Genomic DNA, 128,071 nt, shown 5'->3' with positions numbered 1-128,071 from the left:
GGGCTTTTCCGACACGCCCCGGGCGCCGCGGGGGCCTCCCAGGAGGCCGGCACAGCCTGTCCCTCGCGCGCGGACCCGGGCTTATAGCCTCACTGGGGTGCCCCGCCCACAAGTCTGATTGGGCCACTTTTCAGTCCTGCGGCTGATTGGGCCAGTTACCAATCAGCTCATACCACCTGATTGGTCCATTCCGCATCCCGGAAGTGTGCTTTACATAAAAGGGCTGAGGCGCCACTGCCTCCACTGACCCAGGCGGCGGGTCCTGGAACAAAAGTCTGGTTGGGCCGTTTAGCACCAATCAGCTCATGGCTCGCACCTGATTGGCCCGGGCCACAATCCAGGAAGCGCGGTGTTATATAAAAGGTCTCTGAGGCGCAAAGGCCACAACCGGCTTGCGGTGGAGCCCCAGGGTGCGAGGGCCACTGCTCCTGCCGGCTCCCCTGCTGAGCGGCAGGGTCCGGGTATCACCTCCAGGCGCCGAGCACAGAGGGGACCCTGGGTGGAGGCGGGCAGGAGGGTGGGGAGCCAGCGGATGGAGGTGGGGGCGCGGGCGGGCTCACATGTGGAAACGTCTGAGCGCGCGGCCACCAGTGTCCACGCTGCGCCGCAGGCCCCCGGGCCCCTCACAGAGCAGCTCCGCGTCTCCGTCTCTCCGAGCCTGCACCGGCGTGTGCGCCTCTGCCAGCCAGGCAGCTGGAGGCGCTCGTGAACGCTGCTGCCCGCTGCTGCCCGCTGCTGCGCGGGGCCAGCCCTCTCGGGGCCCCCAACTCGCTCCTCTGGAAGGAAAATGGGAGGGAATGGTGGGCCTGGGCCTCTCCAGCCCCCAGTGGAGGAAAAGGTCCTCACCTGACCCGCTCAGGAGGCATAGAGAGGACAGGTCAGCTCAGCTCAGGGAGGTGCGGACCTTGGCCACTCTGCCACTCTGTGAGAGCGCCGTTCCCTGAGCCTTCCCCCGGCCGGCTCAGTGCCCCCGGCTCCCACAGGGATGGCTGAGTGCTCCCCCAGGTCCCAGGGCCGGCTCAGTGCTCATTCGGTGTCTCTGGGGCCAGCTTAGTGCTCCCCAGGGTCCCACAGGGCTGGCCGAGTGCTCCCCGAGGCCCCTGGGATGGCTCAGTGCTCCCCCAGGTCCCCAGGCCAGCTCAGTGCTCATTTGGTGTCTCTGGGGCCGGCTCAGTGCTCCCCCGGGTCCCCCAGGGCTGGCTGAGTCCTCCCCGAGTCCTGGGGCCGGCTCATTGCTCATTCTGTGTCCCCAGGTGTCTTCTTGTCCCCGTCCCTGGCCACAGCGGGTGAATCTGTCCTGGAGGAAATGGGGGTCGTGGCTTTGGCGCCCCTGGCTGAAATGCTGAACAGCTCGCAGTCCAGTCCCCTGACGGGCCCTCTCAACACGCTGCTGTCCAGCCCAGGGCCCATGTCACAGAGCACCCAGCTCACCAGCCTCCTGACAGGGCCCCTGGGCAGCCGCCTGACCAGCCCCATTGCTGTGACCCCTGTGGGCACCCTGCCCAGTTCCCTGGGGCTGCCCTCCACTGGCTCCCTGACACCCAGTGGCCCCCTAGCAGCCCCCCTGGCCATGTCCCAGGGGGGCCCCCTGACCAGCTCCCTGGGGTTGCCTTCGACAGGCCCCATGTTGCCCAGCGGCCCCCTGGTGGACCCCCTCGCCATGCCCCAGGGGGGCCCCCTGACCGGCTCCCTGGGGCAGCCTTCAACAGGCCCCCTGATGACCAGTGGCCCCCTGGTGGACCCCCTGGCCATGTCCCAGGGCAACCCCCTGATGGCCCCCATGACTAGCCCCATGGCCCTCTCTCTGGGCAGCCCCCTTTTCACCTCCACACCTGCATCTCTTGGGGTCTCTCAGAATCTCCTGGCCAACCCCATGAGCAATCTTGTGGCATCGGAGACCCAGGGGGTGCGGCTGGCAGAGCCACCCCAGGGAGCCCCCGCGGCCCCCCACCCCTCGACCTGCACGGTGCCTGCCACCACCTCCAAAGGTAACAGATGGGGGTGGCCCCCGGGGCGGGACCCCTGCCTGCCCGGCGTTGGGTCCTGCTCACTCTAACCCGCCTCTCTCTCTCTCTGTCCCCTCCCCATGTCTCAGCCCCAGTCACCACTGAGTACCCCCAGCCAACCCAGGACCCCGAGTCCCTCAATGTGACATTCGGGGGTGCGCCCATCCAGCCCTCCAGCTCCATCAGTGCTGCGGGCACAGCGGGCCCCACACCGGCCTTCTACGGCACCTCAGATGCCTGCACCCAGCCTGGTGCCCCCCAGGGACCAGCCGCTCCTGCCTCTGTCCCCGCCTCCCAGACTGGCTCCCCCGCTGTCCCCGCCCCCCCTCCTGCCCCCACCCCGGCTCCCTCAGCCACACACGCCAGCTGCCCCCCCTCCAGCACCACCCAGGTCGCCCAGGACACCCACCAGGCCCCCGCTCAAGCACACCACTCCCCCACACGGCCGCCACCCAGCTCCCGCTCCCCTCCACGCAACCCCCACTCCCCGCCTCGAGCCCCATCCTCCGCGGCTGCCGTCCAGGGGACCCGGGCCCCACGCGGCCCGGACGTAGCCCGGAAGAGCACCCCAGACCCTGAGCGCAAGCTGACCCACCGCAAGACCTGCAAATTCCCTGACGGCGCCCGAGGTCAGCGGCCCGCGGGGGGGCAGGGCCGGGGCTCCCCGCTGTCCCAGGAGGCCTCCCGCTGCCTGCACCTGACCCCTCCCTGACCCCTTGTCCCAGAGCCGAAGCAGCCGGCCTGGGAGAGGCTGGTGGGGGAGATCGCCTTCCAGCTGGACCGCAGGATCCTGTCCAGCATCTTCCCAGAGCGGGTGCGGCTGTACGGCTTCACCGTTTCCAACATCCCCGAGAAGATCATCCAGGTGCGTGGGGCGGGGGATGGCCTGGCCCGCCCCGGCCCTGGCCCCCAGCCGGCCAGGGTGGCGCTGAGTGCGTCCCGGGACCGCCAGGGCCTGCGGCCAAGTCACACGGCCTCGGGGGGAGGGGGGCAGGGGGCGTCCCAAGCAGGATCAGGGCCCTGGGGGCGAGGGGGGGTGCAGGTGGGGGTTGCGGGTGCCGACTGCTGAGAGGCCATCTAGAATGAGCCCTTGTGCCCTACTCCCGCCGCTCCCCCTTCCGCCTCCCACCCCCGAGTCTGGGGTCGCGGGCCGGGGCCATCTGGGCGGGGCGACCCCGCTCCTGTGGGTGTCTGTGTCCAGGTGAGCACTTGCCCGTGCCCTCAGGCCAGCCTTCGAGTAGGGCTCTGCATCCCCGCGGTCCGGATCCGCCGCCCTCCGTCCCGGGCTGCGCCTCGCGCCCACCCCGCTCCCGGGCCGAACGCGCCCTTGGCCTGCACTGGCTTCTGGCGGCTCAGCCTGGCTTCGCCCACTGGCAGCTCTGCCAGGCCCCGGTCCTAGCGCCAGACCAGGGGCGAGAATGAGGGTGGCAGGGGCCGGCCCAGAGTGCAGGGAGCGCGCAAAGGGCGCCACCAGCACCTCCGCGGCCCCCGCGCCCGCTGTCCTCGCCAGGGCCGGGGCCGGGCACCCAACTCTTCCACATGGTCTCGGCCCCTCCGCCCCCCGCGCCTCCAGGACTGTTACATCAGCGCGCCCAGTCCCGGGAGACGTGGAGTCCCGACTCTCACTTCCGCGGCGGTGGTCGGGCCAGGGAGCCTGGTCGCCCCAGCCCCCGGCGCCCGCGTGGGAGCTCTCTGCTTGCACCAGGGCCAGCGGGGGGGGGGGGGCCTCTGCGGAGCATCCGGGCATGGGGCCCCGCTGGGCAGACGTGGATGTGCCCTGGAACGTGCCCTGGCACCAGCTGGCCGCAGCCATGCTGAGGTGGGCAAACGCCGTGGCAGCACGAGAACGACGCCTTGCCAGCGCGGCAGCCCGTGGGCAGAGACCACGGCGGCGAAGGCCCACGCCGCTGCCCACGCCGCCACTGGACACTGGGTGGTGGGCGGGGCCGTCCTAGGAGGCCCGTCTAAGTGGAGGGTGAGGCTTGAGAGCTGGGGTCGCTGCTGACCCCCGTGCGGGCTCCTTCTGTCCACGCGCGGGCGCGAGATTCCACCTTTACGCACCGGTGGTGGCTTTCGGGGAGGAGGCGGGAGCAGGACAGTGGAACGTTTGAGGACATTCGGGGACCAGCATCCCCTGAGCCAGTGGCCAGCTGTGGCTCCCACACCGCACTCACGGGTCACTCTGCCCAAAGGCCACCATCCACCCTCAGAAGCGCCGCCTCATCCTGCTGCCCCAGGGCCGCAAGCTCACTGCCCAGCCAGAGGCTCCGGTTCCTCCCGAGAAGGGTCTCCACGGAAGCCGCCTGTGGGGCCTGCGGACCCAGTGGCCCTCTCCAGCCCCGACACCAACATCCGCCCGCCTGAGTGTCCCGGGGACGCCTCCTGGCCCGGGGCCCTGTCTGGCGGGCCGTCCGCGGCTCCCGTCTGGACCCAGTTCCGCTCTGGTCTTTTATTCCCAGCTCCGGAGCATCTGTCCTCCCTCTATGCCCTGTGTGGGCCCGGCTCCAAACCAGCCGGGCCCTCTACCTGGGCCGCCGTGCCCAAGCCAGCCGCCGCGCCCAGGCTGCCCAGCTTCACGCGGAGGAGTCCACCGCTCGCTGGGGACGCCCCGTCCCCGCCGAGATGGCCCTCTTCTCTCCTAAGACGTGCCGGCGTCTCCTCGCTGGCCGACCGCCCGGCCCCCACCCCCCGCACGCCCGGCACCCCCAGCCCGGCGCAAAGGGCCTCTTTTTTGGAGATGGGGCTCTGGCACGCCGCTTCAGGCACCCCCGCTGCTCCCCAGGCCAGCGGCACCGGCGCGAGGGGGGCCGGGCCCTGGTGTCTGTCCGGCGGCTCCTGCGGTGCTCCGGATGCAGCGGGACCGTGGCTGGCCTGGGTGACGCGCCTGCCCCACAGCCCGCCGCGCGCGAACGGCCTGCAGGCGTGCAGGGCCTGGAGCAGCAGAAAAGCCACACGGCCTCGCCTCGCGTTCCAACCCGGCGGGCGCCCCCCAGGCCCGAGGGGCGGACGTGCTGCCCGCCAGGAAGGGTGCTGTCCCTCTAGGAGGCCAGAGGCCCGCGCGGACACACAGCCGGCCGGCGCCCTGGGCCCATGAGCACGCAGCGGGGGGCCCAGACAGCCACGGCCGGCGGCTGGGATTTGGTGCAGCTGCCCGTGAAGGGCCAGTCCCCAGCCCCCTCGCCCCCCTCAGGCCTCCCCTCCGCACGGATCGCCCAGGGCCCAGGCTCCCGAGCCACAGGCTCCACGGAGGCACCGGCACAAAAGCCCCAGCAGCAGCTCAGTCTCCGCCACGACACTTTAGAGGCGTCCCTCGGCCGCATTTGCTGCTTTTCTAAACCGTGAACAGATCCCGCATATTCTAGAACGTTTCTTCTCTCTCACTCTGAGGTGACCGCACCCCCTTCCGCCAATGCTGACCCACGATAAGAGTTTCTGATACTAAGTCACCCCGCAGCCTGGGCTGCGAGGTTTGGGCAGGACTTGCGAGGTCCGCGGCGTCCCCGAGACCCCGAGAGGCGCCGGGAGCAGGTGCGCGGCCCCGGGGTGGGCGCGGGGGCACCGGCGTAGCCTCGCCCGTTGGCGGAACTCGGCGACTGTCAAGTGCCTGCAGGACGGCGCACACCTGCCGGCATCACCTGGAGGACGGTGGGGCCCGTTCCTGGTCCTGTCTGTGGGACTCGCCCGCTCTCGTTTTGCTGCTCCTCTGGATCCACCCTTCGGATCGAGCCTAAATTTCTGCTCCTTATCCCCATCTTTTCGCTTCCTTTCGATTTGCTTTACTATTACTTTTTTATTTTATGCACACAAGAGCTGGGGTGCAGGCCAGAGGTGGGGTGAGAGGACTCCCCAGGGACAGAGTGGGGAGCAGGACAGGCGGGTCCACCGACACACACTGCTGCGGGGGCGGCGGCGAGACAGGAGAGGTCTGCCGCCCTGGGGGTCCCTCCCTGGCTGGGGTGGACTCAGCGCACAGAGGCTGGGACAGCTTCATAATGTGAGCCTGACCCCTGCGCCCCACTTTTCTTTCTTGAGCCGAGCACTTGGGCCATTTCATTTCACGTTGCGTCAGCTTTTAGATAAAGGCCTCTGGGAAGTTGCCACTCATCGAGGAGGTACTGCAAGCCCGGAGCAGTAACTTCAGCCCGTAACTTCACACGCAGCTGCACACGTTGGGCGGTCACAGCAGGGCCTGCTGAGCACAGGGCTGCGTGGCTGCCGGCTGCCGGGGCACCTGGGAGGGGAGGGCCCGGCTGTGTGGGCGCACTCACTGTGAGCCCCCAGGACAGGCTCAGCCCGCCCTGGCAGCTGGAGCGGTGCTGGGGAGGAGCGCATGTGCGCAGGCCAGGGGAGTGCGCAGGCCTGGGGAGAGGGATGTGGGCGGGGGTGACAGTGGAGGAGGCTAAGGGTAGCACGGCAGGGAGCCAGGCGGAGGCCTGGCAAAAGCCCGGGGGCCAGGTGCCCCAGGGGGCAGTAAGAGCCCCTCCGTGCCCTGTGGCAGGAATGGGGCAAGTGGAACAGGCCCTGGGGACTCACTGGCCGACCCGCCAGGCCTAGCCCGCTGGGCCCTCCACTGGCCCGCAGGGGCCTCTTTTCCAGGCCTGCCCTGCCTGGCGCTCACCCCCGTCCTGGCCTCCCGCAGCCGTGGCCAGGGCCTCCGTCTTCCCCGCCTGTCCTGCAGGACCACCCTGACAGCCGCTGTCCCCACAGGCCTCCCTGAACCCCCACGACCACAAGCTGGATGAGGACCTCTGCCAGACCCTCACGCAGCGCTACGTGGGCATCATGAACCGGCTGCAGAGCCTGGGGTACAACGGGCGCGTGCACCCCGCGCTGACGGAGCAGCTGGTGAACGCCTACGGCATCCTGCGGGAGCGGCCCGAGCTGGCCGCGTCCGAGGGCGGTACCTACACGGTGGACTTCCTGCAGCGCGTGCTGGTGGAGACGGTGCACCCCAGCGTGCTCACGGATGCGCTGCTGCTGCTGTCCTGCCTCAGCCAGCTGGCGCGTGACGACGGCAAGCCCATGTTCATCTGGTGACCGCGGCCGCACCCCAGCGGCATTAAAGCTTCACGGCCACTGGCCGCGGCACAGGGGGCTGCCTGCACCGCCCCTCGGAGCCACCACTGCATCCGCCCATCCTGGGCCCCAGAGCTGTGTGCCGGGCAGGGCAGGGCAGGGCAGGAGGCGAGGAGGCGTGTGGGGTCGGGGACGCAGCCTGGGGGTGAGGGGCAGGGGTGAGGAGCAGAGCAGAGCGTGGAGCAGGACGCCCAGGGGAAGCGAGACCAGCATGTGGGCAACAGCTCCTCCGCCTGCACTAGGCAGGGTTTCGGGGGGGCCTTCTGGAACCCCACTGGGGGCAGCGGCATAAAGCAGTCTCCGGCAAGGGCAGCCAGGGCAAGGAGCGCCTGGGCAGACCCCACCTGCTGCAGGGGCAGGTGTGTGGGGACCCCAGCCTAGGGCACTCCTGGAACACCAGGGTCTGGATTCCAGGGGCCAGGCAGGGGGCCGGAGTGGGGGCTCCTGCCCTCCACCCCCAGCCCCTGCTCCTTCAGGGGATCCAGCAGCAGCAGCAGGCGGCCATGCTGCAGACCCACGCGGACCTGCTGGTCATCTGTGGGGACGGCGGCGGCCAGGCAGGCCAGCAGCACGGCCTAGCACCAGACCTCAGTGTCCAGGGAGTCAGGACTTACTCGGGAGTGGGGCGGGGTGCAGAAGCCCCTACGCTGCCCTGCCAGGGAGTGCGAAGGGCAGACCTGCCCCAAACCCCAGAACAATTTTAGAGCCAGCCACTGGGCTGGTTTGGAGCTGGCGAGGCAGATGCCATCCTCAGGCCGCTCAGGAGCCGGGGGCAGAGCGCTGGGCGCTCACACGGGCTCCCCGGCTGGGGGGGGGCAGCTGCAGGGGGCGCAGCGCCCCCCCCCCACCCCCCCCGCGCCGTGGACACTCCTCCAGCGTCACAGTCGCCACCTCTGCGGGCCTGCCCTGGGGTGAGCCCGGCGGGCCGGGCCACTCGGAGGGTTGGGGCTGCCTCTCCAGCCTCAGGCCGAGCCTGCAGTGCCGGGCCCACGCGCGCAGTTCCGCAGGTCGTGGAGGGAAGAGGGTGTCGCGAGCGCAACGAGCGCAACGAGCGCCGCCCCCAAACCCCCCCCCCCCCCCCCCCGCGCTGGTTGCGGCTGCGCCCCAGTACTGATTCTCTTCGAGCGGGCTCTCCCGAGACTTGAGGGGCGGGGTGGGGGGGCGGGTGCAGGGCACCTGGGGCGGGGGGGGGGGGGGGGGCGGGTGCAGGGCACCTGGGGCGGGCCTGTGGGGGTCGGGGCCCTTCCGCTTGCCGTTTCCACTCCAACCGCCGCCTCGGACGCGCGGAGCCGTGAGCAGAGCGCGGCTCCCCGAGCGCGCCCCGGGGTCGCGGGGCCCAGCGCGCTCCCGCGCAGGTTGCGCCACCTGGCCTCGAACCCCGCGACCCCCCCGCAACTCCCGCCAACGCCCCGCCGAGTCGGCTCGCCGGGTGGAGACGGTGCCGGCGCCATGCCGGCCCCGCCCCCGCCCGCTGGCGCCCTGCGGGCCTCGCCCTTCGCGCACCCGCTGCTGCACGGCCTCCACGGCCTGGCCCGCGCGCTGCTCTTCCCGGCCTACTGGGCCCTGGACCGGCTGCTGTGCTGCTGCGCGCCCTACCCGCGCCCCTGCGGCCTGAGGTGGCTGCGCGGCGCGGGGGCGCTGCTGCTGCTGCTGCCCTGCCTGCCCCTGGCCCTGCCCGGCCTGCCGCTCTGGCTGCTGCTGCAGGCCTGGCGCCGCCCCTTCTGCTACCAGCCCCCGCCGCACTGCTGGGCGGCCCCCGCGCCCTGGAGCGCCCCCGCCGAGCCCGCGCGCAGCTTTGGCTTCCTCAGCGCCAACGTGTGCCTGCTCCCCGACGGGCTGGCGCGCTTCAGCAACCTGCCGCACAGCCAGCGGCGGGCCGAGGCCCTGGGCGCCCTGCTGCTCGCCAGCCTGCAGGCCCCGCGCCCCGGCGCTCCGGGCGGCAGTGCCCCGGGGCCCGGCGGGGTGCTGATATCCACGGTGCCGGCGGGCCTGGACTTCGTCTGTCTGCAGGAGGTGTTCGACTTGCGCGCGGCCCGCCGCCTGGTGCGCCGCCTGGTGCCCGCCCTGGGCCCGGTGCTGTACGACGTGGGCAGCTTCGGCCTGCAGCCCGGGCCGCACCTCAAGCTGCTGGGAAGCGGGCTGCTGCTGGCCTCGCGCTACCCGCTGCTACGGGCCACCTTCCACGCCTTCCCCGACGCGCGGCGCGAGGACGCGCTGGTCTCCAAGGGACTGCTGTCCGCGCAGGTGCCCGCCCAACGGCCGCGCCCGGGCCGAGGGAGGGCCGGCCGGCGGCACGAGTGGACGAGGGTGGCGGGGCTGTGCGCGGTGTTGCAGGTGCAGCTGGGCTTCCTGGACGGGCGCCGCATCGTGGGCTTCCTGCACTGCACGCACCTGCACGCTCCGAGCGGTGAGCGCGACCTTCAGCCCCGGGCAGGCCCGCGCTGCCTCTGCGGCCCCCACCCCCGCCCGCGCTGCCTCTGCGGCCCCCACCCCCGCCCGCGCTGCCTCTGCGGCCCCCACCCCCGCCCGCGCTGCCTCTTTGGGCCCCACCCCCGCCCGCCTGTCCTCGCCCCACCTTTGCTCGAGAGGCCCGAGGAGTGCCGGCGGACGCCGAGATAGGGGCGCGGCTGGGTGTCGCGGTGCGACGGCACCCCCGGCTGAAGCCCCGCGCGCCCCCCCCGCCCCCCACCGCGCAGAGGACGGGCCCGTGCGCTGCAAACAGCTGACGCTGCTGCTGGACTGGGTGGAGCAGTTCGAAGCCGCAGGTCGCCAGAGCGACGAGGCCGTGGCCTTCAGCGTGCTCCTGGGCGACCTCAACTTCGACAACTGCTCGCCAGGTGAGCGGCCGGGGCGGGGGGGGGGGCGGGGGGCGGCCTGGCCCCGCCCACCGAGCGCGCTCCCCCGCAGGTGACGCGCAGGAGCAGCAGCACCCGCTCTTCAGCCGCTTCCAGGACCCCTGCCGGCTGGGCGCGCGCCAGGAGCAGCCCTGGGCTTGGGGTACCGCCGCGGGGCGTGGGCGCGGGGTGGGGGGGCCGGGGCGGGGCGGGGGCGCGGCCCGCCGACCGCTGAGCCCCCTCCCCGCAGGAACCGTGCTGTGCGCCTCCCGCCTGCGCCACCCCGAGGCCTGCTCCCCGGAGCTGCTGCGCAGGTGGGTGCCCGCGGCCGCGCGCCCTCCCCGCGGGGGGGCCGGCCCTGACGCCGACCGTCCTTAGGGCGCTGCAGCGCGAGGAGGGGCGCCGGCGCTACCTGGCGGGCCCGCCCCGCGGAGCCCCGCGGCCCCGGCCCTGGCGCGGCCGGCGCCTGGACTACGCCGCGTTCCGGGGAGAGCCCGGCGGCCCGCTGCGCCCCGTAAGTGCCACGCCCCGGCGGCCGGGCCCCGGCCGGCCCGCACTCACCGCGCCCCCCCGCAGGAGCGGCCGCAGGTGGCCTTCAGCACGGCGCTCGCGGGGCTCACGGACCACCTGGCGGTCGGGCTGCGGCTGCGCGTGGCGCTGCGGGCCTGACGGGCGGCGAGGACAGACGGCGCCCGGACAGACGACCCGCGAGCTGGCGGCCGCCGACCTTTATTGCGCGGCTCACACGGCCTCCTGCGCCCGGCGGTGCTCGTGGACGCTGCCGCGCGCGGGGAAGGCGGGGCGCTGCGGCGGCGACCCCGGCGGGGGCGCGGGGTCCTCCGGGTCCCCGTAGCCGCCGCCGCCCGGCGTGTGGAGGCAGAACACGTCCTGCGGAGCGGGCGCTGGTCAGGGGCGCCCCGCCCCGCCCCCCAACCCCGCCCCCCATTAAAGCCGGTCCCCGCGCAGCTCTGTCCAGGCGGGCGCGACGCTCACCCCGGGGAACACGGGCACCGACGTCTTCGCGCCCAGGTTCACGGTGCGGCCGTCCTTGCGGACCAGCAGGTTGAGGCCCCTGGCGCCCGGCTCGCCCCCTGCGGAAGACGGGGTGACAGGCGGGCGCGCGGGGCGCGGAGGGGCGCCGGCCCCGGGGGAGGGGCGCGCGCTCACCGTGGAGGCCGTAGGGCCGGAAGGCGCGGCGCTCGGTCAGCACGGACAGCAGCGCCTCCTCGCGGAACAGCAGCTCGCGGACCACGCCGTCGCCGCCGCGGAAGCGGCCGCGGCCCCCCGAGCCGGGCCTCAGCTCGAAGCGGCGCAGGATGACCGGGTACCTGCGGAGGCCCGGGGCTCAGCGCCCCCGCCCCGGCCCGGCCCCCCGCCCCGGCCCGCGCCCCGCCGCCCCGCGCCCGCGCACCGGCTCTCCAAGATCTCGGGGTCGGTGATGCGCGTGTTGGTCATGTGGCTGTGCACCCCGCTGCGCCCGTGCCAGCCGGGGCCCGCGCCCGCGCCGCCCGCCACCGTCTCGTAGTAGCCCATGTGGTCGTTGCCCAGGGTCACGTTGTTCATGCAGCCCTGGCAGGGGCGAGGGGGGCTGCGTCCGGCCGGGGGCCCCCCGCCCCGCGCCCCAGCCCGCCCCCCACCCCAGGCGCGCCCGCCCGCCCGCCCCGCGCGCACACCTGGGAGGCGGCGCAGGCCCCGAAGGCCCCCAGGATCACGTCCACCACGCGCTGCGACGTGAGCACGTTGCCGCCCACCACGGCCGCCTCGGGGGACGGGTCGAGGATGGAGCCTTTGGGGATGACCACGCGCACCGGCGCCAGGCAGCCCTGTGGGGGCGCAGCGCAGTCGGGGGATCAGCGGCCCCACCAGCACCCCAGGGTCGCTCGGGCTGTCGGCTGACCTGGCCCCCCTAAGTCACTCGGGGTCGACCCCTGCCCAGGCGCACCTGGTTGAGCGGGATGTCGCGGCCCACGAGGCAGCGCAGGCAGTAGATGAGGGCGGACAGCGTGATGGCCCGCGGGGCGTTGAGGTTGCCAAACACCTCGGCCCCGGTGCCGCTGAAGTCGAACACCGCGCTGCCCTGCCGCGGGGAGGGGGCAGGCCGTCAGCAGCCCCGGCCGCGCCCCCAGCCCCAAGCCCCGGCCGCCCCGCCCCCGCGCCCAGGCCACCCCCGCCCCGCCCCGCCCCCGGGCCGCGCCCCCCACCCCTGCGCCCAGGCCGCGCTGCCTCATGCCCAGGACCCGCCCCGCAGCCTGACCTGACTCAGGTTGATGTGCACGCGGAGCCGGATCGGGGAGCCGTCGTCCATGTGGTCCTCGGCAGACACCTCGAGGGGCAGGCCCCGGGCCTGCCGGGAGCTACCGAAGGCGCGCAGCATGTCCCGAACGGCCAGCTCGGCGTTCGCCTAACCAAGAACACCTTCAGCCCCACCCTCCCCAGCAGGCTGGGCCCCTCCCGCTCCCTGCCCAGCCCCGCCAGGGCCCACCTGAATGTGCCCCATGTAGGCCTGCACCACGTCCAGGCCGTACTGCCCGATGAGCTCCCCCACCAGCTGGATGCCCTTCTGGTTGGCCGCCACCTGGGCCCGCAGGTCGGACAGGTTGTCATGCAGGTTCCGGGTCCCGCTGCAGCCAGGGATCTTGCCAGGCGCCCGCAGGGCCTCTGTCACCGCTGGTGGGGGGCATCACCATGAGTCCCCCCAGCCCCAGGCCACCCGGGCTCTCGCTGTCAGCAGCCGCAGCTGCCCTGGACACTGCCGGCCCCCATGGCCCTTCACTGGCTCCCCTAAACTCTGCTGACTCCTTCGGTGCCCCCAAAACCCCAGCCCCACCTGCTGCTGGATCTTCTCCCAGCTCCAAAGGGCCCCAAGGCCGGGGCAGGCAGCTCTGCCCACAGCCATAGGAGCTGGCAGTGCCCAGGAGATGGGGGCAGTCCTCCCTCAGAAACCCCATCTCCCAGCCCCTGGCGCCACTCCCCCGCTGTTTCTGGGCGCCCCTTCCTCGCCCCAGAGAAAGGCTGCTGCCCCGGCCCCACCTTGCTGCCCTGGCCTCACGGCTCTGACTGTGAGAAAGCATCTCCGGCGCCCGCCCCGAGCAGCCCACGGCCAGGCCCTGACCACTCGTGCTTGGGGACGCCCCCCCCCCCAGCCTGACGCTCCCTGGCCACCCAGGCCCCTGCCCCCGACGCTGACATGCGGAGCGGCCAGGCCTAGGGCACCCCCTTTGTGTCCTGCACCCAGAGCAGCCTGGGGTTGTTACCCCACCCCCATCTTAGCCGCCCCCAGAGCAGGTGTGGCTTCCACTGCCCCCGGCCCCATCCCCCCGGCCCCTTCCCTGCTGCTGCTCGCTGCCGCCCGGGGCCGGAGCCACCACGCTCCGCAGCCCAGACTCACTGCCCGCGCGCCCAGGCCCCTCACCCTCCTCCTGGAAGACGCCCCCCTGGACAAGCTTGAAGGACAGGAAGACAGCGCCCTCCTGCTGCAGCATGGTGGAGTGGGGGGGCATGGAGCCCGGCGTGATGCCCCCGATGTCCGCGTGGTGCCCACGACTGGCCACGTAGAACACGGGCCGCGACTGCCCAGGCCAGAACACCTGGGGGGAGAGCGCGGTCAGCTGCGCCGGCCGCCCCCGCCCGGCAGCCAGGGCGCGGGCCTCACCGGTGTGATGACGGTCAGGTCGGGCAGGTGGCTGCCCCCGGCACTGGGGTGGTTGCTGAGCAGCACGTCGCCGGGGCGGAGGTCAGCGCCCAGGTGCTGGATCTGAAACGGGGAGGCAGGTGAGGCACGGGGAGGGGGCCGGGGGCCGCGGGCGGGGGCCAGCGGGCGGCGCACCTGGAACTGCACGGTCTCCTGCATGGCACCCAGGTGCACGGGGATGTGTGGGGCGTTGGAGACCAGCCCCCCGTCGGGCCCAAAGAGGGCGCAGGAGAAGTCCAGGCGCTCCTTGATATTGGTGGAGATGGCCGTGCGCTGCAGGATGCGGCCCATCTGCTCTGGGGGCACAGAGTGACCGGGGCCGTGCCCCCGTAGCCCGAGAAGCAGCCCCCATCCCGGCCGGGACCTGAACAGTGAGGCCCGACTCGGCCCGCCCGGCCTGGGCCCCTGTGAGGACCTGGCGCCCGTCGGCCCCGCCCCCTGCACAGGAGCCCTGGTGTTGCGGCCCCAGCCCGAGGGCCCCCGGCCTGACCTGCACAGGTGCGGGCCCGTCTCCCGTCCACAGGGATGGAGACCCCAGGCGGCAGCGCCACGGTGCGGGGAGGCGCTGGCACGGGCTGGGGGCTGGGGTGCTCGGCCCCACGCCGCCCTCCCCCTCGGCGCAGAGGGCAGAGCCGCACAGGCTCCAAAGCACGGGCGGGCTCACCGGCGATGCTCATGAAGCGGTGCGAGAAGATGGACAGGTGGATGGGGTCAAGCTGGGCGCCCACCATGTTGGGGGCCTCGGCCCCGACGGAGATGCGGATGTCTCCCGTGTCGGTCACCTCCGCCTGGCAGCCAGGCTCCACTAGGATGGTGCTGGAGGCGGGGTGCACGGGAGCTAGAGCTACAGGCCAGACGCCCCTCCACCGGACCCTACCTCCCCTGCCACAGACACCCCAGCCACGCGGGACCACCGGCTGCCTTGAGCCAGGGACCCCCGGGGACACCCCCGCGGTGCCCCAGCCTCGCCCCAGGCCCCGCCGGCCGGGCCTCACCCACCTGTTGCTGTCGATGATGAAGCAAGGGCCCTGGAGCCTGTGTCCGCACCCCAGCTCCCCCAGCAGGTACACGGGGGTCTCCTGGTATCCCCCCTCAAAGTAGCACTGGGTCACCTGTGGAGAACAAGCGTGGCCCCAGGTCAGCCCCCACCCCTGGGGCTTGCCCATCCACACCCGCCCCGGGAACCAGGGGTGCGGGGCGAGCACAAGCAGGGCTGCGCACCTTGTCCACCCGGGGAGGTCCGGTCTGAGCTTTGCGGGCGTCCTCCAGGCGCAGACCACTGTGGCCGATGCCCCGCACCCGCACGTCGTCCACCACCACCGGCCGCTCCGGGATGACGAAGCCAAACTCCCTCATGTACCTGCAGTCTCAGGCCCGAGGTCGTCAGGGCGGGCGGCCGGGCCAGCGCCACCCTGCAGGCCCCGGGCGCGCGCACACCTCTCCGTGAAGGCAGCCCCGAAGTCACCGGCACGGGGCGAGCAGGCAGTGGCCGGGTGCTGGTGGGCGGACACCATCAGGGCGCAGTCCGTGCCCTGGTAGCGCAGGTGCAGGAAGCTCTCGGTGCGGATTTGGGACCTGTGACCGTGCAGGCGCTCAGCAAGGGCCTCCGGGGCCCGTCGCCCGCCCCGCCCCCAGCCCAGAGGTCGGCTGGGCGCCCACCTGGGGAAGCCCTGGGCCCGCAGGGCGTGCACACACTGCTCCTCCAGGCGGCCCAGCCTCTGGTCCAGCTGCACGAAGGTCTCGGGCACGTAGGCCAGCGCGCAGGGCTCCTGCGCCTCATGCACCACGTCGGCCAGGGCCAGCCCCAACGCCGACAGCAGCCCGCTGTGCCTGAGGGAGGGGGCCGCAGTGGTGAGGGGCGCCTCCTGGGCTGCCCCCCGTCCCTGCCCGCCCGCAGGAGCTGGCACACCTGTGGATGTGCACCGTGTCCATGCCCAGGGCACGGGCGATGGCACAGGCGTGCTGCCCGCCGGCTCCCCCGAAGCACGCCAGCACGTGGGCTGAGGGGTCGTGGCCTCGGGCCTAGGGAGGAGGCGGGGTCAGCGGGGTGCCCCACGCTGTTGTGCCCCCCCCCCCTGCCCGGGTTGCTGACGGGGAGGGCCGCACACCTGTGTGAGGGCACGGATGGGCCGGCACATGGCCTCGTTGGCCACCCGCACGAACCCCATGGCCACCTCCTCCAGGCTCAGCGGGGAGGCCGGGCAAGGCCCATTGGTCAGAAAGCCGTTGACCTCGGTGGCCACAGCCTCCAGGGCCTGTCGCGAGGCCTCGGGGGACAGCGGCTGGTCCTCTCCCGGTCCAAAGATGCAGGGGAACGAGGCAGGCAGCAGGCGGCCCAGGACCAGATTAGCATCTGTCACGGTCACTGGGCCCCCTGGCAGGGGGCAAGGTGTGGGCAAGGTGTGGGCCTGAGGCAAGGCTAGGCGAGGGCAGTGGGGGGCAGGAGGTGGGGGCCTGCGCAGGGCAGAGGCCAGGGGCGGATACCCGCACTCACCTTTGCGGTAGCAGGCGGGGCCGGGGTGGGCTCCTGCAGACTCGGGCCCCACCACGAAGAGGCCCGACCTGGGCAAACAGGGAAGACAAGGCTGACGAGCAGGGCAAGAGGCAGCACGGGCGGCCGGCCCCAGGGATGGGGGTGGGGGGCTGACCTGAAGAACAAGCGAGAGCCCCCACCGGCGGCCACAGTGTTAATGTCCAGCTGGGGCGCCTGGAGGGTGATGCCGGCTGTGCTGGCCTCGAAGACGTGCTCAAACTCCCCCGCGTAGCGGCTCACGTCGGTGGACGTGCCTGCGCGGGTAAAGAGCCGGCGCTCGGGCAGGGCCGGCCTCCCAGGCCCCACCCTCCACCCTCGGCCCTCATACCTCCCATGTCAAAGCCGATGACCGGCTGCCCGCCCTCCGCTCGGTAGGTGGTGGCTGAGTAGCCCACCACGCCGCCCGCAGGGCCAGAGAGCACAGCGCGGGAGCCGCTGAAGGAGTCCATGGGCGCCAGGCCGCCATCCGAGCGCATGAACAGGATCTGCACGTCCTGCGGGCGGAGGCGGGGTGTGGGAGGGGGCGGGGGGGCGCAGGGCGTTGGGGCTGGCGGGGTGGGGCGGGCCTCACCTGGAGCTGGCCCTGGAAGCCCCGGCGGAAGCCCTGCACGTAGCGCTGGATGGTGGGCGTCAGGTAGGCGTCGGCGCAGGCCGTGTGTCCGCGCGGGACGATGCGCACCATGGGCATGGCCTCCGAGGACAGCGACACGTGTGTGAAGCCCAGCTCCTGGGCCAGCGCGCCCACCTGCTGCTCGTGCTGGGCCCACCTGCGAGGACAACCCGCTGGCAGGGGCCTGTGGCCCGCCTGGCACCCCGCCCGCCCGCCCGGCCACACACCCCAGCTCACGTGTAGGAGTGCATGAGCACCACGGCCAGGCTGCGGATGCCGCGGGCCAGGAGCCCCTCCAGCTTCCCTCGCAGGAGCCCCAGGTCCACGGGCTGCTGCACCTCCAGCAGGTCCCCGGTGCGGCCTGCCAGGAAGCCCGTGGCGCTGGTCAAAGGCCGTCAGGGCCAACTGCCCCAGCCCAAGGCCTGACGCGCACCTTTGACCGGCGGGCCGGCGCCCGGCTCCCCGCGGTGCAGCACCACGCGCTCCTCCACCTCCAGGACCTCCTCGTACAGCACTTCAGGCATGGGCACAGCCTGGGGGCAAGCAGGGCTCAGGGGCCGCCACTGGGTCCTGCATGCGGCCACGGCCGTGCAGGCAAGGTGCGTGTGGCAGGCCCAGGGGACACAGTCAGACGGACAGCCCAGCAAGGCTCACCAAGTGGCCGCTCTGTACTCCCAGGTGTCCGCCTGTGGCCAGCCCCGCCAGGGCGAGCCTGAACAGGTCAGGAGACCCTACAGGAGGGCCCAGGGCGGGGCCTGGTGACCACTGGGACAGGCCATGCGCAAGCACTGAGGGTGGGGGTGCAGGGTCCAGCCCTGGTGCCGCAAACGCCTCTGCCAATCAGCTGGGCCCAGGGGCCTGCACCCGCCCTCCCGAGGGCCCAGGGAAACGCTCCACGGGGCAGCTCACCAGGTCAAAGAGGTCCTCGCGGGCCTGGGTGCCCACGTGCAGCAGGTCCCGGAAGCCGCGTGTCACCAGCAAGGCCACCCGCTCCCCCCGCCGCTCCAGCAGTGCGTTGGTGGCCACGGTGGTGCCCATGCGGATGCTGGCGATGCGGCTGGTGTCCAGGGGCTGGTCCCTGGGCAGCGGCACGCCCCCCTCCTGCAACCAGGGAGGCTCCATCAGGCCTCCCACCAGACCCGACCCGACCCTCCCCCCGCCCGCTCCGCTCTGCCCGCGCCTGCTCCAGGATGCGGCGGATGCCCTCGGTGGGCGCGTCCGCGTAGTTGGCTGGGTCCTCCGAGAGCAGCTTCAGGACCCGCACGTGTCCCCCCGGGCACTGGGCAAAGACGTCAGTGAAGGTGCCTCCGCGGTCGATGGCAAAGTGGAAGCGTTCTTCCGGGCTGCCCATGATGGTCCGGCCGGAGTCCAGCAGGGAGTCCTCGGCGGGGAGTCCTGGGAGAACTAGACAGGGGGGTCAGCGAGGGCCCAGCCGTGGCAGAGCCCTCGGGAGGGGAGGGGGGAGGGGGGAGGGGAGAGGAGGGGAGGGGGAGGGGAGGGGAGGGGAGGGGGAGGGGAGAGGGGAGGGGAGGGGGAGGGGAGGGGCGGGGCGCAGCGCGTCCAGGGGCCTGGACAGCCAGGCTGCCGGGGCCCAGCTCGGGGGGCGGGTGGTGGGTGCCCAGTGCCCGGGGTGCCCGGCTCCCGCGCCGGGGCGGGGCGCACAGACCCGGGCCGGGAGGGGCGGAGGAGGCCCGCGAGGAGCCTCCGGCCAGGGGCCTGGGTTCTTCGGGCGCGGGCGGGCGCGGGGCCGGGCCGGCGAGCGAGCCCCGCTCCCACCGCCCGGAGGCCAGACCGCTCGACCTTGGGACCGGCCGCGGGACGCCGGGCCAGGGCGGAGCCCGCGCCGTGGACGGGACGGCCGGGCGGCGGGAGGCGCGCGCGGCGGGCAGTGGCCGCCGAGAGGGGCGGGGAGGGCAGCCGGGCAGGGCCCACCTGGCCGCTCCGGTCGCGCGGTCGGTCCGTCGGTCCGTCGGCCTCGCCGCCTCTCCGCGCTCCTGCGCCCGCCCCCAGCCCGGGGAGGGGCCTGCGGCCCGGCGGAAGCGGGACCCGCCCCCCGCTGGACCGGTCCCCGCGCGGCCGCCCGGCTGGCGTCAGTCCCGGCCTCCCCGGCCAGGGAGCGCGGCCCCAGGAATCCAGCCCGACGAGCGCGGACTGGCCCGGACCGGCCAGGGGGTGGGGCGAGGGCGGAGCCCGCGGCGCGAAGGGGTCCTGCAGAAGCCCCTCTGCGCTTCCTGACCCTGCGAGCCTGCGGCCCCCAGAACCCAGCCCCAAGGTGGGGGCTTGGAGGGGCTGGGCCCAGGCCTGGGGTGGACTCCAGCCGTGAGGAGGGCGGCCCTCCTTACAAAGCCTCGCCGGGGCGGGGACTGCTGGGGGCGTAGTGGGAGAAGGAGGTGGGCAGCAGGTGCAGGGGGCAGCCCCCAATGTGCCAGGAGGGACGGCTGGGCACCGCCAGCACCCTCCCAGGCTGCAGCCCTGCCCCCTGAGGCTTGCTGGTCCTCGCAGCCTGCTTGGTCCCCAGGACTCCCCACCTACAAATGGGCCCTGCAGCCTCCCCGGGGTCGGGGGACTGAGTGGTTACGAAGAGCTGGGCCCCATGCCTGGCCCCAGGCCAGGTCTGGGGAAGGCAGGCGCGAGACCCCGCTGACTCAGGGGCTTGCCAGGCTCGGGACCTTTGGCGCTGCCCGGCACCCGGGGCAGCCCTCGGCCAGACCCACGCCCCACCCCTCGATGACTGCCCGCGTGACCTGCCCATGGCCCCCAACCGCCTCCGGCCAGACCTGCATCTCCTCAGCAAGGTGCAGTGTGGCGGCTCCTGCTCCCCCAGAGAGCAAAGTTACCATTGCCACAATTTATCGTTAATATAAGAGTAGCTGTACTATGAAAGTACATAAGTCCCTCTTCCCCTGTGTGCTGGACTGGACAGTCAATGACGGGTAAGATCAGAAAAGATTTCTGACGACCTAAGACAGGCGCAGTCCCCAAGGGGATGTTAATGGTTCCCACCTTTTACCTCTGGAAAATAGCTGATGGAAAACAAGTCTGGGAAATGTTGAGACACAACCAAGGCATGGTGTTAATCATGAATAGTCTAGGGCTTGTGCTGAAGAAATTCAACTGTGGTGAGAGAAACTGGTTCTATGACTTCTCGCATGTGTGTAACCAAGTAGAACTATAGGAATAATAAATAGTACTAGAAAGAATAAAAATATGATGTTAAAGATATGACAAAAATGTATAATCATAGTAAGAAATCATAATGTTAAAGAAGGCCTCCCCTGGGGGTGTTACGATGAGTTCTTGATTCCTTGATAAATAATAGACAATATGTTATTCATGTTCCACTGCATTTACGATAAATCTGACGTATGATTAACCACATACTGTGAAAAACATATTGAGGTAATGACTCTGGAAATGTATAAAAAGAGAAGGCTGATTCCAATAAAGCGCACTCAGATTTTCACTCTCCCTTGAGTGTGTCTGTGTGTCGTTTCTTTCGTCCCTCGCCCTAATTCCTTCGACCACCTTCTGCTCGTTCTCACTCAACCCCTGAGATTGTCTCAATCTCCCGCCGCCGCTGGGCTGGTCCGCGGCAGTGCAGACCCCACTGCTCTGAGCAAAACCCCCGTCACCCTGCACCCCTCCCCACGCTCCTGCTGACGCCCCGGCGCTGCTCCCGCCAGCCCGGCTCCCTGAACTCATTCGGCTGAGGATGGGCCAGAGCCACCCACACCGCCCGCGCACCCTCCTGCCACCTGCCCCTCCCTCAGCTGGCTCCCGCATCCCGGCCCCCAAGGCTGCCCCCCAGGCTTCCCACGGCAGGCGGTGACCACGGCCGCCACCACCTAACCCAGCACCCGGCTGCCTCGCACCCCGGGCCCCTCCCTGGGTGCTCCGGGGGCCCCCGCCCCTCCGGCCTCCTTCCCCAGGTCTTGGAGCCCCGGGTGTCCCCAGTGATGCCCCTCCCCACTGGGGAGGGAGCCCCGGCTCCCTGTGTGAGAGCCTAGCCCCACGGCGATGGCCCCTGGAGAGGGGCCTGCTTAAGCCCTGAGGGGCCTCAAGAAGGCCAGATAAGCGCCATGAGGCTTAGCACCCCACGTGAGGGCCCGGCAGGGGGACAGGTCCGGAGAGGGCGTGGCCCTGGCCTCTGACCTTGGACCTCAGCCACACCCGCAGGGTGCCAGGCAGCTCCCCTCGCCCCCTCCGGGCACGCAGGCCCCTCCTCCACACTCCACCCAGGGCTCTGCACGGCCCAGGCTGCCCGGTCCCCTGCTTCCGGGAGTCCTGCTGTGACCACCAGCTCGGATGGAGCATGCGGGCCTGGAGTCAGGGGCCCCAAGGGCGGAGGTCAGGGGTCAGGACCTGTCCCCGGCCTCTCCCGCAGGCCCTCACCCACCGCCGTGCCCCCACCCTCCATCTTAACCGCACAGGCCCTGCACACTCGGCCCGCTCCACCTCAGCATCTTTGCACAGATGCCCCCTGGCCAGGGAGCGCTAGCCTGCGGCTCCCGCGTCGGTCAGCTCTGCCCCATGCCGTGTCCTCACAGATGCCACCCTCTCCCGGCTGCGCCTCCTGGAGCCCTGCCCGTCCAGCGCCCCCAGCCCCTGCCGGCCCTGCGGCGGGACTGTCCGGCCTGTGGGAGGGGCGAGCTGGGGCTTCTGCGCCCTCACCTGTGTCTGCATCCTTGAGCTTGATGGACCTGCGCCGGGGCAGTCGGGGGCTGGCGGCCACCTCGGCCAGGAGCCCGGAGCCGCAGAAGCCCAGGCTGCCGCCACGGCTCCTGAGCACCAGTTTCAGCTCCTGGTTCTCCTGGATGAGCCGCACCAGCCGGCGCAGCTCCTCGTTCTCCTGCGCCAGCCGCTGGATCTCCTGCCGCAGCCCCTCGTAGCTGCTGAGGGGGGACATGCCCGGCGGGCGGGGCGGCAGCGGCCGGCTCCTGCTTAGGCACAGCGGCCGCCACTGTGAGGTCAGCACCGCCCCGCCCGCCTCGCCGTATTCCAGGCCTTCAGAGCCGGGCCCGGCAATTCCGCCCCCCGGCTTCTAGTCCCCAAGGCCGGAGGGGAGCCTGGGGGCCCGGGCCCGGAGCCCCTGTAGGAACTCCCGGGAGGATGGGGCTTCAGCCCAGCCCGAGACAGGGTGCGGCGCAAGGGGGCCGAGCCCCGACAGTCCATCTGCTGGCCAGCCGCCAGGGCAGTGCCCCCACAGCGGGGCGGGGGTGGGGGGCTGGTGGCCAGAGCCAGGAGAGGCAGGGTGGTGTCCAAGGGGTCCCGAGAGAGGGGCTGGACACGGGCGCGCGTGGGTCAGAGCCCCTGGCGTGGAGGGGGGGGGCGTGAGTAGGGCGGGGACAAGAGATGGGCCCGGTAGTGCCAGGCGGTGGGTGGCAGGGGAGGCACCACCAGGATGGGGAGGCAGGGAGAGGCCCCTCAAGCAGGGCCGGCCAGAGGAGGGCAGCTTCCTGGGGAGGGGAGCACCCCAGCGGCCACTGGGTCCACCGAGAGTCTATTTGCAGGACGCTCTTCTGCCCTCCGAGGGGCAGCGGGGCAGGCCCGACTGTGGGTCCTCTCCCAGCCTCGCTTCCCCGGCCCCTCCCGGCCCCGCCCGTGCGCCTGAGCCTTCCCGCGGCTTCCACGCGGAGGTAACCTCTGCTGGGCCTCTGCTGGCTCTTCCCTGTGGGAGCTGGGGGCCAGGGCACTGCCCTCCAGAAGTGGGGCGGCCACACTCAGCCCTAACAGGGGAGCGGCCATCGGGACGGCTCCCACAGCTGGGAGATGAGCGTGACTCTGTGGGTCGGGGTAGAACGTTTCTCTTTTTTGGTGAAGATTGACTGACTTATGCACACGAGGGCTGGCTGCAGGGCAGAGGTGCGGGGGGTGAGAGGACTCCCCAGAGACAGAGCGGGGAGCAGAACAGGCAGGCTGATTGAAACCCGCCGCTGAGGGGAGCGGCGGAGAGACGGGAGAGGTCTGCTGCGCCGTGCGGGTCAGTTCCCTGGCCGGGGATCGGACTCAGGCCACTGCGATGATAGGGCTAAGACTGGCCCGGAGGCCTGTCCAGCTGGCTCTCCACAGGGAGTTGAACAAGGACAGCTCAGCGGTCAGCTGGCCTTCCCTGCTGCCAGGGCCTGTGATGGCCAGCCCTGCGCTCACTGCCCTCCGTTCTAGGAGCTGAGGCTGGTCTGTAGACGGCCCGCCCCGCTCCTCCAGATGCATCCTGGGGCTGGAACATTCCCTCAGGCAGACAGACCACGAGCTGTGTGTGCAGGTCCCCCCGGGCCACGAGCCCGGTGTCCTCCCTGACCTCCCCCGCAGCCTGCATCAGGAGGGCTGGCCAAGGGCGAGGCCTCAGGAGACTCCTGACCCCTCCCCCGTACTTGGAGGCGGACAGCAGGGCGGCACACTCAGGTCAGGACCCCAAAAGCGCCTTATTCTGCATAGCCTTTCAGAATCTAGTTTCAAGCAGTGACGGCAGGGGCCAGCAGCTGACCCATTTTATGAGAAAAGCAAAGTAGATTGGCGGGCAGCAGGCAGCCGTGCCTGGGGAGAGGCGTGGCGGCCACAGTGGCCCGTGGGTGTCCACGTGACGCCCATCTTCCGCCTGCATCGATCACCCCTCCTGCCCCCACTTGGTGCCTCGGGCCTGGCTGGCTGACAGCTGTCACCAGCCGCGTGCTGAGGCCAAGGTGGGGCGGCGGCAGCCTCAGCCTGTGCCCTCTGTGAAGGGCCCTGCTGGCTGCAGCCTGGATCAGGGCCTGGTCGGGTTCTCTGTCCCATCAGAGAGGGATCTTTGAGAGAAATTTTCACAGCAAGCAGGTTTCAACCACAGCGGCAACGTCAGCTTGCTGCATGCCCGGCGGCCCCAGCATCCTGGGCTGGGGCAGCGGCCTGTGCAGGCGGCTGCGTGCCAGGGAGATGCGGGCCCCCCGCCCAGGCAGCACCCCCACCCGGGCTCACCCCCACCACGTGGCCGCTGCAGAGCTTCACACCAGGGGCCTGCAGAGCCCCGGCCCCCAGGCCCCATGCGCTGGCCGTAGCAGCTCCCCGCAGGCTGTGGGCTCAGGGGCCGTGCTGCCCGCAGAGGCCTGGGATGTGGGCAGATCCAGTGTGGGGGCTCAGCCCAGTCCCTCATGGACCAGCCCCTTCCAGGGGCCCCCCATATCCACATGCCACATGGCCTGTCAATTTGCGAAGAGATGGTTTCATCCCACACGAGTGCGGCTGCCTGTTCCCGCTGTAACCGGCGTCCGTGGAGCCGGAGGGGCTGTGGGGGCCGATGTTGAGTTGGGGGGACATTCATTTTGGGCTCTGGGGACAGTCGCCTCCTGGCGCGGTGAAGCTGGCGGGCAGCGGCACCCACAGGTAGAGGCGGGGATCCCGGTGGGAGCTGAGCCTGGAGCAGCCCCCACGCCTGCACTGCTGCAGGGCCCGAGCAGACGCCTGCAGGGGCAGCGCCGTCCTCTGCAGGGGAGGTGGCACCCAGCCCGCAGCTCCTTCCCTGCGGGGGGTCTGGGGAGGCAGCTTCTCCCTTGGGAGCCCCCTGGTCACGCACGCCAGGCTCCCACGCTCCACCCAACTCCGCGCTCGCGCAAGTCCGCCTCCCCCTCTCTCACGGGCAGTGGAGTGAAGACCCTTCCCAGGCCATGACTGGTCCTTCCAGCCGCGGCTTTGGCTCCGAGGGGTGGCGGACGCGGCTATGAGCTGCACCAGCCTTCCTGTCCCTGAGGGCCGGGCCTCTGCCTCTCCCTGCCTGGGGTGCTTGGGCCTGCATTTCTTTCCTTGCTCTGGTCACTTGATTGGGGGCACTGACTGTATCTGAAGGCATTGCCAGGCGGGCTGGAGGCCGCAGTCCTGGAGGGCTGCCTGCAGCGCGGCACCTGGAACCGGGGCTGCGGGTACCGTGATCAGCGGACCTACGTGTCCACAGCAAGGGTGTTCGTGGGTGACTCCTGCTTTCCTCCAGGAGTCCGGAGGGGGCCCGGGCCAGGCAGAGGGTCTGCGGGTGGCGCCTGAGAGTGGAGCGTGCCCCACGGGGTCCCCGGGAGACTGGCGCCTGGTGTCCTCTGGCCTTTGGCCCAGGCACTCGCCCCCAGCCCACCCGGGTGAAACGCTCCCCGATACACCTTGGCCCGAGTGCGGCCACAGGACTCCGCACATCACTGGACCCAGGGGCGGGGACCGAGGGCACCACCATCCGGATGGAGGGCCATGGCCCCTGAGAGTAGGCGCAGGCTGACCAGCTGCTCGGAGCCCACTCCACCCGTCTGCAGGATGCTGTCCCAACCCGCTAGTGTCCAGTCGCCTGCTCTTCCTCCTGTTTGGCATTGACCTTACTCCCGTTGTCACAGTTGTAACGAGGGTCCCCGGGGAAAGGGGAGGTTCCGGGCTCCCTGCCCCACCCCAGGGAGGTGGAGCTGAGGGGAAGAAGGAGGGAGGGTGGGGGCAGGAGGAGCCGAGGGAGGACTCAGCGCAGAGACTGTGAAGAAGCTGCGCTAGGGGCCTCCCTGGTGGCGCAGCGGTTGAGCGCTGAGTTGCGAAGCTGCCCGCAGCCTCTGCAGCGCCGGTTCGATCCTCGGCCCCGGGCGGGGGTCCCACATGGCGCGCAGACCTCTCCTGCAGTGCCCGCTGCTCCCCTCAGCAGTGGGTTTCGTCAGTCTGCCTGTTCTGTTCCCCGCTCTGGCTCTGGTGAATCCTCTCACCCTCCCGCACTTCTGACTGTACCCAGTGCATGTATACATAAATAAATCTTTAAAAAAAAGAAGCTGCGCTGGCTCCTGGACCCTGGGTGGGTGGCACAGACCGGGGCCCATGGGGAGTCCCGCTGCCAGCACTGGTCTGGACTCGGCGCTGCTCTTTCCCCCCAGGGCCTGTCCGGCTGCTCCTGCCCCCTCCTGCGGCCCACGGAAGGTGCTGGGGCAGCAGTGGGCTATTGGGCCCCCTTGGCCCTGCTCTGGGCCGGCCCTGCCAGCTGGACGTTTCCATGAGGGTGGGTGACTTGGGTGCCATCTGGAAACTCTTCTCTGTCTTGTCTTTGCACTCTTGTTGAGCTAAAGCTCCTTTCCATGAAAAGTCTGTATGGTATATCTTTTTTAAAGATTTGTTTTTAGGGCCTCCCTGGTGGCGCAGCGGTTGAGCGCTGGGTTGCGAAGCTGCCCACAGCCTCTGCAGCACCGGTTCGATCCCTGGCCGCCACTGCTGGGCGAGGGTCCCACATGGTGCGCAGATCTCCCCTGCTGCCTGCGGCTCCCCTCAGCAGTGTACCTCGGTCCTTCTGCCTGCTCTGCTCCCTGCTCTGGCTCTGCTGAATTCTCTCGCCCTCCCGCGCTTCTGACTGTACCCAGTGCTTGTATAAATAAATAAATCTTTTAAAAATAAATAATTAAAATATTTATTTTTATACAAGAACCGGGGTACAGTCAGAAGCACGGGAGAGTGAGAGAATTCATCAGAGACAGAGCAGGGAGCAAAACAGGCAAACTGACGAAGAAATACACTGCTGAGGGGAGCAGCGGGCGGTAGGAGAGGTCTGCGCACCACGTGGGACCCTCGCCCAGCAGCGGCGGCCGGGGATCGAACCGGTGCTGCAGAGGCTGCGGGCAGCTTCACAGTGTGCACTCCACCTGCTGCACCACGGTGGAGGCTCTCTATGTTTTGTCTTGACACAACAGACGGCAGAACCTATTTAGGGCAGGCAGCTTTGGGGGCTCTGGGGTGCCCCCTCCCTGCCCTGTAACACCATAAGGGCCAAGAGGACGAGCCTGGGCAGGTGTCGTGACCACCTGGACCACGACAGGATTGAGGGTAGATCTTGCACCCCAGGCACCTGCTGCGGTCCGGAGCGGTGACCGTGGGGCCCAGCATCCTGCTTTGAGGAAGCCCCACGTAGGTGTGCCGACAGCCCCTGGGGCCTGGCCCGCATTGGCTGCCAGAAACATGAGGGTACCGCAGCCCAGGCCTGCTGGCTGGGCTCAGTTGGCCCCAGACCTGGAAGGGTGGCGTTGTCCTCCCGGGAGGGCAGGCACCTCTGTCACCATTTCATTCACTGTGGGGCTGGATGCAATCAGGGGCACCACAGGCCCTGGGAGATGCCACAGGCAGGCCATCAGGCCTGCCTGGGCACCCACCCAGCGCAGGGGCCCTGCTGTCACCCCCTCACCTTCCACTGTCAAACATGAACTGGGGGTCTGGCTTCTAAGTGCAACGTGGGGGCCCAGCTCTCCGGGGTGCCATGGTGTAAGCTGAGTGCCCAAGCAAGGGAGCAGGGGACAGGCCTCTGCTGGGGGGGCTGCCACCCCAGCCCTGCACGCACTGACAGACGCTGGACACACAGGGCTGGGGTGGCAGGAGCGCCGGTGCATTTGCATTGCAAGGAAGCCTGGCACTGCCCCGGCGGGCGAGCAGGGGTCGAGGACGCTCTCCCACTGCCTCGCCCACCCTCGGGGCGACACCCACGCCGCGTGGCGAGCGCAGCAGGGCCTGGGCCGCCCGTGGGTGTCACGCCGCCAGCGAAGAGCGCGAGGTGCGCAGGGCTGTCCGAGCGGCCCCCGCGGCGTCTGTGGGCAGCGACCGCGCGCGGCTGGTAGGGGACGGCGAGGCGCGAGCTGGGCTGGGGCGCGCCGCGGGGGTGGTCACGGCCGGAGCCCGCCCGCCGCGCGGACCCGACCCGGGCGGGCAGGTGCGAGCAGCGCGGGACGAGGCCGGCTCGGCCGACCCCATCCTTCCCCACCCCGCCCCGGTCCTCCCTGCCGCCCTTCACGCGGGGCACGAAGCCGACATCTTCGCCCCGGTGCAAACGTCGAGGCGGGCGCCGGGGCCGCGGCAAGCGGCGGGGCGGGGCGGGGCGGCGCCGGGGGCGCCGGGGGCCTGCGGGACGGCGGCGGGGCTCGGCCCCCCACGGTGGCGGCGCAGACGAGGGCCGCGGAGACCGGGGGCGCCGCCCCGACCGCCGCGGCACAGGCGGCTCCCGGTCGCAGCGGCCGGCCGGGAGCGGGCGGGGCCCGGCGGTGCAGGGTGGGCGGGGCCCGAGAGAGGAAGTCCCGGTGGGCGGGGCGTCGGGCCGGAAGTCCACGAGTGGGCGGGGCGTCGGGCCGGAAGTCCGGGGCGGGCGCGCGGCCGGCATGGCGGGGCTGGAGCTGCTGTCGGACCAGGGCTACCGGGTGGACGGGCGGCGCGCCGGGGAGCTGCGCAAGATCCAGGCGCGGATGGGCGTGTTCGCGCAGGCCGACGGCTCGGCCTACATCGAGCAGGGCAACACCAAGGCGCTGGCGGTGGTCTACGGGCCGCACGAGGCGAGTGGCGGGGACCCCCGCGCACCCCCCGCCCCGCCCCTGCCCCGGGCGGCCGCGTCGCGGGCCCCCGTCGTCGGCCCCCACTGGGGCGCACCGTGAGGACAGAGCCGGGCGGTCAGGACGGGCAGAGGGGCGGGCCCAGCTGGCGGGTCTGCAGCGCCGAGGGGCGGCCGGTGGGGTCCTCCCGGGCCAGACGGGGCTTCCAGGGCAGCGGGAGGGCCGGGCTTCGCGCACCGGAGCAGAGATTCGGCCTCACTTCCCGCGCGAAGGGGAGGCAGGGAGGACGCGAGCGTGGACTGGGCGCGGAGGTGAAGTTCTTGCGCTCGCCGGGGTCCGGAGCGGCCCTGGGCCGGGCAGCGGGCCCGCCTCACTGGCCCTTCCGCCCCCAGATCCGCGGCTCCAGGGCGCGAGCCCTGCCCGACCGGGCCCTCGTGAACTGCCAGTACAGCTCCGCCACCTTCAGCACCGGCGAGCGCAAGCGGCGGCCTCACGGGGACCGCAAGTCCTGCGAGATGGGCCTGCAGCTCCGCCAGACCTTCGAGGCCGCGGTCCTCACGCAGCTGCACCCGCGCTCCCAGATCGACATCTACGTGCAGGTGGGCGGGGCGGGGCGGGGCGGGGGGGGGGGTGCGAGGTCCCCGGGCCAAGTGCTCGCTGACGCCACGGGGTCCCTGCAGGTGCTGCAGGCGGATGGTGGCACCTATGCAGCCTGTGTCAACGCAGCCACGCTGGCCGTGCTGGACGCCGGGATACCCATGCGGGACTTCGTGTGCGCCTGCTCAGCCGGCTTTGTGGATGGCACGGCCCTGGCGGACCTCAGCCACGTGGAAGAGGCTGCTGGCGGCCCCCAGCTGGCCCTCGCCCTGCTGCCGGCCTCGGGCCAGATCGCACTGCTTGAAATGGACGCCAGGCTGCACGAGGACCACCTGGAGCGCGTGCTGGAGGCCGCGGCCCGCGCCGCCAGAGACGTGCACACCGTGCTGGACCGCGTGGTCCGCCAACACGTGCGCGAGGCGTCCGTCTTGTTGGGGGACTGAGCGCGGGCGCCCGCACCCGAAATAAAACCGGCAGGTCCTCCGCGCTCCCAGAGCACGTGCGTGCCGGTGCGGCTCCTGGGGGACGGGCTCGGTGGGGGAGCTGGTGCCCGTACGGTTCTGGAGCAGAGCAGCGGCGGGGGGCGGTCGCCCTCACCCCTGCACCGCCAGGGCGTGGAGCTCGAGGGCTGCCGCCCCTGGGGGTGCCCGCCGTGGAGATGGGCGCGCGCCCTCGTCCTCCGGGTTATGCTCTGAGCCCTTCCCCTTAGGCGCCCCTTGGGCCTCCTGCTGCTGGCCCTGGGCTCCTCCCGCCCCCGGCGCCGCGCCCACTCTGGCCGGCCCCTTCCAGTGTCCCTCCAAGGTACGGGGGCGGCGCCTCCCGCCCGTCACCAGCAGCGGCGCCTTCGCCTCACCCCGCCCCACTGGCTCCCGCGGCGGGCGGGCGGGCGGGCGGGGCTGCGCCTGCGCGGGGGAGGCCCGCGGACTGCGCCTGCGCGGGGGAGGCCCGCGGACTGCGCCTGCGCGGGGCCGCCGGGGCCGGAGGCGCGGGCCGTGGGCAGCTGTGGCGGGCGCCGCGGCCATGGGGCTCTTGTCGGACCCGGCGCGCCGGCGCGCGCTCGCCCGCCTCGTGCTGCGCCTGAACGCGCCGCTCTGGTGAGGGGCGGGGGGGGGGCCGGCGGGGCGGGGGCGCCGGCGGGGCGGGGCGGGGGGCGCGCCGCCCGCTGACCGCCGCCCGCGTGTCCGCAGCGCGCTGAGCTACGCGGCGGGCGTCGCCTGGCTGCTGGCGCTGGCCTTCCCGCCGCTCACGCAGCGCGCCTACATGTCGGAGAACGCCATGGGCTCCACCATGGTGGAGGAGCAGTTCGCGGGCGGCGAGCGCGCCCGCGCCTGGGCCCGCGAGTTCGCCGCCCTGCGCCGGAAGTCGGGGTGAGCGGCCGGGGGCGGGGGCCCGGGGGGCGGGGGCCCAGGGGGCGAGGCCGGGGGGCCCGGGGGGCGAGGGCGGGGGGCCGGGGCGCTCAGGCCTCGCTCTCCCCGCAGGGCCCTGCCCGTGGCCTGGCTGGAGCGCGCGATGCGGTCCGTGGGGCTGGAGGTCCACGCGCAGAGCTTCTCCCGGCAGCTGCCCTTCCCGGACGAGACGCGCGAGCGCTACGTACCGGGGCCGGGGGGTGGCGGGCCGGGCCGGGGGCGGGCCGGGGGCGGGCGGGCGGCCCCGCTGAGCGCCCCATGCCGCCGCAGGTGGTGTCCGGCACCAACGTGTACGGCATCCTGCGCGCCCCGCGCTCCGCCAGCACCGAGTCCCTGGTGCTCACCGTGCCCTGCGGCGCCGACGCCACCAACAACCAGGCCGTGGGGCTGCTGCTGGCGCTCGCCGCCCACTTCAGGGGTGAGCCTCGGGCGCGCCGCGGGGTCCCCGCCGCCGCCTCCGCCGAGGCCTCGCTGACGGGCCTCTGGTCCTCAGGGCAGATCTACTGGGCCAAGGACATCATCTTCCTGGTGACGGAGCACGACCTTCTGGGCACCGAGGCCTGGCTGGAAGCCTACCACGACGTCAACGTCACGGGTGGGTGCCCCCGCCCCGCCCCCCTTTCTGGGCCCGGCGCGGCAGCCCCCAGGCTCACTCCGGTGCTCCCGCAGGGGTGCAGTCATCCGCCCTGCAGGGCCGCGCCGGCGCCATCCAGGCAGCTGTGGCCCTGGAGCTGAGCAGCGAGGTGGTCACTAGCCTGGACGTGGCCGTGGAGGGGCTCAACGGGCAGCTGCCCAACCTCGATCTGCTGAACCTCTTCCAGACCTTCTGTCAGAAAGGAGGGCTGCTGTGCACGCTGCAGGGCAAGGTGGGGCCGTGGGGCGGGGGTTGGTAGGGGCCTGTGAGGCGAGGGGTTCTCTGATCCCGCGTCTGAACCTCTCCAGCTGCAGCCCCAGGACTGGACGTCCGCGGACGGACCTCTGCAAAGTCTGCAGACGCTGCTGCTCATGGTTCTGCAGCAGGCGTCCGGCCGCCCCCACGGCCCCCATGGCCTCTTCCTGCGCTACCGGGTGGAGGCCATCACGCTGCGCGGCATCAACAGCTTCCGCCAGTATAAGTACGACCTGGTGGCCGTCGGCAAGTATGTCGCCTCTGGCGTCCCTCCTGCCGGGGCTGTGTTCAGCTGGGGCGGGGTCCGGCCGGCCCTGACACCCCTTCTCCCCCATGCCTGGCAGGGCTCTGGAGGGCATGTTCCGCAAGCTCAACCACCTCCTGGAGCGGCTGCACCAGTCCTTTTTCTTCTACTTGCTGCCCGCGCTCTCCCGCTTCGTCTCTATCGGCCTGTACATGCCCGCCGCGGGCTTCCTGCTCCTGGTTCTTGGCCTCAAGATATCCTCTGCCCTCTGTCCCCGCTCCATCGTTTGGTTCCTTCCACTCTGGTCTGGGGAGCGTTCTCCATCCTTGGGGTCAGCAAGTGGGGGTGAACCCTGGGTTCCCCACTGAGAGTGTTCCGCTATGATTCTGGTCAGAGTCCTTGACCTGGCTACGCTCTGGAGCTGTGGATGCAGCTGCATGAGGCCGGAGTGGGCCCTGAAGAGGCTGGGGGAACCTGTGGACCCAGTTCCCCCCTCCCCCCAGCACAGGTGAAGGTGCCGTTCCTGTTCGGAGGTGGGGACTGCTGCCCGTAGTCTGATGCGATGAGAGTCCTTGGGCACCGGGGCCCACCTCCAAGTGACATGTGCCCGCAGGGCGTGGGGCTGGCTTCGCTTGTGGCACCTTTGCTGATCTCCCAGGCCATGGGCCTGGCCCTCTACGTCCTGCCAGTGCTGGGCCAGCACGTGGCCACCCAACACTTCCCTGTGGCTGAGGCTGAGGCCGTGGTGCTGACGCTGCTGGCCATCTACGCGGCTGGCCTGGCCCTTCCACACAACGCTCACCGGTGAGGAGCCGGCCTGGGTGGGCACAGGCGGGGCGCTCCGCACGGCAAGTGGCTGGCCCTGAGCTCCTGCCCTTGCAGGGTCGTGAGTGCACAGGCCCCTGACCGGGGCTGGATGGCTTTGAAGCTGGTGGCCCTCCTGTATCTGGCACTCCAGCTGGCGTGCATCACCCTTACCAACTTTTCATTGGGCTTCCTGTTGGCCGCCACCATGGTGCCTGCTGCTGCACTCATCAAGCCCTCTGGGCCCCGGTACGTGCTGGTTAACCCTACCACCCACTGTCATGGCATCCGCCCCTGCCCTGCCAGGTCCCAGGTCCCTCCCTGACCTTGCTCCCTCAACCAGGCCTCTCTATGCTGCCCTACTGGTGCTGACGAGCCCAGCGGCCACGCTCCTGGGCAGCCTGTTCCTGTGGCGGGAGCTGCAGGAGGCCCCGCTGTCGCTGGCCGAGGGCTGGCAGCTCTTCCTGGCGGCGCTGGCACAGGGGGTGCTGGAGCACCACACCTATGGTGCTCTGCTGTTCCCACTGCTGGCGCTGGGCCTCTATCCCTGCTGGCTGCTCTTCTGGAACGTTCTCTTCTGGAAGTGACGCCTGCCTGCCCTGAGGCGCACGGACTAGGGTGGAACTTCGCTGGGCAACCGTGTTTTCGTTCCCAGGAAATAAACAGGTGTTTGGTTCTAGCTGTTCCCTTGGTTGTCAGCAGCAGCCTGCAGTCTTGGGGGCCTGGGGTCCCTCCCCTGCCTTCGTGGGCACGTGCCAGGTGGCATCCGCCCGCAGGGCTTTGCTGGCTGGAAGGAGGCTTGGCTGCATCTGCTCTGGGTGAATGCCCAGCCCCCCACCCCCACCAGAATTGGGGTATGCAAACGCGGCACTCCCTCGGTTGGTGCTGAGCCCTCCTGGCCTGCACCGTGAGAGGAGCCGGCAGGCTGGGCACCCAGGGGCAACACCCAGTCTCCTCAGCCCTGCAGCACGGGGGTGGGTGCCAGACTCTGCAGTGGGGGGACCCAGCGAGGGTCAGGACCTGGAGTGGGCGCACGATACTGGGTTAGGAGCCCACCTCCCCCCCACTTCCGGCATCCCCAGCACCCCAGGAGAACACTGGCCATGGGGGTGCATCCCCAAGAAGGAAGGTGTGGGGGCTCCCCTGGGGCAGGGGAGTCAGGGCAGGCCAGTGACTCCTGAAAGGAGCTGGGAACCCCAGTGTCCATCCTGCTTGTGTGGCCCTCTGGTGACCAGAGTGTGCTGCTCCCGTTGGCCTCCTGGGGGGCCCAGGGCAAGCCCAGCCTCCGCAGGGCTGCGTCCCTTCGAAGAGCAGCAGGAGTCTGAGGAGGGTGCTGCGGCCCACTGAGCGCACTGACCCCCGTGGTTGTGCGGGGGGGCCACGGGCAGCCGACGTTCCCCTGCCACACTGTTGGGAAGTAACCTCCGGAGAATAGGAGCCAAGAGGCTCTCGAGGCCGGGCGCTGGGGCGAGCAGGGGCCGTGGGCACCCTCTGAGGCAGCAGCCGGCCCTGCCTCCCGCCCGCGGGCCTGTGGGCAGCGCCTGGGAGCTGTGTGGCCGGGAGGCTGGGCGGTTTGACTGCCCGCAGCAGCGGCGCGAGACCTAGCGGGAGACCCCGCCATGGGCCAGCCCGCGGGGGCTTCCCGGGGTTCTCCAGAGACGTCGTCCTGGCGCCCTTTGGGGCTCGGCTCCCGCACAGCCAGTGGGGCCGCCGTCCAGGCTGGGGGGGCACGCAGAGCTGGCCCTGCACGCGTGGTGAGCCCGGGGCCCCGAGCGGGCCGTGGAGCCGACGCGGCGCCCCGAGCGCCCGGGCTGGGGGGCTGGGGGGCCGCCGCCTGGTGGAGCCGGGCGCGGGAGGCTCCCGAGGGAGCGGGGGGGGGGTGGGGGGCGTGCGGGGAGGGTGCTGGGCGCTGGCCCTCGGCAGGTGAGCGCGCGGGGGGCTGCGGGGCCGAGCACGGCAGCGTCGGACGAACGCGAACCCCCCGCCCCCCGCCCTCGCGGCGCAGGCGCGCGCCGGGCACTGACGCGCCGCTCGGGCGGGCGCCCGCGTGGGGGGCGCGGGGCTGGGGGGCGGGCGCGGGGCGGCTCTCGCGCCCGCGGGGGGCGGCAGGGCGGACGCGGGCCCTCCCTGGCGCTGGCCCGCTGTGGGCCTGGTGTGCGGGGCCCCGGGCTGGGGGGCGCGCGGTGGCCGCTCCCGCGGCTGTCCGGACGGGCGCTCTGGCGAGCCGCGCAGCCCCCCTCCGTGTCCCTCGACAGCCGCGCGCCCCCCTTGCGCGGGGTCGCGCCCGCCTCGCCGCGGGCACCTCGGACGCCGCGGGCGGGCGCTGGTCCAGCCCCCACCCCGGGGGCTCGGCGCGGCGTGGCCCTGCCCCCGCGGGACCTGAGGCCGCGGCCGGGGCTCCCTGTGCCGGCGCCCTCCCTCCCGACGGCCCGTCTGTAACCTCGGCCTTGTGCTGGCACGTCAATTTCAGCCCTTTTCCCCCTGTTTTTGCTGGAAAGCGGCGCTGCTACTCACGGGGATCACATGCGATGTGCGGGCGTGTCAGGCAAGAGGGCCCAGGGATGGGCGGGGTCTCCCCCTCCGCAGCCGGGGTGTCCGCCTCCTGGTCACCGCGCGGCTCCCCGCAGCGCCTCCGCGGGCTCCCGGACCTGAGTTCTCTCTGCAGCAGTTGTGCCGAGTTTTTCCTTCATCTCGCGCTGATGGAGGGCTCTGGGATGGACGCCGCAACTATTTCGAATGTTGCCTCCGAGGGAGCCCGCGCTGGCGGGGCCTCCCTCCCTCCCGCGGCCCTCTGCCCTCGAGCTGGCGCCCAGCGCCGGTGCTGCGGGTGCAGGGGTCGCCCTCCCGCTGTGGTCTTGCCTGGAGCCTCCCCATCGTTTCTTTAAACTCTCTCCACGGCTCTTCTCTCTCTCTCTGGGGTCCCCAGGACGGGGTCATCTCCACGGGCGCTGTTCTCATTGTTCTCTCTCCTGTTGGAGTCTGTGTTCACCAGCATTGCGTTTTCAAGCCCATTAGTGCTCCCCATTCTTCCGTCCATCCGCTCCTGAGGGGCCCTTACCTGTGTTTTTAAAATCAGCTGTAGGGGCCTCCCGGTGGCACAGCGGGTTGAGCGCAGCGCTGTGGAGCTGTCCACGGCCTCTGCAGCACAATTCCCGGCCGGCCAGGGAGATTCCCACATGGCGCGGCAGACCTCTCCTGTCTCCCCGCTGCTCCCTCAGCAGTGTGTTTCAGTCAGTCTACCTGTTCTGCTCCCCGCTCTGTCTCTGGAGAGCCTTATCAACCCCCACCACCACCACACACACACCTGACCTGCACCCCAGCTCTTGTATGCATAAATAAAATACATCTTAAAAAAAAAAAAAAAAGAAAAGTAGGGCCTCCCCTGGTGGCGCAGGCGGTTGAGCACCGTGCTGTGAAGGTGTCTGGAGCCTCTGCAGCACCGGTTCCATCCAGGCCGGCGAGGGTCCCACAAGGCGCAGCAGACCTCTCCTGTCTCCCCGCTGCTCCCCTCAGCAGTGTGTTTCAGTAGATCTGCCTGTTCTGCTCCCCACTCTGTCTCTGGGGAGTCCTCCCACCCCTGCAACTCTGGCCTGTACCCCAGTTCTTGTGTGCATCAATAAAAAAAAAAATCTTAAAGAGAAACTGAACCAAAATCAAACTTTCTAAGAAAACAGAGGGCTATCCCTTCATGTCACCAAAAACTCAAGAAAAGAAAAACAAGATGTGGTTGGACTTTATTAAAATTAAAGACTTGGGCCTCCCTGATGGCACAGGTGGTTGAGCGCGGCGCTGTGAGGCTGTCCGCAGCCTCTGCAATGCCGGTTCGATCCTCGCCAGCCTCGGAACAACCCACATGGCAAGCAGACCTCTCCTGTCTCACCTGCTGCTCCCCTCAGCAGTGTATTTTGGTCGCCTGCCTGTTCTGTTCCCCGCTCTGTCTCTGGTGAATCCTCTCACCCTCCTGCTGGCCTGATCCCCAGTTCTTGTATAAATGAATAAATACATCTTAAAAAAAAAGAAAAGTAGGATATGTATTTTCAGTAAAATGCAGTATGTACAAGCAGGTATGAAGAATAGAAGTGCATCTTTGTTGACAGACATGACAGTGATATTGTTGTAAATTAAAATTGGCTGCTTTTAAAGAGAAGAGTATAAGAAACAGTAAAATGGGGCCTCCCGGGTGGCGCAGTGGTTGAGCGCTGGGTTGCGAAGCTGCCCGCGGCCTCTGCGACGCCGGTTCGTTCCCCGGCTGCTCCCCGGCCACCGGAGGAGGGTCCCACATGGCGCGCAGACCTCTCCTGCCGCCCGCTGCTCCCCTCAGCAGTGGACTTCGGTCCTTCTGCCTGCTCTGCTCCCCGCTCTGGCTCTGGTGAATTCTCTCACCCTCCCGCGCTTCTGACTGTACCCAGTGCCTGTATAAACAAGCAAAAACAAACAAACAAACAAATAAATAAATAAAGCATGCCTCTACTAAAAAAAAAGAAAAAAGAAAGAAAGAAACAGTAAAATGTACATAGAAAGTTTACTAGAAGTGGGCCTCCCTGGTGGCTCAAGGGGTTAAGACACAACCTATGAAGCTATCTGCAGCCTCCACAGCATGAGTTCGATCCCCGGCTGGCCAGAGAGCAACCCATATGGTGCAGCAGACCTCTCCTGACATGCCCGCTGCTGACCTCAGCAGTGTACTTCTGTCTCTGGTGAATCCTGTCACCCCTCACACTTGTGGCCTATACCCCAGCCCTTGTATGCATAAATAAATCTTTTTTAAAAAGTTTAGTAGAAGAAAAAATTTGGGGAAAGGAATTTTACGTGCGATTAAAATTGCTAAGACTAACATCAATTCTAAGATCAAGGTGCACTAGTGCAAAATTACAATTTGTCTTTCTTTGTGCAAAAGGGGTTTTCTTAGCCTATTCATTTGTCCTCAGTAAGAAACTGTTAACAAGGTTTTTCTTAAATAATCTGCTAAGAAAGAAAATATTTTGTGTTTTCTTAAAAGTTTTTTTTTTAAATATTTATTTATTTATACAAGCACTGGGCACAGTCAGAGGCGCGGGAGGGTGAGAGAATTCACCTTGGAGCAGAGCAGCAGAAGGACCGAAGGACACTGCCGAGGGGAGCAGCGGGCGGCAGGAGGGGTCTGCGCGCCATGCGGGACCCTCGCCCGGAGGCCGGGATCGAACCGGCGCTGCAGAGGCTGCGGCAGCTTCGCACCCAGCGCTCGCCGCGGCGCCCCGGGGAGGCCCTGCACTTGTTCTTCTTAAAACAGTCCAAGATGGGCCGCCGCGGGGCGCGGGCGGCGGGCACAGCGCTTCCCCGACCAGGGTCCTCGGTCTCCGCTTCCCAGGATGCACCTGGGCGTGCAGCCTCCGGGGCCTGTGTCCGCGACACTGCCCAGCAGGCCCACGTCCCGCGGAGGGACGCCAGCGCAGCTCCGGGTCCTGCGGCCCTGCCCAGGGCTTCGGGGGCAGGACCAATGTCGTGCGCTTCACGGGCCCCGCCCCACTCCACGCGCGCCCTGTGCCCGCCCGCCCGCCCGCGCCCCGCCCAGGCCCCGCCCCAGACTCCGCCTCCGCCCCCAGCCCCGCCCACCCACGCCCCGTGCCCCCAGGGTCCTCTCCAGGCCCCGCCCCCGCCCAGACTCCGCCTCCGCCCCCAGCCCCTCCCACCCACGCCCCGTGCCCCCAGGGTCCTCTCCAGGCCCCGCCCCCGCCCAGACTCCGCCTCCGCCCCCAGCCCCTCCCACCCACGCCCCGTGCCCCCAGGGTCCTCTCCAGGCCCCGCCCCCGCCCAGACTCCGCCTCCGCCCCCAGCCCCTCCCACCCACGCCCCGTGCCCCCAGGGTCCTCCCCAGGCCCCGTCCCCCGCCCAGACTCCGCCTCCGCCCCAGCCCCTCCCACCCACGCCCCGTGCCCCCAGGGCCCTGTGCAGGCCCCGCCCCCGCCCATACTCCGCCTCCGCTCCCAGCCCCGCCCACCGCCCCGCCCCCGTGCCCCCAGGGTCCTCTCCAGGCCCCGCCCCCGCCCAGACTCCGCCTCCGCCCCCAGCCCCGCCCACCCACGCCCCGTGCCCCCAGGGCCCTCTCCAGGCCCCCGCCCCCCGCCCAGACTCCGCCTCCGCCCCTAGCCCCTCCCACCCACGCCCCGTCCCCCAGGGTCCTCTCCAGGCCCCGCCCCCCGCTCAGACTCCGCCTCCGCCCCTAGCCCCTCCCACCCACGCCCCGTGCCCCCAGGGCCCTCTCCAGGCCCCGCCCCCCGCTCAGACTCCGCCTCCGCTCCCAGCCCCGCCCCCCACGCCCCGTGCCCCCGGGTCCTCTTCCCGGCCCCAACCCAGACTCCGCCTCCACACCCCGCCCCACGCTGGCTCCGCCCCTTGCCCGCCGGGCTCCGCCTTCGCGTCCCACCCCCGCGCCACTAGGCGGCACCAAGGCTCTGCCTCCACGCCCCGGCCCCGCCCCCACACGCGGGCTCGGTCCCCGAGCGCCCAGGCTCCTCCTCGGGCTCGGCGGCCCCAGCCCGGCCTCCTCCCTCCGGCTCCACCGGGCTCGCATCCGCTCCCGGCCCAGGCTCCGCCCCCTGTCCTTGCCCTGGCCCCACCCCCGCGCCCCGCCCGCCCGCGCTCCCCGCTCTCGCGAGAGGGAGCGCCAGTGCCGCCGCGGGGGCCGACGGGAGCGGGGGCCGCGCTGAAGAGGGCCAAGATGGCGGCGGCGGCGGCGGCTTCGCTTCGCGGGGCGGTGCTGGGCCCGCGCGGCGCGGGGATGCCGGGCGCGCGCGCGCGGGGCCTGCTGTGCGGCGCGCGGCCCGGGCAGCTCCCGCTGCGGGCGCCCCAGGTGAGCCCGGGCGGCCCCGGCCGCCGCGCGGCCCCGCAGCCCGTGAAGGTCACGGCGGGGCGCGCGAGTCCGGCGGCGCGCGAAGCTGGCCTCGCCCCGGGCCCGCGCCGTTCGGGCTCCCGCGCCTGCGGGCCGCGGCGGCGGGCGGCGCGGCCGCTCCTCGGGCGGCGGGGACGCCCCGCGGGGCTCGGGGCGGCGGGCGGGCGGGCGGGCGGGCGCGGGGCCGGCCCCGGTGCCGACGGGCGCGCCCCGCCGTGACCTCGGGGGCCGGCCGGCGTGTGACCTCGGGGGCCGGCCGGCGCCTGACCTTGGCGCGGTCGCGGGCCCAAGGGCGCCGGCGTCGTGCGGGCGCTGAGCGCGGCTCTTGCAGGCGGCGTCCCTGTCGTCGAGGCCCGGCCTGCCCCGGGGCCGCAAGGTGCTGCTGTCGGCGCTGGGCGTGCTGGCGGCGGGCGGCGCGGGGCTGGCGGCGGCGCTGCACTCGGCCGTGAGCGCCAGCGACCTGGAGCTGCACCCCCCCGGCTTCCCCTGGTCCCACCGCGGCCCCCTGTCGTCGCTGGACCACACCAGGTGTGGGCGGGGGCGTGTCCGGCGGGCAGGGCGGGCGCCGCCTCCGTGCGCCTAACCCTGGCCCTCTGCGCAGCATCCGGAGGGGCTTCCAGGTGTACAAGCAGGTGTGCTCCTCCTGCCACAGCATGGACTACGTGGCCTACCGCCACCTGGTGGGCGTGTGCTACACGGAGGAAGAAGCCAAGGCGCTGGCCGAGGAGGTGCGGGCAGGCAGTGGAGGACCTGGGGGGGGCTCCCGCTGTGGTGGACGGGTGGACACCAGGTCTGTGACCGGCTCTTGGTGGCAGGTGGAGGTACAGGACGGCCCCAATGAGGATGGGGAGATGTTCATGCGGCCAGGAAAGCTGTCTGACTACTTCCCCAAGCCATACCCCAACCCCGAGGCCGCTAGAGCAGCTAACAATGGGGCACTGCCCCCCGACCTCAGCTACATCGTGCGAGCTAGGTAGGTGGGCCACCCGCCGGCCAGCGGGGGGCGGGGAGGCTGGCCTGGTGTCAGGAACTGGCGCTTGCTCGGTGCAGGCACGGCGGCGAGGACTACGTCTTCTCCCTGCTCACGGGCTACTGCGAGCCGCCCACTGGGGTGTCGCTGCGGGAAGGCCTCTACTTCAACCCGTACTTTCCCGGCCAGGCCATTGGTATGGCTCCTCCCATCTACAACGAGGTCCTGGAGTTTGACGATGGTGAGAGGCTCCACCCCGGGGTGGGCAGGCTGGGTCCATTTCCCGATGTTCTTGGGCCCACGTGGACAGCACCTGCCTGCTGGAGCCCCATGTAGCCCGGGCCCCCCTGTGGTGGGGTGGGGTCCCATTCCTTCGGACATGTTGAGCAGCTTCTTGGGACGCTCCCAGGGTCACCCCACGGTGGGCAGTGGCCCCCTCGGACAGCCCTCACCCACTTGCCCTTGGCCTAGGCACCCCAGCAACCATGTCCCAGGTAGCCAAAGATGTGTGCACCTTCCTGCGCTGGGCGTCTGAGCCAGAGCACGACCATCGCAAACGCATGGGGCTCAAGGTAAGGGCCGGGGCACAGCGGGCATGGCGAAGGGCTGGGGGCTGGGCAGGGTCTGTGGTGCCTTCTGAGCATGCCTCCCCCCAGATGCTGATGATGATGGGCTTGCTGCTGCCGCTGATCTACGCCATGAAGAGGCACAAGTGGTCTGTTCTCAAGAGCCGGAAGCTGGCCTATCGGCCACCCAAGTGACCTCGCCCGATGCTTGTCTGCTGTCCTGCCTAAGTGGGCCCTTAGCCAAGGAGCCACCCTGGGCCTCTGAGGCCTCAGCGGGCCCTCTCCACCGAGCCCCTCTTTCTCTGGGACATGAGGGGAGGGGCGGGAGATCAGGCTCTAACTCCAGATTCTTCAGCCCCCACCATGGGAATAAATTAAGTTTCTCAAAATACACTCTTTAGCCATGGCTTCGGGGAGTGTGGGTGCACAGGGGATTCTGGGACTGTGACTCGACTTCAAAACTCTGGGAGGCGGTGGCCGGCTACCCCCGGCGTGGGACCACCTGGTTAGAGGGGAGTGGGCCTGGTCCTGCCTGGGAACCTGCTGATCCAGTCAGCCAAATATCCACCCGAGGGCAGAGAGAACCCGAGGCAGCATCTCTACAGGGGCAGAGCCTGGCCTCGAGTGGTTGCAAAAGCTGTTCTGGTGTTTGGGGCCAGGTAGTGGCTGGAGAGGAGGGAGACCGTGGACGGCCTGCACCTGCCATGCCTCCCAGCTGGACAGCTACAGGTGCTGTCCACCGACCAGGGACACAAGGTGTGTGGGGGGGTCCCCAGATACGACCTGTTTCTAGCAACCCGTAGCACAGCCAGGGTGTGGGGCCAAATAGCCTGGCGGTGGGCAGTGGCTGAGGGGCATGGCCTTAGCAGCTCAGGGCACCTGCTTTCCAAGCTTTTTTCATCCCCGGGAAGAGTGTGATCCAGGCTAGAGCAACCCAGGGCAGTGATGGACAAAGTCCAGGAAGAACAAGGGTAGGGCACGAAGGGGTGTGCCCGCGCGGGCGCAGCCAGGGTCCCACAGCCCTTGGGGTCATGCTCCTCGGGAGCCCCGCCTCTGCCCAGCCCCCGGCCAGTGAGCCGCGCGGGGTCACGCTCTGCACACAGGCACACAGGCGCTCTGGCTCAGGAGTGGCTTTAATGGCCTCCGCCAGCCCGGCCAGCCCTCGGAGGCAGTCAGCAGAGCTTCCCCGCCAGGTTCAGCCCGGGTTCCAAGGGCCTCGGGCCTGGGAGGGAAGGGCCGTCCTCTCTCCTTGTGACCTGGGGTGGGGGGAGATGGGTCGTTACTCCTGCTCCGCGCCCTGTCCCCACACCCTGCCGGTCCCCTGGTACCTTCAGCAGCTGCTGAGTGGGGGCTGCAGGAAGGGGGTCCTGGATGCAGGGCTTCTGGGCGCTGCACATCTCGCAGCCAGGCCGGCCCGGGGCGTTGATGAAGGTGCAGGAAGAGCAGGCCCAGCCGGCCTGGGGGGCGGGGACAGACGCTGCAGCGCAACCCTGCTGGTCCAGTGCCCACAGCACCCAGCCCAATGGACCCGGGCCCCTGCCTACCTGGGGGGGTTTGGGGGGGCTGGAGCTGGGCGGCTGAGGGGTGCAGGGCGGCCCTGATGACTGAAAGAACAGGCGGCCTAGGCCCCCGCGTGTCTTTGGTGCGCGCCGAGGGCTGCATCCTAGGGGGAGGGATGGGACTCAGCTTCGGATGGCACCCCCCCACTCCCCCCTTGCAAGCCTGGACTGACCTGGGGCTTCTTGAGGGGCTGAGAGCAGGTAGAGGAAAGCAGGGTCCCCGTCTCGCCTGACCCCGTAGGAGGCGAGGCTGCGCTCGGGGACACACAAGCACTGCCCGATGACCCAGCACTGCACGGCCGGCGGGAAGCCCAACTCCGAGAACACCTGGGCAGACGGCAGCGTCAGCAGGGTCCCACAGCCCCCACCCAGCAGGGCCCCCGGGCCCTGTGCCCACCTGGTCCTGGAGGGCAGCGACGGTGCAGTGTGGGTACACCTGCAGCGGGACGTGGGCGGAGGACGCGGCATCTTCCACGGTGACCTGAAGTCTGCGCCACAGTGTGGTCAGGGAGGGTGGCGGTCTGGGGCCAGGGACAGGGCTTGGGGGTGGGAGGAGGTCCAGGCCTCACCTGATGGGGCCAGCAGGGAAGCAGGCCTCCTGCAGCTGGATGCTGAGAGCCACATGATGGTGGGCCAGGACAGCTGCTGCTTGGGCTGCCCCCTTCTTGTCCCCACCCTCGATGGCCCGGGTCAGCCGCCCCGCCAGGTCTTCTGCGGGAAGGAGGAGCCATGCAGATGGGCACAGGCCGCTCCCTCCCCAACCCCCATCACCCGCCTTTACCTTTCTCCAGTGAGTCTAGACTCCAGGGCGGGTCTGCCTTGGGCAGGGGCACCTTGGGTAGCGGCACTTCAGAGGAACTGGGAGGGGAAGCAGGGCCCACCTCCCAGCCCAGGGCTGCGTGAGGGCTGTCACTGCCTAGGAGGGAAGCGGTGAGGTGGGTGCTGGACTCCCAAGAGCCGGCCCCCAGCTGACTGAGCCCCCAGGCTTTATTCTGAGCTCAGCTTCCAGCACCTTTGCCTCCTCTGCCCTGACTGTACCTGGGCCCCGGCTGATCCCTCAGAGCTGCAGCTGGCCAGCCCTTGGGCTCAGGAGTCCTTTTGGGCCCATCTGCCCACTCCTTATGCCCCTTCCCAGAGACTCCCACAGGCCCTGTCTGCCAGTGAGGGATGTCCCCTCAGCCCTGCAGAGAACCAAGGCCGGGCCTCAGGAGCCTGTCCCTTCCTGCCCACCAGTAGCCCTGCAGGGGCCTCATTGGCACAGGCCACCCCAAGTTGCAGGCCACCAGCTGTCTCTACAGCAGGGGGTGCTGCTGTCTGCCCCACCTTGCTGCTCCTGAGACACCCGCAGGTGCTGCTGCAGCTGAAAGCCCCACTGCGGCCCTGGGCTCTGAGGGGGTCTGGGCTCCCAAGCACTCAGTGCCAGGCCTCCGAGGAGCCCCGAGGAACCCCAACGATCCTATGCACTCTTCATCTTAGCTTCTGCACCTGCTGGCCCCTGGTCACGAGACGCAGGTGTCCTCTGCTGCCACCGGCACCCTCTCCCCGCCCGCCTGTCCTCTCCCCCGCGCAGGGCCCCATCTACTGTGTCTCCCCTGCGGAGACACGGGCCGCGCGGGCAGGGGGGACAGGCTGCCTCCTGTCCTGCCCCAGGATCCGGCTCTGGCCGGGGCCCATCTCTCGCTCTTTTCCAGACCCCAGCTCGCCGAGGTGGGCCCCGCTCTGCGCTACCACCCTCCCCCGCGTCCGCCTTTCCCCAGGACGACACGCGCCGGCGCCCGCGTGAGCACTGACCCTGCTGCCCCTCCACGGCGGCGCCTCGGACCAGGGCTGCCCAGCGCTGAGCGTCCTGAGGGTTGGGGAAGTGGAGGCTGAGCGCCCCCGGGCCCCCGGGCGGAGGCTGCAGCTCGTGCTGGCTGGGGCCGCGGACGGTGTAGGAGACCGACTCCAGGGGCCACTCCACTCCGACCTGCGGGGGACACGCGCTCAGTGCCGCCGCGCCCGCGGGCCCCGCGCCGGACACCCGCGCGCCGAGCGGAGCGGGCGGCACTCACCGCCCCGGGCCCCGCGCCCAGCAGCTCCAGCCGGAAGCGCCCCGGCCGCGCGGGGTCCGCGCTCAGCTGCAGCCTCCGCAGCTGCGCCTCGGCGTCCGGGCCCGCGCCCAGGGGCCGCACCGCGGCGTCCACGGCCAGGAGCACGGCGGCCGAGCCCGAGCCCGAGCCCGAGCCCGGGGCCGCCGCCGCCCCGCCCGCCGGCGGCGCCATGTCCGGTCCGCTCTCGGCCGGGTCCTCCGAGCCGCTTCCGTGCGCCCGGCCGCCGAGCGCCTCCGCCGGCCGGAAACCCAGGCCGCGAACCTGGGGTTCCGGCAAGCGCCGCTACGGACCGAGCCGGAGCCCCCCGCTTTGCCCAGAGGGACGCGGCCCCAGGACGCCCGGACACCGGCAGGCCAGGCTGGGCCTGCAGGCCGGCACGCCGGGGCGGTCAGGGGCGGGGGCGCAGGCACGGCGGGGAGGCGGGCGTCGGCCCTCGGCCCCGGAGGCTCGGGCGGGACCCGCGCCGGAACCCGGGCCTTCGGGGTAGGGGCGAAGAGGGGCCGGGCCAATGAGCGCCAAGGAGGAGGGCGGGCTCCACGCCGAGATGAGTGACGGGCAGGGCCCACAGCCAGTAGGAGTAGGGACAGCGGCTGAGTGGCGGCATCGCCCCCAATGGCTGCCCGCGCTCTGGATCCCCGCCGCGGGAGCGGGCCATTCAGGGGCGTAGGGCCGGGCCTTGCGGACGCTTGTTGTTGTCCGGCCGAGGGAGGCAGAGGTCGCTGGCTCGTTCGCTGGGCGGTCTGTGCGGTCGGCGGGCAGGTCGGTCGCGGTCGGCGGGCGCCGTGCAGGGGCGAGGCTATGTCGCGGTGGCAGCCCGGACGGGCCGGCGGGGCCGGGAGTAACGGGACGTCGCCGCGGAGCTTCCCCCGGATACAGTGCGGCCCGAGCGGAGGCTGCGGCGCCGCCCTCCGGTCCTGAGGAGCCCGCGAGCCCCGGAGTCCGCACCGCCTTCGCACCGGCACCGGCGCCGCCCGGCCCGGCCCGGCCCGGCCCGATTGAGCCCAGCCAAGCAGGTGGGTGTCTGGCTGTGCCCGGCGCCGGCTCGGGGCTCCGGGACTACGGCCCCCAGCAGGCCTCGCGCCGCCGCGCGTGCGCACCCGACGCGCTGCCCTCTGGGACTTGTAGTTCTCCGCGGACGGGCCCTGCGGGGTCGGGCGCCCACTCGGTTCGTTGGCGCCCAGAGAAACTAGGTGCACCTGTGGAGACCAACGGGGGAGCCTGTGGGTTGCCCCTTCCCCCGCTAGGGGCCGCGTCCAGGTGACCGCCGGCCCGAGCCCGACACACTGCGGTTCCCACCCCGGCCGAGAAGGCGGGCCGCTGCGGGGCTGCAGGAGTCACTGCTCGCCGCGGGCTCAGTGACCTCATGGAGCAGGGGAGCCTTTCCGTCGCCTGGGGGGTGTCGAGGCTAAACCGGCAGCCCCAGGCTGAGCAAGAGCCCCAAGGGCCCCCAATGCAGCCGCGGGACTTGAGGGGGTGCAGGGGGCGTGGCTCAGGGGCGGGGCTGTAACGTGCAGCCTCCTGTAACAGGACTTCCCCGCCCCCAGCCTGGCCAGCCTGCCCGCTCCACTTAGGGAGGAGGGTTGAAGGAGGAGCTCTGGGGGCCAGGTGCCCACTGACTGTCCCGTCCTCAGGCCGCACCAGCCCCGACGAGCACAGCACCCCTTCGCCAAGGACATGAAGCTGTTGGAGAATTCCAGCTTCGAGGCCATCAACTCGCAGCTGACCGTGGAGACTGGTGACGCCCACATCATTGGCAGGTGAGGCTGGGGCTCTAGGGACAGTATCTCAGGTGACACAGTGGTGGCCGCAAGCCCAGTCCGCAGCATGACGTGCCCTATGGCCTGCTTGTGCCTGTAGGATCGAGAGCTACTCCTGCAAGATGGCGGGGGACGACAAGCACATGTTCAAGCAGTTCTGCCAGGAGGGCCAGCCGCACGTGCTGGAGGCGCTGTCCCCGCCCCAGACCTCGGGCCTCAGTCCCAGCAGGTGAGCCAGGTGGAGCCTGCCGTGCCCGGCTGCAGGGCAGCCGCTGCTGACTCTTCTCTCCACAGGCTGAGCAAGAGCCAAGGCGGCGAGGACGAGGGTCCCCTCAGCGACAAGTGTAGCCGCAAGACCCTCTTCTACCTGATCGCCACGCTCAACGAGTCCTTCCGGCCCGACTATGACTTCAGCACAGCCCGAAGCCACGAGTTCAGCCGGGAGCCCAGCCTCAGCTGGGTGAGGGCCGGGCGGGGGAGGGCGCCCGCAGCCCCACCGCCGTCCCCACTGCCCCCTTCCCGTGGCCCCCCCCTGCCCAGCCCCCACTGTGACTGCTCCAGGTGGTGAACGCCGTCAACTGCAGCCTGTTTTCTGCCGTGCGGGACGACTTCAAGGCTCTGAAGCCGCAGCTGTGGGACGCGGTGGACGAGGAGATCTGTCTGGCCGAGTGCGACATCTACAGGTGGGCGGCGTCCCTGTGGGCACCCCAGGCGCATGCTGGGGCGCCCCTCACACCCCACCCGCCCCGCCCCCAGCTACAACCCGGACCTGGACTCGGACCCTTTCGGGGAGGATGGCAGCCTCTGGTCCTTCAACTACTTCTTCTACAACAAGCGGCTGAAGCGCATCGTCTTTTTCAGCTGCCGTTCCATCAGGTGGGCCTGGGCGCCGCCCTCCCCGACACCCCCTGTGGGCCCCGTCGCAGCCGAGGGGTGGGCGGTCCTAAGACTGGCTCCCCCATGTGCTGCAGCGGCTCCACCTACACGCCCTCGGAGGTGGGCAACGAGCTGGACATGGAGCTGGGAGAGGAGGAGGAGGGGAGCGGAGGTGGCGGCAGCGAGGGCGCACCCGAGGGGACCGGTGCCGCAGAGGAGGACAGGTGCCCATGCTGGTGGCGGCCGGGTCCTTGTTGCCAGGCTGGGCTGGCAGGGCGGGGTCTCCTCTGGGTTTCCCCACTTACCGTCACCTGCCTCTGCCCAGGGTCCCCGTGATCTGTATGTGAGGGGCAGGAGCAGAGGCCCCAGCTTCACCCAGCTTCAACAGGCGCCTGGTCCTGCCCCGGGACGGCCCCAGGACCTCCCCAGCTGCCGGCGGGGGCCTGGCACAGCCACAGCCGCACAAGGCCGTGCCCACCTAGCCCTTTGGCTGCAGCCTGTGGATGTCCACTCACCCCACTGGGTCCTGTTGTCCTCCCTTGATTGGACGGGCCAGCACAGGCCTGCCCCGGAACTGACACAGCAGGGGCAGCTGAACCCCAGAGTTTATTTTTGTATTTTGTACTGGGCCAGGCCTGGGTCTGTACACTCCGGCCCAAAGGGCCCAAGACCCGGCAAGCAGGCCCCAGTGGTCATCCACCCAGGCTTGGGCTGCCCGGCGCCCGCCTGGACCCCTTTCCTGCCCGCCGGGCCGCGTGCACTGAGTGTCACTTTGCTGCAGCTCGTTTGTTTCCAATAAAAGTTTCGTGACTTACCCGGAGCCTGCTCTTGCCGCGCGCGTGGGGGCGGGGCGGAGGGGGGCGGGGCCGGCGTCGTCCCGTCACCTAGCAACGGCGGCCTGTGGGCTGTTGAGCAGCCTTGGCCTGGACCCTCCGCGTAAATGGAGCCGGAAGTGGTGGGTGCAAACGTTTCCTTCTCGGCGGGAGACGGCAGCCTGGCGCAGGACCCGGGCCTGTATGACGCTGATGGCTGTGACATCCCGGACCCGGGGGTGCCCCGGGAAAAGAGCGGTGAGCGGGCTGGGCCCAGCCGCCCAGGGGCTGCCGCCGTGCCCCCTCCCAGCGGGCCTGGGGGCCCTGGCCCCCCCCCCCCGCCGGCCCGCTGCCCAGCCACGGCGTGACAGCGCCCCGCCGCCCCCCGCAGAGCCGTTCACGAAGCCGCTCCTGGGCCTTTTCACCAGGAGCCGTGGGTGGCAAAGCAAGAGCCTGCGGGACCGCGCCCGCACCCTGTGGCTGCTGCTGCGCGTCGGCCTGCGCAGCTACGTGGAGAAGGTGTGCTCTGCTCAGGGCCTCCGCTGCCCCCTTTCGCGTCCCCTCCCCTGCACTGGCCGCTGGGGCTCTGGGCCTCCCCCAGCAGGTGCTCTGCCCCAGCTCCGCCCCATTGACCGCAGGAGAAGAGAGAGGAGCTGCGGGCCCGGCGCCTGACCCACGGGCTGGAGCCCCTGCGCTGTCTGGCGGTGGCGGCTGGCCTGAGGGCCGTGGCGCAGGACCTGGCGGGCCAGCGCTTCGTGGTGCTGGATGGTGCGGGCGGCCTGCACCTGCACAGACAGGACGGCTGGATGCTGAAGAAGCTGTTGGCTCCTGTGGCCCTCACTGGGCTGGCGGCGGTGGGGGCCCCACTGGGTGCAGTGAGCCGCTTTGTGGGCTGGGGCCCCGTGGGGTTGGCCATGCTGCGGCCTGACCTCAGCCTGCTGTGGCTGAGCCAGCCAGGGGCGGGCATGGTGGCGGGCCATGAGCCCACATGCTGCCTGCCGGTGCCCTACCTGGGTCTGCTGGTGGTGGCAGAAGCAGGCGGCACCCTGGCCCTCTGGAAGTTCCGTTTAGGGGGCCGCCGCCTGGTGCCATGTGGGTCACCCTTACAGCCACCACCAAGCCTCCCAGGGACACTCACGCGTCTGGCTCTGGGACCCCCGGCTCCCCACCATGCCACACGCTGCTTTATGGCCTATGGCTCCTCCGTGCTCACCTTTGATCTGCACACCTGGGCTCTCACAGATGTGCGGCGGGATCTGCACAAAACGTGAGGGGGCTGGGGATGTGGATCAGGTGATCTGGACGGGGAGGTGGGCCTGCATGCAGTGGTGCTCAGCGCCCCATGCCTCCCCTGTGCCCAGCACCATCTCCGACCTGGCGTACTGTGGGGAGGTCGAAGCCATGGTGACGGCGTCCCGGGACAGTACCGTGAAGGTCTGGGAGGCTGACTGGCAGATCCGGATGGTGTTTGTGGGACACACAGGTGCACCAAGCCACGGAGGCTCTGGGCCCTTTGCCCCTGCCCGCTCCCCCGGCCCTTTCTCCCCCTCCTCTTCCGCCTTGAGCTCTGGGCATTCCTGAACCTCCACCCGCCCTAACCAGACTTCTGACTGCTGGGCAGTCTGGCCGGAGGGCTCCTTCCCTTGATCCCACGGAGTGACCTGCACTCTCCCTCAGGCCCTGTGACCTGCCTGGCAGTGCTCCCGAACTCGGGCCTCCTGCTGTCAGCCTCCCAGGACGGGACCTTGCGCACGTGGGACCTGCAGGCTGCTGCGCAGGTGGGCGAGGTGGCACTGAGCTACTGGGGTCACGACGGGCCCTCAGGGCTGGTGAGCAGCCTGCTGGCCCCTGCCAGCACCGGCTGGCCAGTGATGTCCTTGCGTGCCAGCAGCGTGGAGCTGTGGCGCCTGAGCGAGCTGTACTCACTGCTGGCGCAGCTGTCGGCACCCATCCTCCACCTGCAGGTTGCACCCACCCTGCCCACACCCTTGGACCCGCCCCTGCCCACGCGGCTTGTCTGCGCCTGCGCCGACGGCTCGGTCTACCTGGTGTCTGTGGCCACCGGGAAGACGGTGAGCGCGCTGCTGCTGGAGCCCGAGGACCGCGCAGCCGCGGTGGCCTACTGCCTGCCGTGGGAGGCCCTGTGGCTGCTGACGTGCGCGGGCCACCTGGTGTGTGCCAACGCGGCGCGCTGCCCCATGCGCGTGCTGCACCGCGTGCCCGCGCCCCCGCCCCCCGCGCCCCGGCCCTGCTCCCTGCACCTCTACAGCCACCTCAGGGACGCCAGCAGCGCGCGCGCCTCCTGGGAGATGGCGCACCGGCAGCGGGGCGAGCTGTGTCTCGGTGACAAGGCCGGGCCCTGGGAAGACAAGAACCGGTGGGTGCCGGGGCCGCGGAGGGCCGGCGGGCGGCGGCGGGCCCGGCCAACGCGCTGTCGCCGCAGGTTCCTGCCCGTGGTGGGGCACACGGACGGCGCGCTGGCGGTGCTGGCGGGGCGCGCCCCGAAGCCGGTCTTCCGCGTGGAGGCGCACGGCCCGGGCCCCGTCACGGCCATCGCGTCCACCTGGAGCAGCGTCGTGTCCTCGGGTGGGTAACCCGCCGCGCCCCGGGGCCCGCCTGGGAGGCCCTGGCGCCGCCCCGCGTCCAGCCCGCCCGCGCGCCCGCCCGCCCGCCCGCCCGCAGGAGGAGACCTGACGGTGAAGGTGTGGCGGGTCTTCCCCTACGCGGAGGAGAGCCTGAGCCTGCTGTGCACCTTTGCCTCCTGCCACCCGGCCACCATGCTCTGCGCCCTGGGGCCGCGCGTCACCGTGGCCTTCGAGGACCCGGGCAGCGCCACCTACGGCCTGGCGCAGTTCAGCCTGGACCGAGGCCCCCGCTGCGACCACCGGCCCCAGGACGACCCCACAGACCACATCACAGGTGACGGGCGGGACGGCGGGCACAGCGGGCGCCACCCCGCGCGGGGCTGACCCTGAGCCCCGCCCCCAGGCCTCTGCTGCTGCCCCGCGCTCAAGCTGTGCGCCAGCGCCAGCCTGGACTGCGCGGTCCGCGTCTGGACGGCGGAGAACCGCCTGCTGCGGTGGGCGGGGCCGGGGCGGGGCCGGCGGGGGCGGGGAGGGGCGGGGCCGGGCCGGGGCGGGACGGTGGGGGCGGGGCCTGGAGTGGGGCCGGGCTGGGAGGGGCGGGGCCGGGGCGGTGGGGGCGGGGCCCGGACGGGGCGGGGCGGGGCCCACGGGCAGCCGGTCCGGTTTTCTGACCTTCGCTCCCACCAGAGACTAAGGCTGGGCAGGGGAGAGGGACAGAGAGCCTGGCTCCTCCTGTGCCTCAGTTTCCCACCCTGTGAAGCAGGGACTGGGACTCTCGCCCCGACGCCCCCCAGGCTCCTGCAGCTCAATGGCGCCCCGCAGGCCCTGACCTTCTGCAGTAACGCTGGAGACCTGGTGCTGGCGATCGGTTCCCGCCTCTGCCTGGTGTCCCACTGGCTCTACCTGCCTACGTCCTACCTGGTGAAGGTGCAGTGGGCGCAGGGTGGGCACGTGGGGCTGCTGCGGGCAGACGAGGCTCTGCACAGGGCTCCAGGCTGCTTTTCCCCCTCAGAAGCTGCACGAGGAAGTCCCTGAAGTGGTGGATGACCCTCCACTGCCGCTGACTGGCCAGGAGTCGCTGCCCCCCGCCCAGCTGCAGAGGCTCGCTCACCTGCACGGGGCGGCCAGCCTCAGGTCTGCTGCAGGCCTGCCCGCTGTCCTGGGAGCTGCCCCACTCTTCTGGGCCTCGCCCTGGCTTCATGAGGTGCTGGCTGCTGGCCCCTCTGGCCACCACTCTGTGCCAGCCTGGCACTGCACTCCCGCTGTGTGCTGGACCCTGCCAGGAGCCTGGCCATCCTGGGCCCTGGGCCCCACTCTGCCCGCTACATGGGTAATGCACCCATGACCCCACCTCTGTGCCTCCCTATCTGTCCCCAGCACAGCCTTGCCTCTGGCCCACCGTCGCATGGTCCCCCACTGCCCGCCCGTGCTGGAGGAGGTGGGTGCAGACTCAGGTCCCCAGTCCCAGTCCTGTGCTGGTGTGGTGGCACGTGGCCAGGCAAAGGAAGGACTGACTGACCCCACCCTCACCCCAGGACCTGAAAGCCCTCATGGCACGGGACCATGACCTCCAGCAGCTGAGGTGGAGCCTGCTGACCCCCAAGGCCCGGGGCCCGCTCTCGGGGGAGCAGCACCGCGAAGCCTTTGAAAACTACCTGTATCTGATCTATGGTCCCGGCCTGCTGGTGGGCATGTGGTCACCCCAGCCCAGCCCAACCCCTCCCTTCCCCTGGGCCACTGACCCCTGGCAGCCTCTCCCTGCCGCCCCTGCAGGGCATGCATGCTGGAGGGGAGCCCCACCAGGGCAGCTCTGTGGATCTCGTGGGGGAGACCGGGACCTGGAACGTGCACCCCGTGTCCAGAGCTGCCCTCAGTCTCAGGCAGGTGGGATTCTGCCTTGAAGAGCAAACAGTGCCAACCGCCAGGCCCCGCCAGGACCCAGGGGCCCTGTGCCAGCGCCTGGTTCACCTTCCCGGTGTCCTCCAGTCCAGCCCACCCACTTACCAGCCGGTGCACAGCCAGGCCTCCCAGGTGAGGCCTCAGCCCTCCGGCCAGGCCCTGACCTCATGATCCCGCCCACCCCTGACTTCTCCCCTGCCCCAGCTGCTGGCCAGATCCTCCCTGAGCTCCTGCCTGGGGCTGAGTCTGGATCTGCAGCTGCGGGAGGAGCGGCACAGAGGGAGGACGTACACTGTCCCAGAGCCACCAGCCACACAGCTGCAGCACAGGGTGAGGTGCTTGGTGGGGTGCGGCTGCCCAGGGAGGCCGGGGCTGGCTCTGAGCACCTGTCCCGCCCGGCCCAGGTCCCCCTGCTGCTGAAGAGACGGCCCCAGGAGCAGCTCTCCCAGCTCCGGGGCTTCTTTCCCGCCACCATTGAGTCCTACGAGGTGAGAGCCCCCCACTCTCCATAGAGGCCCCCTTTTCACTTTGCTGCAAAATTTTGTGTCTGAACCTGACCCACAGGCCACACCCCTGCACCCCCTCCAGTGTCAGTGTCCTTGCAGCTCCTCTCTGTAGGGCTGCCACTCCTGGAACAGACCTCTGCCCCCAGGGAAGGTGCCGGTGGGCGGGGCCCCTTGGGCTAGTGGGGCCAGGGACCAGAGCGGATGGGGCTGGCCCTTCCCTAGTGGCCCTCTGCGTGCTCCCTGAGGGCACTCTGCTCTGGGACTGGCCCTGGGCCCTTGGGGACATCTAGCGGCTGGTGGCCACCCAGACCGCCCTCTGTAGCTGTGGATACCTCCCACCTGCCCTTTCTGGCTTCTAAAAGTTGCCATCCACAGGCCGGAGTTTCCACTCTGGCAGACCTGAGGTAGGCCCCGGGGTGGGTGGAGGCCTGGCCCCCCAGCCTACTCTGCTCCCCCCACAGTGCTCCAGGCCACCCATCTGCTTCCCCAGCTATGTGCCTAACTCGGTGGTGCTGCAGCGGATATGGCCGCAGGGCAAAGTCAGCGGCCAAGGAGCCCTCACGGAGCTGGCGAGCCGCCAAGAGAGCAAGGCAAGGGCCATGGGGCGGGTCCTCCCCCAAGGGAGCCTAGGGGTCTGGGGGCGAACTCACGCCTCGGCCTCCTCCGCAGAAGAGGAGCAAGGACAGCCTCTGGCTGCCTCTGCACAGGCGCCACACCAGGAAGTGGCCCCTGAAGCTGATCCCGAGGGCGCAGGCATGGGAGGAGCAGTACCTCTCCTGGTCTTCCGGCTCCCAGAGCCCCCCCAGCCAGCTCTCCGACCTGCTGGAGTCCTTGGAGCCGGAGACGCCAGTAGGGCGGGCAGCCCGGGGTGGGGCCGGGCAGGGGGTTGGGGCGGGCCAGGCTGACCCCTCGCGCGCCTTCCCCACCAGCCCTCTGAGCTCTTGGTGGAGTCCTTCCCGGAGCGCCAGGGCCCCCATGACAAAGTGGCGGTGGAGACACACTTCCCGCCCCGGCGCCTACTCAGGCAAAATCGCTTCCGGCACCTGCCCAGTTTCCTGCATTTCTTCGCCATCCAGAACTGGTTTAAAAAGTTGTTTCCCATCTTCACGCTGAAGGTGCGGGCTACTCGGGCGCCTGGGAGATGGGGGCTGGCGGCAGGAGCTGGCGGGTCTCGGCCTCAGCGCCCTGCCCCTGCAGATGTACCCCGAGGGGGCCACGCCGGGGGGCCTGGCCTCCCTGTTCCTGGACCTGCTGGAGGGCGTGCCCTGGACTGAGCGCGTGCACATCCTGTGGGCGCTGCTGAGGCTGATGCCAGACCTGAGCCGCCAGTTATGCAGCCGGCTGCAGGACATCCTCATGCGCCTGCTCAACCTGGACCAGTACCCCAGCCTGCAGGTGCGCCCCGCGCCGGCCCCATCCCGCGCCAGCCCCCCCCACCCCCCCACCCCCTCCACCCCGCCACCGACCACTGTGCTCTGGCTGGGCCAGGACCCCACGCAGAGGCAGTTCGTGATCCTGGCGCTGCAGCTGCTCCTGGCCTGTTCCCTAGATGCCAGCGAGGTGGTGCTGGAGCTCATGGCCTACTTCCTCTGCTCACCAGCCTCCTCCTGGTGAGTCGGTTCCACAGCCCTCCCTGCCTGCGGCCCGGAGGCCCCTGCTAAGCTGCCCACACCTGTCCCAGGTTTGAGCTCAAGAAGCTGCTGGATGGGCTGGGTCTTAAGGACCCACAGGGCTTCCTGTTCAAGGAGATGATGAGCTGGGTGCAGGCCCATGACATCCACTCCAAGGCCTCGCTGCGCAGATGCTGCCGCCAGAAGCTGGAGGACATGATGACCCGGCACCTGAAGGTCCAGGTGGGCAGAGCTGGGGCCTCCCCTCAGCCTTCCCCAAGCCCAGGGGAGCCCTTGCCTGGCCTGTGCCTCCTCTTGCCCCCTCTCTCGGGACCCTCGTGCTCCTGCCCTGGTGGGGGTCTGCAGTGTGGGTTCAGCCTTGGAGCCAGGGCCTGCTGCTGTGGGGAGGGCAGCCCCGGCCTGGCAGGCGCTTCCTCCACCGGCCCCTGTCCTGCAGATGGAGCTGCTGTCCCCCTCCACAGCCAGGCTGTCAGACATGCTGGCCCAGGTCTCCCAGCCCTTGGCACTGCCCGCTCCCCCCAAGGAGACCCTGTCGCAGATGTCAGGGGTCTCTGGCACGCCCGTGCACGTCTCGGTGACACCCTCAGTCCACTCTGGGACCCCCTTAAGCATCGCCTGGAGGTCTCCGATCGTGGGCTCCCCCGGAGAGCCGGACTTGGCCACCCCTGAGCCCCAGGCCGAGCAGCTGGTCCTCGCGCTGCGGCCCTGGGCCACCCGCCACCGGCTGTCTGAGATCCTGCTGCCCTTCTCCGCCCTGCCCGGGGTGCTCCTGCGCGCCTCCGCGCCCGCCGTGCTGCCCGGGCGCGCGCCGCTGCCGCTGGAGCGCACGGAGTGGTCCCGGGCGCAGTGGGTGGACCTGAGCGCCATCGATGCCCTCAACTTCTTCTGCGAGCAGCGGCGCGGCCAGCTGTGGGCCTCCCTGCAGGAGGGCCCCGAGGGCCCGGGCCCGCCCTCAGACCGCGGCCTGCGCCTCCCGCAGACGCCCAAGGCGGTGCTGCCCCAGCCGCCCCAGCGCCGGTGCGGCGGGCGGGGCCCGGGCGGGGCGGGGCGGGGGGGGGCCCGGGGGGGCCCGGGGGGCGGGGCCCGGGGGGGCCGGGGCTGGTGGCCGGGGGGCCGGGGGGCCGAGGGGCGGGGCCGGCGGGGCGGGGGCCGGGGCCCGGGGGCCCGGGGGCGGGCCGGCCTGCTCAGCCCCGCCCGCCCGCAGGCGCCACCCCATCCCGCGGCTGCAGGAGGGCCCCGCCGGGAGGCGCGCCGGGAGGCCGAGCGGTGAGCGCCCGAGCCCGGGGCCGGCCCTCGCGCGCTCGCGGCCCGCGCGGCCGCGCGCTGAGGGGTCGTCCTGCCCCCCCAGGCCAGACGCGGCCCCAGGACGCCTGGCGCGCGGACCGCCCCCTCCGGGAGCTGAAGCTGCCCCTGCCGCGCGTGGACCTGCGGCCCTTCCCCCCGGACTGGCCCCGGCCGGCGCGCCCCCGGCCCCCGCGGCCGCTGCAGCCCGCCCTGCAGCGCTACTTCGTGCCGGCGCGCGCGACCCCCGGCCCCGCCGCGGCTGCCCGCCCGGGCGCGGGGCGGGAATAAACGCGGAGACCAGCCCAGCCCGCCGCCCCGTCCGCTCCCCGGCCTGCTGCGGGGGGCGGGGGGCGCCTCTGCGGGCGAGGCCCGGGCGGGCCGCCCAGACGGGCCGAGGCGGTGGCCACAGGCCCCGCCGGCTGACCGGGGCGGCCGGGAGCCCGGCCGCCTTTGTGCTGGAGGGGGGAGGCGCGCGGGCCCCACCTTCTTTCTGGAGAGGAATAAAGGGGCGTCGGACCTCAGCGTTGCCAGGAGCTCTCCCGGAGGCTTCTCGGAGCCGGTCTCCCGCCTGGGTGAGCAGAGCCTCCCAGGTGACGCGCTGGGCCGCCCTCACGGGTGGTGTCCAGGGGGTTTGAAGCCTGGAGTGTAGGAAGCACCTCAGAGGATAATTCTAAAAATTAGCTTCTTCGGGACACGGGACACAGGAGGACACGGTAGACACTGTCGCTTCCGCAGTTCTCAGCTGGGGCCGCACGGTCTCGCAGCTCAGGCGCTAGTCCCGGTGGGCCAGGTGAGGTGTGGATGCGACCCCGAAGCTGTGACCTTGGGGCCTCCCCTGGTGGCGCAGCGCCAGTTTGATCTCCGGCCAGGGCGTGGGTCCCACCAAAAAAATAAAAAATAAAAAAGCTGTGACCTCCTAGAAGGCACCGCAGAGCAGTGGCTCCAGCAGAGGAGGGGGGTCGCCTCACAGCATCCACACCCATTGGGCCAGAACGGGCTGGGGTTACCTCTGCCTCCCATACAACACCCCGGGGAGCAAAGGGAGCCCAAACTCAGGAAAGGCTGGCAAACCAGCCGTTTCTGGAATACGTATTTTAAAATTTTTTTAATTGATCTCAATAAGGCACAAGACTCAGCAGGGAAAGGAGCCAAAGGCTCATGAGGAAGAGAAGACCAAACTGATAAGAACACACAGAAGATATTCAGCTCCATAGGGAAATCAAAGAATTTATTTGGGGGGGGGCTTCCCCTGGTGGCGCAGGCGGGTGAGCGCCGCGCTGTGAAGCTGTCTGCAGCCTCTGCAGCACCGGTTCGATCCTGGCCGGCCGGCGAGGGTCCCACATGGCGCGGCAGCCGGCTGCTCCCCTCAGCAGTGTACTTTGTCCGTCTGCCTGTTCTGTTCCCTGCTCTGTCTCTGGTGAATCCTCTCACCCTCCTGCGCATCTGGCCTGCACCCCGGCCAGATCTTTTTAAAGATTGTTTATGCATACAAGAACTGGGGTGCAGGCCAGAAGTGCAGGGAGTGGGTGAGAGGACTCACCAGAGACAGAGCGGGGAACAGAACAGGCAGATCCACTGAAACCCACTGCTGAGGGGAGCAGCGGAAAGACAGGAGAGGTTTGCGCCTTGTGGGTAGCTCCCTGGCTGGGGATCGAACTTGTGCCTCAGAGACCGCTGATAGCTTCATAGTGCTGAGACTTAACCCTTGCGCCGAAACCTAAACCTCAGTGGCTACTTCAGCCTTCGGGTGTGCATGGGAAGAGAAAGGGCCCATCCGTCTCTGGGGGGTGCTGGGAGTGTGGCTGCCCTTTGTCCCGGGAGGTGGCCTCCGGGTGACAGGAGTGGCTGCAAGGAGGAAGCCCTGATGCTTTAAACATCAGGGAAGGGGCGAGGGGGGGCAGGCAAGTCTGCGAGGAAAGGAGCAAAATCAGTCACGCTGAGGCTGCTGATGAAGGCTGAAGGCAGAGACCAGACACTGGTGGCGAGCAGAGATGACGGACGTCATCATTAACCCAACCACGGAGGGGAAAGCCCTCTCGGAGTGGGAGGCGGGACCTGGGGTGGCGGCCACTGCTTGGGCCAGAGGTGGACCTGGAGGAGGTGGGCCACTGTGGAGCATCGCCAGCCCCTGCAGACTGACCCAGAGCCCTGGACGTGATCAAGTCCACAGGAGAAGAAACCGTGAGCCCTGCCCCAGAGCATGGCCGGGATGGTGGCCCCCAGCCCCTGCTGGCCCAGGTCTCCAGCCAGTGTCCCAAAGAGCCTGTTCTCGGGGACACGGCCCTCGCCTCCCTTGCCTGGGACACCTGCCGTGTGCTGCTCGAGGGAGCCCAAGGACCCACTCAGCAAGCCCCACTCTCGTCAGAACCCATCAGCTGCCTGTCGCCAGCCACCCATCACGCACCCCCATCTCCCCCAAGCGTCTCTGCATGTCTCGGCGCCTCGCGCATTTCCAGGGACCCAAGAACATGTCCCAGCCGGGTTGGGGGAGGTGTCTGCACGGGTCTGCTCCCCTTGCCGCCTCCGCCTTCCCTCCCTGCAGCTCCTCCGGAAGCTTCTGTCCCAGACTCTTCCCCGAAGATGCCCCTGCGCCATGGGGCTAGACCCCACCTGCCTCGCGTAGGCAGAAAACAGGCACCTCCCCTTCCACGGAGCGCCCACTCTGTAAAGTTCCAGTGAGTCATTCACCCAAGTGGGCTGTGAGGCCCTCAGCCTTGCACAGGCGTCTGCAGGGGGATGCGCCTCCGCCTGCTGAGCGTTGCCACCGCGGGCGTGAGGGCAGCAGAAAGGCTGGGCAGCCATGCGAGGCAACACGGAGCTCGGACCCACCACCGCGCATCTGTCTGAGCAGCCTCCGCCGGCACAGAGCAGGCCCGGAGCTGCGCGGGCACCTGGGGATGCCACCATGGGCTCACCCGCTCGCCAGGCGTTTGGGCCTCCCCGCCGGCCTGCTCTCTGCTCCGCCCCAGGATGTGAGCCCTTCTTTTTCTTTTTTTTTTCTTTTTTTTTTTTTATAGAGGCATGTTTTATTTATTTGTTTGTTTGTTTATACATGCACTGGGTACAGTCAGAAGCGCGGGAGGGTGAGAGAATTCACCAGAGCCAGAGCGGGGAGCAGAACAGGCAGAGTGATGAAGCACACTGCTGAGGGGAGCAGCGGGCGGCAGGAGAGGTCTGCGCGCCATGCGGGACCCTCCTCCGGTGGCCGGGGAGCAGCCGGGGATCGAACCGGCGCTGCAGAGGCCGCGGGCAGCTTCACAACCCAGCGCTCAACCGCTGCGCCACCGGGGAGGCCCGACGTGAGCCCTTCTGTCCTGTGGGCGGCGTCCTCCGCTGTGAGCTCCCTTCTGCTCCAGCTTCCTGTTTCCTGGGGAAGAAGGTCCTGGCGGTGAGGTCTGTGCTCGGCCCATCGGGGTGGAGACCGCAGGGTCCTGCAGAGGGGTCGTGTGCCCCCACCCGCCCTGCCGGCCCCCACCCATCCAAATCCTTGCCATGAAGCCCTGAGCCTGTTTGGGAGTGGTGTCTTTGCTGATGTGTCCTTGGAAACCAGCTGCTAGGCACGCTCCCGGGGAGGTCCCTGGAGCTGCTGGAGCGCCTCGGTGGCCCCAGAAGCTGGGAGAGCTGCCCAGACCCAGGCACCTGGGGTGGAGGCTGCCAGTCTGGGGTCTTTGTTCCGGCCACCTCAGCAGACTCCTGTCTTCCTGTAATAGGTTCACCACCAAACAAGGAGCTGCCTGGGCGAACGGCCTTGTTAAGAGTCTCGGCGGCAGCACACACAGGCCTGTGACCGCCTTCGTGAAGCTTGAGAATAGAAAAATAAAAGCAGGAGAGAACAGGAGCACTCGCTGACCGTGGCGTGTGTCCCCGCCCACCGCGTGTGGGGGCAGCTCTGTGGGGGCAGGCAGCGCCCAGGCCAGAACCTCCGACTGTGGCGAGGTCCGGCGACCTCGGGACCCTGTGGCGGGCTGCTTACGGGCTTTGGAGGAGGCTTGTGCCAGGAAGGGGCGTGGCAGTGGCACCATCACTCCCCAGGAAAGCCCCGGTTGGTACTTGACGGCAGAAACTGAGCAGCCACGGCGAGGTGAGTTGCCAGGGAAGACAGGCTGAGAACGGGAAAGGCCCCGGTGCGTGCACATCCACATCGGGGGAAGGCGTGTTCCAGCAGAAAAGACAGCAGCCACAGAGGCCCCAGGGCCAGAAAGGCCAAGGCCGCGCAGGGCAGGGCCGGACACCTGTCTGTTTTGGCCTGGGCGTCCCAAGCAAGCCGCCCGGGACTGGCATTTGGCAGGAGCACAAACGCCGAGGGGTCGCTCTGCCCACCGCACGGCGCTCGCGGAGCCCCCTCCTCCCTCAGCACCGCCCAGCAGGGAGGACAGGACAGAGGACTGCTGCCCGGACAGGCCGGGCTATGGGAAGGAAAGCCTTCGGTCATGGCTCCATGGCCAGAGCCGGGGTCCTCTCCTGCCTGCGCCGGGAAACCCGCCTGCGGGAGCCACAGATGAGTGTGGGGGGGGTGAGCTGCTGGATCCAGCTGTGCCTGAAGCTCCAGACTCTGGACCTCGGGCCGCGCTTTTCTTTCCAGGCACCGTCTTTCTTTCAGTGTAAGTCCGTCTCGGCCGGGTTTCTCCCGCCTGCCCTCCTGCTGCCCCGGCCAGAGCCCCTGACTGGACTCCCCGCTGCTCCCTCCGGCCCCCCGTGGCCTTCGGCATCCGACGACCGTGACTGCGGAGCCCCAAGCCCAGCGCTGGGCCGGCGTCCCGGGAGGGCTGGGCTGGGCCGCCCGACCCCAGCCCCCGCCCCGCGCGCCCGGGCCGGCCCCCGCCACGCCCCGGGCCCGCCCCGGCCTCCCGAGAGGCCCCGCGCAGAGCCGGCCCGCCCCGCCGCGCGGCTTCCGCTTCCCTGGCGGGCGGGGCCGGGGCCGGCATGCGGGAGCCCGGCGCGGAGCCCGGCGCGGAGCCCGGCGCGGAGCCCGGCGCGGAGGCGGCCGAGCTGCTGCCCTTTCTGGCGTCCGGGGCGAGGCCGGACCTGCAGGCGGCGGCGGCGCTGCACGTGCTGGCGCTGACCGGCTCGGAACCGGGCCGCCGGCTGCTGGCGGGGCAGGCGGCGCTGCTGCGGGCGCTGGCCGAGCTGGCGGGGGCCCCGGCCCCGGCCCCGGCCCGCGACGCCGCCCGCGCGCTCGTCAACCTGGCGGCCGACCCCGCCCTGCACGCGCCGCTGCTGGCGGCCGCGCCGGGGCTGCCCGCCCGCCTGCTGGGCCGCGCGCTGGACCCGCGGTGGCCCTGGGCGGACGAGGCGGCCGCCGTGCTGGCCAACCTCAGCCGCGAGCCCGCGCCGGGCGCCGCGCTGATGGAGGCGCTCGCGGCCGCCGGGCCGGGGGGCGCCGGCCTGGAGCGCCTGGTGCGCGCGCTCTGCACGCCCGGCTACAACGCCCGCGCGCCCCTGCACCACCTGGGGCCCGCGCTGGCCAACCTCAGCCGCCTGCCCGCGGCGCGCGCCTTCCTGCTGGACCCCGACAGGTGGAGCCGGGCGCGCGCGGGCCGGGGCGGGGGCGCTGCGCGGGCGCTGCGCGGGCGCTGAGCGGGCGCTGAGCGGGCACTGAGCGGGCGCTGAGCGGGCACTGCGCGGGCACTGAGCGGGCACTGAGTGGGCACTGCGCGGGCGCTGAGCGGGCACTGAGCGGGCGCTGCGCGGGCACTGAGCGGGCGCTGAGCGGGCACTGCGCGGGCACTGAGCGGGCACTGAGCGGGCGCTGCGCGGGCACTGAGCGGGCACTGAGCGGGCGCTGCGCGGGCGCTGAGCGGGCACTGAGCGGGCGCTGAGCGGGCACTGCGCGGGCACTGAGCGGGCGCTGCGCGGGCACTGAGCGGGCACTGAGCGGGCACTGAGCGGGCACTGAGCGGGCGCTGAGCGGGCGCTGCGCGGGCACTGAGCGGGCGCTGAGCGGGCGCTGAGCGGGCGCTGAGCGGGCGCTGCGCGGGCACTGAGCGGGCACTGAGCGGGCACTGAGCGGGCGCTGAGCGGGCGCTGCGCGGGCACTGAGCGGGCACTGAGCGGGCACTGAGCGGGCGCTGAGCGGGCGCTGCGCGGGCACTGAGCGGGCGCTGAGCGGGCACTGCGCGGGCACTGAGCGGGCACTGAGCGGGCGCTGCGCGGGCACTGAGCGGGCGCTGCGCGGGCACTGAGCGGGCACTGAGCGGGCGCTGAGCGGGCACTGAGCGGGCGCTGAGCGGGCACTGAGCGGGCACTGAGCGGGCGCTGAGCGGGCACTGAGCGGGCACTGAGCGGGCGCTGCGCGGGCACTGAGCGGGCACTGAGCGGGCGCTGAGCGGGCACTGAGCGGGCGCTGCGCGGGCACTGAGCCGGCCTTCCCTCCAGGCGCGCGGTCCCGCGGCTGCTGCCCCTCACGCAGTGCCCGGACTCCTCGGTGCGCAGGGGCGGCGTGGTGGGGACGCTGCGGAACTGCTGCTTCGACCACCGTGAGTCCGGGGGGGCGAGGGTTGCAGTGGAGGGAGAGGGAGGGGAGACAGATGACGCTGGGGCCCCTCTGGACGGCCCCGACCTTGCCGCCCCTGCCCCCAGGATACCACGAGTGGTTGCTCGGGCCAGAGGTGGACATTCTCCCCTTCTTGCTGCTGCCCTTGGCCGGGCCTGAAGAGTTCTCCGAGGAGGAGATGGAGCGTGAGTGCCTGGGTGGGGAGGCCTGCAGCGGCCAGGCTGCTGGTGTCCCGGGGCGCCCCTCGGGAACCTAGCTGGGCGTTCCCGATCCTGGCAGGCCCTTCAGGCGTGGGGCCCAGTAGTCCCCACCTCACCCTAGGGCTGCCCGTGGACCTGCAGTTCCTGCCTGCAGACAAGCAGCGGGAGCCTGACGCCGACATCCGCAAGATGCTCATTGAGGCCATCATGTTGGTGAGCAGGCCTGGCCGGTGGGCGCTGCCCCACGAGCTGGGCCTGACCCCTGAGTGACCTCTGCCTTCGCAGCTGACCGCCACAGCCCCTGGCCGGCGGCAGGTGAGGGACCAGGGGGCCTACTTGATCCTGCGTGAACTGCATGGCTGGGAACCAGAGCCCGATGTGCGGGTGACCTGTGAGAAACTCATCCAGGTGGGTGCAGGCGTGGGGCGCGTGCGTGTCCGTGGCGTGCCGGCAACTGCTCACCTGTCTCCCCCGCTGTAGGTGCTCATCGGGGACGAGCCGCAGCCTGGCATGGAAAACCTGCTGGAGGTTCAGATACCTGATGACGTGGAGCAGCAGCTGCAACAGCTGGACCGCCAGGAGCAGGAGCAGTGTGAGCGGGAGCGGCAGGAGCAGCCACTAGCCCCTGAGGCACTGTCAGAGGGCGCTGCGCCCAGCTGAGGCCCTGTGGCCCCTCCCAGCCCGCCTGTGCCAGCCCACCATCCAGCCTGCCAGCACAGCCGGCTCCCGACCCCCTTGAGGGCAATGAAACAGAGCCCCTGTGTCAGCGGCAGGTCTGTGCTGAGGGAGACTCGCCGTTGAGGCCCCCTAGCCTGCTCTGGGAGGATAACCAGGAGCACCGGTCAGCCAGAGCCCACCAGGCCCGCCTTGGGAATGGCCAGTGCGGCATGAGCTCCTCCCCGGGCCCTTCATCCTTAGTTCGTCCTGCCTGAGACCAGCCTCAGAGACCGACTCCTGGTGACAGTCTCCAGCTACCGTCTGTCCCAGGGCTCCTGGGTCGCACCCCCAGCCTGTCCTTGGAGTCCTGGCTATGTGCTGCCCTCTGCCCCGGCCAGCTTCAGTGCCTCCCCCGCCCTGGCCCAACCTGCTGCCCCTCCCCCGGACTCCTGCCCAGCACCGCCTGAGCCTCCCTGAGCAGCCCACCTTCCTCCCACTGCCCTCTGCCATGTGGAGCCTGGTTCTCTCCTGGCTTCTTGTGTGCTGCCCCATCTCCAGGGCCTCCAAGCACTCCCTGATGGAGGGCCACTTCCGGCCAGAATCCAGGGCTCCCCCCACGAGTGACGAGGTGCTTTGCCTGGCTCCTGTGAGGCCTGCTGTACCTCCTGGGCCTGGTACCCCTCCCTCGCCCCCCATTACATTTGTGACTTGGAGTCGTGTGGACCGTTGTTCTCCGGGTGTCCGCTGGGGCTTGGCCCGCACCTACCCTAGACCAGCACGGGCTCCACAGGATACACGCTTTATCTGGCCTCTCCCAGCCCTCAGTTGACCAGATGGTGCCCAGGCACACTCCCGATGGCGGACATGGAGCATAGCGACGGCGGCTGCCGGAGGGCACCCGGCCCTGCCCACCCTGCACCCTGTCTCCCGGGGCTCGAGGTGCTCTCGCCAGGGGCGTCCTGCTGCGGGGGGTGGCGCAGGCCCAGGAGCCCCCCAGGGGAATCCGAGTCCGCTCCGGGCTCCACGTCATCGCAGGGCCCAGGGAGCTGGCCCTTGGCTGGCTTCTTTGCCACGCACCACGTCTCTGGCTGCCGGTGCAGGTTGGGCGCCAGGGACCGTGTCCATTCACTTGCCCAGCCCGGGGACCCAGAGGCCTCCGGCGCGGGGCGGGGCACGGTGCGGAAGAGCCCGTGCGCGGAGGGCAGCATCCAGCGGTGCGCGGCCACCTGCTGCAAGCCCAGGCGGGAGTGCGGGCGGAGCTGGAGCAGCCCTCGGATCAGGTCCCGGCAGTCTGCGGGCGAGGGTCACCGCGGTGGTTCCGGGCCGACCACCTAGGCGCCCCCAGCCGGTGCCCACCACCAACATGGGACCCGGCGTGGTCTGGGAGGGGCCGCCGCCCTCACCTGAGGACAGGCCTGGCCGGAAGGTGGGGCCGCAGCGCATCAGGCGCAGCATGCAGTGAGGCTGGCGCTCCTTGAAGGGCAGCTTCCCCGTCACCATGGCGTAGAGGATGACGCCTCTGCGGGCAGGGGCTCTTAAGGGCGGGCCCTCCCCCCCTTGCTATTGCCAGGGGCGCCCTGGGGGCCACTCACAGGCTCCACAGGTCAGCCTGCTCCCCGTTGTACTTCCTGCTCATGAGGATCTCCGGGGCCGTGTAGGCCACTGAGCCGCAGAAGGTGCTGAGCATCGCGCTCTTGAGCCTCACCCGGCTGGCGAAGCCAAAGTCTGCAGGGGCGGTGCCATGAGGGGCCCGAGCCACGGCAGTCGCCGGTGGCTGCGGGGCACCAGGCTCGGGCTGCCCAGAGAGGCCGAGGGTCTGGTGCAGCAGCCATGTGGAGGCTGGGACCCCCGCGGGGTTCAGTGGGGTGGGCTGTGGCTCGGGGGTGGTGTGGCCCCAGGAGGGCTGAAGGAGGGGACGGCTGCACCAGGCGAAGGCAGGTGCCGGGACAGGGTGGCTGGGCACAGGCTCACCCGTCAGCTTGAGGAAGCCCTGGTCATCCAGCAGGATGTTCTCACACTTGAGGTCCCTGCGGTGGGGCGGGGCGGGGGGCGGATTGGCCTGAGCCTGGCTGGGCGTGGGGTGGCGGGGTGGGCGGGCGCTCATGCGGGGGGGCCCTCACCGGTGCACGACGCCCGAGCTGTGGCAGTGGGCCACGGCGCTGACCAGCTGCCAGAACAGCCCGCGTGCCTCCTCCTCCTCCAGCCCCGGGTGGTGGCGGCGGTCGGACACAGCATTGATGTGCTCCAGCAGGTCGCCCCGCGCCGCCAGCTCCAGCACCAGGTAGGAGTGCTGGCTGCTTTGGTAGGTCTCGTACAGCTGCACCTGCCACCCGAGAAGATGGTCCTGGCGCGGGAACGCGGCCTCTAGGTGGTCCCAGAGAGGGAGGGGCGGGCAGGGTGGGCAAGAGGTGTCCAGGGGCTGATGCTGGGGTGGGGTGGGGCTGGGGCTGTGCCCACCACATTCAGGTGCTTGTAGGTGGCGTTAAGCGATGAGATTTCCCGGGGTAGGAACTTGTGGGAGAATTCCACTGGGGCGTTTGCGGTGGAGACAATCTTGATGGCCACCTGTGAGGACGAGGCGGCTGCTGTGCCTGGACCACCGTTGGGTGTGCTCTGTGGGCAGGGCTGACCTCGGAGGGGGTGAGGCCGGGGCAGCGGTAACCTTGGCCTCCCTCCTGTCCTGGGCCTGTGGCCTGGGCTGGGAGGGTGGCCAGTAGGAGCCCTGGCCTCTGGCTCAGGCAGCATGGGGCGTGGGAAGGCACCTCTCACCATGGTATGGCGCTTGCCCCGCAGGTCGGAGGCCAGCCGGGGGTTGTGCTGAATACGCTCGTGGGTGGCGTGGGCCAGGTAGACCTTGGAGAAGGCCCCCGAGCCGATCTTCTTGGAGGAGAGCAGGTAGCCCCGGTCTCGGCACTCTCGCACCTGCTCCATGAAGGTGCCCTGCTCTGGCCTCTGCCTGCTGCTGCCCCTCATGGGGGCAGGCACCCCCGGGGGCTGGGGTGGCTGGGCACACCAATGTGGGGGGGGGCGGCGTTAGCCAGATAAGGCCGGACAGGGACCAGCACCCTTCAGGGCGAAACAAGATTTGAAAATTTGCTGGGTTGGGGCAGAGGCAAGGGAGTGACCAGGGCTGAGCCAGCGGAGGGAGGACAGGTATGGGGCGGGCGGGCTCAGGGAAGCCAGGGCGCATTCTGAAACAGAAGGTTCTAGAGCTGTGGCTGCATTGTGCCCTAGAAGGCTGTCCTGTTCCTGGGGCCTGCCTACCCTCAGCGTGTGTTGCTGGACGCTGCCCTTTGTGTGGCCAACTTTGGGGTGTGGCCCCCAAGGGCTGGATGCAGGGCAAGGTCCCAAAAGGCCTTTAAGGAAACTGGGGGAGCAAAGGCAAAAAGTGGGGTTCCTAAGGACATGAGGGTGGGAAAAGGGGATATGTGTGTGGCCAGTGTACTGAAAGAAAGAACCCCTCTTTCTTCAAGACACCAAGGTGTCGGCCAGATGGGCTGTGATAGAGGCTAAACACCAGGGGGCAGCCCTCCTCTGCTGAAGGCCTGGAAGCTTCCGGGGCCGGACCTGCACCTGCTGCAGGGACCCCTCTCCCTAACGCTCTCCTTGGATGTCCTCACACATCTCACGCGGCAGGGCCTGGGCCTGCCCTCACTCACACTTAGGAGGAAGGGGCCCTATGGGCTCTGGGCCCCGAGTCCTGCGAGTACTGGCACCCCCAGTTGCCGCGGACCAGCACAGCAGTGAACGATGAGGCCGTCTCAGGGTTGAGAGACGGCGCAGGGTGGTCAGGGATTCGGCTGAAGAAATGACAAACAGACACACTTCAAGGGAGAGTGTAAATCTGAGTGCGCTTTATTTGAGTCAGTGGTCAGTATATATATGTTTTCTAAAAGCATAGAAACAGTGAACATCAACGCAATCAGCTTGCTCATAGGTTTAGCTTATCATTGACAGGGCAGTGATCTATGTCCAAAATACATCTGGACCTGGCCGCATTCCTAAGTAGACAAGCTATTAACTCTTTTTTTTGTTCTATATAATTATATTTTTGTTGTACTAACTAGTACTACTACCTACTCATCTTTACTCATAATTAATTGTCATGGGTGAATTTATATTATGATGCAGTTAATATCAAAGGTACTAAAGTCAAGCACATAATAGAAAGATTATTAAACCAACAATTCTATTATAACACAGTGTTTAGTAATGTTTCATTTGCATTAGCCTAATTATTAAATTACGTATGTTTTTTTACTTGATCTGAACTTTATTTATTTATTTTTTTAAGATATCAACTAGACTTTTTTTTTTTCATACCATCTTTCTTTTTTTTTTTTGTACAATTGCAATCCCCCCATTCTGACCCCAATCCCTCCCCTCCCGCCCCCCACCCCCCAAAAAGTGTCTCTGGTTCATAGTTTTTGTTGATTTTGATTTTCACTTTCTTATAGTTATTCATTTTCCTGGTCCCTTATTTAAGTTTTCTAGATTCCTGCTATGAGTGAGACCATACGTATGTTTTTTAATTAGCAATCAATGACCAGAAAAAGGAAAGATTTTAGAAAGACGGTTGTAGCAGAATAAAGTGTGTGGGCCTTGAGAAAGCGAGATAAGGTTCCAGGTGGTCAACATTTCTTTTAATCATCTTTGTGGCAGCTTCTGGTGGTCGTTATCTCTGGGCAGGCATTCGGCTTCTCTGCATCTTAGGGAGTTTGCTGTTCTCCCCCTGCGCGCATGGTTCCTTGCCCACGCCGGACCTCAGGGACTATGGCAACAGCCATTAGCCCTGAAGGTCACTGCAGGGGGAGGTGCAGCACCCAGTGGTCTGCAGCCATGGGCGCTGCTGTGTGTCAGGTGCCGTCCTGAGCGGCAGCCCCTCACTGCCACGCTGCAGTGGATACCCCTGCGGGCAGTTTGCCTCCACTGTCAAATTGGAGCTCAGCCACATCAGGGGACGCACTGGGGCCTGTGATGGCACAGCAGCCAGGCTCCAGCTGCCTAGCTCTGCTGCGAGCTGGACACGTCAGTGACGGCAGGCTGCTGTCCTGGAGGAGCCCGTGGGGCTGTGAGTGGCCTCTAGCTGGCTGCAGAGAGCCCTGGCTCTGCCAAGTTGAGCTGCAAGACCCAGTTCTTGTCCAGCGAGCTGCTGGAGACCAGTGCCTGGCGTCCCGTGCCCTGCAGTGCTGGCCTGGGGCCCGGGACAGTGCTATGGGCACGCTGCTGGGCGGGCCGCCCACAGAGCTGTCTCTGCCGCCCGGGTGTCAGCACTCCAGAGGGGCCAGCTCTGGAGCCAGGGCAGTGTGAGGGGGAGCCGCTGTGGTGTCGGTGGGGTAGCATGTCGCTGAGCTGCTGCCGTCCCCCGCTTGGTGCCAGTGGCCACCCTGCCAGGCCCCACGGTGCTGGACACAGCAGCGGTGAGCGGGCGCTGCCTGCAGAGACAGGCAGGGCACACAAAGGTCATCAGCTGTGCCCACCCTCCTCCAGTTTCCCCCAGGCCGCCGTCTGTTCCACATGATTCAGTTCAGGAAGCCCTCAGAGGCTGGAGGCAGACGGTGCCACGGGCCTTTCTCAGGGTGTGCCTGAGCGTGGCTGCCAAAGGGGCTGTGGGACATGCACCTGGCTCTGGGCTCTGGAGGGCCTTCCAGGTGGGCCCGCAGGCCAGGAGGTTGAGCAGGTGGGCTGTGTGGGTCTCCCTCCCCCTCCTGCCTGGCTGGGAAGGCTTGAGTGGGCCCCACCTCGAGACCCCTGTTCCAAGGGCCATCTCTGACCCTCCCTACAACAGAATAGCCTTTTTTTTTTTTAAAGATTTGATTTATTTATACAAGCACGGGGTACAGTCAGAAGCGCGGGAGGGTGAGAGGATTCACCAGAGCCAGAGTGGGGAACAGAACAGGCATACCTATGAAATACACTGCTGAGGGGAGCAGCGGGCGGCAGGAGAGGTCTGCGCGCCACGTGGGACCCTCACCGGCGCCGGGGATCAAACCGGTGCTGCAGAGGCTGCGGGCAGCTTCGTAGCCCAGCGCTCAAGCGCTGCACTGGGGGAGGCCCAGAATAGCCTTTTTTTTAAGCTTTATTTATTTATGCATACAAGAGCTGAGGTGCAGGGAGTGAGAGGGCTCCCCAGAGACAGAGCGTGCAGCAGAACCGGCAGATCCACGGGAGCCCACTGCTGAGGGAGCAGCGGGAGACAGGAGGGGTCTGCTGCGCCCCGAGGGTCACTCCCTGGCCGGGGATCGCCCTCAGGCGCAGCGGCTGCCGACAGCTGCATGGTGCTGGGGCTCAACCCCCGCGCCCCAGGGAGCCCGGAAGTCCTCTCCGTGGGGCCGGCTCCGCGCTCTGGCCGCGGTGGCCGCGGGGCCCGCCCGCCGGGCGCACCGTGGTCTCGGGCCTCCGGGCTCACTTTAACCGGCGACCGCACCCTCCTCCGGCGCCCGTCCACTCCCGCGCTTCCGGCAGGGCCCCCGCCGCCATGTCGGGCCCGTGACCCGCGCAGGGGCCAGGCTGCCCGAGCGGCCGCCTCTCCCTCCCCGCCCGTCCCTCCCGCGTCTCGCCCCCGCCCCCAGGCCGGCTCGTCCGGACGCCCGCGGGCTGCCGGCAGGCGGCGCCTCGCGTGTCCGGTGCGCCCGGTGCGCCGCCCGCGGCCCGGCTCCGGCGGCGCGGGGCGCCCAGCGCGGGCCCAGCCTGACGAGTAACGGGCGCGGCGAGCGCGCGTCCAGGCCGGGCCCGGGGGCGCGGCGAGGGGCGGGGCCAGCCCCGCGCGCCTGCGCAGTGACCGGCGGCCCGGGCCAGCGCTCGCGCCCTGCGTCAGGTGCGCAGTCACACGGCGGCCCGGAGCTTGCGCACTGCGCGCGCGGGGGCGGCGGGCGGGGCGGGGAGCGCGCGCGCGAGGGACGAGCCTCCAGCCAATGGGCGCGGGGGGCGGGGCGGGGGCGGGGCCGCGCCGCCGCGCGCCGGGCCGCGGTTGGCCGGAGGCGGGCGGGGGCGGGCCGGAGCGCGGGACCCCGCCCACACCGGTGGCGGCGCGGCGGGGGGCGGGGCCGGCCGCGGCGCGGCGGCGGCTCCTCAGGTGAGCGGCGGGGTGCGCGCCCCGGGCGAGGCGGGGCGTGGGCCGGGGGCGGCCGCCTTGGCTCGGGCCCAGTCGGCGGCGTCGCCGCGAGGTCACCGGGGGAGGGCGGGGCTGCCCGGGCCGCCCGCCGCTTCCTCGGGCTCAGGTGCGCCCGGCCTCGGCGGCGCGGCAGGAGGCGCGGGGTGCCGGCTCCGGGGCGCGCGGGGTCCCTGGCGTGAAGGGGGGCGCCCCGCCGCGGCCCGGGGCGCCCCGGGGCCTCACCCCGCGCGGGCCCGGCCGCGCTTCCTGCTTCCTGGGGCCGCAGGGCGCCTGCCCCGGCCGGGGGCGGCCGCGGCGGCCCGCGGGGCCCGGGGAGGGCGGGCGGCGGGCCCCCGCGGCGCGCGCCCCGCGGCTCCCTGTGGCCCCGGGGCCCCCTCTTCCCGCGGTGCCACGCAGCTGCCCCGGCCCCGCCCCCGGCCCGGCCCGCGGCCGCGGGAGTTCCTGGGCCGGGGAGGTTCCCTGCGGCGGCCCGGCGGGTGGGGGCGCGGGACCCGCCCGAGGCTCGAGCGCGGCGCGGCGGGCCCTGGGGACGGCGGCCGAGTGGCCTCTGGGGCTGGCTTCGGTGCGGGCGGCGCTGTGCCCTGGAGCCTGGGCTGGGGGACTGTCTTGGGGGCAGGGGCCACTTCCCATGGGCCTGGGGGACAGAGGGGCCTCGGCGTGGGGAGGGTGGCGGAGGGTGAGGCTGAGGGCGGGCGCATGGGGGGGCGGGTCCGCGGGAGGCTGGTCGCGGGGTAGTGCTGGGGCTGGGGTGCTGCGTCATGGCACAGGGAGCCCTGTACGCGGGCCTCGCTGTCAGGCCCGCGGGCGTCTGTGGGGTGAGCTGCAGCCAAGCCATATCACCCTGAAATGCGTGTCCAGGTGCGATGTCCACCCCGCTGGGGGTTCTCATCCCAGGCTGTTGGCCTGCGAGGCGGCACCTGCGGGTCAGGTGAGCCCTGCACACAGGTGTGTCTGCTCAGCCTCAGGTGAGGGGGGCGTGGCTCTCCCTGGCTGAGCTGCTTGTGGCTAAAGACCTGCTCACAACCAGCGTTCAGGCCAGGCAGGGTCACTGTGGGCTGGGGCAGACAGGGAGAGTTTGGAGCCCTCTGGGGGCCTGGGGTGGGAAGGATTCTGGAGGCCTTTGGTGTTGAAGCGGGGACCAGGACACTGGCATGCCGGGCAGGGTCCGGGGCCAGACACACTCTCCCTCCTCTTCGGGCTGGTCCTCTGGCCTCGTGGTCTCGCCCCAGAGGCCGCACCCCTTTGTTGCTCCCTCAGCTAGGTGAGCACCTATGCCTGCGCTGGCACCCCTGGGCCCAGGTGTCCACAGTTGGACGAGGGCAGGCCACAGGTGCGGAGGAGGCCAGCGGCAGGCATATAGAGCCTGATGACCTCATGTGCCCTCCACAGGCCCTGGACATGCCAGCTCTGGCTCCTGTGCCAGGGGGGCATCTGTGGGTGAGCCTGCACTGCATCCCCCGTTACCCACAGGCTGAGCACGGGGCCAGCCCCACAGTAGTGCCTGGCCAGGTGGCCCAGGCACCTCACCATGGGGTTGCACTGGGCAGTGTTGGAGCTGCCTGGTAGGGGGCCCTGGCCTCTCCATGGGAGCGTCCACCTCCCCAGTGGGCACTGGTCTTCTCCCATCTGACGCCTGGGAGCTTCTGCACAGTATGGATGGTGGGCCAGGCCTGACCACAGTGTGACCACTCGATCATGGCAGCGGCAGGGCCCTGCCAGTGTCCTCCCAGGGCTGCCAGGACGAGCTGCCGCTGCCAAGAGGCCGGGCTGTGGGGGGTGAACACCACTGTCCCAGGCACAGAGCTGGCAGGGATTGGGGAGGGAGGTCTGTGACGCCCCCACTGTCCCTCAGGGTCTCCCTCTGCCCGCCCCATGCCTAAACCCTCCCACCCAGCACCCTCAGTGTTCCCCTCTCCCAGTTGTAGATGTGGGCACACACAGCCACGGAGGCTTTGGTTCTAGCCCCCGGTGAAAACAGCTTTCACAAGTGTCCTGCGGCCAGCAAGGACACGTGTCCCTCCTGCTCCTGGTGGCTGGAGAGAGGTGGGGACACGCTCTTTTTCTTTCTTTTTTTTTTTTTTTAAATAGAGGCATGTTTTATTTATTTATTTGTTTGTTTGTTTTTGTTTACACAAGCACTGGGTACAGTCAGAAGCGCGGTTGGGTGAGAGGATTCACCAGAGCCAGAGCGGGGAGCAGAACAGGCAGAAGGAGCGAAGTACACTGCTGAGGGGAGCAGCAGGCGGCAGGAGAGGTCTGCGCGCCATGCGGGACCCTCCTCTGGTGGCCGGGGAGCAGCCGGGGATCGAACCGGCGCGGCAGAGGCCGCGGGCAGCTTCGCAACCCAGCGCTCAACCGCTGCGCCACCGGGGAGGCCCCCACGCTCTTTTTCTTGCCGAGACCCTTGTTCCCAGGCACTGAGGGCCGTGTCTGTGGGGTAGGGTCCGCCGGGACAGGCAGGCATAGTGCTCAGGGCGGTTCAGGTGGCCGTGGGGGCGGGGGGGCAGCAGGAGGGTGGGCAGGACTGCAGGAGGGTGGGCAGGACTGCAGGACTACAGGGTCTCCGGGGGCCGGGCTGTGGGGGCCTGTGGCCTGGAGGGCAGGGGCCTGGCTGCTGCAGCGCTGGTGTCCTGCCCCTGCTCTCGGCCTGCCGGTGTGGAAGGGCAGAGTGTCCCACAGGACCACAGTCTATCAGGTTTTTATTTGTAGGTTCTGCTTCGGGCTTCATCATGGAAAGTTTCTTCTCTTCTCTCAAGAAGCCGAGTCATCTTTAAGCTCTAGGTTTGGGTCTGTGTGTGGCGTAGATGCAGGCTGACGCGCCCCGTGCGGCCCATGGGCGCTGGCCCTGCCCTCCTGGGCGTCCACTTGGCCTTTTTCAGTCTGGAAATCAGCCGGTGTCGCCCCCAGCCCCCTGGGTGGTCTGGCTGTGCCAGGCCTCCCACATTCCTGTGCGTGTAGAAGCAGCTCGCAGCGCCCGCAGATGCCTGTCGGGTCCAGCCGCGGGGCGGGTAGGGTCCCCGCTCTGCGCGGCGTGCCCTCCAGTTGCCCCGCACAGTTAGACGCCTCAGGCGGCGGCGCGGTCAGCGTGGCAGGCTGCCCTGCTCGTCTGCCGCCAAGCCCGGCCCCAGCGGCACAAGCTCACTGGGCGCTGGCTGCCGCCCACGGCTGGCGCGTGCGTCACGGGTTCTTCTGCTGGTTTCCTGTCCCGCGACCCTCTAGCCGCCTGGGTAATGCAGGCTGGACCCCGCGTGGCCCCCGGGGCGGTGAACCTGGGCCCCGTAGGTGTGTGGGCCGGGTGGCGGGGTCTCTGTGCCCGCGAGCTTCGACGGGCAGCCTTGAGAGGCGCGGCGTGTGGTGAGCGCCTTTGCTGCCTTGCGCGAGCCCGTGCCGAGAACTTCATCGGCTGCTTAAAGACACAGCGCGGCCAGGCGGCGCGCCCCTGGGGCTCGATGCTCCATCCTGGTGGGGCGTCATGGGTGTGATTCCGGCGTCCGGTTAAGAAGGTTCGCGCTGCGGCCAGCGTTTTCCTTGTGTGTCTTGTTTCTGTGCAGTGTAAGCAGCGTGATGCTGGCCTTGGAAGGCGATGGAAGGTCTCCCCTCATTTTCATTTTTTCTGAAACAGTTTGTTCAGGGTTGGGGTCATTCCTTCCCTGGATGCCAGGTAGACCCAGAGAAGCCCTCGGGCCAGTGTCCCCATGGAAGAGCTGTGGTCAGCCCAGGGCCCCCGCAGGGGGCCACTCACCGGCCTGGGTTTCTCGCTCACTGGCCGTCAGGTGCGGCTCCCAGGGCGCTGGTGGCTGCTGTGAGTGGTGCGTGTGCTGCTGTGGGGCTTTCCCCGGCAGATGGGTCTGTGGCTCCGCCTCCCCCGCCTTCCCCCCCCAGGTGGTGGCTGGTCTCTTCCCCGTCTCCCAGGCTGGAGACCAGCGGCAGTGCTGGCCTGGGCGGCCCTCAGTGCCGTGAACTGGGGTGCAGGCCAGAGGTGCAGGGGTGAGAAGACTCCCCAGAGACAGAGTGGGGAGCAGAACAGGCGGATCCACTGAAACACACTGCTGAGGGGAGCAGCGGGGAGACAGGAGGGGTCTGCTGCGCCCTGTGGGCAGCTCCCTGGCAGGGGATCACATTCAGGCCACAGTGGTGACAGCCTGAGACTGAACCCTTAGGCTGCCAAGGAGGCCCAGCTGCATCTAGTTTCTTAAAGAAGCTGATGTCACTCCTTTTCATGTAATGCTATCAATTTCCCACAAATTTTGATTGTCTTTTTTTTTTAAGATTGATTTATTTATGCATACAAGAGCTGGGGTACAGGCCAGAGGTGTGGGGGTGAGAGGCTTCACCAGAGACAGAGTGGGAAGCAGAACAGGCAGACTGACTGAAGTACACTGCTGAGGGGAGCAGCGGGCAAGACGGGGGAGGTCTGCTGCACCATGTGGTTATCTCCCTGGCCAGTGATCGAACTCGTGCTGCAGAGGCTGCGGACAGCTTCCCAGTGTGGTGCTTAACCTCTACGCCCCCAGGGAGGCCTGTCTTTATTCTCCTTTACTTCAAAATGCTTTCTAATATCACGTTTATAGTGTTTCCACTTGTGCATTATTTTGAAGCGTATTAAGCACTTCTTGAAAGTTTGGGGTGGCTTGGAGTGCATCCTCCTGTTGGTTTTGGTTTAGTTTCGTTGTGGTCACGCCTGCTGGCCTCGGGGCTCCCGTGCACTGCCATGTCCCCTGTCTCTGCCCCGTCCGCATGGACTTTGTGTCGCTTGTCCTGCCGACCAGAGACAGGGGCCCTGTGGAGTCCCTGCCACAGCTCGAGGCACGTCTCGGTTGCTGCATCTCCAAGGCCCATGCTGATGTCCCTGTGGCCACACTGGCTCCAGGGGCCGGCCAGCCCGCCCCTTGGCCCCGCCTCCCCCACCCCCCACCTTCTGCTTTTAAAAACACGCTCACATAATTGGGGATACCCCCTCAGTTCCTTCACCACCTGGGAGGGCCTGGGCATCTCAGGGGACATGCTGTGGCTCTGCTGCCCGTTACATCCCTGAGTGACCAGGGACCCTGTGCAGCCCCTCTGTGTCCAGCCCCGGGGTCTGCAGCCTCCACCTCGTGCCCTCCTACCCCGGTGCCCTTGGCAGGTGCCGGCATATCCAGACCTGTCTGGTCATTTCTTTTTTTTTTTTATTTATTTACTTTTTAAAAGATGCATTTATTTATTTATTTGTCTATACAAGCACTGGGTACAGTCAGAAGCGCGGGAGGGCGAGAGAATTCACCAGAGCCAGAGCGGGGAGCAGAGCAGGCAGAAGGACCGAAGGACACTGCTGAGGGGAGCAGCGGGCGGCAGGAGAGGTCTGCGCACCATGTGGGACCCTCCTCCGGTGGCCGGGGAGCAGCCGCGGATCGAACCGGCGCTGCAGAGGCTGCGGGCAGCTTCGCAGCCCAGCGCTCAACCGCTGTGCCACCTGGGGAGGCCCCCGTTTTTCACTTTTAATATTTACTTTTATTTATGCACACAAGAGCTGGGGTGCAGGCCAGGGGTGGGGGGGTTGTGAGGACTCCCCAGAGACAGTGGGGAGCAGAGCAGGTGGGCCCACTGACACACTGCAGAGGGGCAGCAGGAGAGGAGAGGGTAGCGGTGTCCCGGGGGCCACTCCCCGGCGGGGGTCGCACTCGGGCCGCAGGGGCTGCCGACAGCTTGACAGCGCTGGGAGTCAGCCCTGCGCCCCCAGGGAGCCCCCCGAATGGTCACTCCTCATGCCCGCGGCCTTGGTCGCGGGGCGTGTCTGCCGGCGCTGCAGTGGTTTGGCCAGACGGGCCCTGGGTCCTTCTGCCGTCCGGGCCCTGGGCGAGGCCGTTCCTCGGGTCTGGGCCGGGCGGGCCATGGGCGGTGCGGGGAGGCGTCCGGCTGCTGGCCCGGGAGCCCCGCCGTGCGCCGGTGCGCATGCGCCCTCCGGGCGGGTCCTCGCCCCCGCGGCTGGCCAGGGGCGGCCCCCGCGCCCCCCGCCCCGCGCCCCCCGCCCCGCGCGCCCGGCCGGCCGGCGCCGGCAGCACAGGCGGTCCCTGGGGCCCGGTGGGGGAGGGACCTTGGGACTGGCCTGTCGCCCTCCCTCCGCCCGCCGCGGGCCCCCGGCGCGCTCTGAGGGGGCAGCGGCCTGCACACGCGAGGGCCGCCCGCGGCTCGGTCAGCGGCCCCGCTCTTGGGCGGGCCGGGACCCCCGGGCTGCTCGGTGGCTGCCGTCCGGCTCCCCAGCTGCACGGAGGCTCTTCGTGCCGGCCCGGGTCGGGGTCTGGGTCCCCGAGTCAAGCCCTCGGGAGGGGTCGCCTGCTCTGCTGGCCGCGTGGAGGGGAGGCGGCCCGTGCCCTGGGCGCGCAGCCGGGTGCAGTGGACACTGCCCCACGGCGGTGCCCTCCGGCCCCGGGCGCCCACTGCTGTCTCTGCTCTCCAGGTGGGGAAGAAGCCTCTGCGACGGGACGCCTGGGCGGAGCCCCACGATGTCCGAGCCCTACGTGAGGCGTGAGTGGGCGGCCGTGGGGGCGGGCCGCGGCGTCCGGGAGGGTCTTGCCGGGCGCGTCTACGGCCGGCGGCAGCGCCAGCGTCAGGCGAGCCCAGCCTGGCGGGGGTCCCTGCCTCTCTGGCCACATTACCTGAGAACTGGCCAGCCGGCGTCTACGCGCAGAGCCGCCTGAGAGTGGCCAGGCCCGGCAAATCTCCCTGTGCGGCGCCTCTCTGCAGGCCTCTGGCGGGTGGGTCCTGTGCTGGGGCGTGGGAGCGGCCCAGGGTGAGCAGGAGCCGTTGTGGGCCGGGCGGTGGGACCCCGGGGCCTGAGCGCTGGCTTGTGTGCAGGGCTGTGCGCTGTCCTGCTGGATGCCGTCGCCGACAGGGACCCAATGGTGCAGGAGCAGGTCTGCGGAGCTCTGCGCACACTTGGGGAGTCGCGGCCCCAGGAGATGCTGGACGCCTGTGAGGGGCACCTGCGGCAGCACGAGAAGGTACCGCTCGGGCCCGCAGGGCTGCTCGTGTGGGGGCCACGGAGCCAGAGCCGCAGGTCCCGCTCAGAGGAGCCGCCGTGGCGGCGGGGGACGGGGCTGTCACCACTGCAGACCGGCTTGCTGGTGGACAAGCCCCAGTGTCCCCTGCCCTCCATCCGTCCGCTGGGGAGGGCTCAGTGTGCTGCGTGGGTCAGAGCTTTGAGGTGGGCGGTGTCCAGGGAGCAGCAGCCACCTCCCGCTAGCCCCGCAGCCCTTGGCAGGTGGCTGCCCTGGGGCCCCTCAAGGGGGGCACCAGCTCCCTGCCCCTGGGAGCCCAGCGACCGCGTGTGGGGAGCAGGCCTCCCAGTGTGGCCAGCCTGGATCCCTGGCACCCGTGCCTTTGCCCCCTCACCAGCTCCCCTCATTGGGATGCTGCTTGGGGACAGGCCACCCTGCCTGCGACTGGCGCATGCCCTGGCATTCTCCGCTCATGGCAGAACCCTGGCTGTCTTGCCCCCGCCCGCAGCTGCAGTATCACCGCGTGCTCCTTGTTGCCACGAGGACGGTCCACCTGCCGGGGCCGTGGCTGGAGCTGGGGGTGCTGGCTGGAGGCTGGCAGCGTGGCCATGGGGTGGCAAGTCCCTGGCCAGGGGAGGAAGCTGGGGCCATGGGGACTTGGGGTGCACTGCCATCTGAGGCCTGGACACGGTATGAGCTCAGGCAGCGGCCCTGAGTCAGTGTGTGCTGCAGGGCCTGAGCGGAGGTGGGCAGGGCAGGCTTGGCGGGAAGCCCAGGCGAGGGCAGGGCACTGCTAGCCAGGCCCTCTCTGAGGGTGCCTCCCCTCCTTCGGGCCCGGACTGGCGGTGCCTGGGCCCCAAGGGGCAGCCTGGTGCCCAGCGCTGGGCTCACCCTGGCCTCCCCCGACTGCCCTCAGCTGGCGCCTCCCTGCCGGACCAGGATCTTGCAGGCTGTGGAGACGGTGCTGAGCAGCCACCTGGGCGAGCTGGACAAGGACACGGCCAGGGCGCTCATCCTCTTGGCTGCCAACGAGATGACTCGGGTGAAGGTGATGCGGGCACGGCCCTGCCCCTCCACTCTGCCGTTCCTCGCGGTGTGGCCAGGGGCTGTACGGGGGTCTGCTGTGCCGCGTGGGGGGCTCAGACCACGGTCCCACCGCCTCTGTTTGGCTGCGGTGTCAGTGCGGTTTTTGGGGTACAGGAGTCAGTGTGTGACTGGCAGCAGGCCGCCAGCAGCGTCCTGGTGGCTGTGGGGAGGCGCTTCGTCGGCCTGGTGATGGAGGAGCTGCTGACCAGGTTCCAGCCTGGGGTCCTGCCGCACTGCTTCGTGGTGCGGACGCTGGCCGACCTCTCGGTGTCCAATGGTGCGCTGCCGGCTGGCGGGCACCCTACGGCCCCGCCCGCCGGCCCCGGCCCGGCCCCGCCCCGCCCCGCCCCGGCCCCTCCACCCCAAGGCCCTGACCCCGCCCCGCCCCAGGCCCCGCCCCGCCCCGCCCCAAGGCCCTGGCCCCGCCCCTGGTCACGACCCGCCCCAGGGCTCGGCCCCGCCTCCCTGACCGGCTCCTCCCGCAGTGTTCGGCACGGTGCCCTTCCTGACGTCCATCCTCAGCACGATGGTGCCCATGCTGGGCTGGGCCAAGCACGACAACACGCGGGTGGTCTTCTGCTACGGTAAGGGGGGGCGCTGGGCCTGGGCCTGCAGGCGGGGCTGCAGTGCCTGCTTTCAGGGTCCCCCTGCCCCAGGGCCCTGCCTTTAGAGGCAGCAGTGGGTCCTGCAGCCGGAGGCTGAAGCTCAAGGCCCGGGTGGGCATGCTGGCAGGCCTCTCCCGGCCCGGCTGGCACCTGGAGGCTGCCCCTGCTGTCTGCACCTTCTGAGGGCCCAGCGTGTGGGACCAGGTTCCCTCTCCCACACCCCCCAGGCACATCCACAAGACCCTCCCCCCGAAGTCCTGGTGGGGGTGTGGGGCAGTGTCCACCCGCACTGGCCCTGGGCCCTGGGCGTGTCAGGCGGGAGGGCACTCACTGCGGGCCGCAGCTCTGCAGCGCTTCAGCGAGAGTGCCCTGGAGTACCTGGCTGGCCTGGACCAGGCCCCAGACCCCACAGTCAGGAGAGACAGCTTCGCCACCGACATTCTTGGCGCCTACGAAGTCCTTTTTCAGCACTGGCTGCAGAGCCGCGAGGCCAAGGTATGGGCCGCCTGTGCTGGCCCCAGGGAGGGACGTGCCCACTGGCCCCCACAGCAGTGCCCTGTGGCTGTGGCGCCCCTAGTGCCTGGAGGCCAGGTTGGATGACTGGGTGGGGTCTCCACCAGGCCGTGGCCTGTGTGCTGTCTGGCCACCCCTCTCTCCGGCACTGAGCTCCCACCCAAGCTGGTCGGGTCCGGGTCAGTGGTAGGGGAGCCTGTGTCAGACAGCTCTTGCCACGGGTGTCCCCTCAGCTCCGGCTGGCTGTGGTGCAGGCCCTGGGGCCTATGAGCCAGCTGCTGCCCAGCGAGAAGCTGGAGGAGCAGCTGCCCAAGCTGCTGCCCGGTGTCCTAGGCCTCTATAAGAAGCACTCCGAGGCCCTGCCCGTGTCGCAGGTGAGCCTGGCGCAGGCCTGAGACCCAGGCCCAGGTTACGGGAGGGGGTCCGGTTGTTCCCCAGCCCTGCTATGGACAGGAGCCCCACTGTGCGCCTTCCTGACCCCCGAATTCTAGAGCACAGACTTGCTCCCAAGCCCCTGGCCACCATGTGGCCCAGGAGTGCCCGCGTCAGCTGCTTGGGGATTGGAGTCTGTGGTGCGGCACTGACCACTCTCTCCCTGCCAAGCAGAGCCTGGGCCAGATCCTGGAAGTGGCCGTGAATGTGGGCAGCCGCGCGCTGGAGGCCCAGCTCGACTCTCTCCTGGCGGCTCTGCACGCTCAGGTAGGGTGGGGGACCGCACGGACGGGGACCAGCCCGGGGCCAGAGAGCAGCCAGGCCCTGTGTGTCCTGTCCTCCTCCGACCAGGCACACATTACGCAGAAGTGGAGCCGGCGTGCGTCTGGCGGCTCCAGGCTTTCCGCGCCTGTGGAGCCCTGGGGCTGTGTCTGGCACTCGGCTAGTCCATGTCTGCACTGGGCCGTGCGTGCTTCTGTGCCCCGCGGGTTGTCTTTCACGCCACTTGCCCGGCTCCTGCCTGCAGCGGGGCTCGTTACGCTGAAATCCGGACGTTTTCCCGGCCCTGCCCCACTCCTGCTGCCATGGCGGCGTCTGCTCAGGGCGAGCGAGGGCCCCAGCCCCACTGACCCAGGGGCTGTGGACACAGGCCCCTCGGGGCTCAGCCCGCTGGCTGTGGCCTTTGGGCCCGCACTGCCCCTGGCCTGGGGGGCCGGGCAGCACCCCGAAGTCTGGCCTGGCCCCCGTCTGGGGGCCCCATATAGCAGCAGATCCCCTTAGGGCTGCTGGTCCCCTTAGGTCTCTGGGGGAAAATCCCGGGCCAGCCGTGGTCAGGGCTCACTGCTCACAGTCACCGCCTCTGCTTTTGGATGCGCTCTGCCCACTAGGGCCCCGTGCTGCCCGCGGGGGGCTCTCGCAGGCTTGTGGGTAGAGTGGAGCCCTGGGCCGGCCCCCGGCCAGCACTTCATCAGCACTGTCCGCTTCCCCCAGATCTGCGTGCCGATGGAGTCATCCAGCCCTCTGGTGCTGAGCAACCAGAAGGAGGCGCTGCGTTGCCTGACAGCGCTGGGTGAGTGCAGGGCGGGAGGGCACTGGCCGGGCACCAGGCGGGCTCGGGGGCTCCGGGGGAGCCTCTTTACTGCCTGGTCACTCTGAGTGCTGCTTGCAGCTTGCTACTCGCCTGACCGCCTGCTGGCCTTCCTGCTACCCAAGCTGGACGCTGCCAACGAGAGGACCCGTGTGGGCAGCCTGCAGATCCTGAGGCACATCATCAACTCGGCCCGTGAGTGCCCAGCGTGGCGCCGGCTGAGGCGCCTCCCTCTTGGGGATAGTAGTCGAGGTGGGAGTCTGGGCCCTGGGCAGTGCCATGTGCCGCCGCCGCCCCTGGCGCACACGCTTGCACACTCAGGTGCAGCACCAACAGCCGTGCTGGACCTCACTGTGGGGCCTCGGCCCACCTGGGCCAGGTGCAGGTGGCTGGGCAGGATGTTCAGGCCTGCAGAGGGGAGAGAGGCACCCTGGCTGGGTCCCAGCCGTGGTTCTGATGCCCTGTGTCGGTGCGCCCGGCGCCTGCTGTGGCCCAGGTCCCTCACCAAGCACACCCAGACCCGCTGCCTCCAACAGCCACCTTGTGGCTTGTTAGGGGTGAGAGGACATCCCCGGGAGGCTGCTTGTCCCCAAGGGACGGGCCCTTCTGCACCTTGGTGGCGGGGCCTGACTCCCTTCTGCCTCGCAGCTGCGCGGATGGAGGCCAAGAAGACCTTTGTCCTCTCCTCCCTGCGGCTCCCTCTCCTGGACAGCAGCGGCAAGGCAAGCGGGTGGCCAGCGTGTGGGCGGGTGGGCAGCCGCCACCAACCAGGCCCAGGGTCCGCAGACAGGGTGGGGCGTACGGGCAGGGTCTGTGCTGCAAAATGCAGGGCGGCCGTGCCCAGGGGCGGGCGCTGTGCGGGAAGGTGGGCGGTGGTGGGGGATGGGTCACTGGCCCTGTACCTGTCCTGACCTTCTGTGGGCCCCACAGGTGAAGCGGGCAGTGGTCCAGGTGATCAGCGCCATGGCCCACCATGGCTACCTGGAGCGGCCTGGCGGGGAGGCCATGGTGGAGTACGTCATCCAGCAGTGCGCGCTGCCCGCCCAGCCAGAGGCGGAGGTGAGAGCTGACCGTGGCTGCCTGGGCCTATACGGGGCCCACGCCCCTTCCTGAGGGTGCTGGGGAGGAGAAAGGGGCCCCCCAAACTAGGACTCCCGTTCTCAGCCTGACCTACAACGTCTCCTGAGAAGCGCGACTTCCGGATGTTTGTCTTGTCCGTGTCGTCCGCCCTCCCGGTGTGTCCCGCCCTGTGTGTGCAGGGTCTCGTGGTGGCAGTGCCGCCGGCCAGCATCCCCCTGGTCAGCTGGCCCCTCGCACAGCGCCTTTCAGGGCGCGGAGCCACCGCCCCCTCCAGCCACTTCCCGCGTGGCCGAGGCTGCAGGGACCTTCCACCCGCGTTTCCTCCTAGAAACTAAGGCTTAGCTTTTATATTTCGGCCTGTTTGAGTGAACTTTGCTGAGATGTGTGTCAAGGGTGTGCGGGCAGCCCTGCGGCCAGCCCCGGGGAGGCAGGGCTCTCTCCTTGGACAGCCAGACGGCCGTCGCTGGGCCCTACCCCCACCCCTGCTGGCCCTGCGGTGTCTCCCGGTGGTGGCTTCCTTGCCGTGCGGCTGGCCAACCCCGCGCTCCTCTGGCACGTACAGGATCATCTGATTTCTACAAAGGCAGCCGGGCAGGCTGGGGTGAGGCTGTGTTTGTTTGGACATGGCTGTGGACTCAGAGGCCATCCTGACGGGCTGTGCCCTGGCCTCCCCTTCCAGGGGCCGGCAGGCCCTTGACTACGTCACGGTCTCTGGTTTCTGCTGTCGGCCTCTGCGCTCCCCAGCGGGGGCTCCTGTGCGGGTTTTGTTAGGTCTGTAGCTGCTTTGTGTTACGATGACACACAGGTCGGCTCGTCCTGGTGTCCAGTCATCCACGGGGGTATAGCTGACCTCGCACATATCCCAAGGCCGTATCCCAAGGCCCTTCCTAGGCTCCTCGGGATGTCCTGCAGAGCCGGCTGCTCCTCTCCAGGCTGGCCCTGCCGCTTGGGTGACCTGCCCCGCTTCCCACGCCCTCGGGCCTCTGTGATTAAGCCAGAGGCGCTGCTTCCGGCCTCCCACGGCTGGCTCCCCCTGGCGCTGCCTGGCTACACTGTTGGTCCTAAAGGCCTGGCTGGGCTGCTGTGTGGGCCGGGCCACCTTCCACGGTCTGGGCCTCGCTGTCTTGCGTCTGCTGGTGGCGGATGTGAGCATGTGGCTGCCGTGGGTGCAGCGTCTGACCTGGGCCGCTAACCAGTCCCCAGCCGCGTCTTCTGGTCAGCTGCTCACCAACGTGCAGCTGATGCAGGGGCGGCAGGAGACCATGGCCTCCAAGCTGCTGGCCATGAAGCAGTAGGTGCCAGGGCCTGTGGCGAGCGCTGGCTTTGGGGGCCTCCAGGTCAGTGGGGGGGGCTCCCCCGGGGCAGAGCGCCGCTGGCCCCTCCGACATCGCTGTGGCTGCCCAGCCCCTTTGTCCAGGAGCGGTACTCACCCTGCCCACCGTGAGCCGCTGGGGGACAGGCTGTCACCGCGTCTGCGCTGGGCCGGGGGGGTCTTGTTGCACCGAATATGCTGGCAGACCCTCAGCTGGCCCCGGGCCCCGCGCCTCCTGCCGCCCTGGTCTTCACCTCCCACACGAGCCCCGGCCCCGGCTGGCTGCTCCCGGTTCTGGCCACTCCCGGTTCTGTCCGTCAGCTCTCTGGGCCCCACGGCCTGTTTCTGCAGTTGTGCTTCTCCTGACTCTGCTGGGGGTCCCCGCTGCTCCCCCCCCGGGAAGGGGGACAAGCAGGGAGGGAAGCCAGGCAGGAAGAAGAGGGCATCAGCTGGAACAGGCTTCAGGGGCCATAGCCTCAGGGACGGTGCCCGCCGAGGACAGGCCGCTGTCTGTGGGTCTTACCCGTGTACAGCTGCAGACCACTAGGGCTCGGGGAGCAGAGCAATGGCGTTTATTTAACAAGCAGGGGGAACAGAGTTACGAAGGCCACAGCGGACAGCTACCCCCCAGATAGTGTCCACTGCTGCGGGTCCCACACAAGATGGCGCCGTCCCGCCATGAGGCCTGAGTGTGGGCGTCGGAGGTTCCCATGTGGGGGCTGCTGAGACTGGCCCAGCGGCCCCAGCCACAGTCTGAAGGCCGGGACGGACAGCACCGGAAGCTGGACTGGACAACAGAGGCCGCAGCACAGGGGGTGCCGGCCTAGCTCTTGGTGTCCTCTGGGTGTGGCGGCGAGACCGGGGGCGAGTTTAGCCCCTGCAGACTCTTGGCTTCTCCCTTCGGAGGTCAGCTGCTGGACGCTGCTGCTTTCTTTCCGAGCCAGGTTCAGAGGGCGGCGAGTCTAGGGGACTCCGGGCTCCCGTCTGTGCTCCCTTAAATCCTCTCCGAGCCCCATCCTCAATCACCCCCTGACGGGACCACCAGCCTGGCTGCCCGCTGCAGCCCCTGGGGTGGGCAGGCCGCCCCCATGCTCCCCGGTGGCTGCCCCGCGTCCCCGCCCCGCCCCACGCTGGGACGTCCTGAGCCCCTTTGCTGTCCTGAGCCCTGCGCCCCCTCCTGCCTGGACGTCTCCGTCTGTTCTTCCAGCCGGTCGTGTCTGCTCAGCAGTGGCCTTCGCTGTCCACTCCCGGCAGGCAACCAGGCCGCGTCCGGGTGTCTCCTGCCCCCACTCACCCGTGGGCCCAGCGGCCTTGCCCCCCACATGGCCTCAGCCCAGGCAGCTGCTCTCTGTGTTCTTGGGCTCTGGGGCCCGCGGGCTGCGCTTCTCAGGGCTGCCGGGCCCACGGCTGTGCTGGCGCGAGCCCGCGTCCACGTGGAGGCTGCGCTCTTCGGTTGCGGCGACCAGGCCTCGCCCGCGGCCAGCCTGCACTGGCTCCTGGGAGGCCGCCGCGCTGAGGTCACAACTCGCGGGTCATTTTCTCGTGGGAGAGCGTCCTCGGGCGCCGGGCTGGGCGCCTTGTGCGTGGCAGGCCCCTGGGTGGCCCTCGTTCTGCCCCGGGGCTACTGGTCGGGCAGTGGTGCCACCGCCGCTGGCCCACAGGGACCCATGGGCCTTGCTTGTCCTGGAGGCTGGAACAGGTGCCCATGGGTGGCCTCAGTGGGGACCTCCTGTGCAGCTGGGGGTCTGCAGGCCATGTCCTCGGGCCCTGGGCCACCACCAGGCAGCCCGGAGAGCGAGCGACGGCCTCTGCCCCTTGCTACCCCCAGCTGGGTCCGGACAGCGAGGCCCTGGCCGAGGACAGCGTGCGGTCCATCAGCATCAACACCCTCTACCTGGTCAGCACCACAGTGGACAGGATGAGCGACGTGAGTGTCAGGCCTCCGGGAGCCCCCGCTGCCCTGGGCAGTCCCCTGGCCAGGCCTGCCTCTTCCTGCCTCCCTGAGCCCAGGTCACAGCTGCAGCAGCCCCACTAACCAGGCTGTCCCCCAGGTCCTCTGGCCTTACCTGCTCGAGTTCCTCATGCCCGTGCGCTTCACCGGGGCCCTGACCCCGCTCTGCCGCAGCCTCCTGCACCTGGCACAGAAGCGGCAGCAGGAGCAGCCCGACGGCTGCCTGGTCCATTACGGCGCGCGCGGTGGGTGCTCTGGGCCTTGCTCCCTGCAGACCCTGCCCGCGCCCGCTCGGTGCACCCTGCTCCCCCCGGGGCAGCCACCCGCCTGGGCTGGGCGCCACTGAGCGTCTCCTGTTCCTTTACAGCTACCCTCCCGTCTCCCTACGCCGTCACCACCCGGCTTCTGGTAAGCAAACTTGGGGTGACCCCCGAGTGGGGCCGCGTCTCTCCCCTAGTGAAGTGCTTGGCAGCCAGCTGCGAGCTGTCCCCACCCCTCATGGGCGCCTGGTGCCACGAGTACCCTCTGCCCTGCAGACCGTCGCCTGCGACCCCTACGCGGGGGACGGCCGCGGGCCGGCCTCGCTGCGCCTCCTGCACGTCCTGCACGGGAACGTCCACCCTCTGCTGGGGCAGCGCTGGGAGACCACCATCCCCCTGCTGCTGGGGCACCTGGAAGGTGAGGCCTGAGGCGGGCGCCCCAACCCTGCCCACCCGCTTCTGCCCAAGGGCGTCAGGCTGGCCCGGCGAGCAGGGCCTGTGGGTGGGAAGAAGGAACCTTCCTGCTGGCCTGGGCAGTCTGGACAGTTGCCGGGCAGGGCCCGCTGGTGCCCCCAGAGCCCTGGTGTGGGCGTGCCTCGGGCATCTGCGTGGTGGGGGGCAGGCGGCCTCCCCCTCTGCCCCGGTGGACTGGGCCGGACTGGACTGGTGTCCTTTCAGAGCACACAGAGGCGTCCCTGTCGCAGAAGGAGTGGGAGGAGAAGCTGCTGATGGTGAGGGGCGGAAGGGGGTGGGGGGGGCCTGGCTTGGACCCGGGTGACAGGCTGCTCACCGGGGACCCCTGCCCACAGTTCCTCCGGGACACCCTGGCCGTGGTGTCTGACAACATGTGGACCTGCCAGCTGAGCCTGGAGATGTGCAAGCAGCTGCCCAGCTATGATGGGGTGCCCCGGGAGAAGGTGCGGGGTATCCACTGCAGGGGACCTGGCACAGCCCAAAGCTTCAGCTCTGTGGTCACTGGCCATGAGCCCTGCTGGGGGGAGGTGCGGGGCCCGGCCCCTCGTGTGCCTCAGTCGCTGCTCAGGACACCGCTGGTCGGCAGTGCTCAGCGTTGCCGCCCCAAAGGCAGTTGGTGGTGCAGGCAGCCCTGGCTGGAGTCAGCATAAGCCCACCCTGGCCTCTGTCCAGAGCTTCCTGTACAGGTGCATAGGGACCGCGCTGGGTGCCGCCTCCGACGGGGAGGTGGTGAGGAAGCACCTGCAGGAGCTGCTGGAGACGGCCAGACATCAGGAGGGGGTGGAGCGCGAGGTGTGAGGCTGAGGGGGCAGGTTGGCGGGGGTGGGCATTGGGGGTGGGGCCGGGGGCAGGGCGTGTGAGCCAGCGCCCCCGTGCCTCCCCAGGGTCTCGCCTGCTGCTTCGGGATCTGTGCCATCTCCCACCTGGACGACACGCTGGCCCAGCTGGAGGACTTCCTGAGGTCTGAGGTGTTCAGAAAGTCCGTGGGCATCTTCAGTCTCTTCAAGGTGTGGGTCAGGCTGACCGCCTGGGTCGGTGGCATGTGGGGGCCACGCTGTCCTGGACGTCATCTCCACGTCCTTGGGACGGAGCTGGCTGTGGGACCCTCCAGCCGCCGGCCCCTGTGAGGGCAGCTGCTGTCTTACTGCCCCACTGACCTGCTCGGGGGCTGGGGAGGCCGCATCCCTGCTGAAGGCAGACTCGCTGTGCTCCGGCCTGTGTGCCCTGGGCGTCGGGACCGGGTGTGTGGCCGGAGTTCCTGAAGCCTGGCCCGGCCCACAGGAGCGGAGCGAGACTGAGGTGGAGCGTGTGAGGAGCACCCTGATCTTGTGCTACGGCCAGGTGGCCGCCCAGGCGCCCCGGGAGCTGGTGCTGGCCCGGCTGGAGGCTGATATCCTCAGGAACATGTTCCTGTGCTTCCACACCAAGGTGGGCGCACGCCTGGCGGTGGGCAGGGCCACCAGGGTGCCCTGATAACCCCCCGCTTTTTGCTGTCCAGGTTCTGGGAGTGAAGGTGGAGAGCAAGGTACAGTGCTCGATGGCCAGGCCTCGCTTCCTTGGGGCCAGCATGGGGGCCTGGGAGCCACTGCCCTGCTGAGGGGCCACTGGGAGCCTCATGGCTGCGGCCCCCTCTGGCTCTGCCCTGCCTGCCTGGGGCCTGGTGCGGCTGACAGGCTTCCCTCGCCCGGGGTCACCCTGGGGCTGTAGGTCAGGTTCTCCCCTGTAAGAGCAGGCTGTGGGGGCAGGGAGGGGAGGGGTCCCTGCTCCCCAGCCTGCCAGAATGAGGCAGGCCCCTTGCGCCCAGGACAGCCTCATCAGCCCCTTCCCTGATGCTTAGAACCCCAGGGGGTGGGCAGGCAGGTGGCACCTCTGCACGGCTGCCCCCTGTGTCCCTCGCCTGCTGGCTGCGGGGACCCTTCGGCCGCCCGCGGGGGAGGGTACGGGGCCGTGTGGGCCTTTGAGTGCTGTGGGCACCTGCAGGGCCCCGCCTGGGCCCCTCCTGTAGGCTTGGTGAGCCCTGGGTCTTGAGAGCGTGGCGGGCAGCCAGCCGCCCTGGCTCCGGGCCGAGCCCCACGGGTGGGGTGGCCGCAGCCAGTGCCTGCAGCCCCGCGTCCCCCCAGGACCCGGCCCTGAAGCTGTGCCTGGTCCAGAGCGTGTGCGCGGCCAGCCAGGCCGTCTCCAGCAGCGCCCACGCCGGCGCCTTCCACTTCACACAGAAGGCCGAGCTGGTGGCCCAGATGCTGGTGAGCGGAGCCGGCCCGGGCCCCGGGGGTCCTGGGGCGCTGGTGCTCTGGGCTGGGCTGAGCCGCGCCCATGGCTGCTCCCCAGGATTTCATCAAGGCCGAGCCCCCAGACGCCCTGAAGACACCGATTCGGATGACGGCCATGCGCACCTGCACCCACCTGGTGTATCTTTTCCTGGCCGTGGGGCCTCGGGGCGGGGCGCGGGCTAGACAGACTCGGCCCTTAACTCGCCACCCAGCCCACTGGAGCCGGCCCTCGAGGCGCAGCTGCAGGCCGGCCTGGTCCAGGGCTGTCTGCACAGCATCCTGGCCCTGCCGCCGGAGACCGAGGGCCCTGGGGACCAGGAGGTAGAGCTGGGCACCCCGGGTGGGCACCGGGAAGGCCGCTGTGGGCAGTGGGGTCACAGTGGGGCTGGCCTCGCTCCTCCCAGGTCCTGTACCAAGACACCATGCAGGCCCTGGGGGACCTGCTGGCTGGGCTTCTCCGCCGGAACACGACGCCGCAGGGCCTGCAGACCATGGTGGAGGTAGGCATGCAGTGGGCACCGCCGCGGGCAGCGTGCAGCTCTCTGCAGGGGGCCTGTGAGCAAGTGGGCGGCCCCTCTGGCCTGGGCAGGGGCACAGGCCCTGACCTCTCCACAGCATGGGGCTGGGATGGGGGTCACTGCCTCCTGCTGGCCTGGGGCAAGGGGGGGTGGGTAGGGGGCACCTGTGTGGGAAGGCCTGGCACAGGCTGCCCGCCCTGAGGCACAGGCTATTCCTGGGGCCACCTGTGTGCAGTCCCCTCCCCTCTCCCCAGCACCTGAGCCCCTGGATCAAGTCCCCACGGGGCCACGAGCGGGCCCGGGCCCTGGGCCTGAGCGCTCGCCTGCTGCAGCACTTCCGGGAGCACCTGCACATCAGCGTGAGTAGCCACCGCGGCCTCCTGACGGCTGCATGGGCCGGCACACCTGCTGCCTTGCCCCCGAGGGGCGCCCTCGGGCCAGGGCCCACAGCGGGAAGCCGACTCACACCCCCTGTGCAGGGCACTGGCCTGTTAGTCCGGCACATGTGCCCACCTCAGGGACTGTAGGGGGACGATGAGGCATCTGGCACAGGCGGATCACAGCATTGCACCCTCCGCACCCCCCAGCGTCCCTCCAGCAGCCCCCCATCCCATCTGCCCCCAGGCCCTGGTGCCCTTCCACAACCTGGGGCTCCTCATCGGCCTCTTCGCCCCACGGTGCGCGGACCTGTGGCCTGCCACCCGCCAGGAGGCGGTGAGCTGTGTCCACTCCCTGCTCTACATCCAGCTGGGCTACGAGGGTGAGGCGCTGGCTGGGCAGTGGCGGCGGGCAGAGGAGGCAGTCCGGGCCTTGGCCCCGGAGAGGTCTCTGCGCTGCCACAGGGGCTCCTGCCTCCGCAGGCTTCTCCCGGGACTACCAGGACGAGGTGGCTGAGCAGCTACTGACCCTCAGAGAGGGCCTGGTGCATCCCGACCCCGCCATCCTCTTCCACACCTGCCACAGTGTGGCCCAGGTGCGTGCACTGCGGGCGGCAGCCGGGCCCCCCTCCACCCGGCGCGGGAGCCGTCCTGGGCTCCCTGTGGCCTGCAGTGGCCTTTGTTGGGGGGCACCCTGGCTGGGTGCAGGGCGGTGGGCGAGCTGCTGCACCCTCTTGGGGCCGGGTTGGCTTTCACCACAGGGGAGGCGTCCACGGGCGGGCCCCTGATGCCACCGACCACGCCGTGCAGATCGTTGCGAAGCGCCTCCCGCCAGACCAGCTCATCAGCCTCCTGCTGACCTTGTTTGAGGGCCTGGGCGACCCGGACAAGAACTGCTCCCGAGCGGCCTCAGTCATGATCAACTGCCTGCTCAAGGAGCGCGGCCACATGCTGCTGGAGAAGGTGGGGCGGGGACCTGGGGGACAGGGCGGTTGGCAGGGCCGCAGCGCCGGGAGACCCCTGGTCACTGCTGGACTTGGAACTTTTCTGACCGAGGGTCAGAGACGCGTCCTAGCAGGTGACGGGGGGCCTGGCAGAGCCGTCCCCAGCCGCCCTGATAGTGGCGAGATCACACCGAAGGCGGTAGGCCCTGGCGTCGGTGGGAGGCTGGTCAGGGGCATGGAGCCAGCCTGGGGCAGGCCTCCCTGCCCTTGCGGCCTTGCCTGGGGCTTCTGCCCCAGCAGTCTGCCGGCCAGCCTTCGGGGTCAGGACAACCGAGCCAGGGTGGGAACTGCTGTCTCCGTCCCCACCCCCCTCCTCGTCACTGGGCAAGGGTCGGTGGGCCGCGCTGCGTGTCCGGCCTGCGGTGGTCAGAGACGTCGCCCTGCCCCGCGTGGGGGAGGGCTGTGCTCCACAAGACCCCCGCCCGGCGCAGGCCCTGACCGTGACGTCATCCTCAGGTGCCAGAAGTCGTGAGCGTGCTGCGCTGCCGGCTGCAGGAGACCCCAGCTGAGCACGTCCTTCAGGCCGCCCGGCACAGTGTCTACCTCCTGGCATCCCAGCACCGTGCAGCCGTAGTGTCCAGCCTCCTGGGCAGCCCCCTGCCCTTTGACAGGTACTGCTAGGCTTGAAGCTAGGTCCCCCCTACTTCGTGGGAGTCTGAGTCCAGGGCCCAGGGCCGGGGCCAGGCCTGCTTCCTCAAGGGCCCTTTGCGGGCATCAACTGTCACTGTGGGCCAACCTCTGTCGAGCCAGGACAGCCCCGTGGCCAGGCTCGGTCCCTGCAGCTGAGTCTATGGATGCTGGGCTGCGGCCTTCCTCGCTGAGGTGCCGCCCACCACTAGGCCCACCTGCTGGTGCCGCACTCTGCCCCAGGACAGGGTGTCGGGCACATGACCAGGGCCACACGTGGCACCCAGACAGCATTGTCCAGGGCCAGGTTTGTGTGGCTGCCTCCCGGCATGGCTTCCCTCAGCGGGCCTGGGGCTCACCCACGCCTTGGTCCCCAGCACCTCCTGCCGCTGAAGCGCATCTGCCGGAGCTCCCTGGGCCTGGTGGCCGCCCCCCGAGGGTCTGGTGCCTCCCTGGCTGCCTCTGCAGGGCTCGGGTTTTGGCTGGGAGGGCCAGTGCTCCTCTAGGCGACTGCGGCCCCCCACGCCTGCCCCTCCAGGGCCCCGCCCACCTGCTCCCCGTGTCCACCTGTGCCCCAGCCACGGCGTCCTGTGTGTCCCCGAAGGGCTGCAGGCTCCATTCGGAGTCCTGGGATGAGCTTTGCGCTGGCCCCAGCTGGCTCTGTGCCCTTTGCGTGGCCTGCATGGAGGGCCCGGGCTCTGCCCTGCCCCATTGCTGGTTCTGCCCCCGCTAGCCCATGTCAGGTCTGCAGTTGCAGCCGAAACCAAGGGGCTGCCGAGGGTGTGGGGGCCCCTGCTGGCCTGTAATGTCCCCTACCTCCTTCCAGCCACTCCTGCACCCTGTGGCGCGCCCTGGCCATGGAGCCCAGTCTGACAGCCCAGGTCCTGGGCCTGCTCCTGGACAAGATGGGCTGCGATGTCCCCTTCAAGGAGAGCCGGACCTTCCTGCTGAGCAGCTCCCCCGAGCGCGTGGCCACACTGCTGCCCCTTGCGGTGAGCGACGGCCCTGCTCCCTGCAGTTGGGCCCCTGCTCCGCAGCGCCCCAGACCCCATCCTGGCCCCAGTGCCAGCCATGGGTGCCCCTCCCCGCCTGGCAGTCAGCTGGGGGAGGCCGTCCTGTGGGGGGCCCCCGCTGCCTGGAGCCACCTGTGTCTGAAAGCCACAAAGGCAGCACCGGGTCTGGCTGGGCGGGACATGCGGGCCCTGGCGCGGGGCTCATGGGTGGCCGTCCCCAGGCCACGTGCGCACTGCGGGAGCTGGCATCGGCCCCCGAGTCCGGCCCCGCTGTGCTGGAGCTCTACCCCAGGCTCTTCGCTGCGCTGCTGCTGCGCGTCAGCTGCACCCTGGATGTCCAGCTGCCCCGCAGCCTGCAGGCCAAGGACAAGAGGACCCCCGGCCCCTCCACGCCCAGCCTGGAGCCCTGCAGGTACCACGAGGCCCTGAGGCCTGGAGGCCGGGCGGGCACGTGCAGGGTCAGTGCCACCCTGGGCCGCTGCCTCCCACCTCCCATCACGGATAGGGCAGGGCTGCCCCGGTGGCTCAGCGTGCTGCGGGGAACAGGAGGCCTGGCAGCTAGTAGAGCCCCCAACACGTCTGTGACTGGCCACAGTGGCTGAGGGCAGCCCACATCCAGGGGCGGTAACCCCCACGTCTGGAGCCCCCTGGAATTGTGGGACAGTTCTCCTGGGATGGCAAGACCTGCCCCAAGTGTGTGGCCTGTGCTGCTGGGGCCAGGGCTGTCCAGCGGCGGGTGGCCACCATCTGTGACCACCACACTCCCAGGTGACCATGGGGACAGGGCTGGCCACGTTGTGAGAGCTACAAGCTGCGTCCACGCTGCCCGGGCTCAGCTCCTGCTGCCCTCAGCTGTTCTTCAGCACTGCCTAGGGCCTTGCCGTGTGTGGGGCCCACCCAGAAGCCTTGGGTCGGCCATCCTGGGGCCCGACAGGCCCTCCGGACGGCAGCTGGGTGGCCTGGTCCACACGTACCTGATGTCACTGCAGCAGGCCCCTGGCAGATGCGGCCATGCCGCCCAGGGCCAGGCCCACCATGGCTGAGCTCCAGCACTGCCCAGTCTGTGGTGGGGGTGGACTCCACATGGGCACCGCCCCTGCGTGCATCCTGCAACTCGGGCTTTGAGGGCTGCCTGCCCTGCGTGCCCAGGAGCGGCCTCACATGCCAGCCACTGGTCAGCTCTGGGCCCCCAGTATCCTCAGGGCCCAGGGTGGGGAAAGCAGGGCCTGTACCTGCGACCTGTGCTTCAGGCAGGAGGGCTGGGTAGGGGCCAGGGCCCAGCACATCCAGGGTGGGCTCCAGATGTGAACTGGCTGGGGTGCAGGGGCCTGGACTGGATGGGGAGCCCGGCGTGTCACCCCGGGGACACTCAGTCCAGAAGCTCACACTCGCCAGCAGCCCCTGCCCTGCCCACCCCCTGAGCTCCGTTTTGAGCCAATGTCCAAACTAGAGATGACTATGACTAACTTTTGGGGTGTTTAGGAAGCTTTTTCACCTTCTCCCCAAATTTTAAAAATTAACGGTCTGGGCAAAGGACAGAGCAGCCAGTTTCCACCGTGTGTGTGTGTGGGGGGGGGGGGCTGGGCAGTGGGGGGTGGAGTGCTGGTGCCCATGTCTCCGCAGCTCTGCTGTGGCCGCGCTGCAGGCCGTGCTGCTCCGGGGCGGCAGTGAGGACGTGGTGCAGTGTGTGGAGCTGGAGGGGGCCTGGGAGCTGCTCCAAACTTCAGCCGGCCATGAGGAGGGGGTCGCCCGACTGGCCAGGTAAGCCGCGGGGCCCCAGAGCCCAGCCCACCGTGGGAGGTGGCGGTCAGCAGGGCGCGCTGAGGCCGCGCGTGTCCTCCATCCCCAGTGCCATGGCCAAGCTCGCGGGCCCCCGGCTGCCCCCAGTGGTGCGGGCGCTCCTGTGTGCGCAGAGCAGTGTGTACGAGACCCAGAGGATCACTGCCACGGCCTTCCTGGCAGAGGTATGCGTGGCGGTTGTGCCCGCCGAGGGGCTGCCAGCGGGGAAGGGAGTCGTGTCAGGCCTGGGGACCTGCTCTGTGCGGCCGGGGAGCAGGCCAGCAGCCGGGGCAAGGTGAGGGGTGGCACTAACCCAGCCTTGGCCCACATCACCCCGCACCCTCTGAACGGGGGGGCCGTGAGGGCGGGGGCACCCAGGCCAGCAAGTGTGGCATCCCCCCAGCTCGTGCGGGTCGTCCGCCCAGGCCCAGCTCGCTGGGTCACGGCACCTCTGCCCCCAGCTGCTCAGCTGCAAGGTGGTCAATGACCTGATGCTGCTGGACTCGCTGCTGGACACCCTGGTGGCCCGGCAGAAGGACACGAGCGCCAGCGTGCGCCGGTTGGTGCTGCGCGGTCTGGCTAACATGGCCTCTGGCTCTCGGGAGCAGGTGAGCTGGCGGTCCCCCCGAGGGGCACAGGAGGCCGGGGAAGGGGTCCGGGAGGCCTGAGCAGGCGGTCCTGCCCCTGCCCCTGCCCCTGCCCCTGAGCACAGGTGGTGCTCCAGGTGCAGGCCCACAGCCCCCAGCTGCTGGCGGCCATGATTGCTGGGCTGGACGACGGGGACGACCCACACAGCCTGGTGGCCCTGGAGGCCATGGTGGGCCTGGCCAGGCTGCTGGACCTGCTGGACCCCTGGGAGCTGCACTCGGTGCTGCTGCATGTGGCCATCCGCATCCGGCCCTTCTTCGACAGCGTAGGTGGGGCGGGCACCGGGGGCACCCAGAGCCCCAACACCCTAGCCGGGTGGGCTGGCGCCTTCGTCCAGGCCCGCCCGCCGCTCCTCCCAGCGCCTGGGTCCCCAGCCTTGAGAGCCTGGGCTCCTACCCTGTGGCCACGGGCTGGCGTCTGCCGCCCCCAGTTGGGCCTTCCCTGCAGGAGGGAGAAGCGAGGCCCTGGCTGGCCGCCTGTGTGGGGCTGGGCTGGATCCCTGTGGGGTGACACTGGCGTCCCCCAGGAGAAGATGGAGTTCCGGGCCGCGTCCATCCAGCTCTTTGGGCACCTCAACGAGGCCTGCCGTGGGGCCTGCGAGGACGTCTTCCTGGAGCAGGTGGTGGGCGGGCTGGCGCCCCTGCTGCTGCACCTGCAGGACCCCCAGGCCCGGGTGGCTGAGGTGAGGCCCCAGCAGCGGCGGGGCGGGGCGGGGCGGGGCGGGGCAGGCGGGCGGGGGAGGGCGGCGGGACTCAGCTCCCCCCGCAGGCCTGCAGGTTCGCCCTGCGCGCCTGCGCATCCAGCCTGCAGTGCGAGGAGCTGTCGGCCGCCTTCCAGAAGCACCTGCAGGATGGCCCGGGGCTGCACTTCGGGGAGTTTCTCAACGCCACCTGCAAGCACCTGGTGGGGGCGGGGGCGGGGGCGCTGGGCAGGGGGGATGGGGGGTGGGGGTGGGGGCGCTGGGCAGGGGGGGTGGGGGTGGGGTCGGCGCCCACCGCCCCGCCTGCCTCCGCAGATGCGCGTCTTCCCGGAGCTGCTGGGCCGCCTGGCCAGCACCAGCCTGTTCTACTTCAAGAGCTGCTGGGAGGATGTGCGCGCGGCCGCTCCCCTGCTCACGGGTGAGCGCCTCTCCCCGCCCCCGCGCCCCCCCCCGCCCCGCCCCGCCTGACGCCCGCCCCCCCCCCAGGGTTCCTGGTGCTGCACGCGGAGCCGGAGCAGCGGACGCAGGTGGACCTAGAGCAGCTCCTGGCCGGTGAGCCCCCCCGCGCCCCCCCACCTGCGGGGCCGCTCGACCCTGCGGGCACCGGGGACTAAGTGATTTTCCTGGATTTCAAGGATTTTTTCCCTGTCACTGGTGACCTCATCGTCTCTAGTAATTCACGGAAACTTCCTAACTGTTCCAAGAGCTTAAAAAACACTAAAAAAGGAAAAACTATCTTTCCGTTGGCTCCCGAGCCCTCCCGGCAGAGGCCCTTCGGAGGGTGGTGGTGGGCGGCCCCTCGCGGGGAGGGGGCGCGGCGGGGTCCTGCCCCGGGCGCGCAGCTCGTTAGCGGGGCGCTGGCGGGAACCCCGCGCCCACAGCCACCCCTCTCCCCGCAGCGCTGCAGCTCCTGCTGCGGGACCCCGCCCCCGCCGTGCGCGGCCGCGCGGCCGAGACGCTGGGCCGCCTGGTGAGGTTCGCCTGAGGCGGGGAGCCCCCGCCGCCCGCCCGGCCACAGGACGCTGCTGGAGGCCAAGTGGGGCCGCCGTACCCCCCAGTTCCAATAAAGCCATTTGCTCCTCAACAGGTGACGTGGGGGGTGCGGTGATGTGGGGAAAGACCAGCGGGGCGCGGCGGGGCACCCCACTGCTGCGCAGGACGGCGCGGGAGGCAAGGGCCGAGGCGAGAGGCGGGCGGACGGCAGGGAGGCCTGTATTGGGGCGGGCGGGCCCGCCGTGGGGGGCGGCTAGGTGAAGAGGCGGACGGTGCCGTCCGCGCCGGCGGAGAAGACCCAGGGCTGGCTGGGGTGGAAGGCCACGTCCAGCACGCCCAGGTCCCGGCTCAGCGCGTGCCCCTTGAGCACCTTCACGGGCACCAGCAGCGGGTTCTGCAGCAGGTCGCTGTGGGGAGAGGGGCGCGCTCAGCATGGGGGAGACCCGGGGACCCTGCGCCCCGCGCCCGCCCGCACCCGCCCCCGCCCTCACCTGTACACCGTCCCGTGGCAGACGATGACGCTGCCGTCGTCCGAGCCCGACGCGAACAGCGGGTAGCGGGGGTGGAAGGCCACGGCGCGCAGCGCCTTCCGGTGGTGCCTGGGGGGGGGGGCGGGGGGCGGGTGAGGACGTGGCAGGGGAGGCCCCGCCCCCAGCCCCGCCCCGCCCCCGCGCCCCCTCACCGCAGCACCCGGTAGGGCCGGGTGGACAGGTCCAGGTCGAACCACACCAGCTTGCTGTCGTAGCTGCCGCAGATGATGTTGTCACCTGGGGACGGAAGAGATGGGGGCCTGGCGGCCTTGCCTGGCGGCGCGGCCCCCGCCCTCACCGCGGGGTGCGCGCCCCTCACCTGCGGGGTGCACGGCCAGGCTGGACACCCACTTGCAGTTGGGGAGCAGCTTCTTGGTGAGCTCCTGGCGCAGCAGGTGGTAGAGGCGGACGCTGCGCTGCGCGGCCACGAGCAGGAAGGGCCGCGTGGGGTGGAAGGCCACGCGCTGCACCTGCCCGTGGCTGCGGCGGAAGGGGCTCTGGCTGCGGCGCCGGCTCAGCTGGTGGATCAGCACCTGGGTGTGGCTCGAGGTGGCCAGCACCACGGCCATGTAGTCCCCACGCCCGTGCCAGGTCACCTGAGTCACGGGCTGCAGGTGGGAGAGGTTGGCTGGGCCTGGCCTCCCGGCCTCCCGGCCTCCCCGCCTCCCTCTGGCCCGCCCCGCCCCCTACCCCCCTACCCCCAGCCCCGCCCACCTGGTCATGGCAGATGCGCAGCCGCAGGCCCTCCTGCCGCTCCCCCTCCGACGCCTCCAGCCAGTGGGCCGGCTGCCGCACAGGCTCCTCGGGCGGGGTGAAGGCGCTCAGCAGCTGGTCAGTGCTGCCCGACGCCAGCCGGTCCCCCAGGGCCGGGTTCAGCAGCAGCACAGCGTCCTCCCTGGGCACCAGAGGCAGGCTCAGCCCCCACCCAGGCGCCACCTCTTCCCGCGCCGCCCCCCGCCCCGCCCCGCCGCCCCCACTCACACTGCCACGGCCACCAGGCAGACCGCGGGGTGCGGGTTCCAGGCCACGCTCCTCACCACCCCCCCCACGGGCAGGGTCTTCATGCAGCGGGCGGTGGCCACCTCCCAGAGCCGCACGCAGCCGTCGTCCGAGCCTGGGCAGAGATGGGGGGTTCAGCACCGCCCATGCCACGCCCCCTCTCCCCCTGACGGGCAGCCCCCCTCAGACCCACCCGAAGCCAGCCACTGGCCGCCGGGGGAGACGCTGATGCAGCGGACGAGGTCGCCGTGGCCCCTGTAGACCTGCAAAGGGGACGGTGAGCCGTGGCCGCGCCCCCCCAGCCCGCCCCGCCCCTGTCGCCGCTCACCAGGGCCTGGCACGTGGGGAAGGGCTGCAGGTCCCGCGGTCGCGGCAGCTTGGGGATGAGGTCCTCGGGGTCCACGTTCACCTGCGGCAGGACACGCGGTCACTGGCCGCCCTGGCCTCACGCCCTGGCCTCACGCCCTGGCCTCGCGCCCTGGCCGCGCGCCCCGCCCGCCCGCCCGCCGCGCCCCGCACACCCGCATCTTGCGCTGCCGCGGGCACAGGTACAGGTCGAGGCAGCGCTCGAAGCGCTCGTGGACGAAGCGGCCGTAGGCGGGCACGGCCCGCAGGCTGGCGAACCGGCGCGGCAGGAAGCTGCGCTGCCGCTCCGAGGGCTCCTGCTGCGTCCACGCCAGGCGCTGGGGAGACACGCGCCGGGTGAGCGCGGCGCCAGGCCCCGCCGCACCCCCGGGGCCCGGCCCGCAGCGCCCACCTCCTCCTCGCTGGGCAGGTACTCGGGGGGCGGGTTGTAGGACTCGGCGTGGCCGGGCAGCGCCAACTTGGGGGCCGGCACGTGCATCTTGTGGCGGCCGAGCACGGCGTCAGGGTCCTCCTGGGCCCACAGGTCATAGAAGCGGGGCGCAGAGTCGCGGGGCCGGCGCGGCTGGATCCAGCCCATCTTGATGGCGTGCACCATGCGGGAGACCTGCGCGGGGGTGGGGTCAGTGCGAGGGCCGGGCGGGGGGCCGGGGTGGGGGGGGGCAAGAGAGGGGCCCCACCTTCTCCTTCTCCACCAGCGAAGGGATGAAGCTGCGCTTGTCGGCCGGGCGGTTGGTCACCGGGTGGATCATGAGGTCCCCGCTGAAGAAGTCCACGGCGGGCTGGGGGGCCAAGCGCAGGGGGCGTGGGCCAGGGCCCCCGGCTGCCCGCCCCCGCCAGCCGCTGGCACACACCTACCTCATAGGGGTCAAAGTTCACATCCCCAAACTGGCCCCTCTGCAGCCGGTGCACCAGGGCCACCTGCTCGTCCGTCAGCCGCACGTCGTGCCCGGTCATCCTGTCCTGCACGGTGCGCCTGGGGGACAGGGCATCCCGGAGCACTCAAGCCGCGCCGCGCCCCGCCCGGCCGCCCGCCGCGCCCCGCCCGGCCGCCCGCCGCGCCCGCCCACCAGTAGTCCGGGTCGTCCATCTTGGCCAGAAACTGGTCCAGCTCGTCGCGGTTGCGCAGGGGCTTGTAGATGCGCCTGCCGTCCAGGTCGTAGCCCACGTGGGGGAAGTCCGCGTACCAGTCCAGGGGCACGTTGCCCACCGTGTTCCGCACATCCTGGGGCAGCGGGGCCGCACGTCAGCCCGGGGCACCGCCCGCGCCCCTTCAAGGCCGGGGGCGGAGGCGCGGGGAAGGGCGCGGGCGGCAGCACCCAGGCACCCTCCCCGGGGTCTGACGTGGCAGGGCAACAGGCGCAGCCCCCAGCCCCCAGGCGCCGAGGCTGCCCCCTCACATTTTCCACTGAAGCAGTGCCAACCCCAAAGCCTCCCCCCGGATTCCTTGGCCAGGGCTCTGGGCAGCCACAGACAAGGGTGACCTCATCGCCCGCGGGCTCCCTCCCCTGGCAGGGGCCTTAGGCAGATGTGGGGAGCCACAGACAGGGCCTGGGGAAGACCCCACTGAGCCCGGACACCTGGCACCACTGCTCCTGCCCCGGCAGGCACGGGAGGACCCCCGCCCCCTGGTGGCACCCCCCCACCGCGGGCAGAGCAGCCACATTCCGGGACACATTCCTGGCGGAGGCCCCTGCCAGCCACCACCCTCCCTGCGCCAGCCAGGAGCTGGGGCCGCTGCCCAGGCGGGAGGGCCGGAGAGACTGCGCGGCTGGCAGCCCCGGCCCCTGGCCACAGCACAGGAGCCCTGGGCTCTGCCCCCCACCCGGCCGCCCGAGGACCTGCCGCCTGCAGCCCCTCCCACCCAGACTCACCCCCTGTGCCTGCTGGAAGTGGACAGGCCCGGGGGCGCCCCAGGTGCAGCGGGCAGGGCCGGGGCTCCGCCAGGGCGGGCGGCGGCGGCTCCGAGCGGAGGGCCTAGCTGCTACCGGGGCTGGCCTGGGGTCGGGCCGGAAGGTGGCAGGTGCAGGCCGGGCCTGGGACGCCCCGCGCGCACATCTGCTGCCCGCGCCGGGGCGCAGGAGCCCCGGCCCCCGCCGTGCCCCGCTTCCAGCCACCTGGCACAGAAGCGCGAGCGCACATGGGAGGGAGCGGCAGACAGGGTGTGGCCAGGCGCCGGCCGGGCAGCTGGGTTCACTTGGTCATGCCAGGGGGGGAGGCAGGGTCGCGGGCTCGACCCTCCGCGCCCTGGGGGGAGGGGACGGCGGCGCCGCCCCGGCCGCAGGGGCTCCCCGGGCTCCCGCCCCCGGCCGGCCTCCGAGCCCAGCCGGCGCTCGCGCGGCCACGACCCCCTCCGCGCGGCGGCGGGAAGGCAGAGGACGGCGGCGGCTCCGGGCGGGCGGCGGCCTCCGGGGGCCGGGGGCGGGGAGGAGGCGGGCCGGCGCGGGGGAGGGGCCGCCGCCGCTATAAAGGCCGGGCCGGCCGCCCCGCCGCAGCCCGGGACGCACACGTGCGCGCGGCGCCGCTCCGCCTCCGCGGGCACCCACCCCGCGCCTCCCCGGCCCCGGGCGCCGAGGCCCGCGCCGGCGGCGGCGGCATGAGCGGCGCGCGGCGGAGCTGACGCCGCGCCCGCGGCCCCATGTCCTTCGCGATGCTGCGCCCGGCGCCGCCCGGCCGCTACCTGTGCCCCGAGGTGAGCCCGCTGTCGGACGACGAGGACCGCGGCAGCGAGAGCTCCGGCTCCGACGAGAAGCCCTGCCGCGTGCACGCGGCGCGCTGCGGCCTCCAGGGCGCGCGGCGGCGGGCCGGGGGCCGGCGGGCGGGGGGCGGCGGCCTGGGGCCCGGGGGGCGGCCCGGCCGCGAGCCCCGGCAGCGGCACACGGCGAACGCGCGCGAGCGGGACCGCACCAACAGCGTGAACACGGCCTTCACGGCGCTGCGCACGCTCATCCCCACCGAGCCGGCCGACCGCAAGCTCTCCAAGATCGAGACGCTGCGCCTGGCCTCCAGCTACATCTCGCACCTGGGCAACGTGCTGCTGCTCGGCGAGGCCTGCGGCGACGGGCAGCCCTGCCACGCGGGGCCCGCCTTCTTCCCCGCGGCGCGCGCCGGCAGCCCCCCGCCCGCGCCCCCCGCGCGCGCCGGCGAGAACGCCCAGCCCAAGCAGATCTGCACCTTCTGCCTCAGCAACCAGAGGAAGCTGGTGAGTGCGCGCCCCGCCGCCCCCACCTGCGCCTCGCGGGCCGCCCGGCCGCCCGGGCACAGGTGCGGGGGGGGGCGGGGGGGCCGGGACACCGCCCGCGCGAGGAGGAGAGGCGGGCGGCCCGCCCCCCGGGGAAGGGCGCCGCGCCCCCGGGGCCCGGGGCCGGGCCTGGCCACCTGCCGCCCCTCGCCCTGCCCCGCAGGCGGCCCCGCCCGCGGGGCTGCGCGGGAGGCCGCCGGGGCCGGGGCCGCGCGGCCCGGTGGCGCCGGAAGAGCCGGGCGAGCCGGCGGAGGACGGCGAGGGTCGCCCGAGCCCATTTCCTCTCCAGACGGCGCGCGCTCCTGGGGCCTGAACATCTGGGAAATTTAATTTTACAATCGCGGCCGCGCGCTCCTCCCCGCGCCGCGCGGGGCAGCCTGGCGGGGCGCTCAGCCGGCCGGGGCAGCGCCGCGGGAGCCCGCGGGCCGGCTGGGGCCGCCCGCCTGACGCTGCCCCTCCCCCGCAGAGCAAGGACCGGGACAGAAAGACGGCCATTCGCAGCTAGAGCGACGCCCGCCCGCCCGCCCGCGCCGCCCCCACGGCCACGAGGAGGCCCACGGCCGGCGGGCAGCAGGACTCAGCCGGCCCGCGTGGGCCTGGCGCCTGGAACTTTCCACACCGGCCCCCACTGGGGCTCGCCCTGGTCACTGTGCTGGCCTCTTGCGCCTCTGATACGATAATATAAAGTCTGGAAATTTTGTATAATTAAAGTCAAAACGGTACCTTCCACGCACGGAGCCCCCTCTGACCTGCCAGGCTCAGCGCCCACCCTGCGCCCCGCCCCGAGCCCAGCCCCGGCCGGCCCTCCTCTGCACGGCGGCCCCCGCTTCCCGGCACCCAGGGCAGCCTGTCCCGCCAGGCCCGGAGAAGGGGCCGCGGGCTGCAGTCTCCCACAGCCCTCGCCCCGCGGCGGGAGGGCGAGCTCCCCGCTGTGGGCCGGAGCACCCCGAACTCTGCCCAGGCGCCCCAACTGGCAAGTGGCCGAGGAACACAGGGAGGGCACTGCCCAGCAAGATGGGTGGGGGCCCTGGACCAAGCAGCCGCTGCCCGTGTGCACCCAACCCGGGCCCCCGAGAGGGCGGCAGGGCCCTCCGCCGGCTCCCCCGCCCCAGGACCTCTCCAGGGCGGGGGGGGGCAGCGACTCGGCGCCGGAGCCGCGCACAGCTGGCTGGTCATTAAAGCCTGCAGGTGACGATCGGCTCGCGTTGTGGGCCACACGGGCACCACAGAGGAGAAGGGGGGCCCTGCACCCCCCAGGCGGCCGACAGTCCGACTTCCGGAAGCGGCAGGAATGGGCCAGAGTGCCAGGTGCTGCCCAGGCCTCCCAGCCGGCCCGGGGCCCCCCACTGGCGTGCCCTTGGGAACCTCAGAGGGGCAGGTGCCGGGGCCCGCGTGGGCACCCCAGCAGAGCAGAGCCAGGGCGGCCCCCTCTGGGCACGGCGGGCTTCAGGCTCCCCAGGAGGAAACAGGGGTGTGACTTGGGGGGATACTCGCAAAGCCAGAGTCCTGAGGGCGGGGCTGTGCCCCACCTGACAGGAGCGGGCAGGAGGGGCTCTGGGTGAAGGCTTCCCTCAGAGAAGCCCACCCCAAATTTCCTCCCCAAGCCCTGAAAGAGCCCCTCCGGCCAACGTGGGGGGATGGGCCAGCGTGCCAGCATTCCCCAGCCCTGGTCAGGGATGGGTGCAGCTGGCGCAGGGCACCGGTCCCTCCCTAGCCCTGGGCCCTAGTGCAGCTCTAGAGGGGGTGCAGCCTGCCCGCCCCCCGCCTCCTGTCCAGCTCCGCCGAGCTCCCTCGTGAACCCCCACCCATGATGCCCGGCTGAGCTAGGCAGAGGACCCAGGAGCCACCCCGAGCCACACGGGCAGCGGCGGCCCAGGGTCCGGCACCAGCACGAGGGTCAGCGCTCCCTCCCCCCAGACTCAGCCCCACCAGGGGCGGGGAGACCTGAGACCCCACCCACCCACCCAGAGGGTCCAGCTAGAGTTCTGTGGCCGCCCTCAGGGTGGCAGGTGCTCGGGCCCACGGTGGCCCCCAGCACCGCCAGGGTGCAGGGCGGGGGCCTGGAGGCTTGGAAAGGCCGGTGCCGCCGGCCAGGCGGGCTGGAAACACTCGGCCGCCCGCTGTCAGCTCCGGCCGGCCGGCAGCCCGCAGCACACATGATTCATCACGGCGCCCCCCCCCCCAAGCACCTGCGGCTGCCAGGAAGCCCATGTGACCCCCAGCGAGACCCCTCTGGGCCGCCCAGCCCAGCCCGAGGGGCACCGGCGCTCGCACCGCGAGGACCGGTGGCCGCGGAGGCCCCCCCGCTGGACTCGGCCACCGCTGGAGAGCGGCTGGGGTTTTTCCGCCGCTCACTGCGCCCCTCCCCTCCCCCAAAGTGGCTGCAGCTGTCAGGCCGAGATTGGAAGTGCAGGTACGGCCTGGCCGGCTGCCCGCTCCCTCCCGAGTCTGTCTGCGAGAGAGGAAGCCAGCCCACCTCTGGAATCCTTCACTAGCTCCTCGTTCCCGCTCCCACCTGTCCCCGGGGAGCGCGGGGTCAGCCGCCCTCGCGCGGGCTCTCTTCCCCTGCCCCTCTCCGATTACAATGCGGCAGTGTTCCCGCCCGCCGGGCTCCGGCCTTCCTGCGCCTCCTTCCTCCTCCCGGGGTGCTGCCCGGCTCACCTGCCCACCGGAGGCCGCAGCCTGGGGAGAGGCCGCCTGCTCCTGCGGCCCAGGGCCCCAGGAGGCCGGGCCAAGGCCGAGCCCAGGGGACAGGGCCGGCTGGGCCCTCCCGACCTGGGCCTTCGGAGCCCCGCGGACGCTGGGCAGGCCGTCCGTCCACCCTCAGATGCTGCTGCCCAGGCCCCGGCTCGGGCCAGAGCCGTGATGCCCACGGGCGGGATGCTGGCACCTCCGGGACAGGGCGGGCCGTGGAGCCGGGGGGGGGGGGGGGGCGAGCATCAGGCGTCCAGGGCTGCCCAGGGGCAACAGACATTCTCACGCAGACACCCTGACTCCCTGCTTCCCGCAGACAGGGGACCCTAGGAACGCCGGGCAGCGTGGGGTGGGCACGGGCTGCGTGGCCACGGCCCGTTCACAGACGGCTCACCAGACACAGCTGCAGACCCGGCCCCTCCCCTGGGGACAGCCGCCCCCCAAGGGCCGGCCCAGGGCAGGCGGGCGCCCCCCACCCAGTCGCCCCCCTGGAGGCCGGGCGCCCAAGTCCACCCCCGCCCCAGCTTCTCTGGCCCTGCCCAGCCCCCCCAACTTCTCTCCAGGGGCGCCTCGACCAAGGGCCCCCGAGAGCCAGGCCCCCTGGGGCGCCCCCCACCGTGTGGGGCTCACTTGGGGCGGGGCACCCTGCGGGAAGGCCGCAGGGCCAGGCGGGGGCCAGAGGCCCCCTCGGAGGCAGCCGCGGGGGTGGAGGCCGCCAGGGAGGCCGGCGCTCTCCACAAACAGGGAAACCTGAGCCCCGGGCGGGCGGCCAGCGCGAGCAGGCTGCAGTCTGAGGGCGGCGGGGGCGGCGCCCGGGAGCGAGGCCGCCAGGCCCAGGCAGCTGCCGGTTCAGTAGCTGGGGGAAGCCATTAACGGCGCTGCCAGAGAGCAGACGCGCGGCCGCCCCGCGGGGCCCTCAGCCCAGCCCGGCCGGCGCGTGGGGCCTGCGGGGACCCGCCGGCCACCCCGCGTCTCCCGAGCACCAGGACACGGGCCTCCGTGTCCCCGGCTGCGGGACGGCCGGCCCCCAGCCCGTCCCTGCCCCCCAGGGCCCCCCCCGCCGGATGAAGTCACGTCTGTGAGGTGGGGTGGTCTGGAAGGAGGGAAGAGCGGGACACGCGGGGGCAGGACCCCCGGGCCCACGGCACGCGGGGCTCTCGGGGCACAGCCTGGCTGAGTCGGGGGCGGCCGCAGGAGCCAGGCCCTCACGCGGGGCGGTGGTCCCTGGTCCCCGCAGGCCCAAGGGGGCCACGCGGGTAGGAGGCCCTGGGGGGCCCGGGTAGACCCCCGCACCCTGGCCTCCACCTCAGCACCGCGGGGCGCACCCCGCAGGCCAACACCCCGGCAGGGAGCCCGGCAGGGCGACAGCCGGGGCCCCTTCCCCCAGGCTCGCCGCAGCCCGACCAGGCCAGACGGCCCCTGGGGTCAGCGCCCTGGCCCCGGCTCTGAAAGCTGAGCCCGCCGCCCCCTCGCCCGGGCTGAGCTGGGCCGGCTCCCCTGTCACTCAGGCCGCCATATGGGATAGTCATCGCGGGAGGAAGCGCCCCCGCAGCCCCGCAGCCCCGCAGGGGCCCGGCGGCCGGAGGAGCAGCAGCACCGTGGGCAGCGCAGGCCCCGCCCCCGCCTCTCCCGTTACCATCACCGTCGATTTCTCAAAATACCAAATATAAAAAAGTAGCCGACAGGATGTGGCTGCCGACAGCCAGGGCCGTGGGGGGGGGGGGGCGGGCAGGGAGCCGCAGGCCGGCCTCCCTCGCTGAGCGCCCGCTGCTCCGGCCAGGAAACCAATTTATTTTGTTTTGTCTCTGTTCTCTGAACGCACAGAGACCGGGCGGGCCGGCGGCCAAAGCTCCTGCAGCCGCTGCCAAAAGCGCGCGGGGTGGGGGGGGGGGACACGCGGGGGGGGGGGCTGTGGGGGGCTGACGGCAGCAGGTAGGGCTCTGGGGGACACCTCCCAGCCCAGACCCGCTGCCCCAGGCACGGGACAGGCGGTCGGCGCCCAGCCTGTTCCTTCCCCACAAACCCGAGGGCGAGGGGCCTCCGAGGCCGCGGGGCGGGGCCCATGCCCACCTGAGGCAGCGGCCCCCAGCGCCCCTTGCTCGCCGGGGCCGGAGCCCGGCCCTGGAGCACACGGGCCTGGCCGGGGCCCTCGCCGCCGCCCTCGCCCTCGGTCATGTGTCTCGAGCCCGAAATCGCTCTTCCAGACCAGCGCGGCGCGCAGCCAGGACGCCCACTCGGGCCACGCCAGGACCTGCTGCCCCGCACGGACGGAAGCCCCCCCGCCGCCCGCAGCAGGCCGGCCGGCCCACCTCCTCGTCGGAGCTGTCCTCCGCGTACTCGTCCCGGTCCTGCGCGCGCGGCACCTCTGTCCTCGGGGCCTGCGGAGAGAGGGGAGCACGGTCACGCCGGGCCTCACGGCCCTGGGCATGGGCAGCCCCACGCGCGCAACTCTCGCTCAAGACTGGACTCCCGGCTGCAGCGGACTCTCGGGCGGCCCAGCCAGGAAGGGGCGGCCATCTGGCCCAGGCACTTGAGGGCAGCGTGTGGCTCTCAGCCCCGGGCCCGACGGCCAGTCCCCGAGCAGGACCCTCGCCCCGAGGTCTCCCAGCTGCGAGCAGTGTCCAGTCCCGCTGCTTGGGGCCCAGAATGCAGGCGCCATGGCCGGGGCTTCCCACCAGGTCAGCAGTGTCGCCCCAAGAACCCCACCCCAACCTGAAGCCCAGGACACCGGCCACACCTGAGGCCCGGCCGCCCGCCCGCCCCGGCCACGCTCCACGCGAAGGGGCGGGAGGGACAGTGTTTTCCAGAGGGGAACGAGGCGGGATTCGGTTTCCGTGTCCCCCGCCCCTGCCCGGCTGCGGGGCGGGAGCACTGCCCGCATAAAGTGGGTCACCACAGCGGGTGGGGGCACGGAGTCCCCGGGCCTGCCCCAGACACAGCCAGCGCCCCGCCCCACCTGCCCCGCCGGAGCAGGGCGTGTGGGTGCGGGCCCAGGGCTGCCCACAGCCCCTGCCAGGGGGCCGGGACAGGAGCCCTGGCCCCAGCAGCCAGCAGGAGACGCTGCAGGGCTGCCGGCCTCCACCAGGGGGCAGCGGAGCGCGCGGCCGCTGGGGGCGGCGAGGCTGCCGCAGTGGCCTGGAGCAGAGGCAGCTGCGTCCCGCTGGGCCACCCTGGACCCCTGGTCCTCAGGAGCAGAAGTACCGCCACAGGGGTCTGCGCGGATCCACCTGCCCCGGCGGGCTCCACGCTGCCCGCAGTGCCCTCCAGATCCGCCTGAAGGCGAGCACCCCAACCTGGGGCTGGAGACTCCTGGGCAGGGGGCCAGAGAGGGGAAGGCCAGTTGGCCTCTGGCTAGAGGCATCAGCAGGCAAAGTTGGGGCAACCAGATGGGAAGACAGGGGTGCGCACGTGGGGCCTCTGGGCCAATCTAAGGGCCCTCAGAGCCAGCAGTGCCCAGGGGAACCTACTATCCGCAGAAGCCGGGCAGCGCCAGCACATAGGCAGTGAAGGACATGGGCGAGCCGGGCGGGGCCTGCGCCAGGGCAGAGCCAGAGTCCCAGTGCCTGTGGGGCAGGGAAGGGCAGGCACTGGGGCCAGGGGCCCAAGGCAGACGTGGGTGCTCACAGGGTGCCCAGGGATGAGCGGCCCCTGGAGAATGCACCATCAGCACAGCGGGGGCTTTTGGGGCCTGTGGGGCGCTTACCCCCAAAACCACACACAGCGAAAAACCGGCGCGGCTATGGCTCCCGCAAGCTGAAGCTTCGGCTGGTGTAGACCCCATGAGCTGCTGCTCGTGCCTGTGCTCCACCTAAGCAGCAGCCCCCACCACTGACCCGACATGGTTCCTCTGCTGACACCCAGGCTGGCCAGTTGGGGTGCACCTCTATACCCCGACTGTCCCAGCAGTCCCCATGGCAGCTGGCCCCCAGGAGCAGGCAGTGCCATTCCCGCCACCCCCATCAAGCGACTCCAGACACGGCTGAGAGCGGCCTTGAGCAGGACCAGAGCATGGCGTATCCTGACCCGGAGAAGAACAGGGACACCCCCAGCTGCTCAGCTCCAGGGAAATCTCAAAGATGCATCTGGGGCCACGACAGCAGCTACATTCTAGGAAAAACTAGGAGGTTTTAGAAAAAGGGAACAAAAGGTGAAGCCGTGATGGCTGCAGGGCCAGCAGCCCACGGAGCAAAGGGCACATGCTGGGCAGGCCTCACGGAGCTCGGCTCCAAGCATGACAGGCCTGCGCGTGACACCGCGCGCCGGGTTTAGAACCGAATGCGCAGGAGCAGAGGCAGCCTGTGGCCCGGCTTCCACCAGGATGGCCATCCGGGGACCAGGGCTCAGCCAGCGCAGGTGCCCGCCTGGAGCCTGAGGAGCAACCGGACAGAATGAGGCAAGCGCACAGCAGAGGAGAGCCCAGAGCAGGGCTGTGTCCAGGGAGGCCTTGGGGCTGGTCCCCAGAGCCTGACAGGGGGCGGCCCAGACTGAGGGCTCTTCCTCCAGAATCGGGGTGCCCAGCTCTTCGGGAGAGCAACACGCAGCCCTCCCTGGGGCTGCCTGCGCCCCTCCCAGGCCTCCAGGCCCCTCCACATGTCTGTACTTTCTTCAAGGGGAGCGGGACACATGGCCTTGATGACAAGGGGCGCCTGACATGGCGGCTGGACGCACACCCGCGGCCACAGCCGGGAGCAGGTGGGCTCTGGCTCCTCGTGGGCAGCACCGGGAGCGCGAAGGCTGGCCCCGCAAGGATGGACAGGCCTGGCTCTCGCGCCGTGTCATGGGTGTGGACCCTGGGCGGCCAGGGCAGAGCTCTGGACACCACGCCCGGGGCGAGGTGCAGCTCCGCCGAGCTTTCCCTCGTGTCTCTCACCGGGAGCGAGAGCAGACACCTGCTCCTGCTGCGGCCACTGTCCTCCCCCACTCAGGTCACCCGCGGCCCCCCGTTGTCCAGCGAAGTCACCGCTCACCCACCTGCTGTCCCGGGAGCTCCCCCAGGACGCCGTGGCCCTCAGAGCTGCCGGCGCCATCCTGTCCTTCGGCGCTGGCGTCCTCGCTGCTGTCACTGCCCGAATCTTCCAGGCCCGAGAACACGCTCTCCTCGCTGTCCGAGAGGCCGGAATCGCTGCCACCCCCGGGGCGGGGAGGAGGGGCGCCGGGGGGAGGGCGCTGCAGGGACCACAGCCCCGCGATCAGGCCCCGCGCTCCACGCCGCGCCCGCCCCGCGCCGGGCCTTTCCCCACCCGCACCTCCCCGCGGCGCGGCCGCGGCCGGCAGGGCAGCGCGGCTCTCCGGGGACCGCAGGCGGCTCTCGGGCAGGACGCCCTCGCGCGCGCCCCGGCTGCAGGACGCGCGGCCGCCGCCCGGCCCCGGGCCCCGCTCCCACGTGCGGCCGCGCCCGCCGCTCCCCACACGCGGCCCCGCCCGCCGCCCGGCCCGGCCCGGCCCGGCCCGGCCCGGCCCGCGGCGCCCGCTGTCACCTCCGCAGGCGCCGGCTCCGGCTCCCCGGGCCGCTCCCCGGGCCGCGCGCCCGCCGCCGCCGCGCCCCGCGCGCCCGCCATGCTTCCCGGCCCCGCGACTCGCGCGGCACTTCCGGCAGCGTCCGGGCCGCGTGGGCCTGGGGGCGGGGCCCGCGAGGTCAGAGGGCGCGGCCGGCCCGCCCACCTCGGTCTGATTGGTGGAGCGGGGACAGGGCCCGCCCCCGCGGCGCGGCGCGTCCGGGGGCGGGGCGGGGCGGGCGCGCGCGGAGGGGGAGGGGCCGGCGGGGCGCGGGCGCGCGCGAAGGGGCGGGTCATTGCCGACGTGCGCGCTCCGGACGACGCGGGCGGGCGGCGCCGGCGGGAGCGTGCCCGTCGCAAGATGGCGGCGGCCATGCGAGGCCCCGGGGCCGTGTGTGCGCAGCGGGCGGCGGCGGCGCGGCCCGGGGTGCAGGCGCGGCGGCGGCGCTAGGCCGGCCCTCGGCTCCCTTCGCGGTCGCTCCCGCCACCTCTCCCGCCCTGCCCGGCATGGATCTGCCCGCGGGCCCGGGCGCGGCGGGGCCCAGCAACGTCCCGGCCTTCCTGACCAAACTGTGGACCCTCGTGAGCGACCCGGACACCGACGCGCTCATCTGCTGGAGCCCGGTGCGGGCGGGCCCGTCGCCTCCCGGGGCGCGCGCGGGGCCGGCGCGGGGGCGGCGGGGCGGGGGCGCGGCGGGGGCGCGCGGGGCGGGGCGGGGCGGCCGGGCCGGGGCGCGGGGCCCGAGGGCGCCCGAGACGTCGCGCGCTCGGGTTGGTCCGCGCCGGCCCGGCCGCTTCCCGAGCGCCGCCGGCTGCCGCTTCTCCGGGCGCGGCGCCCGCGCCTGTCACCGGTTGCCTGGCAGCGGCTTGTTTACAGGGTCTGAGCCCGCGGGGCCGCCGCGGCCTTGGCAGGGGCCCCGGCGCTGTCTGGGCTCCCGGGTGGGCGCCCCGCGGGCCCGGGCCTGCGCTTCTCTCAGCCCCCGAGGCCGGCGGCCCGAGGCGGGTCCCTGGCGCGGGCCGTCTGGGACGCGCTTCTGCCTGAAGGGGGCCGGGATTAGAGACAAACTGAGGCTGCGAGGTCGCCTGAGCCATGTCGCCTCTCTGGCCGCCCTGTGGGTGCCCTGGTCCCCAGGCCGCTGGCCCGCAGGAGTCCCAGAAAGCAGAGGCGCGTCCCCACGGCCGTCCCAGCGCCAGCCCCATCTCTGGGTCCTGACCCGAGGGGGCATTGCGCTCTGCCGTCTCCACCCCTCCTCCCCCCTCTTTCTTCCCCTGACTGGCTGGAAGCCCCTCGCCCAGCTTGAGATTGCTAGAACGACCTGGTCTCTAGGGGTGGGGGTGGGGGCGCCCCAGTCACCCCCAGGGCTGTCTTCATATCAGGGAGGCCTTCGGGCAGGACGGTGGGCGTGACCAGGCCAGCGCGGGCCTGTGTTTCCGTGCCCACAGTGAGTCTGCCTCGGGGAGCCAGGAGCGGCCGGGTCTGGGGTGCTCACCTGCCTGAGCGCAAGGGCGGGTGGGGTTGGTTGGCATAGGTGCAGGACCAGGAGCAGAGACCAGCACCAGCTCCGAAGCTCAGGGACGCCCCTGGCCACACCGGGTGGGGCTGCGGGCGGCCACCTGAGGAGGGGGGCACTGGTGCCACTTGGGGCCTGGAGGACGCACACATAAGGCCCTGCAGCCTCTGGCCAGCATCTGCACAGGCTCTGCGGCAGCTTGGCTGGGACTCCAGCACTTGGAGCCCTAGGCGGCCCTGATGTCCCCTCCTGGCTGCTGAAGGTCCCCCCTTGCCCGGTGAGATCCAGGGGACAAGGAAGGCTGGTCACTGACGCTGGCCCCAGAAACTACAGCCAATGTCTCTTTCAAACCTGGCCTGGCGTGGGATGTGCTCCTACTTGAAGGCCAGGCCCTAGGGCTGCCACCCCAGACGCCGGTGTCAGGTGTGCCAGTCCACGGGCGCCCACTGGGCCGCCCCAGTGGACAAGGCTGCCCAGGCGCTGCACCTGCCCTACAGGGCCTGGCCGCTGAGGTGCGTTCTTCCCTGCCTAGCTCCTCAGCACTTGCCCATGGGAGCAGCTGGCCCAGGCCCAGAGGTGCGGGGGGTTGGGCCCCTGGCGCTGTCCAGACCTCAGTAAACCTGCCCTTTAAGGGCTGGGCCCCTGTGGGGCTGTGGACTGGGTGGGGCAGTGGCCTTGCCTGGTTGAGGCGCAGAGGACTCGCCAGCGCCTGCCAGAGGCCGGGGAGAGTGGCAGGAATGCGTTCCGGGCAGAAAGGGGGTGTGGGGCCCACTGGCTGGCCCTGAGTGGGCGAGGACAGACACCTCCTGGGGGGAGGGAGCATCTAGGGAGGGGCCAGCAGAGGTGGGCGCAGGCCCAGCGACGGGGTGGCGCCGCTCTCCCTGCCACGGGCCCTTCTGTGTGTCGGCCGGCTGCTCCGGCTTTCAGGTGTGTGCGGTGGCACCGCTGTTCCCGCATCGACGGCAACTGGCGAGCAAGTGGAAAGCCCGTCGTGGAGGGCTTGACGCGGGTGTGGAGGCAGCTGCTTCTCTGCCAAACCCCGTGCGTGACCCCCACTCACCCGCAAGCAGCCGGCCTCCCCCTCCCCCCTGGTGCGCGGCCACAGGGAAAGCGCGTCGCTCGGGTGCCAGCCAGAGGCCATCCAGGAGAGTCCTCCGCGGAAGCCGAGTGCTGGCCCCGAGGCTGGACTGATCGCGGCTGCGGGCGCAGTGGCCAGCGTGGGGGGGCGGGGCCTGCCCATGCGCGACGTGAGGAGCCCGAAATGGGCACAGACTCAGCTCCAGCCGCTCTGCCAGCGCGCGGGGCCCCGGGCAGCCCAGGCGCTCTCGGGAGCGACAGGCGAGCAAGAGTGGGAAACCGGCCTTTGGGGAGCATTTCTGGTCTCTCCGAAAACCAGGGCGTCGTGCGGGCGCTGATGGGACGTGCGGGCCATGAGCGGGAGGGGCACCCCGTGTTTGCGGGTTTTCCTTTTCCCCTTTTGTTCTTCAACCCCGTCCCCCAGTGTCTGTCCTCCGGAAAGCGCAGCAGAGTAGGAGAGAGCTGGGAAGGTGCTGGCGGCAGCCGGGAGACTTGGGGCACCGGGCTTGATCTTTTGCCTCTTGGGGTCGCAGAGGAGGCGGGGGTGGAGGGCCCCCAGAGATGGCGTGCGCGGGCCTGGGCTGCTGGGGTCTCTGCCCAGGGCCTCTGCCTGTGCGTTTGCGAAGCCTCCCGGGCGGCCCAGAGAGCCCCGCGAGTGTCGAGGGCCTGGATGCCCGCGGGTGACCGCGGTGGCACTGGCCTCTGGGCCTCGCGCTCACTGCCCCCGCCCCGCTGTCCCGCGCTGCCCAGCGCTTGCTCACCCGCCTGAGGACTGGATTGAGCCTGGCTTTGGCAGTTCGTGGCGGCCCAGAGCCCTGTGGGACATCTCCGGGGGCGCGGCCCGCGGGTGGGGCAGCTGCCGGCTTGGGGGGGGGGCAGGGGCACCGGCCTCTGCTCCTTGGAGTCGGGGCTCTGGGCCCTGGGCCTCCTCCCGGCCTGGTCCTCTGACCCGCCTGTCGAGCGCTCCTCCTACCGCCACCGTGCGGGCCTCAGACCCGCGTCAGGCTTTCGTCTGCTGTCGTTCTCGTCCTGCGTGCCCGACCGGCCTTCCGTAGCCCACGGGCTTCCCCGGGCGGTGCTGGCCCGGGGCCTGCTCAGGCCCCAGCTCCTTCTCCGCGCCTCGGGCGCCCGTCAATCCGGGCTCAGACCCTCGCGGGGCTGTTGCGGCCGCGGCTTCTTGTGTTCCTTTGTTCTTTTTTAAAGATTTGGGTCTTTTCAAGGGTTTATTTTCTTGATGCGCGCAAGAGCTGGGGCGCAGGCCAGAGGCGCAGGAGTGAGAGGCCTCCCCAGAGACAGAGCGGGGAGCAGGACGGGCAGATCCGCTGAAACCCACTGCCGAGGGGCGCAGCGGGGAGGCAGGAGGGGTCTGCCGCGCCCTGTGGGTCGCCCCCTGGCCTCTTCTGTTTCCTGGTGTTTGTTCGGCGACTTCTGAACTGACACTGGGCAGTTTGCAGCCCTGGAGTGGCTGCTCGTCCCACCGGCGGGAGGGCCAGGGATCTCCTCCGCCCCGACTCCAGCCCCCGGCCTGCTGTCCGTGGGGCCTGCGTGAGCCCGGGGCCAGGACACGCGGCTTCCCGGCCTCCTCGTTCCACCCAGCGCTTCCTCTTGAGTGTCCCGCTGACCTGTCCCGGCTGCCGGAGCCGCCACCGCTGCCCCAGGGCCCTCAGGGCTCTTGCCGACACCCACAGGGCGGGCTCTGCACCGGGAAGGCCCCGGCCTGGCTGTGGGGGGCGGGGCCGAGGTCCACGCACCCCGATGCTGTCATTCGTTGGTTAATTTTGCGAGTTCTGGAAAGTTGGCTGAGTTATTGGTCGGGTCTGTTACTGCCGCGTTCGAGCAGAAGAAGTCAGTGCTGCTGCTCCGCCACTGCGGCCCCCTGCGCGCGCGCCATACCCTGGGGGGCCCGGTCCTGCCCGCTACGGGCGGTGGCCCCAGTCTGCGGCCAGGGGCGGGCGGGCAGGCGCGGGGCCAGCCCAACCCTCCTGAGCACAGCCACGCTCGTCGCCAGAGGTGCCGGAATCAGGCCCCCCCGCCCCCGGCCCGAGGCCAACCTGCTGGTGGGAGCCAGAGATGGGGCCTCTGCTGCCCGGCCGGGCTCCCCGCCAGTGCCCACCCACGCCTGACCCTGGCGCCCAGCTCGGCCTCGGGCGGGCAGGGCCAGCGGGCACGTGGCCAGTGCAGGCTGCCCTTGCGCAGGGGCCGCCGTGACACCACCCGTGTCCCCGCAGGGCGGGAACAGCTTCCACGTCTTTGACCAGGGCCAGTTCGCCAAGGAGGTGCTGCCCAAGTACTTCAAGCACAACAACATGGCCAGCTTCGTGCGCCAGCTCAACATGTGTGAGTGGCCTGCGGGCGCCCCGGGGGGCGGCGGCGGGGGGGGCAGCGTCCCCACGACGGCCTCGCGGTCGGGTCCCGCCCTCAGCCGCCGGCCGTCCCGCGCAGACGGCTTCCGGAAGGTGGTGCGCATCGAGCAGGGCGGCCTGGTCAAGCCGGAGCGGGACGACACTGAGTTCCAGCACCCGTGCTTTCTGCGCGGCCGCGAGCAGCTCCTGGAGAGCATCAAGAGGAAAGTGACCAGCGTGAGTAGTGACCCCCCCCCGCCCGCCCGCGGGGCTCCCCATGGCCCGGGCCACCTCAGTGACGCCTGCCCTGGGGACCCAGGTGTCCACCCTGAAGAGCGAGGACATAAAGATCCGCCAGGACAGCGTCACCAAGCTGCTGACCGACGTGCAGCTGATGAAGGGGCGGCAGGAGACCATGGACTCCAAGCTGCTGGCCATGAAGCAGTAGGTGCCGGGGCCTGTGGCGAGCGCCAACTGGGGGGGCCTCCGGGTCAGCCGGGGGGACGGAGTGGGCTTCCCGGGGGCAGAGCTCCGCCAGCCACTCCGCTATCTCTAGGGCCGCCCCGGCCCCCTCATCCACCATGGACTGGGCGCTGACAGCCCCCACAGTGCAGGGCCTTGGCGCCGCCCTCCCCATGGGGCTGGCCCCTGGGGATGGCTTGGGGCGGGGCCCTGAGCCTGTCGCGGCCTCACGCTGGGCCCAGCACCCACCCTGGACAGTGGTGCCTGGAGATGGGAGCCAGGGGACCTTAGCCTTGTGGGCTCAGGGGGGTCGGGTCCGTGCCCAGCGGCAGGACGGGCTGGGCACACTGCTTACTGGTCCTGCCCAGCATCGGCCCCCACAGCCCACAGCATAAGACCTGAGGAGCTCGCCTCTGGCCCGGGGTGCTGGGCAGAGATTGCCGAGGCCTGGCCAGGCTCCTGGGGGCTCTCAGCCGGACTATCCAGCCTCCCCAGAGAGGGTTCTGCGCCCCTCGGCCTGGGGTCTGCCCTGCCGAGCCCCCGCTCTATTGCAGTGAGAACGAGGCCCTGTGGCGGGAGGTGGCCAGTCTGCGGCAGAAGCACGCGCAGCAGCAGAAAGTGGTCAACAAGGTGTGGGCCAAGGCCAGCGCGGGGGAGGGGCGGGCTGAGGGGGGCCGGGCCGGGCTGACCACCCTCTCCACCCGCAGCTCATCCAGTTCCTCATCTCGCTGGTGCAGTCGAACCGGATCCTAGGGGTGAAGAGAAAAATGTGAGGCGCGGGGGAGGCCCGCGGCTGGCCCGGGTGTGGTCCCCTTCCCCCCCAGGAGGCCGCTGACCGCCCCTTCCCCGCAGCCCCCTGATGCTGAACGACGGCGGCGCGGCCCACTCCATGCCCAAGTTCGGCCGCCAGTACTCCCTGGAGCACCTGCATGGCCCTGGGCCCTTCGCGGTGAGCGGGCGGCCTGCACGGGGCGGCCCGGTGGGGTCGCCGGGGCAGGCGCGGCCTAATGGCCCCGGCCGGCCCTGTCCGCCTCCCTTCCCGCCAGGCCCCGTCCCCCGCCTACAGCGGCGCCAGCCTCTACTCCCCGGACGCGGTGGCCAGCTCCGGCCCCATCATCTCCGACATCACCGAGCTGGCCCCCGGCAGCCCCGTGGCCTCCCCGGGCGGGAGCCTGGACGAGAGGTGGGGCCCCACGCCCGGCGGGCTCTGGGAGGAGGGTGGCGCCCCGGTGCTGGCTGACATGCGTCCCCCGTGCAGGCCCCTGGTGCGGGTCAAGGAGGAGCCCCCCAGCCCGCCACGGAGCCCCCCGGAGGAGGTGGCCAGTCCCGGGCGCCCGCCCTCCGTCGTGGAGACGCCCCTGTCCCCGACTGCCCTCATCGACTCCATACTGCGGGAGAGCGAGCCTGCCCCCGCTGCCCTGGCCACACCCCTCCCGGACTCGGGGGGCCGTCCCCGCTCCCCCGGGCCCCCCTCGGCCCCTGAGAAGTGCCTCAGCGTCGCTTGCCTGGACAAGTGAGTGTCCGCGACAGAGGAGTCCGTCCGGAAGCGTGTCGGGGCCTTCACGAGGGTGGACACAGCGGCCACTGGGGCAGAGCAGGACCAGAGCCCCGGCCCAGGCTGGGAGGGGGTGGCGCCCACCGGCCGGCCGCTGCGTCCCCGCGTCTGTCGTGCTGCCCCGAGGCTGGGCGAGCAAGGCGGGGGGCAGGAGGCCTGCCTGGCCCCCACCTGCAATCGGGGGGCTCTTGTCTTTGTATCTTGCAGTTGGGCTCGCGCTCCACAGATGTCTGGGGTCGCCCGCCTCCTCCCCCGCCCCTCCTCTCTGCATGGCCGAGGCCAGCCAGGGTTAGCGCGTCCCCACTGGGGAGGGGGGCGGCTGCCGGAGCGCAGGCCTTGCCCCGGCTGCGGACGTGAGCTGGCCCGGCTCGGCCCTCGCCCTCCCGGTGGCAGGCCCTGCCCCTGCACTCACTTGGAGTGGCCGCCCCTCAATCTTTGGGGGTGGCACAGGCCCCAGCTGTGCTGGCTTCTCTGGGGTGCATCCGGCCTCCCCCAGCCAAGGGCCCCTAGCCCCAGGGTCTCTGCCCCCACAGCAGGGCCAGGGCTGACCCCCACGAGTGCAGCAGCCTCCCCCCTCCCCCGCCTGCACTTCACCTTGGCCTGACCACTAAGCTCCGGACCCCTGCCCGCCTGAACCCCCTGCCCGCCTGGCACTGCAGGGGGCCACAGGACGGGCCAGCACGGCCAATGCGACACTCGGGGCCTCCGTGAACCCGAGTGGGGTGGGTGTAGCCCAGCTGCCCCGCCAGGTGGGCAGGCAGGCGCAGGTGCCCGCAAAAGTCAGAGTGGGGGTGCGGGCGCCGTCTCACCTGACCCACCCACTCCGGCCAGGACGGAGCTCAGCGACCACCTGGACGCCATGGACTCCAACCTGGACAACCTGCAGACCATGCTGAGCAGCCACGGCTTCAGCGTGGACACCAGCGCCCTTTTGGACGTGAGTGGCCCTGCCCGCCCCCACCTCTGCCCCGGCCCCCCCTACGGCAGTCTGACTCCGCGCCTCCCCACAGCTGTTCAGCCCCTCCGTGACGGTGCCGGACATGAGCCTCCCGGACCTGGACAGCAGCCTGGCCAGCGTGCGTAGGCGGGGCAGGGGTGGGGGGCGGGGATGGGCGGGACCCTCACTATGCCCCCCCCCCCCCAGCAGATCCAGGAGCTCCTCTCCCCCCCGGAGCCGCCCCGGCCCATCGAGCCTGAGAACAGCAGCCCTGACTCAGGTGAGCCCCGGCCCGGGCCGCCCCTGCCCCCCGCCCCCCTGCCCCGCCTGACCCCCCACCCCCCCACCCCCGCAGGCAAGCAGCTGGTGCACTACACGGCGCAGCCCCTGCTCCTGGTGGACCCCGGCCACGCGGACGTGGGCGGCGACCTGCCCGTGCTCTTCGAGCTGGGCGAGGGCTCCTACTTCTCCGAGGGGGATGACTACGCGGACGACCCCACCATCTCCCTGCTGACGGGCTCGGAGCCCCCCAAAGCCCAGGACCCCGCTGTCTCCTAGAGGCCGCGCGCCCGCCCCCCAGATGTCGGGGCCTGCGGGGAGGCCGGCTGGGCAGGCGCCCGGGCGGGCTTGGGGCTTCGCTGCACTGGAACTGGCCGGCGCCAGAGCCGCGGACTCGCGCTGCGACTTTCCCACGCGCCCCCGCTCTGCGGCGGGAGGGCAGATCTCGGACCGACGGGCGGGCGGACACGCAGCGCCTATAAAGGACTGGCTCCCCATGTGGCCTCTGCGTCTGCTTCCTCCGCCGCGGGCACGGGGCCTCGGGGAGGGAGGGCAGCGCTGGCGCGCACCCCACCCCTGCCCAACAGGACCACGTTGGCTCAAGTCTTTACTCCAGTCTTTATTTGAGGCCAGGCGGGCCCCAGGGCGCCCTCCCCGGCTTGGGTGCCCTGCAGCAGCGGGGTTCCAGAGTGGGAGACAGCTGCACTGGGCACCATCTCCGAGTGGCCAGGTGCCGCTGGACAGGCCCGGGCTACACACGCTGCCAGGACCTCAGGGTCTGAGGGCACCCCAGGGTCACCATGACCCAGAGAGGGTGAGACCGCGGGCCTCATTCCAGACAGGAGGCGGGCCCGGCGCCGGAAGCATCGGGTAGTGTGGCCAGCTGGCGCTCCCCGCGACGCTGCTCACACAGGGCAGCCCACAGGGAGCTGGCAGGGGCTCCCAGAGCTGGGGGCCTGGCCTTGGCTCCCGCTGGACCCTTCTATGGAGACTTCCAGGCCCGCCCGCCCGCCCGCCGTGGCCTGAGGGACAGGATAGCGGGGGTTTTCTGGCCAGGTGAGGGGCCCCATGACCACCCACACCCACCCTGCCAGGGGACAGCCTGAGGGGGTGGGGGGGGCAGGGAGAGCCAGAGGAAAGGGGCTTTCTAGCCCCAGGGAACAGCTGCCTCACAGCCCTGTGTGCCCTACATGGGGTGGGGTAGGGTGTGGGGGCCCCCACCAGCCCTGATCCCCAGCAGGCCGCGGAGGTCACTGGACAGCACTTTATTGACAGCCGCGGTCCCTTGGGCGGGGCTGCCCGGGCGCTGGCACCTTGCGCAGCCCTGGGCCTGGTCTTGCCCGAGGGGCAGGAGGGCCCCATAGGGGCTGCGAGGCCTCCCGGCGGGAGGGCAGCCCGGCCTCAGGCGCCCGCCGCGGGGGCCTCGTGGTGCAGCACGTAGTAGTCGTGCACGTACATGAGCACGGCCACCGGCTGCCCGATGATGAGCGACAGCCACACGGCCGCGTTGCCGTAGTTGCCGCGCAGGAAGCGGCCCACGATCCAGGCCAGCGGGATCTGGGGACACGGGGCCGCGGTCAGCCGGGCGCGGGGACCGGCGCCTGCCCGGGAGCGCCGCCCCCGCCCGGCCGCTCACCTGCGCCATCATGCCCGTGAAGGCCCAGAGGCGGAACATGCGCAGCGGGACGCTCACCAGGTACTGGGCGGGGAGAGCGGGTCAGCCCCGCGCCCGCGCCCCGCGCCCGCCCGCCCGCGGCAGGGGTGGGCCCGGCACTGACCTCGTGGAAGAAGGCCGAAGCCAGGAACACGCCCATCCTGGCCAGCCACTTGCTGCTGCCCCGGCGGAGCATGGGCTTGTAGAAGTGCCTGCGGGAGGAGGCCGTGGCAGGGGCGCCCGGGCCACGCGCGCAGGAGCCCCCCGCCCGCCCGCCCGCGCGCGCCCCGCGCCCACCTGGAGCACCACTTGTGCACCGGGATGTTCCAGTTCTGCCAGAAGTAGGGGACCGACTCGGAGTTCCTGGGCGGGGAGGGCGGGGTTCAGGAGGCCCCCCCCCCCGAGCCCCGCCCCGCCCCACGCCCCGGGCCCCACGCCCCGGGCCCCACCACCAGTCACGGTAGAACTCGCGGTCTCCAAACTGCATGAGCTCGGCCACGGCGTTGAGGCAGGAGTGGAACAGCCAGTAGAAGAAGATGAGCCAGATGAGGTGGTTGGGGATCTGCAGGGGTGGCAGGCTCAGCCCCCCCGCCCGCCCCGCCCCGCCCCGCCCCGCCCCGCCCCGCCCCTGCGCTCACCGCCCCGCCCCGCCCCGCCCCGCGCTCACCGCCAGCTTCAGCAGGCGCTCCACGATGCGGGAGTAGTCCATGTCCTGGGGAGACAGCGCTCAGCGGGCGCCCCGGCCCGCCCCCTCCCCCCACGGGCGCCGCCGCTCACCTTGAAGGGCTTCATGGAGTTCTGGATGGTGGGGACCATCCACTGCAAAGAAGGGCGGGTCAGCGGCCAGCCCTGGCGGCCCCAGCCCCCGCCCGCCCTGCGCGCCGCCCTCCTCACCTGCTGGATCAGCCCCACCTGGAGCTGAGTGAAGAACAGCTGGGGGGGGCAAGAGCAGCAGACTGAGCCGCCTCCACCAGGACACCCCCGGCCCCGGCCGGCCCGCCCGCCCGGCCGGCCCAGCCCAGCTCACCATCTCAAGGAGCCTCCGCAGCAGGAAGCGCTTTCGGATGCGGGGGGAGCGGGGAAAGTTGAGCTCGTAGCACAGCGTGGGGGCGAAGAGGAAGTAGTACAGATCTGGGGAGGAAGAAGGGGCTGGCACCGCTAGGGCTGGCCCCCTGGACCCCCCCCCACCCTGCCCTGCAGGGCCTCACCGCGGTAGGTCAGGTTGTCCGGGTAGCTCACGGTGTGCTGCGCTGCTCCGCCGTTGGCCTTCTTGCCTGCAGCAGCTGCGGGCAGGCCAGGCAGTGTGGGCGCAGCCTTGGCCTTGACTCAGGCCCCCCAGGCCATCCCCCAGCCTTGGCCTTGACCCGGGCCTCCCAGGCCACCCCCAGCCCCTCACCAGCCTTGGCCTTGACCCGGGCCCTGTGCTGGCGGCACCACAGGTTCACGTCCCGGTAGGAGAAGAGCTTCAGGAACAGGATGGTGTACACCATCAGGGCCAGCACGGAGCCCACTGCGGGAGAGCAGGCTCAGCACATCTGCCCACAGCAGGGCCCTGGCCGCAGGGCCCGGCGCCCCGCAGGCCCCGGGACGAGGTGGGGTCACACCTGGAGTGATGGACTCAAGCAGGAAGGCCACGGCCGCCGGCAAGCAGAGGATGGTGAGCAGGTTGGCCATGTGCAGCAGCAGCCCTGCCTGCTCCGACAGGGCACCCTGGGGGCAGAGCGGTCAGCCAGGACCCTCTCCCTAGGGACCCTGGGACGGGGCTCCCTGGGGCAAGAGCCCTGGGGGGGGGGCGGGGGTGCTGCTTACGGCGGCCAGCCTCCGCTCCACCTGGAAGGCAGCCACGGCGAAGACATTGGCCACTGAGGACAGGAGCACAAGGGGAGGCTCAGGCCCAGGTCGCCGGCCCCGCCCTCCCCCCAGGGCGCTCAGCTCACCGATAATCAGGCAGAGCGCGGGCCAGCTGTAGGGGTCCTTCAAGAACAGAGACACCACCTGGATGGGGTCCACCAAGATGCCGTACCTGAGGTCGGGGGACCAGGCCTCAGTGGGGTGGCCTCAGAGGGCAGAGGCACCATCGGGCCATGGGGAGACACTCACTTGATGAGGTTCTCTAAAAACAGCCGTGCGTTGCTTAAGATCTGCAAGAGAAAGAGGGGCAGGGGCCTGAGCCGGCCTGGGGCACCTTGCCTGGGCATCCGGCACCAAGGCAGAGCCCTGGAGGGCATCACTGGTGGGGCAGCAAGCCCAGCCCCACTGACCCCCACGCAGCTTCAGGCCTCACTGCCCGCCTCACCCCACGCCCGTGCAGAGACAGCAGCAGCGCCCCGCACTGCCCGCTGCACCAGCAGGCGGCCTGTCGTGGACGGCACAGCCCCAACACCAGGCACTTCCCGGATGCCCGGCTCTACAGTGGAAGAGACACGCGGGCAGCCCTCATCCACCCCGCGCCGCTGGGCCCAAGGCCAGAGTGCCAGCCCCGGCGAGGTGGGCTGAAGCGGCTGCCCACCCTCGCACGGGGCACCACCCCAGGGGCCAAGCCAGTCCTCAGAGTCCAGCTGTGTGGCAGAGGCAGCAGCACAGCAGCCCACTGGAGGGTGCCGGGGGCTGGCCAGAGTCCTGCAGGGCTCCAAGCCTGCGTCTTTGACCCTAAGTGGAGTCCAAGGATGGAGCCCCCCACAAAACAGCTCCTGCCGGGCCTCCCTGGAGGCACAAGGGGCTGAGCGCCGCGCCGTGAAGCTGTCAGCAGCCTCCGCGGCGCCAATTCAATCCTGGCCGGCCAGAAAGGGTCCCCCATGGCGCGCAGACCTCTCCTGCCGCCCGCTGCTCCCCTCAGCGGTGTCCTTCGGTCCTTCTGCCTGCTCTGCTCCCCGCTCTGGCTCTGGTGACTCCTCTCACCCTCCCGCGCCTCTGGCCTGTACCCTGGTTCTTGTATAAATAAATATTAAAAAAAAAAACAAAAAAACGGTTCCTGCCTCCAGCCTAGGTCAGGTCTGCCAGTCACCTTGGGCTTGGCTGCTGCCCGGTAACGCTGACAAGGGGGTGCTGCAGCCTGACCTGCCTGGTCTAGGGGAGGCCTGACCAGGAGACAAGCTCAGAAACTAAGGCGCTCCTCACGCCTTCTCCCAGGCCCAAACCCGACCTGCGGGCCTCCGGTCAGGACACACGGCCCACAATGTTGCCTGCCCAGCAGTAGCCTGTCCTGCCAGACCTCAGCAGGCAGGAGCCAGAGCGCCGATGGTCAGCAGCCACCTGGGAGGGGCCGGAGGAGAGGACAGGCTTGAGGCTTCACCAAAGGGTCAGGCAAGCCCAAAGCATGTCCCCAACAGCGCTGGCTGAGGGCCCACCCTGCCAGTGTGCCCCTCGACAACCTCACCCAGGCCAGCAACCCGGACCAACCTCACTGGCCTCCAGAGGCCACTGTCCTTACCCCCCCCAAGCTGCATGCCCCCACCCCAGCTGTCACTCCCCTCAGCCAAGGTCTCCCAGGGTCGGGGGCCCTTGGGGAACCTCCTGGGACCACGGGGTGTGGCTGTTGCCTGTAGCCACCCACGGGGGCAGCCACCTCCTGCCTCAGGCTGGGCCCAGATGGCCTGCCCCACCGCTGCTGCTGGCCCCACCCAGAGGAAACTGCAGGGTATGGGGCCCCTCCCCTGGGGCCCCTGGGACCTAAGGCCGAGAGACAGAGCCACAGGTCAGGGTCGCGGTGGGCTATCCAGCACGGAGAAGGCTCCTCTGAGGTCCCCAAGGCCGCTCAGAAGGCCAGAGGCCCACGCCTGGTCCACAGCCCGAAGCCCAAAGCCTCTCCCGGCTTGCCACCACCATCCAGCAAAGCCAGGGGGAGACCCTGGCCACCGGCACAGCCAGGGCCCCGGGGCCTGCTGGAGTGCACAGGGACAAGTGCAGCCCTCCCAAAGCCAGCCCTGCTGGGCCTGGCCAGCCAGGCCACCTGCTCCCGGCCCCACTCACCAGCATCACCACACACCAGTTCAGGACACCCCGGTAGTTGCTGAAGCCACTGTCAGAGCTGAACAGAGAGTCCTGCAGGCGGTGGCACCTGGCAGGGCAGAAGGACCCCGGTGAGCCTCGCTGACCGCGGGCAGCGAGGGCCTCTGGCAGGCCCACCCCCCCACCCCAGGCCCAGCCCCTTTGAGCCGCTGCGCCAGGCCTGGGGGGGGCCGCGAGGTCCACACTCCCTCCATCCTCTCCGCCCTCAGGACTGGCCAGGGCCCAGGGCCCGCCCACCCAGGCCCAGCGGGGCAGGGCTCCCACGGGCGAAGGGCCCCGCCTGGATAAGGCGGGTGGAGGTGGGGGCAGGCCCGGATGCGCCCTGCCCAGCCCGCCGGCCTGCGCCTGACCCACACAGCTGCACGGAGGCACGGTCCGAAGGCCAAGGGTCCGCTGCGGACCCAGTCCAAAGCGCTCGCGGGCCTCCGGCGGTCTGAAAACGGCTGCCCATCCCGCCCCTCCGTGCTCCTGCTTGGGCCGAGCCCTCTCCAAGAGAGATCCGTGTCCCTCCCATGACGCTCCCGCCCAGCGGGCGGGGGGCATGCACACGCACGCGCGCGCGCACACACACACACACACGCAGCCCCTCAGGTTCTCCCTGAGGTGGAGGTCGGGGCTGGGGCAAGACAGTCCCCCCGCCCCCCGCCGTGGCCACACCTCGCCCGCTCTCCGGCACCAGGAGGCGGGTGGCATTGGGCAAGGCTGAGGTTTTGTAAGCGCGGGGACAGCACATCCTGCCTCTGCAGCGCCCCCGCCCCGCCCCGCCCCCGCCCCGGCTCCTCCACAGCAGCCCTGCAGCGGGAGCACAGGGCGCCCCCAGCTCTGTCCCGGGTCTCGCGGCCAGGCTGCAAGCCCACCCGAGTCCGCGCCTGGGTCCCCACCGGCCCTCTGGCTGGCCACCGTCCCGGGGAGCAGCACCTCGAGGGAGCAGGGGTCAGAGGTCCACCTCCCACACAGGAGCGGCTCCGGGCCTGTCCCCTTGCCCCTCACAACCCCAAGTCGCTGGTTCTCGCTGGAACCACCCTGAAGCTGCCTCGTGCCGACTGCTGTCTCCACCTGGACACCCGGCCCGGCACAGCCCTGGGCTGTTTCTCAACAGTGACCCCTGCCCCCTCTGGGTCTCCAAGAGCCCACGCTGGCTTTATTGGCTACCACCTCGAACACGGAAACGAGCAGGGAAGAGCATTGTTTTCCTGACCTGACAGCGAACCTGCTCCCTGGCTGGCTCAGAGCCTATACACCCAGACTGCCAAGGCCCACCCACCCCAGGGCCCCAACAGGCCTCCCGATCGCCCCCTGCCCCACCAGGGAGGAAGCCCACAGCCCACCCTGCCCCAGAGACCCAGCTGGGCCGGCGTCGCCAGCGTGCCGGGAGGAGGCAGGCCTGGCCATCGTGCCCCGCGGTGGGGTGACTCTCTTCTCTACTGCAAGGCTGACCCCACTCGCGTGCGCTCCAGCGATCCACCCTGCTCCCCAGGCCCACCGCGTCACGAGGCCCACCAGGCCCACACACTGACAGCAGCGCCCACAGGGCGGCGCCAGGGGGACAGGCTGGCTGAGGCTCAGCCCCCACAGGAAGCCCACCCCTGGGGCTACACGGTACAGCCAGGGGCAGGCACAGCGCCAGACCCCTGCCCACCCTCACTCCCAGCACTGCCTCCACCGGCCCTGGGCCTAGGAAGGGGAGAGGGGAGAACGAGGACATCCCCGGGACGGGCCCCAGCAGGAGGCCCCGCCTGGGGTGCTGAGAGCCCAGGCCAGGCCCGGCCCGAGGAGGGAGGTGTGTGCGCGGCGCCTGCAGGAGGAGTCACAGGCAGAAGAAAGGTGCTGCCCTCTGCCTCCTGACCCACAGCCACGCCTCGCATGCAGGAAGAGATGAACTCACACCCAGAGCCTGAGCAGCCTGCCCAGGCCAAGGTGAGCAGGAAGCGCCGGGAGGGGATCAGGCCCAAGTTCGGGGTGCAAGGAAGAAGGGGGCGGGGTCAGGGCAGCAAGCAGGCAGGAGGAGGAGGCAGGCGACAGGGAGGAAGGGCACCAGGGGCCAAATTCCAGGTCAGCCTGCCTCCTGACCATGGCCACAGCCCAGGGACCCCCGACCCCTGTGGCCACCTGGCTGTGAGGGACAAGCACGCCCCCCACCCGGCCACCTGCCACGCCTCTCCCTGGAGTGCCCTGGGCGGGGCGCGCCCCAGCCAGCACCCCTGTGCACTGGAAGACCCCAGGCCCCACCCACTAGGGAAGCACCTGCCAGGGGAGCCCAGGGCAGCAGCCGCCCTGCCTCGGAAAGGGGAAGAGTTGGGGTGTGGGCAGTGGGAAGGGCTCTAGGGTCCTCCCGGCCTCCCTGCCCCAGCCCAGGCCCAAGCAGCACGCCCCTCTGCAGAGCCCCCCACCTCCACCCCGACCTTTGCTCGCACTGCTCAGCACAATACTATCTTATCTCCCAGGTGGACTACGGGCACCCCGAGGGCAGAGACCAGACTGTACCCCAACAGCCCTCCCCCACCCAGTGAAGAAGGCCTTGTTCTTGCCTAGGGAGAAGGCTAGCCCTGCACGGACTGCCTTTCCCCTTGAAAACCTGCGGCTTCCAAGGACGGAGCCCTGGGCGGGCAGGGAGGGCGCCCGGCCGCAGGAAGGCGCGGCTGGACAGGGCTCAGCGCCCCCCTGGAGGCCGCGCGGAGGGAGCAGGCAGCGCCGCCCCACCAGGGGACCTGCGGCCTCCCGCTCCCGCCAGCGGCCAGCCTGGCACCTGTGGGCGAGCCCACGGCAGGCCCCGCGCAGAGCCCCGCAAGGGCCGGGGAGGAGCGGCCGCACGGGCCTGGGCGCACGGCAAGGCGGCCGGCACTGGGGAGAGGGCGCCGGCAGGGGAGACCCCGGGGAGCCCCCCTCGCCCGCAGGCAGCCCAGCCCAGGCGCCCCTTCCTCGCGGAGCGCCAGCCCGCCCAGCCCCGCAGGAGGGGCCAGCCGGGGCGCGGGGCCGCCTGGGGACCGGCGAGGGGGCGCCTCCCGCCCCGCGGGCGACCTGGGCAGGCGACCCTCCACCCCGGGGCTCCGTGTCCACGGCCCGCGCGCTCCCGGGGCACCGCGCGCACCACGCCGCAGCGGGCCGGGCAGCGGGGCGCGGGGCGGGCGAGGGGCGCCGGGCGGGCAAGGGGCAGCGGGGCGGGCAAGGGGCAGCGGGGCGGGCAAGGGGCAGCGGGGCGGGCGAGGGGCAGCGGGGCGGGCAAGGGGCAGGGGCCGGGCAAGGGGCGCGGGCCGGAGGCCGGGCAAGGGGCAGCGGGGCGGGCAAGGGGCGCGGGCCGGGCAGCGGGATGGGGGCCGGGCAAGGGGCGCGGGCCGGGGGCCGGGCAAGGGGCGCGGGCCGGGGGCCGGGCAAGGGGCGCGGGCCGGGGGCCGGGCAAGGGGCGCGGGCCGGGCAAGGGGCGCGGGCCGGGGGCCGGGCAAGGGGCGCGGGCCGGGCAAGGGGCGCGGGGCGGGCAAGGGGCAGCGGGGCGGGGGCCGGGCAAGGGGCGCGGGGCGGGCAAGGGGCGCGGGCCGGGGGCCGGGCAAGGGGCAGCGGGGCGCGGGCCGGGCAAGGGGCGCGGGGCGGGCAAGGGGCGCGGGGCGGGCAAGGGGCAGCGGGGCGGGGGCCGGGCAAGGGGCGCGGGGCGGGCAAGGGGCGCGGGCCGGGGGCCGGGCAAGGGGCAGCGGGGCGCGGGCCGGGCAAGGGGCGCGGGCCGGGCAGCGCTACCTCAGGTCCCAGGGGCCGCTGCCCGCGTCGGCGTCGGCGTCGCCGTCCTTGTCCTTGGCCGGGGCCGGGGCGTCCCCCGCGGCGCCCGCGTCCCGCGCCTCCTCTTCCGCCGCCGCGGGCCCGCCGCCCAGGCTGGACGGCCGCGACCCGGCCCTCCGCCGCCGGGAGCCGCCCGCGCCGCCGCGGTCCCCCATGGCCTCCGCCCGCCCTGCCGCGGCCGAGTCGCCGGCCGCCGAGCTCGCCGCGCCCGAGGCCCGCGGCCCCGCCTCCGGCCCCTCCGCCCGCGGCCGCCGCCGCCCCCTGCCGGCCGCCGTAGCCTGCGCGCCCGTCGGGTCCGCCCGCCGCGGCGCGTCGCTGAGGGAGCCGCTGACTGGCCGGCGGCCGCCGCGCGCGGCCATTTGTAGTCCGCGGGCGCGCGGGGCACGCTGGGAGGCGCGGGCGCGGGGCAGGCCGGGAGTTGCGGGCGCGGCGGTCACGCGCCTCCGGCGGGCGCGCCCCTCCCCAGCCCCGCGCGGCGGGTGGCGTGTGCCGCGCCGGGCGCCCGCCTCTCCGCGACGTGGGCGGGGCGGGAGCGCGGGCGGGGGCGGGGGCGGGGGCCGGGCCCGCCCGGCTCGCCCCGCCCCGTGTCCCCTGCGCCGCCGGCGGGCCCGGCTCGCCCTCGCGGGTGCGGCCGGGGCGGGGCCGGGCCGCGGGGCCCGAGGCCGGGCGCTCTCGCCCGCCCGGTCGCTCGGCGAAGTGACTCGTCCTCGGGCCGACCCGCGCCCGGAGCGGGAGCACCCCGGGGTCTGCCAGAAGGGCCGGTGGCCCTTCCCGGCCGGGGGCTGCAGGGTGGAAACCCAGAGGCCATGCAGGGCCGCGCCGCGCCCGGCCACTCCGCCGACAGCGCCCACAGACGGGGCAGTCCCCGGCGGCGCCTCCTGCCGCCGCTGGGGAGGGCGGACACCTGGGTCCCCATCCGCAGCCCGGGCTGCGTGCACGTGTCCCCAGCAGTCCCCCAGGTGGTCATCTGGCCCCTCAGCCGCCAGGCAGAGCCAGGCCAGAGGGAAGGTGGGTCCTTAGGGGCGCAGAGCATAGGGGTGAGTCCCCTGCCCCGCCCCCCAGCAGGAGGCCTGGCAGGGCCCCTGTGCCCTCTGGCTGCCCCCACACCGCTGGGAACTGGGGGCCGGCCGCCTCCCCATCGATAGAGAAGATGGACGGCTCTGCTGCCAATGGGCCTGGAGAGGCTGAGCACAGTAGCCAGTGAGGAGTGGAAGGCCATGATGGAGGCACCAAGCCCTGAGGCAGAGGTGGCAGCAGGTGGCAGTGGGAGTGAGGTGACCTGGGTGGACAAGCGCGGAGCGCCAGGAAACCGGGCCCAGCAAGGGCAGGGTGGGGGAGCCAGGTTTGGGGCACAGGGCTTGAGGGTGAGCCCAGGACCGAGAGCCAGTGGGGAGGCTCAGGCAGCGAATAGTCACATGAGGACAGGCCAGGGCAGGCAGGAGGGTGGGGGCCTCACAAGGACCCCCAGCATGGCGGGAGTGCAGTCTGGGGCCTTGGAGAAAGGAGAAAGGTCAAGTGGGCAGTAGGGGCAAAGGTGTGCAGAGAACCTTTCCAGGAGAGCCCAGGGGTGACCCTGCCAGGGGCAGCAGCAGCTGGAGGGCCCAGGGCCAAGGAGCC

General features: G+C 70.8%; 16 protein-coding genes across 20 annotated transcripts in view; 11 read left to right on the top strand and 5 right to left on the bottom strand.

Annotated features, from left to right (window-relative positions):
* The window catches only part of SPATC1 (spermatogenesis and centriole associated 1), a gene marked incomplete at its 3' end in the record, with an annotated part of 11,382 nt that extends 4,339 nt beyond the window's left edge, over positions 1–7,043 (top strand). The window contains exons 2-5 of the mRNA XM_084229643.1: positions 1,254–1,988; positions 2,096–2,635; positions 2,732–2,871; positions 6,714–7,043. Coding sequence (XP_084085769.1) covers positions 1,254–1,988; positions 2,096–2,635; positions 2,732–2,871; positions 6,714–7,043 — 1,745 coding nt within the window. The remainder of the gene's footprint in view (positions 1–1,253; positions 1,989–2,095; positions 2,636–2,731; positions 2,872–6,713) is intronic.
* Positions 7,044–8,531: 1,488 nt separating this feature from the next.
* On the top strand, positions 8,532–10,585 carry LOC311168271 (sphingomyelin phosphodiesterase 5-like; the record flags this gene model as incomplete). The annotated part of the gene is made up of 7 exons (XM_084229641.1): positions 8,532–9,326; positions 9,417–9,489; positions 9,779–9,919; positions 9,990–10,079; positions 10,167–10,230; positions 10,295–10,430; positions 10,493–10,585. The coding sequence occupies 7 exons, from the start codon at positions 8,532–8,534 to the stop codon at positions 10,583–10,585; spliced, it is 1,392 nt and encodes a 463-aa protein (XP_084085767.1).
* Positions 10,586–10,593: 8 nt separating this feature from the next.
* OPLAH (5-oxoprolinase, ATP-hydrolysing) lies at positions 10,594–18,116 on the bottom strand. Its single transcript, XM_084229132.1, has 26 exons — positions 17,931–18,116; positions 17,660–17,851; positions 17,184–17,283; positions 16,988–17,111; positions 16,712–16,907; positions 16,469–16,634; positions 16,256–16,394; positions 16,102–16,169; positions 15,716–15,981; positions 15,517–15,629; positions 15,267–15,437; positions 15,045–15,182; positions 14,829–14,967; positions 14,607–14,719; positions 14,272–14,423; positions 13,743–13,903; positions 13,569–13,670; positions 13,329–13,503; positions 12,399–12,583; positions 12,171–12,317; positions 11,859–11,993; positions 11,590–11,739; positions 11,328–11,485; positions 11,084–11,244; positions 10,910–11,007; positions 10,594–10,804 (listed from the first exon to the last, which is right to left on the bottom strand). Exons 1-26 carry the CDS (start codon positions 18,099–18,101, stop codon positions 10,658–10,660), a joined length of 3,867 nt encoding a protein of 1,288 aa, XP_084085258.1. The 5' UTR covers positions 18,102–18,116; the 3' UTR covers positions 10,594–10,657.
* Positions 18,117–27,850: 9,734 nt separating this feature from the next.
* Positions 27,851–29,093, top strand: EXOSC4 (exosome component 4). Its single transcript, XM_084230292.1, has 3 exons — positions 27,851–28,032; positions 28,422–28,628; positions 28,710–29,093. The coding sequence occupies exons 1-3, from the start codon at positions 27,862–27,864 to the stop codon at positions 29,067–29,069; spliced, it is 738 nt and encodes a 245-aa protein (XP_084086418.1). The 5' UTR covers positions 27,851–27,861; the 3' UTR covers positions 29,070–29,093.
* Positions 29,094–29,646: 553 nt separating this feature from the next.
* Positions 29,647–32,627, top strand: GPAA1 (glycosylphosphatidylinositol anchor attachment 1; the record flags this gene model as incomplete). The annotated part of the gene is made up of 12 exons (XM_084230204.1): positions 29,647–29,720; positions 29,814–29,993; positions 30,105–30,216; positions 30,303–30,450; positions 30,526–30,627; positions 30,702–30,898; positions 30,975–31,171; positions 31,266–31,419; positions 31,578–31,673; positions 31,779–31,969; positions 32,048–32,218; positions 32,313–32,627. The coding sequence occupies 12 exons, from the start codon at positions 29,647–29,649 to the stop codon at positions 32,554–32,556; spliced, it is 1,866 nt and encodes a 621-aa protein (XP_084086330.1). The 3' UTR covers positions 32,557–32,627.
* Positions 32,628–38,666: 6,039 nt separating this feature from the next.
* On the top strand, positions 38,667–40,804 carry CYC1 (cytochrome c1; the record flags this gene model as incomplete). Its single annotated transcript, XM_084229639.1, has 7 exons — positions 38,667–38,798; positions 39,169–39,365; positions 39,439–39,565; positions 39,653–39,810; positions 39,888–40,048; positions 40,279–40,379; positions 40,464–40,804. 7 exons carry the CDS (start codon positions 38,667–38,669, stop codon positions 40,566–40,568), a joined length of 981 nt encoding a protein of 326 aa, XP_084085765.1. The 3' UTR covers positions 40,569–40,804.
* A 684-nt stretch (positions 40,805–41,488) lies between these two features.
* SHARPIN (SHANK associated RH domain interactor) lies at positions 41,489–44,193 on the bottom strand (the record flags this gene model as incomplete). Of its 2 annotated transcripts, none has more annotated exons than XM_084229451.1 (9): positions 41,489–41,629; positions 41,702–41,830; positions 41,918–42,036; positions 42,106–42,259; positions 42,330–42,420; positions 42,502–42,643; positions 42,714–42,848; positions 43,724–43,898; positions 43,984–44,193. In XM_084229451.1, the coding sequence occupies 9 exons, from the start codon at positions 44,191–44,193 to the stop codon at positions 41,546–41,548; spliced, it is 1,239 nt and encodes a 412-aa protein (XP_084085577.1). In that variant the 3' UTR covers positions 41,489–41,545. The 2 variants fall into 2 exon arrangements, with proteins under 2 accessions (XP_084085577.1, XP_084085578.1); XM_084229452.1 differs by having other exon boundaries at positions 41,918–41,994.
* A 787-nt stretch (positions 44,194–44,980) lies between these two features.
* On the top strand, positions 44,981–47,428 carry MAF1 (MAF1 homolog, negative regulator of RNA polymerase III). Its single transcript, XM_084229353.1, has 8 exons — positions 44,981–45,035; positions 45,654–45,779; positions 45,880–46,008; positions 46,074–46,239; positions 46,341–46,462; positions 46,536–46,655; positions 46,751–46,879; positions 46,981–47,428. The coding sequence occupies exons 2-8, from the start codon at positions 45,697–45,699 to the stop codon at positions 47,000–47,002; spliced, it is 771 nt and encodes a 256-aa protein (XP_084085479.1). The 5' UTR covers positions 44,981–45,035; positions 45,654–45,696; the 3' UTR covers positions 47,003–47,428.
* Positions 47,429–47,595: 167 nt separating this feature from the next.
* WDR97 (WD repeat domain 97) lies at positions 47,596–55,660 on the top strand (the record flags this gene model as incomplete). Its single annotated transcript, XM_084229638.1, has 24 exons — positions 47,596–47,725; positions 47,859–47,986; positions 48,106–48,734; positions 48,829–48,950; positions 49,145–50,053; positions 50,150–50,386; positions 50,456–50,546; positions 50,847–50,979; positions 51,065–51,186; positions 51,430–51,490; positions 51,588–51,737; positions 51,826–51,936; positions 52,039–52,083; positions 52,156–52,281; positions 52,356–52,439; positions 52,919–53,047; positions 53,127–53,306; positions 53,387–53,572; positions 53,655–53,852; positions 53,946–54,067; positions 54,139–54,310; positions 54,525–55,105; positions 55,293–55,354; positions 55,437–55,660. The coding sequence occupies 24 exons, from the start codon at positions 47,596–47,598 to the stop codon at positions 55,658–55,660; spliced, it is 4,932 nt and encodes a 1,643-aa protein (XP_084085764.1).
* Positions 55,661–60,295: 4,635 nt separating this feature from the next.
* Positions 60,296–63,335, top strand: HGH1 (HGH1 homolog; the record flags this gene model as incomplete). Its single annotated transcript, XM_084229637.1, has 6 exons — positions 60,296–60,888; positions 61,748–61,848; positions 61,952–62,050; positions 62,187–62,278; positions 62,351–62,473; positions 62,546–63,335. The coding sequence occupies 6 exons, from the start codon at positions 60,296–60,298 to the stop codon at positions 62,723–62,725; spliced, it is 1,188 nt and encodes a 395-aa protein (XP_084085763.1). The 3' UTR covers positions 62,726–63,335.
* A 208-nt stretch (positions 63,336–63,543) lies between these two features.
* Positions 63,544–65,695, bottom strand: LOC311168266 (testis-specific serine/threonine-protein kinase 5-like; the record flags this gene model as incomplete). Its single annotated transcript, XM_084229636.1, has 7 exons — positions 63,544–64,013; positions 64,126–64,241; positions 64,315–64,447; positions 64,694–64,749; positions 64,843–65,045; positions 65,180–65,287; positions 65,492–65,695. The coding sequence occupies 7 exons, from the start codon at positions 65,693–65,695 to the stop codon at positions 63,544–63,546; spliced, it is 1,290 nt and encodes a 429-aa protein (XP_084085762.1).
* A 10,623-nt stretch (positions 65,696–76,318) lies between these two features.
* Positions 76,319–95,623, top strand: MROH1 (maestro heat like repeat family member 1; the record flags this gene model as incomplete). Its single annotated transcript, XM_084229634.1, has 42 exons — positions 76,319–76,421; positions 76,671–76,816; positions 77,730–77,861; positions 78,014–78,176; positions 78,385–78,483; positions 78,848–78,999; positions 79,251–79,391; positions 79,624–79,716; positions 80,440–80,518; positions 80,618–80,731; positions 81,185–81,258; positions 81,467–81,595; positions 84,757–84,855; positions 84,980–85,124; positions 85,247–85,287; positions 85,416–85,557; positions 85,818–85,870; positions 85,949–86,056; positions 86,286–86,405; positions 86,498–86,620; positions 86,895–87,041; positions 87,112–87,138; positions 87,734–87,856; positions 87,942–88,021; positions 88,096–88,204; positions 88,288–88,383; positions 88,656–88,760; positions 89,026–89,161; positions 89,262–89,374; positions 89,589–89,741; positions 90,239–90,393; positions 91,236–91,401; positions 91,644–91,834; positions 93,046–93,183; positions 93,272–93,386; positions 93,663–93,809; positions 93,926–94,114; positions 94,376–94,531; positions 94,618–94,752; positions 94,865–94,967; positions 95,036–95,101; positions 95,449–95,623. The coding sequence occupies 42 exons, from the start codon at positions 76,319–76,321 to the stop codon at positions 95,532–95,534; spliced, it is 4,992 nt and encodes a 1,663-aa protein (XP_084085760.1). The 3' UTR covers positions 95,535–95,623.
* Positions 95,624–95,764: 141 nt separating this feature from the next.
* BOP1 (BOP1 ribosomal biogenesis factor) lies at positions 95,765–108,927 on the bottom strand (the record flags this gene model as incomplete). The annotated part of the gene is made up of 16 exons (XM_084229131.1): positions 95,765–95,949; positions 96,034–96,141; positions 96,225–96,309; positions 96,392–96,680; positions 96,787–96,967; positions 97,054–97,186; positions 97,265–97,334; positions 97,400–97,480; positions 97,593–97,754; positions 97,829–98,041; positions 98,115–98,216; positions 98,293–98,410; positions 98,505–98,659; positions 105,679–105,747; positions 108,341–108,535; positions 108,847–108,927. 16 exons carry the CDS (start codon positions 108,925–108,927, stop codon positions 95,796–95,798), a joined length of 2,196 nt encoding a protein of 731 aa, XP_084085257.1. The 3' UTR covers positions 95,765–95,795.
* SCX (scleraxis bHLH transcription factor) lies at positions 100,073–101,218 on the top strand (the record flags this gene model as incomplete). The annotated part of the gene is made up of 2 exons (XM_084230778.1): positions 100,073–100,636; positions 101,142–101,218. 2 exons carry the CDS (start codon positions 100,073–100,075, stop codon positions 101,178–101,180), a joined length of 603 nt encoding a protein of 200 aa, XP_084086904.1. The 3' UTR covers positions 101,181–101,218.
* Positions 108,928–109,371: 444 nt separating the features above from the next.
* HSF1 (heat shock transcription factor 1) lies at positions 109,372–117,518 on the top strand (the record flags this gene model as incomplete). Of its 4 annotated transcripts, none has more annotated exons than XM_084229782.1 (13): positions 109,372–109,488; positions 113,681–113,789; positions 113,895–114,031; positions 114,114–114,238; positions 114,811–114,886; positions 114,964–115,025; positions 115,109–115,205; positions 115,303–115,769; positions 116,019–116,099; positions 116,643–116,748; positions 116,822–116,887; positions 116,959–117,028; positions 117,104–117,518. In XM_084229782.1, the coding sequence occupies 13 exons, from the start codon at positions 109,372–109,374 to the stop codon at positions 117,304–117,306; spliced, it is 1,716 nt and encodes a 571-aa protein (XP_084085908.1). In that variant the 3' UTR covers positions 117,307–117,518. The 4 variants fall into 4 exon arrangements, with proteins under 4 accessions (XP_084085908.1, XP_084085907.1, XP_084085906.1 ...); XM_084229781.1 differs by having other exon boundaries at positions 116,956–117,028; XM_084229780.1 differs by lacking the exon at positions 116,019–116,099.
* Positions 117,519–118,428: 910 nt separating this feature from the next.
* Positions 118,429–126,609, bottom strand: DGAT1 (diacylglycerol O-acyltransferase 1; the record flags this gene model as incomplete). The annotated part of the gene is made up of 17 exons (XM_084230203.1): positions 118,429–118,584; positions 118,664–118,726; positions 118,806–118,893; positions 118,979–119,044; positions 119,131–119,243; positions 119,349–119,393; positions 119,459–119,500; positions 119,576–119,614; positions 119,709–119,812; positions 119,890–119,964; positions 120,078–120,191; positions 120,286–120,391; positions 120,491–120,543; positions 120,619–120,704; positions 120,782–120,822; positions 122,651–122,738; positions 126,416–126,609. The coding sequence occupies 17 exons, from the start codon at positions 126,607–126,609 to the stop codon at positions 118,429–118,431; spliced, it is 1,473 nt and encodes a 490-aa protein (XP_084086329.1).
* Positions 126,610–128,071: the final 1,462 nt, after the last annotated feature.

Source organism: Talpa europaea (genome assembly GCF_964194135.1).
Source record: "Talpa europaea genome assembly, chromosome: 3".
NCBI classification, from domain to species: domain Eukaryota; kingdom Metazoa; phylum Chordata; class Mammalia; order Eulipotyphla; family Talpidae; genus Talpa; species Talpa europaea.
The sequence above is the reverse complement of the archived record's forward strand: the minus strand, read 5'-3'. Positions and strand labels throughout refer to the sequence as shown.

Excerpts from the sequence above, each read along its gene's own strand:
- MAF1 (XM_084229353.1), top strand. The coding sequence starts at position 45,697 with ATGAAGCTGTTGGAGAATTCCAGCTTCGAGGCCATCAACTCGCAGCTG. Across the intron at positions 46,009-46,073 it reads TCGGGCCTCAGTCCCAGCAG|GCTGAGCAAGAGCCAAGGCG; the intron begins GTGAGCCAGGTG and ends TTCTCTCCACAG. Across the intron at positions 46,463-46,535 it reads GCCGAGTGCGACATCTACAG|CTACAACCCGGACCTGGACT; the intron begins GTGGGCGGCGTC and ends CCCCGCCCCCAG.
- OPLAH (XM_084229132.1), bottom strand. The coding sequence starts at position 18,101 with ATGGGCAGCCCGGAAGAACGCTTCCACTTTGCCATCGACCGCGGAGGC. Across the intron at positions 17,852-17,930 it reads TCCGCCGCATCCTGGAGCAG|GAGGGGGGCGTGCCGCTGCC; the intron begins GCGCGGGCAGAG and ends CCCTGGTTGCAG. Across the intron at positions 13,671-13,742 it reads AGGAGACCGTGCAGTTCCAG|ATCCAGCACCTGGGCGCTGA; the intron begins GTGCGCCGCCCG and ends TCCCCGTTTCAG.
- EXOSC4 (XM_084230292.1), top strand. The coding sequence starts at position 27,862 with ATGGCGGGGCTGGAGCTGCTGTCGGACCAGGGCTACCGGGTGGACGGG. Across the intron at positions 28,033-28,421 it reads TGGTCTACGGGCCGCACGAG|ATCCGCGGCTCCAGGGCGCG; the intron begins GCGAGTGGCGGG and ends TTCCGCCCCCAG. Across the intron at positions 28,629-28,709 it reads AGATCGACATCTACGTGCAG|GTGCTGCAGGCGGATGGTGG; the intron begins GTGGGCGGGGCG and ends GGGTCCCTGCAG.